Source organism: Neltuma alba, unplaced genomic scaffold, assembly GCF_004799145.2.
Source record: "Neltuma alba isolate B1F8T4 unplaced genomic scaffold, ASM479914v2 tig00001127_pilon, whole genome shotgun sequence".
NCBI classification, from domain to species: Eukaryota; Viridiplantae; Streptophyta; class Magnoliopsida; order Fabales; family Fabaceae; genus Neltuma; species Neltuma alba.
Window position 1 is genome coordinate 32,629 of NW_021632343.1, and position 144,179 is coordinate 176,807.

Genomic DNA, 144,179 nt, shown 5'->3' on the forward strand with positions numbered 1-144,179 from the left:
CTTTATCTATATCTATCTATCAATTTATTTTTGGTTCTTTTGCATTGACTAGGGATGAATCTAAACTCATTCAGAATACTGTTAACGATGTTTTAAGGAAACTGAATAATAGATATCCATTCGCGTTGAAAGATCTTGTTGGAATCGATGAAAATTGTCACTGTATTTAATTGTTGCTGCAAAAAGCACCGGTAGTTGGAATTTGGGGTATGGGTGGCTTAGGCAAGACAACCATGGCCATGGTTGTCTTTGCCACACTTTTTTCTCAATTTGAAAGTAGCTGCTTCATGGAAAATGCTAGGGCAATGACAGAAAAGCATGGAATAAGTTATGTACGTGATAAACTTATATCGGAGCTATTAGATGATGAAAATTTGCATGATGGCCCATCTATAGTTTCAGGATCCACATTTGCTATGAGGAGACTTGGCAGAAAAAAGGTTTTGATTGTGCTTGATGATGTATCCCATTCAAAGCATCTAGATAGTCTGGCTAAAGAATGTGGTAGCTTGGGACCTGGCAGTAGAGTCATCATAACAACAAGAGATAAGCAGGTCCTTGATGGAAGAGTTAATGAGATACATGAGGCTAAGGCACTGGGTGATCATGAATCCCTTCAGCTATTCTGCTTCAAAGCCTTCCACAAAGACCACCCAGAAATTGGATATGAGGAACTCTCAGAAAGGGCGGTTGCTTATGCCAAAGGCATTCCATTGGCTTTGACAGTCTTGGGTTCATATCTTCACTCCAAGACTACAAAGAATGGGAAAGTGCATTAAGAAAACTGAAAAAGGCTCCCAATGAGGATATTCAAGAAGTATTAAAACTGAGTTATGACGAACTAAACGATGAGGAGAGGGAAATGGTTTTAGATATTGTATGTTACTTAAAGGGTGAATGGGAACAAAGTGCTATAAGATTATTTGAGAGCCAGGGCTCCATGCAAGCATTGGCATAAGAACCCTTTTAGATAAGGCTTTAATAACTCTTGACTCCTTTAGAGTGCAAATGCATGACCTAATACAAGGAATGGGCAATGAAATTTTTCATCAGCAGTGTTTAAACGAACCTGGAAAAAGGAGCCATTTGTGGAATCATGAGGAAGTTTATGATGTATTGAAAAATAAAAAGGTAAGATAAAGAACTACTATTTACTTTGTTGGCCAAGTTTGAGTAAGTATTAAAAAAAAAAAAAAGAACCAAAAAACAAAACAAAACAAACGAAACCAGTACAATATGATACATTTTATACTTGCTTCTTTTCTTCCCCCCAAATTTTATGGCTACAGGGTACTGATGCAATTGAAAGCATAACATTTGATATGTCTCAAATTAAAGAGGTATCCTTGAGTGCTGATGCTTTCAAAAATATGCCTAATCTCAGAAGTCTCGAATTATATTCCAGGTCTCCTAAAAGCTGTGCAAACCTTCCTTCCGGCCTTGAGTCATTCTGTGACAGATTGGGGTACTTTTATAAGGATTTCTTTCCTTTGGAATCCCTTCCAGCATCAACCTTCTGTCTGCAGAACGCTGTTGAAATTCACATGAAGTATAACCATGTTACAAAATTGTGGGATGGTGTGCAGGTATATATTGACAAACGCTCGCAAATGCACACACAAATCCATCCATCCATCTCTCTCTCTCTCTCTCTCTCTCTCTCTCTCTCTCTCCACGCTTCAATTAAAATACAAGTTTCCCCTATTTGATTTCTTCTCTAATGGTTACAGGATTTTGTGAATTTAAAGGTTGTGGACCTGCATGGATCCAGCCAATTGATGGAGCTGCCTGACTTCTCTAAGGCACAAAATCTTGAATACATAGTTCTTTCACTTTGCTCAAGTCTGTGTTATGTTCATCCATCTATCTTATCTCTCCACAAACTTTTCACTTTGAGACTACGTTTTTGCTATAAACTGAAGAGTCTTTGTAGTTCGAGCCTTTTAGAATGTCTTGAGACACTCATGGTTGCTAACTGTGGGAGCCTTGAAGAATTTTCATTGTTGTCAGAGAAAATAACGGATTTAGATTTAAGTACAACAAAAATAGAAATATTACACCCATCAATTGGGCGTCTCAGGAAACTTGAAGGACTCAGTCTTAATGGTTCAAAGCTAAAGAATCTTCCAATAAATGAACTATGTTGCTTGACAACTCTTGGGAAGCTTAATTTTTATGACTGTGGACACTTAATCGACAAACCAAAACTGCATATCCTATTTAATGCCTTGCATTCATTGCAAGAGTTGTACTTGGAAGAGTGTAGTAGCTTGGCTGAACTACCAGACAATATCAGTGCCTCATCATCCTTACATCATTTATCGCTTAGTGGAAGCAGTGTGAAGAGCTTGCCTGCTAGCATTAAGCATCTTTCAAAGTTGGAGATCATCAAGCTGAGAGAATGTAGGAGGCTTCGTTCTGTACCAGAACTTCCACCATTCATTACATATTTGGACGCCACTGATTGCACGTCACTGGAGACTGCATTTATCACTCCTTCTACTTACAGCAAGGGTTCCTGTTTGCTAGTAAATTGCATGAAGTTGGATGAGCATTCACTATATGGTATTATGATAAATTCTTATTTCGCAATGATGCGATGTCTTTGTTTTGATGAGTCTTTGGTTCATTTCTTTGATGCTGTTTGTTACCGAGGGAGAACTGTTCCAATGTGGTTTGGAAATAATCGAACTGCAAATTCTTCCATAGCTATTCAACTTGCTCCTCATTTTCATAACTCTCTGGGTTTTGTTATTAGTGTCATTGTTTCGGAGTTTACTTCAAATATTAGTTTCCGATCCTTGTTTGAAGACAGAAGAACATTTAAATTGTATTACCGTTTTCACTTGGAAGAGGGTGAAGAGATCAGCGAGGCAACTGATTGGCTATATTGTTCACCTCTGCATCCTGATTTTTCGAAATCAGATCATGTTCTGCTGTGGTATGAACCCTGCAGAATATGTTTGCCAGACACCACTAAGAACACAGGTTATGTTTGAATTCAAGCATGAAGGTGATTTCTTGATCAAGGAATATGAGGTATTCCCTTTGTATGCCTATGAATATCACACGACACAAAGAGCTCACTTTGTATGCAAGATTGGATCAATTTCCTGACCGTAATAGTGATGAATGGGGGAAGGAGTGGGTGTCTGAGACTACAGCCATAATAGATCAAATAAGTGAGAGGTTAATAGTCAGCACTTTTGGAATTCCAGTTGAAGAGTTGGAGATTATGATTATGAGAATCGAAACAAGCTAGTTCCACTCTGTCAGTCAATTTTAACTTTTTGTGCTGAATAAAAAGATAGTACTCAACAGAAGCATGATTGCTTTATCAGTATGTCTCTCTCCTCTTTAATATTTTATCCCTTTGGTATGCTTAATTTTGGTTGTTGATAGCTATCTTTAAGTTGTCTTGAGCAACACAAATTAGCCAACTGCATTGCTGATCATATTTCTTTCCTTAACAGGATTTCTGCCTCCTTGTAACACAAATGAATCAGTGATGCTATTCTCTGGATATAATGAGTCTAATAAGCCAAGGACCATCTTTGAAATGGATACCTTGAGAGGTGTGGGACATCAACTTTTTTGTTGTGAGAATTGTTGATTTATTCAATTCTTCAAGGACACGTTGACTAACTTCTGCAGTGTGCTTTGGTACCTATTTCAATGTATTAAAATATATTTTTCAATTATAATAAATTTTTTAACATTGTTTGATACTTCAAATGGTTATTGGCCCCCAAGAAAACTTCAAATGGCATGCTGATTAACCAAGACTTGCAAACTTAGTTAATCCAAAAAAAAAAAAAACTTGCAGAACTTGCAGTGCCTCAAAATATTTGCGAATCGGTCAGACTGTTGCTAAATGCAACTTTTCCAAAAGTTACTGTAATGAAGAAAATATTGTCATAACCCGCACAAACATCTTAGACTACTGTTACTAACAATTTAATTCATATTATATATATATATTTATATGTTGCTTTGTGTGGGCCAAATGGATTATTTTCTAAACAAATGTCGATTCTGTTTTTCAATAAAATATCGTTACTTCGTAATATAACTAAATTATATTGATGCAGAAGCAAAGTCACCTAAAAATAGCTAATATGCAGTGGAATCGGATAAAAGCATGACATAACAGCATACGTGTGGTACGTATCCCTGTGATAATTAGTTTTTGGATTAAAATTACTTCCCTTGTTATGATTTTATCAACTATCTTTCACAAGTTCTTTTTTTGTAGGATTTTTTCCTTTTTGCAAGGGAGTTCAACTTCTACAGCAGAGGTGGGGAAAACTTCTACATGACTTAAGAGGGAGTTTGACAACCCCCATATAAGCGCTTGAAAAAAATGTTTTCACACAAGTCGAAATAAAAACTTCTCTCATTTACTCACCTCAGGTTTACAAAATCATTTTTAAAAAGCTAATCCAAACACCCCAAACCAATTGTGGCTAAGCATTAATCAAATGTGGGATTATCATTGATTAGCGGTAACTAAGGAAGCTTATGGAATTGACTTGTAGTAACATCTTTCTGATGCAAACCCTGCTGTCCTCAGTCAATTTTGAAGAACTTTGACAACATTATTGACACGAGTTTGTTTTCTGCTTTCTTCTTCATCTGTTCACTACTGCCGGAACAAATCCTTATTGGTCTGTCTTCTGTATGTTTAATAATAAGAATTTGGGATTATTATTTCTCATTTAAACCAAAACTTCCGTCTAAATTATGATTTCTCTTGTTCCTCATAAAGTTAAAAACTCCTTTTCTTCACTTTATTGTCTTCTTGGCAACATGAATAACAAGCTGTCCTGTGGATGCTTGAAGTGATTATATAATTCTCTATCTTCTATTTTTGGTATAGAAAGGAAATGTGATGGTTAGCTGAGGAATATATATCCAGACCATGCCTTTGAGTTCCATACATACATGTATCAATTAATTGAGACTTGATCTTATCATTTAGCTTTATCAATTAATTAATATGCTTAAGGACTTTTTTTTTTGGCCAGCAAAATAAAATTTCATTATAGCTTTAAAAACCCTACAAAACCATGTCTGAAAACAAAACAAACTAAGCTTAGAGCTTAGCGAACAATGGGGTTCACATTAATTAATATCCTTAAGGATTTTATTGTAATTCTTAGTAGTGAATTGTGGTTCATATTATTCTTCTTGATGCATAAACTAAACCCATCATTATGATCTATTCATCTTTGGGGGAGAAGAGCTTTATTTATTCTTTTCTACTTACCAATGACAAACAAACTAGGTTGGTATAATTGGTATTTATTTCAAGTGAGTGTCTGGGATCTTTTACCCTTTTTCATTTTCAACTTTTACATATTAAATAAATCTAGTTTCTTTTTTTAAAAAAAAAAAAAAACTGCCCACGTTGGCTCTATCGTTTCTGTTGCTTTCCAACACAATATGTTCTTTGGAACAGTTCCAAAAAGTGGACTTTGTCACATATTAGTCTGTTCCTAATTATAAGAACCTTTTGATCAAATTACGTTTTTTAAGAAAAAAGTTAAAATTAGTTAAAAGCAATTAATATGTAATAAATATAATTTTTTTTCAAATATATCCCTAATAAATGTAAGAGAATAATAATGAGATAAATAGAGAGAGAATACTGTCTTCAATGCAATATATGAAATTTATTAGAGGTAAAATAAGTAACAATGTATTAAATGTTCAAACAAATTCAAAAAGTACCTTATAAAAAGAAACAAATCCATTCAAAAAAGGGAATTTTATAATTAGGGACGGAGGGAGTACCGCGTTGTCATAATACTACCTCGAGTACTAAATATAAAAAACTAATTGATTAATTTGAGTAGATTAAGAAAATAAGTTAAATGAGTTATTTGTAATAAATATGTGTTATCTTTTCTAAAATATCCTTGCTAATTAAGTTTGTTGGCTAGGACTACTATTTTTAAAAAGATTCTCTTGAAAAAAGAAAAAAAAAAGAGAGATAAAGTAGATTGTGATCTTATATTTATAATCAAAATAAAAGTCAAACGATATCAGAGGTAGACTTTATTGTTTTTAATGAATAAATAACTTCTTGTCTGTTTAACACTAATCACTAATTATAAGTCATGCATTTGCATTTTTTTTAACGCATGGTTGACAGACGTTTTCCGAATGCATGCATCATTTATCTCATTAATAGCTATAATAAATATGCAGTTTGCATTGCCATCGAATATTATATGATTTTTGTTTGGTTTTGTTGGCCATACCTCCTATTCTCATTTGGTGCTAATCACAACAATGAGAATGTAATACTTATTGCTGTGATAAAATCTGGACTATTTAAGATATAATATGAACGGTTCGTATTTAAAATTTTGAAAAAGACAAACACACAAGTTTCAAGACTCACATTTGATAAAATATTTAAAATATACTTATTTTTGAAAAGATTAATATAATTTTTAGTTGCTTGATATTGTTTTATTTTGATTTTAGTCTCTTAAGTTTCAAGTCATATATTTTAATCCCTCAATTTTTTTATTTAAAACATTAATTTTTATATTTTAATAAAAATCTGGACCATTTTATTTCTTAAGAAATCAAAAATTATGATTTAAAATAGAGAAACCAAAACCAAATAAGAACAAACTTGAAAAACAAAAAAAAAATATCATATCATCCATTTTTAAAACTTAAACAAGCGAGTCCAAATTTTCCAGGAAATGATTTTTCCAAAAAATGTATTTTTTAATTGAAAAACGTTTAAACAAATAGACCTCAGGTAAGATTTTAGAAAGCCTATTTAGATTTCTTAACATAGCATGAACACGTACCTTGTTTTATTTAAAAGAAATCCTTTTTTTTTTTGATTACTCCATCCGGTATTTCAGGATAATAGGCGTCTTTCAGCCATGACAACGACTCCAGACTAATCCTTTTAACAGTTAAAGTTAACTTTTCTTACCGGTAAAAACAATGCCATTGCTATGTTTAGAAATGCATGCTTGAGAGAAAATTGCCCCACCAAATACTCTCAAAAAGATAGTTTGTCCTTCATATGAGACAATTAATTGATTCGTACAAATCGTAGTTAAAGAGTGAACAAGTTTCCGGTGGAAAATTGTGAATATAATAAAGGGGCCTGGCTTTCCTCCGCTGCCATCTCCGCTGCCTCTCCGCTACCAGAAACGCACCGTTTAGCGAGTAAAATGACCAATGGGACTTGACAAAAAACAGTGCAGTGCCAGACTCCGGAAGTCGACGAAACGGAAAAAAAAAATCAGGAAAAACACGGACACGGACACGGACACGGATTCTGGATAGGCAGCAAAAGAAATATTACTAAATAAAAAAAATTAGGGGAAAAACGACTGAGCCACAAATTTTAAGATGGAAGTAATAATTATTCGGATTGTGGCTCAACGCTTTATATGCACTATTTTCATCTCTAAATATACAATTTTTGTCAAAATAAAAAATAAAAAATAGAAATATTTCCTACGGAAATTTAAAATTATTTCATTTTTCAGTTTTCCTTTCAACAGATGTGAAAAAAATATTGGTTGTTGAGGGAGATTCCCAATAATTCGTTTTGCAAAAAAATATTTTCGCATTTATTTAACAATAAATGATCTTTTCAAAATATACCCATATTTAACGGGGGATAAATGTAAGAAATATTTCAGGAAAAAAGAACTCCTTGATCTACTGATTACTCATTGAAATATTTTAAGAAAAACTGAAAGGGAATGCTTTCTTAGGAAAAAAAATAATCTTGAATTTTGGTAGGAAATATTTGATATTTTTAATTGTGATAGAAATGGTATCTTTAGAAATGAAAATAGTGCATACTCCATCCGGTTACAAGACACTTTTTAGGGAAAAAAAATTGTCCCTTTTTATAGGGCACTATGATAATTTTAGTGAGTATTAAATTTTTTTCCAATATATATTCATATTTAATAAAGGTAATGAGAGAGTATAAATCAATAGTATGTATTAATGAAAGTGATATCAAAAATAACTTAAATTTTAAGATAGATTTAGTGTATTTAGCTTTTTTTTATTGATATGTGTAAATTAATTAATAGACTTTTATAATAAGGAGTAGGGGAAGCATAAAGTGTTGAGCCCCAATACGAATAATTATCACGTGGATCTTAAAATTTTCCAGAATCGAATGTCCACTTTTTTCTTTTTCTCTCTCTTTTGCTTCATTGATTTTCATGCTCTGGCATTGCACAGTGTGTTTGGTCGAATACCATTTGTCATTTTTACATGCTAAACGGTGCGTTTCTGGCAGCGGACCATAATGGCAGCGGGGGAAAGCCAGACCCAATAAAGGTGGGGTTGAATGGGGAGGAACGGCACGTCTCCGAATGTGAAAAGAATGAAGTTCAATTGCTGTTCATTTGGCTCCCGAGCTTAACAAGTAAACCAAGTCGATTCGATGCCATCTTATACTCCATCATCACCATGAACTTGTCTCATCAGCAAAGAAGAGAGTGTAAACTTTGTTTTTGATCACTCTGAATAGCTAATCACAGTACCATGGCCGCTGCAGCTTCATCATCATCATCCTCCTCCTCTACTGCATATGTTCCCAGAAAATATGACGTTTTTTGAGTTTCAGAGGTGAGGACACTCGCAAAACCTTCACCAGCCATCTTCTAACTTCCCTATGCAGGAGCGGTATTCGAACCTACATAGATTATGAACTCCCAAAAGGGGATGACATTTCCCAATCGCACATCCAAGCAATTGAAGATTCAAGCATATTTACTGTGATCTTCTCTGAAAACTATGCTTTCTCAAAATGGTGTTTGAAGGAACTGCTTAAGATACTAGAGTGTAAAGAAGTCCAAGGACAGCTTGTTATTCCTATTTTCTACCAAATCGACCCATCTCATGTGCGCAATCAAAAGAGAACTTACCAGGAAGCTTTTGAAAAACACTTACACAAAACCCAGAGAGGTGAAGCAGTGGAAACGTGCTCTTTTTGAAACTGCAAACTTAGCTGGTTGGGACTCTCGGATCTATAGGTCAGTATGTAGTTTGAAAATTATACCTTTGTATTCTTCCGGTTCTAAATATAAGATTTTTATTGTAGTGTAAATTGTATTACAAAAGTGATCTTATATTTAGAACTGGAGGGGTATTATTAAACTAGACTTTCATACCTTGTCTTTTTTGGATTAATTAGCTACTTGACTTTGTACTTTTGTTTTTTATTTTGATTTATCTTGCTGACTACAATTACATATCCATGTGGATATGCTCATTCATTTTCAATCTTTCAAGTTGATCTGCTTCAGCTTTCTGTTGAGAAAGCTTGTTTAAACTATTTAAAATTGTGCATTCAGCGCTAACATCAATTATTATACTTCTCTTGTCCTTAATATAATATCTACTTAATTAATTTGATTAGATTAAGGAAGTTAGGTAAGTTAGTTAATTATAAGAAACGTGACACGTTTTTCCTAAAACATTATAATCATTTTTTTTAATACCCACACTCTCTCTTCTACTTGATTATGGTTGAGGGAGTATCCATAGGAGTATTTTAAAGAAAATTAATAAATATGAGAAATGGATCTTATATTTAAAATCAAAATCAACTCAATAATTGGATCTTATATTAAGGACCGGATCAGTAGTTAATCAACCTTTAAAAAATTAATTGGGAGTATAAAGGGCATGCATATAAATAATTAGTAGCATTACAAACATGTTTTGTGTTTTATTTGAGATTGAGATTATACGTGTTTTCTTCAATTCTTTTCATGAGAGACTTGTGTGCGTTTGGTAAATAATGAAGATGACTTCGTAAAAAGATTAACTTGATGACTTCGTAAAAAGATTAACTTTCTTAACTTGATACGAGTTATAATGGCCTTTTTTTTTTTTGGGTGAATGAGTTATAACGGCTCCTATCTCTTAAGCAAGTGATTGGTAGTTAACTTACATCTTTTGCGCATAGGAAAAAACTAGTTGAGAAGCATCTCTGTATCCTCTTTATATGCCTAGAAAGATTAGTATGTATTATTCACAGAAAAAAAAAACACTATATTTTGTGCTTGTTTGGCAGAGCACCTGATGAGGAAAAGAGTAATTTCTAGGGGTGATAAGCCAGTTCACAAATTTAAAAGCTGTTTGTCACAGCTTTTGACCAACTGAACTTATAAATCAAAAGCTACCTTTTTAAATATGATTGTAGAAGTACCTAAAACTTACTTATGCAAAAATAGCTTTTGAAATTAAAAGATATTTTTACCCTTATATTATGATATTTTTATGCTTCTCTATATATTTTTTGTGCTTCTCAATCAATTTTTTATTTTTTATTTTTAATATTATCTTAAGTGAAAATAATTTTTAACAATTTTTATTATATTTTTAACTTTTAATGTTATCTTTTATTTTATGTTTATATAAATTATGCAGAGTATATCATCCAATTAATTACACAATAGTATTTGGTTCAAAAATTTTCACATTATTATGATTTCTAATTTAAATATATTTTATTCATTAAATATAACTTTTGATATTATAATAATTTAAAATTATTATATTTTATAAATTCATATTTTTAATTATTTTTATTATTTAATAAAAGTCAAACACATTTCGGTTATTCTACAGACTAAACTTAATTATTTAATCATAATCGAAATAATTTTTTTATTTTACAAACTAACTTTTATAAAAGTTAATTCAAATACAAATTACATTACCCAATCTAAGTTTTACTTAATCTCATTTTTCTAAAAGTCATATTAAGAATAAGTTACTTTTTCTACTGCTAATCCAAACCAATCCTCCTTTGTGTGGTTTGTTATTTCTTTTAGGAATGTCTACTTTCTTTTATCAAAAATGGTTAACCCATGCTAGACATCAATAATTATGAATGAAAAATTATATTTGTTTGCTTAAGTTCTATCGTTCTTAACTCATTTTCTTAATGATATTCACATTGAAGATCATATGGTGCAATCACTTTAATTTTTCCTTAGAAAATTATATGCAAATGCTTCCCACTATGCATTGATAGCTCTAAAAAAATACATCAAATATCACTAAATGTAGAATGTCATCAGTCATGTAGATGTATTGAAATTTATGTAATTTGATCTAAAGAAAAGGGAAAATTCTAATTAAATCTATTTGAAATAGCAAAATTCTAATTTAAGCCTGCACTTTTAACAAATTCTTAATTAGTCCAAGAGACCTAATTAGGGATTTTTAAATATTTCTAAAAGACCAAAATACCCTTCATAATTAAAAAGCCTAATTTTAGTTTTAATTCTTTTAATTGAATTTAACTAACATGTTTTTTCTTTAAACATTATCACATGAAAATTTGGCCAAAAACATTATCGTATAAAAAACAAAAAAAGAAAAATCACGATTATAACCAATAAAAAGTAATTGAAAATTCAAGATAAAAAAATACATAATTTCTAGATATCTATAGAATTGCAAAAATATGGAAACTAATAAAAATTTTACGATTTCAAATGTAAAAGATTAACAAGATCAGATTTTTTTTTTTGTGCGAGAAAAAATCAAATCAAAGATTCATGGAATTGTTGAATATCTATCAAAATTAATTTTACTATTTCACAACTTACATTGAGACTCATCAATTCATCTTCAATTTTCCGGTCTCCAAGATTTATTCAATATCAAATTTTTATTATATAAAAAAAATAAAAGGCCATAACTTCTAGAATTGACATAACGTTCACAATTACAAAACACACCTTTGACATAAAATCTAAGAAAGACCACGTCCTCATTAGTAAATACTAGAATAATTAAAATTAAAATCAGATTTACACCTACTTTCAATTTTCCTTTTTTATTACAAAGAGGCATTCCGGTCTTTCAGCAACATTTGAAAATCCCTAATTAGGCCTCTTAGCCTAATTAGGAATTCGTTAAAAGTATAAGCCTTAATCGGAATTTCATTATTTCAGATGGATTTAATTGGGATTTTCCCTAAATAAAATAACATCAATTTCATTTATTATCTTATTCAATATATAACTGCAAATTTGGCTGGCTGGGACTCTCGAAGCTGTAGGTCAGTATGGCCTCCTCACCCTGAAACATTTAATCAACTTGTGCTGGGTTAGCAATCAGTTAACGACAATTTTATACTTCTATTCTTTTTTCTTTTCTTACTGGCCCAGAATTTCGATTTTTTTGTCCATGATTTCGTATCTTAAATACTTACGTCTTGAAAACTAAAATATTTATATCATATCAATAATTTCGTGATTATTTATTTCTAAAAGATATCAATAATTGACTGCCTCGTGAGTCGCATTGATTTTCCAATAAAAATAATGTTGAGGCCATTAGACGATGCTCATATTCTCTCTTCTTTAATTTGGAGTGCCTCTCGAAAAAATTCATTAAAACGTGTTCAGGTTTTAAATTGTACCATCTATTTCAAATCATTTGTCAGTGAAGACAACAAAATTTACGATATCATCGAATTTTTCTTTTTGCCACTTTAATTTATGGTCCATTTATTTTCATCAATCTCTCCCTTTTCCTTTACAATAATACTTTCTTTTATCGGAGAAGTTAATGAATGTGCCCACTTACTTGCCAGGCAAAAGCTCATATTGCTTCCCCTGATTGGAATCATTCTATTAGCCACCTAAATTTTGTATGGCTTTCCTTGAAAGGGAGAGGATATTATCGTTAGACCTGTTTAATCTGTTGTTTACTTGATGCGGCTTCTCTTTTACCTTAAAAAATAATACTTACTTTCTTATTTTGTTGATCTTTTTTCATATTTTAGGGACGAACCAGAACTCATTCAAAATATTGTCAACGACGTTCAGCAAAAGATTAACCTCAGTTATCCAAGTTCATTGATGGGTCTTGTTGGAATTGATGAAAATTGTAACGAGATTGAAAGGTTACTGGAAAAAGTCCCAGTAATTGGAATTGGGGGTATGGGTGGTATAGGCAAGACCACCATGGCTAAGGCTTTATTTACCAAACTCTCCTTCAAATTTGAGAGTTCTTGCTTTTTGGAAAATGTAAGAGAAGAGGTAGAAAAGCAAGGATTGACATACGTACGCAACAACCTTCTGTTTGAGCTACTAAAGGAAGATATTTCCCCTCATAGGCCGCCTAATGTTGCAAGTAACGCCTCTGTTATGAGAAGACTAAGTTGTAAAAAAGTCTTCATAGTGCTTGATGATGTTAGTAGTTGGAAGCAATTAGAGTATTTAGCTCCATATTGGGAATACTTGGGACCAGGCAGTAAAGTCATCATTACAACAAGGCATAAGCAATTGCTTGTAATTGCAGGAGTTCATGAATATATGCGGCCCGGCCTTTGAGCCATCACAAGTCTGTTGAGCTCTTCAACCTCAAGCCTTCCACTCACACCATCCAAACATTGGATATGAATCCCTCTCACAAAGGGTTGTTCATTATGCACAAGGCATTCCGTTAGTTTTGGTAGTATTGGGTTCATTTCTTCGTTCAAAAACTCCGAAGGATGGGATAGTGCATTGTCAAAACTAAAGAAGAGTCCCAATGAAGACATTCTAAAGTTTTGAAATTGAGCTTTGATGAATTAAGTTTTGAAGAGAAGGAAATGTTTCTAGACATTGCGTTTTTTTGGAATGGTGAAGGAAAGGAATATGTGATAACACTATTAGAAAGCTTTGGTTTCCATGCGAGAATTGGGTTGGAAACCCTTGTAGATAGAACTCTTATAACTATTGATCATGGCCAGGTACTCATGCATGACTTAATAAAAGACATGGGCTATGAAATTGTTCGTCAAGAATGTATTAAAGAACCTGGAAGACGAAGTAGATTATGTGATCCAGAAGAAGTCCATCATGTGTTGAAAAATAATGCAGTGAGTAAGAAGCATTATGTTTTTAGTTATGGTGCATCACATGATTGTTACATTACTGCAACTGATTGTTATATTAACATATATACATTCAATTTAATTCTACTTTATATTGTGTTTTTTCAGGGAACTGATGAAATTGAAGGCATAGTATTAGATCTGTCCAAAATTAGACATGTACACTTGAGCATTGATACCTTCAAAAAGATGTCCAATCTAAGATTTATAAAATTCTATTCGCTCAAGGATAGGAGATCTTGCAAGGTGGATCTGTCTTCTGGCCTTGAATTATTATCTGAGCGATTAAGGTACCTTCAATGGGATGGTTATCCTTTGGAGTCTCTACCATCCTCATTTTGTCCAGAGAAACTTGTTGAACTTCGCATGCGAAACAGCCGAGTTAAAAAACTTTGGGATGGAGTGCAGGTATATAAATAAGAGAATGTATGTTTCAATTTTTAGTCAAAGCTCTGTGGTTTTCTTTCTCATGTAATGTTTTCCTTTTTAATCGTGACAGGATTTTGTGAACTTGACGAGAATAAATCTGGCTGGATGCAAACAATTGATGGAGCTACCTGATCTTTCGAAGGCACAGAATCTTGAATCCGTGGATCTTGAATCATGCGAAAGTTTGTGTCATGTTCACCCATCTATCTTATCTTTACAAAGACTTGTTGCTTTGAATCTCAATAAATGCATTAAACTGAAGAAACTTCGTGGTGAGAATCCTCTACAGTCTCTCCAAGAGATTTATCTCAATTGGTGCTTTAGTTTGACAGAATTTTCGTTGCCATCACAAGAAATCGCGAGCTTAAAACTAGAAACCACTCGCATTGAGATGTTGGACTCATCAATTGGGCATCTCAGTAAGCTTAAACAGTTCAGTGTTAATGGTTCAAGACTGAAGAGCCTTCCAATAAATGAGTTATGCTGTTTAAGATCTCTGCAGGAGCTACGGCTTTGTAATTGTGAGCAAGTAATTGACAAACTGAAGCTGCATATTCTGTTTGATGCCTTGCGGCTTTTACAAAAACTACATTTGGATGGGTGTCGGAACTTAATTGAACTTCCTAACAATGTCAAGCATCTCTCAGGGCTAAAAGTTCTTTCTTTGAAGAATTGTGACAGACTACAATCTCTACCAGAGCTTCCACCATCCATCGAAGAATTAGATGCCGCCAACTGCCCATCCTTAAGGACAATAACTCTCACTTCTCGGGAATATTCTTTGTCGCCAGAAGAAGGAATGATGGCTTTAACACCGTATCCCTCAATTGGGTATCTTATGAAACTTAGAAAGCTTCGCCTTAATGTCTCAAATCTGACGAACTTTTCAATTGAGCAGCTATGTTATTTGAGATCTCTTAAGGAGCTCACTCTTCTTGATTGTGGACCAGTGATTGGTAAGTCAAACCTGCTCAAGTTATTTGATGCCTTGCGCTCTTTGGTAGACCTTTATTTGGAAGGATGTAGTAACTTGCATGAGCTTCCTGACAACATGAGCTCCTTATCATCGTTATATTTAGTGGGATTAGTACGAAGCAATGTAGAGTACTTTCCTTCTAGCATCAAGCATCTCCTGAAGCTAGACTACATTTACTTGACCAATTGCAAGAGGCTTCGATGTCTACCAGAACTTCCACCATTCACTAGATACGTGAAGGCCACTAATTGCTTATCGTTGGAGGTTGCGTTCCCTTTAACAACTTGTAGGCCGCAACGGAAATATCTATTGGAGTCCCTCTTTCTTGAAAACTGCTTGAAGTTGGAGCATTCACTTTCCAGTATTGAAGAATATGCTTACTTGTCGTTGAAGCGAGCGGCGTATCTCAATCGAACTGGTGCTTTTTGTTACCCAGGGAGAAAAATTCCAGAGTGGGTTAGATATAACCAGACAACTAAGGCTTCAAGTTTCATAACCATTGAACTCTCTTCATCTGTGAACAATTGTTGGGCTTTGTTTTCTGCTCTGTTCTTCCTCAGTTCACGTCAAAGCCAAATTGTCAGAGTTACCTGAAATGCCAAATATACTTTGAAGATGGTGAAGAAGTCAGAGGCAAGGGTGACGATATGCCGATAACAGACTTAAATTCGCATCATGTTTTTCTATGGTATGATCCACTCTACTCTGTATGCATTTTAAGGGAACTTATGGAAAGAGAGGATCAAGGCATTAAAGGTAACTCGAAGCTTTCATTTGAGTTTTCTTTTGTCTCTTATGATGAGAACTACTGTACAACCAAACATGATCTGATAGAAGCATGTGGGGTTTGCCCAATATATGCTTCAGAATATCACAATTTCCTTCAACAAATGGAATTCGGGTTGGATTTGGGTAGTCAAAAGAAGAGTGGTTGTGATAACGATGAGCATTCACTTTGTGGAATTATGGAATATGCTAGTTGCTCATTGAAGCGAGTATACGGCAATTTTGAAAGTGTACATGTTTCTTCCCCTGAAATGCCAAATACTCCGGCGGGGTTTCTAGACAAAACCACGGATACTCACTCAGTTTCTTTTCAACTTCCAGATTTTGATGACTTGATGGGTTTCATTTTTTGCTTTGTTATTCCTCAATTCTCCTCAAAAGAAAGAGATCGAAATCACTCAAGCTGTCGGTGGTCCTGGTTATATGATTTTGATGAAAAAGGGTCTCTGATCATGATTTGAAGGCCCAAGAGGATGGCATTATTCCATGACAGAATTGAATTCGGATAATGCCTTCCAATGGTATGATCCCCTCTTTTGTGAATTCATATTAGATCAAGTTAGAAGAAAAAGAATTGGGGATGTGGGGTTGCTTTCATTTGAATTTGAGTTTGGTGATTGGTGATTGCTTGATCAAAGAATGGGGAATCCACCCAATATATGCCTCAAAATATAACAATTTCCTTCAACAAAAGGAATTGAAGTTGGAGGTAGGCATGAAGAGACCTCGAGATACTTGTGATGAGGAAGAACTACTTACTCTAACAAAGAAATTGAAGGCATCTTCTGTTCAATCTACCAACATTGACGAGTTACTACTCTCACTGTCTGAATTGAATTTGAAATTTGCGAAGGATGGCACTCTACAAAAATAAATTACTATCAATGCTTTAGTGGTAATCTCTCTCTCTCAAGATTTTACCCATTAATTAGGCTGGAGTTTGGTACACAATTAATGTTTATTTAGGCAACTGATTATATTATATGGATGCATCTGTGCGTGAAAAGGATTATTTTTAAGCAATCTATAGTCAATTATTTTCTTATAATATGATTATCTGCTCGTGACAAGTAGAAAAAAAATTCATTTCAATTTCCTGTTAATAGACTATTGTCCAAATTTTTAATTTTTTTCAAACTCAACAATGGGTTCGAAGAGTTTTACAAAACAAAATTTGGATGGAAAGTAGCAAACGAGCATAGTTGATTTCTTACCAAATGACTATTCTATTTTAGAATTTAAAGCTTTTTTTTTTTTTGGAGATGACAATGTTGGATCTGATTGGACATTTAATATCAAACAATGACTTATCGCTACTTAAACTTTCAATTTCTTACTACCCAAGCTTCTAATCTTTACAGCTTTTCACAACTATAAAAAGCCCTTATTAGAGATTAGTTTTTAAACTTACTAGAGATTAGTTTTTAAATCAGTCCTCAATTTCCATTCTCCCATTTCATTTCTCGCATGGGGAAGCCTTCTTTCTTTTTGATTGATATAATGGGACTAAAATTTGATTAAGATTAAAAGAACTGTGACTTACTTGCTCAAGTGAGTAATCTTTAGAGAAGAACTGTTTGATGTTGCAGAGGCAGAGTTACTCAAACGTAAGCTGATGATAGAGTCTTATTGGTCTATCTTCCGCATGTTTAATGTGTTCTGACTGAACAGTAAGGATTTGGAATAATTATTTCTGTTATATACCATAAGTTCCAGCGCACTTATGATTACTTTTGTTCGTTATAATTCCTTTTATTGACTCTGTCTTCTTTGCATGACTGATAAGCTGTGCAGTGGGTGCTTGTAGTAATTATATAATTACTTCTCTTACCATAACTTTGAGCATAATTTTAACTATTTTTATTATTTTGTTACAGAAATGAAATGTGAAGGTGACTCAGGTACTTATGCAGGCCATACATCTTGAGTTCCTTGCACTCGAAAAAGCTAAGACTTTGATCTGATGAAGCACGCTTGTTTTGATATATTGATATCTCTGAAGATTCGTTTATAATTCCGAGTAGTGAATTGTGGTTTTTAATATCCTCCAGGATGCATAGTGCTATTCTATTTGATAAGATGACTTGTATTAATTGGGTATTATAGAATGAACTGCGCTTTCCTCAAAAAAAAAAAAAAACAAAACAAAACAAAAAAATGTTGATATTTTGTTGGCCCACCCGAAAAATACCACGGTGGACTGGAATGTGCTTCTAATTGGAAAAGATCCCTTATCATATGTTTAATTATTAAATAAAAGTAGTATTCGATTAAATATGTATTTCAAATAATAAAATATTATATAATTAATAATTTTTTAAAAAATAATTCAATAATAAAATAGTTTTTTGCATTTATATGATATTTAATAATCATTGCCTCATAACTCAAAAAAATAAATATAATCACTCATAACCTACTTTCTTTTGTTCATCAAAAATTTGACTAAAGTATATATTTAGTTTTTTTATTTTTATATAGTGTTTTATCTTGGTCTCTTAACTTTAAAAAGTATATTTTTAATCTTTTAGTTTTAAAATCTTTAATATATAATTTTTTATAATAATTATAGTTGTTTTAAAAATTAAATTTAATATGTTAATATTTGAGAATGTTTTATCAACACTCAAGATCTTAATAATATCATTTTTTGTTAATAATTTTAAGATTAAAAGACTAAAAATATAATTTTTTAAGTAAAAAAACTAAATTGAAACTTTGTGTAAAGTTAATAAACTAAATATATACTTTATATTTAAAAATTCTTTTTGTCTGACAGAAACAAAAAAAGTCTAGCTAGACCGTCTCTTTGAGTTCACAGCACTTTGTACACATTGAGACTTTATCTCATGAAACATTTATTTTGCTTTATAAATTAATGTCCCCGAGGATTTAGTTACTATTTTGTTTAATTAAAGGTTTTTATTTATCAAGGACGCATTACATTTTTTTTTAAAAAAAAAATCTTATTTCCTATATAAAGGGGCCAACTGGGCAGCTGGGCCAAAAACCAAATCTGTAGGCAAACATATATGTAAGCCGAATTTTTGTTAAGAAAAAGCTCGTTACTTTCCGGGGTCACGTAGTGTAATTTTGAACATTTTACTCCTCTAATTTTATTCGTAAACAAGAATTTTTTTTTATACTATTTATAAGTTATATTATTAAATTTTTTTATATAACTATATAATCTTACTCTTTATTTATTAAGAAATATGCTTTATATTTTTAGGATATCTTATATATTAAATAATAATAAAATTAGAAAATCATTAAATTTTGAAATAGAGTTAATAAGATTTAAAATTTTCATGGTTCTAATAAAATAGTATGTTGAAAGTTACTTATAAATATTATGTTTAATATACTTTTTTTTAATAGTATAATTTTTTATTATCTTATACTATTAAAAAAAGTCGGCTTTCCAAATTTGACTTTTGCTTTTGTTGCCAACATCGTTGCTCTAAACCATCAGGGAACCCTATTGACTTAGTGCCTGTTTGGCATCACTTATTTTGAGCTTATAAGTAGCTTATAAGCTCTATAAGCTCGATTGACACAATTGGATCTGTTTGGATCAGCTTTTTTGCAATCGGGCTTTTGTTTGAAAAGTTACAATAAGCTATAAGCTAAAATTAACAGCTTATGACTTATAGCTTATGGTTTATAGCTTTTGAAATATGGAGAGAGAAAAAGTTAAGAAATTTATTATCTGTTTTGGTTCTTATTATAAGCCTCAAATAACTAATTTGTAAATAATAAAAAATTAGTTAAAATTAGTTGAAAGTAATGAATAAGTTAGAAGTATATTTTTATTTTTAAATATGCTCCTAAAAATATACTTTTATTTTTTCATATTTCACTTTATATTTAAAATATTTTTTATGACTTCTTCATATTAAATTATTTTAATTTCATTGTATTATGTGAAATTATTTTTTTAATCATGTTTCATTATTTATTAAAACTCATATCTATTTTGGTCATTTTACAACCAAACTTACTTTTACTCAATCATAATCTAAACAATCTTTTATCAATCTCACTTTTACAATATAACTTTTCTGAACTCTAATCCAAACACAATTCAACTTATCTAATTTAGTTTTTATCCAATTTCACTTTTCTATAAGTTACTTTTTTTAATAAGTTACTTTTTCGATCGAAACGGACCCTTACTTGTTTAATAAGTAGATAGCTTGAAAAATGCAAATTCCACGATCAGTGTTAAAATTCTCACGGAAGAAGAGAGAGAGCAACGTTCCTGAATCCTGAAGATGGGCATTGTTGCTTCATCCTCTTCCTCTTCTGTACTTCCTTGCAGAAAGTATGATGTATTTATTAGCTTTAGAGGAGACGACACCCGCACCAACTTCACTAGCCATCTTTAGACTGCCCTCTGCCACAACAAGATAGAAACCTACATCGATTACAGACTTCACAAAGGAGATGAGATCTCACCTGCACTTATCCAAGCTATCAAGAACTCCACCATATCTTTGGTGGTTTTTTAACAAAACTATGCTTCCTCAAAATGGTGTTTGGATGAGCTCACCCAGATACTCCAATGCAAAAGGATTCAGGGGCAGATTGTTGTTCCTGTGTTTTATAAAGTTGACCCTTCAGATGTGCGAAAGCAAGAAGGGGCTTACAAGAAGGCATTTGCGAAACATGAGAGATCTTTTCGTCGCAACATCTACTTGGTGAACAATTGGAGAATTGCTCTTTTTGAGACGGCCAACTTAGCTGGGTGGGACTCTCAAACTTGTAGGCGAGTATTCATCCCCCTAAATTTGATGCTCTTCTATTAAATACTTTTGTTTTCAAGTGTAATTCTTTATCTATATCTATCTATCAATTTATTTTTGGTTCTTTTCCATTGACTAGGGATGAATCTATACTCATTCAGAATATTGTCAACGATGTTTTAAGGAAACTGAATCATAGATATCCATTCGCGTTGAAAGATCTTGTTGGAATTGATGAAAACTGTCGCTGTATTGAATTGTTGCTGCAAAAAGCACCGGTAGTTGGAATTTGGGGTATGGGTGGCTTAGGCAAGACAACCATGGCCAAGGTTGTCTTTGCCAAACTTTTTTCTCAATTTGAAAGTAGCTGCTTCATGGAAAATGTTAGGGAAATGATAGAAAAGCATGGAATAAGTTATGTACGCGATAAACTTATATCGGAGCTATTAGATGATGAAAATTTGCATGATGGCCCATCTATAGTTTCAGGATCCACATTTGCTATGCGGAGACTCGGCAGGAAAAAGGTTTTGATTGTGCTTGATGATGTATCCCATTCAAAGCATCTAGATAGTCTGGCTAAAGAATGTGGTAACTTGGGACCTGGCAGTAGAGTCATCATAACAACAAGAGATAAGCAGGAACTTGCTGGAAGAGTTAATGAGATACATGAGGCTAAGGCACAGAGTGATCATGAATCCCTTAAGCTATTCTGCTGCAAAGCCTTCCACAAAGACCACCCAGAAATTGGATATGAAGAACTATCAGAAAGGGTGGTTGCTTATGCCAAAGGCACTCCCTTGGCTTTGACAGTCTTGGGTTCATATCTTCACTCCAAGACTACCAAAGAATGGGAAAGTGCATTGAGAAAACTGAAAAAGACTCCCAATGAAGATATTCAAGAAGTATTAAAACTGAGTTATGACGAACTAAATGACGAGGAGAAGGAAATGTTTTTAGATATTGCATGTTGCTTAAAGGGTGAATGGGAACGAAATGTTATAAGATTGTTTGAGAGCTACGGGCTCCATGCAAGTATTGGCATAGGAACCTTTTTAGATAAGGCTTTAATAACTCTTGACTCCTTTAGAGTGCAAATGCATGACCTAATACAAGGAATGGGCAATGAAATTGTTCGTCAGCAGTGTTTAAAAGAACCTGGAAAAAGGAGCCATTTGTGGAATCATGAAGAAGTTTATGATGTATTGAAAAATAAAAAGGTAAGATAAAGGACTACTATTTACTTTGTTGACCAAGTTTGAGTAGGTTAAAAAAAAAAAAAAAACAAAACAAAACAAAAGAAACCAGTACAATATGATACATTTTATACTTACCTCTTTTCTTCCCCCATATTTTATGTACTACTGGGTACTGATGCAATTGAAAGCATAACATTTGATATGTCTCAAATTAAAGAGGTATCCTTGACTGCTGATGCTTTCAAAAATATTCCTAATCTCAGAAGTCTCAAATTATATTCCACGTCTCCTAAAAACTGTGCAAACCTTCCTTCCGGCCTTGAGTCATTCTGTGACAGATTAAGGTACTTTTATTGGGATTTCTTTCCTTTGGAATCCCTTCCAGCATCAATCTTCTGTATGCAGAACCTTGTTGAAATTCACATGAAGTATAGCCATGTTACAAAATTGTGGGATGGTGTACAGGTATATATTGACAAACACTCGCAAATGCACACAAATCCATCTCTCTCTCTCTCTCTCTCTCTCTCTCTCTCTATACACGCTTCAATTAAAATACAAGTTTCCCCTGTTTGATTTCTTCTCTGCTGGTTAGAGGATTTTGTGAATTTAAAGGTTGTGGACCTGCATGGATCCAGCCAATTGATGGAGCTGCCTGACTTCTCTAAGGCACAAAATCTTGAATACATAGATCTTGCATTTTGCTCAAGTCTGTGTAATGTTCATCCGTCTATCTTTTCTCTCCGCAAACTTGCTACTTTGAGACTATGTTTTTGCTATAAACTGAAGAGTCTTTGTAGTTGGAGCCTTTTAGAATCTCTTAGGACACTCACGGTTGCTAACTGTGGGAGCCTTGAAGAATTTTCATTGTTGTCAGAGAAAATAACGGATTTAGATTTAAGTACAACAAAAATAGAAATATTACACCCATCAATTGGGGGTCTCAAGAAACTTGAAAGTCTCAGTCTCAATTGTTCAAAGCTAGAGAATCTTCCAATAAATGAACTGTGTTGCTTGACATCTCTTGGGAAGCTTAATCTTTATGACTGTGGACAATTGACAAACCAAAACTGCATATCCTATTTAATGCCTTGCATTCATTGCAAGAGTTTCACTTGGAAGAGTGTAGTAACTTGGCTGAACTACCGGACAATATCAGTGCCTTATCATCCTTACATCACTTATCGCTTAGTGGAAGCAGTGTGAAGAGCTTGCCTGCTAGCATCAAGCATCTTTCAAAGCTGGAGATCATCAAGCTGAGAGGATGGAGGAGGCTTCGTTCTCTACCAGAACTTCCACCATTCATTACATATTTGGATGCCACTGATTGCACGTCACTGGAGACTGCATTTATCACTCCTTTTAATTACAGGATGAATTCCTGTTTGCTAGTAAATTGCATGAAGTTGGATGAGCATTCACTATATGGTATTATGATAAATTCTTATTTCGCAATGATGCGATGTCTTTATTTTGATAAGTCTTTGGTTCATTACTTTGATGCTGTTTGTTACCCAGGGAGAACTGTTCCGATGTGGTTTGGAAATAATCGAACTGCAAATTCTTCCATAGCTATTCAACTTGCCCCTCATTTTCATAACCCTCTGAGTTTTGTTATTAGTGCCATTGTTTCTGAGTTTACTTCAAATAATAGCTTCCGATCCTTGTTTGAAGACAGAAGAACATTTAAATTTTATTACCGTTTTCACTTGGAAGAGGGTGAAGAGATCAGAGAGGCAAGTGATTGGCTATATTGTTCACCTCTGCATTCTGATTTTCCGATATCAGATCATGTTCTACTATGGTATGAACCCTGCAGAATATGTTTGCCAGACGCCATTATGATCAAAAAGGTTTTATTTGAATTCAAGCATGAAGGTGATTTCTTGATCAAGGAATATGGGTATTCCCTTTGTATGCCTATGAATATCACAAGACAAAAGAGCTCACTTTGTATGCAAGATTGGATCAATTTCCTGACCGTAATAGTGATGAATTGGGGAATGAGTGGGTGTCTGAGACTACAGCCATAATGGATCAAATAATTGAGAGGTTAATAGTCAGCACTTTTGGAATTCCAGTTGAAGAGTTGAAGACTATGATTGTGAGAAGCAAGACAAGCTAGTTCCACTTTCAGTCAAAATTAACCTTGTGTGCTGAATAAAAAGATAGTACTCAACAGAAACATGATTGCTTTATTGGTATGTCTCTCCCCTCTTCAATATTTTATCCCTTTAGTATGCTTAATTTTGGTTGTTGATAGCTATCTTTAAGTTGTCTTGAACAACATAAATTAACTAACTGCATTGCTGATCATATTTCTTTCCTAACAGGATTTCTGCCTCCTTGTAACATAAGTGAGCTTCTGGTGGAGGAGCTTTCTTGATAGATCAATGAATCTGCTATTCTCTGGATATAATGAGTCTAATAAGCTAAGGACCATCTTTGAAATGGATAACCTGAGATGTGTGGGACATCAACTTTTTTTGTTGTGAGAATTATTGACTTATTCAATTCTTCAAGGACATGTTGACTAGCTTCTCGAGTGTGCTTTGGTACTTTTTTAAATGTATTAAAAGATATTTTTCAATTATAGTAAATTTTTTAACATTGTTAATTTAATACTTCAAATGGTCATTGGTCCCCCCCAAAAAAAGCTTCAAATGGCATGCTGATTAACCAAGACTTACAAAACTTAGTTAATCCCAAAAAAAAAAAAAAAGGACTTACAAAACTTGCAGTACCTCAAAATATTTGCTAGTCGGTCAGACTATTGCTAAATGCAACTCTTCCAAAAGTTACTGTAATGAAGAAAAGATTGTTATAACTTTAGCTTTGGTTATAGTTGTCTGATGAAATTCATCAAAAGCCCCTTAAAGAACCAGCATAAGCATCTTAGACTACTGTTACTAACAATTTAATTCATATTATATATGTGCGTATATGTTGCTTTGTGTGGGTTAAATTTATAGAGATGGCACATAAATGGATTATTTTCTAAACAAATGTCCATTCTGTTTTTTAATAAAATATCGTTACTTTGTAATATAACTAAAAATTATATTGATGCAGAAGCCAAGTCACCTAACAATAGCTAATATGCAGTGGAATCGGATAAAAACATGACATTGACATAACAGCATACGTATGGTACGCATCCCTGGGATAATTAGTTTTTGGATTAAAATTACTTCCCTTGTCACAATTTTATCAACTATCTTTCACAAGTTCTTTTTCTTTTAGGATTTTTTCCTTTTTGCAAGGGAGTTCAACTTCTACAGCAGATGCGGGGAAAATTTCTTCATGACTTAAGAGCGAGTTTGGCAACCCAAGGATGAGCATACGTATACGTACTGAAATACTATTTCAATTGATTAAACCAGACAGATCCAAAATCTCTATTTTTTAATATTTATATGACAGATAAAAGATGTGAATCGATTCCAAGTTGAAGAAAGAATCGAATATGAATTGATCAAATCATTCACTCCATGATAGTCTGATAGATCTTTTGAAGAATAGATTAATCAGACGAGAATAAAGATAGAGTCCCATTCTACATGTCAATACCGACAACAATGAAATTTATAGTAAGAGGAAAATCCGTCGACTTTAGAAATCGTCCATATGAGCAATTGAAGAAAGCATTTTACGCAAGTCAAGGCAAGAATTCCTTCCATATACTTATCTCGGATTCTGTAAAATTATTTTTAAAAAGCTAATCCAAACATCCTAGCCAATTATGACTAAGTATTAATCAAATGTGGGATTATGCATTGATTAGCGGGTAACTAAGGAAACTTATAGAATTGTCTTATGGTAACATCTTTCTGATGCAAACCCCGCCGTACTCAGTCAATTTTGAAGAACTTTGACAACATTATTGACATGAGTTTTGTTTTCTGCTTTCTTCTTCATTTGTTCACTACAGCTGGAACAAATCCTTATTGGTCTGTCTTCTGCATGTTTAATAATAAGAATTTGGGATTATTATTTCTCATTTAAACCAAAACTTCCGTCTGAATTTTGTTCCTCATAAAGTTAAAAACTCCTTTTCTTCACTTTATTGTCTTCTTGGCAAGATGAATAACAAGCTGTCCTGTGGATGCTTGAAGTGATTATGGACCTGTTTGTTTTTGTTCTTTGTTTTCTTATTCTCAAAACAATATATTTGCTAATTATGTTTGTTGGATAGAACTACTATTTTTAGAAGGACTATCTTGAAAAAAAAAAAGAAAAAAAAATATGAGAGATAAAGTGAATTGTAGTCTTATATTTATGGTCAAAATAAAAATTAAACAAGGTCTTATATTAAGGATCGGAAGTAGACTTTATTGTTTTTAATGAATAAATAACTTCTTGTCTGTTTAACACTAATTACTAATTATAAGTCATGCATTTGCATTTTGTTAACGCGTGTTTGACAGACGTTTTCCGAATGCACGGTTCATTTATATCATCAATAGCTATATTAAATATGTAGTTTATATTTTCATCGAATATTATATGATTTCTGTAGTTTGTTTTTGTTAGCCATGCTTCCTATTCTCATTTATCACTGTGATAAAATCTGGACTATCCAAGATATAATATGGATAGTTTATATTTAAAATTTTAAAGAAGACAAACACATAAGTTTCAAGACTCACTTCTCATAAAATATTTAAAATATACTTATTTTTGAAAGGGTTAATAAAATTTTTTGGTTCCTAAGTTGGCCTTATTTTGATTTTGGTTTCTTAAGTTTCAGACCATATGTTTTAATTTTTCAAGGTTCTTTTTATTTAAAATATTCATCTTTATATTCTAATAAAAGTCTAGAACATTTTACTCCTTAAGAAATTAAAACCTATAGTTTGAAATAGAAAAACCACTTTACCAACAAAAAAAAAAGAAATAGAAAAACCAAAACCAAGATAAGAACAAATTTAAAAAATAAAAAATTATATTATCTATTTTTAAAACTTAAACAAGTGAGTCCAAATTTTCCAAGAAATTATTTTTCAAAAGAAAAGTATTTTTTATTGAAAAAGGTTTGAACAAATGGACCTTAGGTAAGTTTTTAGAAAACTTATTTAGATTTCTTGACTTAGCATGAACACGTAGATTGTTTTATTTAAAAGAAATCCTTTTGACGGTTAAAATTAACTTTTCTTACCGGTAAAAACAATACTATTGCCATGCTCAGAAATGCATGCTTGAGAGGAAATTGCCCCACCAAATCCTCTCAAAAAAATAGTTTGTGCTCATATGAGACAATTAATTGATAGGTCCATTGTACCGGACTGTTTCTTTTTCGAGTATAATGCCCTTCCATCGATAATAGGTTTTAATAATGATTATTGATATCCCAGGAATAAAAGAAGTTCGAATTTCTTATAATCATAAAATTAATTATATCTAATAGGATAATCCAATCAGTAAGATAAACATAATAATAATAATCATATCAAATTTTTAAAATTTTTGAATCTTCCGAGACCACACATGATCGCGTGTTAGATTTATAAAATATTATCATTATATTATAAACCTATAAGAAAAAAAAATACAATACATGACTATATATGATTAGAGAACATGAGATAATGAATATATAAGAAAGTTGACATAAGTATTTTTTCAAAAAAAAATCCACGTATATTTTTATTTATTTAAATAACAGTAATGTTTAACAGAAACTTAATAACTTCCATGCATAGTGAAAGTGAGGCAAGGTGGGAACTGGGAAGCCATTTAATACATGTGCAAGATCAAGCTGCGGTCTCAATCTGAATTCAATATTTGCTTCTTCTTTTTTTTAAGAAAATAATAAAGAACAGTTACTTAATTCATATAGTTTCATGATTTAAAATAAAATAACTCAGTTCTTATATTGTTTTTTCCCCCCGACTCGAAACATTTTTGCTGGCCAAAGCTATGATTCTATATATATAGCTAAAAAGAAAGCCATTTGCTCATTTCGAACTTTAAAATCACTAAAATGCTCTCCTTTATACACATTCATACGAAATTTCAAATTTTAAATGAACTTTATATATATTAGGGTTAAGGTGCGACCAGCACCCTGAACAATTTTTCCTAGTGTGTCCAGTGTCCTAAAATAATTTTTGATATATCCAGTGTCCCAAACTAATTAAAATGGTGCATCCATATTCCAAGCTAACAGAAAAGTTAAGTTTGACCGTTACTTTGCTGACTCAGCTGAAAGTTGACCGAAAAATCCTACGTGGCAGACATGCAGACGTCTGATGTGTATTATTTTGACGGGTTAAGGTGCGCCCAGCACCCCGAACTATTTTTCCAGGTGCGTCCAATGTCCTAAGGTAATTTTTGGTGCATCTAATGTCCCAAACTAATTAAAATGGTACATCCATATCCCAGGCTAACAGAAAAGTCTCATTTGACCGTTACCTTGCTGATTTAGTTGAAGGTTGACCGAAAAATCTTACATGGCAGACACGCAAGTGTCTGATGTGTATTATTTTGACTGAAGCTCCCAAGACAAGCTGAGTGGTGGCGGGTGTTTTCTCAAGAGGCGACGGTGATATCGACGGAGTGACCAAAGGGAAGTTTACCGTGTTCTATAAGGAGGAAAGCAAATGCGAGTAGAATGAGGAGTTGACAGAGAGAAAGACAAAAGTGTGATGTGACAGCAGTTGACATTTCAAATCGGAGTGGTGGAAGAAATGGGATAAAATGTTAAAGATGAGGATGAGATTGAATGAGTAATACATGTACTGGGATTTAAGAGGGTGGACCGGTGGTCTTTTTTTTTTTTTTTAAGTTTAAAAGCTGGCAGAAGATAAACGTTAGAAGAGAAGGAAATAAATTGAATTTTCAGTCAAAATAATACACATCAGACGCCTGCGTGTCCGTCATGTAGGATTTTTCGGTCAACCTTTAGCTGAGTCAGCAAGGTAATGGTTAAACGAGACTTTTCTGTTAGCCTGGGATATGGACGCATTGTTTTAATTAGTTTAGGACACTGGATGCACCAAAAATTACTTTAGGACACTGGGTGCACCTGGGAAAATAGTTCGGGGTGCTGAGTGCACCTTAACTCGTCAAAATAATACACATCAGAAGCTTGCGTGTTCGTCACGTAGAATTTTTTGGTCAACCTTCGGCTGAGTCAACAAGTTAACGGTCAAATTTAACTTTTCTGTTAGCTTGGGATATGGATGCACCGTTTTAATTAGTTTGGGATACTGGATGCACCGAAAATTATTTTAGGACACTAGACGTACCTGGAAAAATAGTTCGGGGTGTTAGGCGCACCTTAACCCTATATATTATTCATGCCAACAATATCTGATTTTTCATTCTTGTATTATTACAGACGAAGAGGTAGGACTTATATGGGGAAAAAAAGAGAGAGAGCAACCAACCCCTTTCTCTTGTTTTTGATACTTTTCTCAAAGTACTATATCTATATTGAATCAGTCCAAATTGATATAAAACAATAATTACATATATTAATTAAATTGTTAAAAAAAAAAAAGATCATAAAGAAGTTCAACTTTAACCTGAAAGCTATAGAAGTGACCGCTCATTATAAATTGGCTGTCCCAGACTTTTCTGTGCCATCTAATGCTTTGCTGCTTCATAGGTTGAATGCTTAAACGTATAAACATATCTGCTTGAATTGTTATTCAATTAAAAACGTACGATTTTGCAGTGATTCACATTAATGATCCCCCCATTGGATCGGATTGCATTGTGCCCGCTCTACATTCACACACAAATATTCATCACATACAGGTAGTTAGGTCGAGTAGTTAATTCTTTCATCACTAATATTTACCAACTTCTTCTCAACATTTTCGAAATTTGGTGGTTCAACTCTTATTCCCATGCAAGGTCAAAAAAAACAAAAAAACTCTTATTCCCATGCCTCTGACTCAAAGCTACTATTCAATAAGTTCGTGCTTTGTATTAGATACTCCTCCGGTTATTAATATAAGACCTATTTACCTAATTTAATTAGAAAAAATATGATATGTTTTTTCTAAAACATCATAATAATCTTCTTTAATATCTTTTCTCCTTCTTCTACTTGATTATGATTGGGAGAATACCTATAGAGATAATTTAAAAAAAAATTGATAAATATGATACATATGTCTTATATTTATTACCAAAATCAATTGAACAATTAAGTCCTATATTAAGGACCGGATGAGCATGAGATTTTACATTAAGAAGGAAAAAAAAGACAAAAACTTGTTATGAGACATTTGCGAAAATAGCACTACTACATAAAAAGCTAATTGTAGAGCTTATTTTTTTACTTTTGTAGCATTTTCAAAATGCTACATGTAAACCTGCTACAAAAGATATTAGGAATAAGCTGTAGCACTTTTGAAGCTACAAAATATTTTTTTATTTTTTTACTATGGTAACTTCCTATAGCGCTTTTCTGAAAAAGTGCTACAAGAAGTTCATCTCCTGTAGCGCTTTCTCATAAAAGCACTACAGAATATAACTCTAATTTCTATAGCGCTTTCTTAAAAAAACACTACAAAAGTTTTTTTGGTTTAAAAAAATTAATTGATATTCTGTAGCATTTTTTTAATAAAATATTATAGAATATATAATTGTTTTAAAAAATATTTTTAATATAATTTCTAAAACCACATTTACATAAATTTTACATATAAATTTCTCAACTGTGAGTAAAGTTCAGAGATTAAATACATACAATAAAATTCTCAAAACAACATAACTAATTAATTAGCAAATTTAGATTACTACTATGTATATTAACAATAGTTGTGAACAAGATCAATCTAATTCCAATTCTCCAATATAATAAATACATCTAACAATGATAGAAGTTTCCCAGGTTCAAGCCATCTCTTGTAATTAATAGTATCTAATCAACCAATTAATCCAGCACAACTCAATGATTTTTCACAACTAAAAACAACAACAAAAAATCATGTTTACCAACATATATCAAATGTAAAACAGAAAGCATTAAAAGCTAATAGATTAAATATTGTGACATTACTTCTTTAATTAGTCTTCTTGTTGTCTCATATGTTTAGACCATTTTAACTTGCACGCTTACAATATTAAAGTACAAAACTATGTAAATAGTTGTTTAAATAATATTCTTTACCTTAACAAAGTTTAACAGCATAACAGCTTAAAAAATTTTTGGTCCTAAAACTTCTTTTTAACTAATGGTACTTAATTAAACAATTAATAAGGCATATGTCATCAATTTTTCACGGCCCATAATAATAAAGATCATATTTGCCTGCATATTATATTACCTAAAATAGAAAATAAAAAATTATACCTATCACATACTTTCACATTTAATTGATAATAATTAATCATATCTCACCAATTAATTTTCCAACATATTTCAAGTTTTCATTAGTGAATAATTTTGCAAAATCTACCCAACTAAAATAAAAAATATTAAGCAAGGTAAAACAATTATTACTAACGAACTTAAATTTGTAAGCTTTTAAAATAATGTTAGCTTAAAAAATAAAAGTACTTACAATGATTATAGATTGAGATGAATTAATATTGAGTGCCCTGCAAAATAATAAATAAATGAATAATTTTACAAAATCTAACCAACTAAAGTAAAAAATATTAAGCAAGTTAAAATATTTATTGCTGACAAACTTAAATTTGTAAGCTTTTAAAATAATGTTAGCTTAAAAAATAAAAATACTTACAATGTATTATGAATTGAACTGAACTATATTGAGTGCCCTGCAAAAATAAAATAAAATAAAATAAAAAGAGAGTGGGGATAGGAAAGAGAGGTGAGGATAAAGGGTACAGAAATTTACAATTGCGCAGAACTATATTGAATATAAATAAATAAATAAAGTAAAAAGAGAGCAGGGAGGGGGAAGAGGGGTGAGGACAAAGGGAATAGAAATGGAGATTGAGAAAGGTGGGTACGAGAAGGGGACAGGAAGGGAAATTCGGGATAGGAACAAGGAAAAGGGAGTTGGGAAGGGAAGGGGGTGGGGACGGAAAAGGGGTAGGAATAAGGAAGGGAAAAATGGGATGGGACAGTGGGTGGGATGAAAAGAAGGACCATGGTATGAAAAGTAGAAGTGAGGAGGGAAAATGAGAGGTGTGATGCTTGGTGAAAAGGAGAAGGTGAGTGTGGAGATAGGAGGAAGTTGTGTGAAAATGGAGAGCAAGAAAAAATAGTGAAGATGAGTAGTGAGAACAGTGAGGTGTGACTGTGTGGGGGGACAAAAGAAAGGGAAAACCAAAAAAAAGGAGGAAAAATTTTTAAAAAAATTTACAGCACTTGCTATAGTGTTTTCCTGAAAAAACGCTACAACAAGGTAAAAAAGACCTTTTGTAGCACTTTCTTGAAAAAATGCTACAGTAAGCAAAAGACTTTCTGTATCACTTTCTCAAGAAAGCACTACAGCAAGTGGATTACTATATTTTTTTTTGTAAAAAGACCTTCTGTAGCGCTTTCCTGAGAAAGCACTACAACAAGTGAGATACAACAAATGTAACTTTTTTTTTCCCCAAAAAAAGACCTTTTGTAGCATTTTCTTGAGAAAGCGCTACAAGAAGCTACATACTAACTGTAGCACTTTCTTTGAAAAGTGCTATAAAATATTTTTTTTATTTTTAATAAATTAATAAGTATTAGCTGTAGCGTTTTGTTTAATAAATGCTACAAAACAGGCACTACAAATCAAATATTTTGTAGTAGTGTAGGGAGATCGCATTACTATAAAATTTTAATTATAAGTGAACAATGTAAATCTATTGTTACTTCATTCATTGTTAATGGATTTTTAGGTGATTAAATCTCTTCTTTTTTGAGACCTGATAGTAATTTTCCCCACAAAATGTGGTATAAAGCTCACACTACATTTTGTAAGAGACTGTGAATTACAGCAATATGATTTACTTGAATTAATTCAAAATGGTGTGATGATATGACCTCCGGTTCTTGATATACGATCTTGTTTTATTTTTATTTTGGTCCTAAATATAAAACTTCAATACATTTTGTCTCTCATATTTATATATTTTTTTTCAAGATAGTCTTTTTAATAATAGTAGTTCTAGCCAATAAACTTGATTAACAAGAAACAAAGTTTGCAATGGGAAATTGTGAATATAATAAACGTGGGGTAGAATGGTGAGGAACTGCATGTCTCCCAATGTGGAAAGAATAAAGTTCAATTGCTGTTCATTTGGCTCCCAAGCTTAACAAGTAAGCCAAGTCGATTCGATGCCATCTTATACTCCATCATCACCGTGAACTTTTCTCATCAACAAAGAAGAGAGTGTAAACTGTGTTTTTGATCACTCTGAATAGCTAATCATAATGTGGAAAGAATAAAGTTCAATTGCTGTTCATTTGGCTCCCAAGCTTAACAAGTAAGCCAAGTCGATTCGATGCCATCTTATACTCCATCATCACCGTGAACTTTTCTCATCAACAAAGAAGAGAGTGTAAACTGTGTTTTTGATCACTCTGAATAGCTAATCTCAGTACCATGGACGCTGCAGCTTCATCATCATCCTCCTCGTCTTCTGCATATTTTCCCAGAAAATATGACATTTTTCTGAGTTTCAGAGGTGAGGACACTCGCAAAACCTTCACCAGCCATCTTCACAGTGCCCTATGCAAGAGCGGTATTCGAACCTACATAGATTATGAACTCCCAAGAGGGGATGACATTTCCCAATCGCTCATCCAAGCAATTGAAGATTCAAGCATATCTGCTGTGATCTTCTCTAAAAACTACGCTTGCTCAGAATGGTGTTTGAATGAACTGCTTAAGATACTGGAGTGTAAAGAAGTCCAAGGACAGCTTGTTATTCCTATTTTCTACCAAGTCGACCCATCTCACGTGCGCCATCAAAAGGGAACTTACCAGGAAGCTTTTGAAGAACACTTTGCCCAAAACCCAGGGAAAGTGAAGCAGTGGAAACATGCTCTTTTTGAAACTGCAAACTTAGCTGGTTGGGACTCTCGGATCTATAGGTCAGTATGTAGTTCGAAAATTATACAGTTGTATTCCTCCGTTCCTAAATATAAGATTTTTTTTAAGTATAAATTACACTACAAAAAAGGTAACCGAAGGAGTATTATTAAACTAGACGTTCATACCTTGTCTTTTTTGGGTTAATTAGCTACTTGACTTCGTACTTTTGTTTATTATTTTGATTTATCTTGCTGACTATAATTACATATCCATGTGGATATGCTCATTCATTTTCAATCTCTCAAGTTGATCTGCTTCAGCTTTCTGTTGAGAAAGCTTGTTTAAACTATTTAAAATTGTGCCTTCAGCTCTAACGTCAATTATTATAGTTAATCAACCTTCAAAGAATTAATTGGGAGTATAAAGGACATGCATATAAATAATTAGTAGCATTACAAACATGTTTTGTGTTTTATTTGAGACTGACATTATACGTGTTTTCTTCAATTCTTTTCATGAGAGACTTGTGTACGTTTGGCAAATAATGAAGATGACTTCGTAAAAGGATTAACTTGATGACTTCGCAAAAAGATTAACTTTCTTAACTTGATGCGAGTTATAATGGCTTTTTGTTTTTTGGTCAATGAGTTATAACGGCTCCTATCTCCTAAGCAAGTGATTGGTAATTAATTTACATCTTTTGCGTATAGGAAAAAACTAGTTGAGAAGCATGTCTGTTTCCTCTTTATATGCCTAGAAAGATTAGTATGTATTATTCATAGGAAAAAAAAAACACGATATCTTGTGCTTGTTTGGCAGAGCATCTGAGGAGGAAAAGAGTAACTTCTAGGGGTGATAAGTCAGTTTACAAATTTAGAAGCTGTTTGTCACAGTTTTTGACTAACCTAGCTTATGAATCAAAAGCTACTTTTTTAAACACGCTTACAAAAGCACCTAAAACTTATTTATGACTTATGTAAAAATAGCTTTTGAAATTAAAAGATATTTTTACCCTTATATTTATAATATTTTTATGCTTCTCTATGTATTCTTTGTGCTTCTCAATCAATTTTTAGTTATTTATTTTTAATATTCTCTTACGTGAAAATAATTTTTAACAGTTTTTATAATATTCTTAATTTTTGATGTTATTTTTCATTTTATGTTTATATAAATTATGTAGAGTATATCATCTAATTAATTATGTAATATTATTTGGTTCAAAAATTTTCACATTATTATGATTTCTAATTTTAATATATTTTATTCATTAAATATAACTTATATAATAATTTAAAATTATTATATTTTACAAATTCATATTTTTAATCGTTTTTCATTATTTAATAAAAGTCATACACATTTTGGTTATTCTACAAACTAAGCTTAATTATTTAATCATAATTTAAATAACTTTTTTACCTTACAAACTGATTTTTATAAAAGTCAATTTAAACATAAATTACATTACTCAAACTTTTTTATCATCGAATTTTTCTTTTTGCCACTTTAATTTATAGTCCATTTATTCTCACCAATCTCTCTCGTTATCTCTTTTTTTTTTTTTCCCTGTGACAATGATACTTTCTTTTATCGGAGAAGTTAATGAATGTGCCAACTTACTTGCCAGACAAAAGCTCATATTGCTTCTGCTGATTGGAATCATTCTATTAGCCACCTAAATTTTGTATGGCCTTCCTTGAAAGGGAGAGGATATTATCGTTAGGCCTGTTTAATCTGTTGTTTACTTGATGCGGCTTCTCTTTTACCTTAAAAAATAATACTTACTTTTTTGTTTTGTTTATCTTTTTTCATATTTTAGGGACGAACCAGAACTCATTGAAAATATTGTCAACGACGTTCAGCAAAAGATTAACCCCAGTTATCCAAGTTCATTGATGCGTCTTGTTGGAATTGATGAAAATTGTAACGAGGTTGAAAGGTTACTGGAAAAAGTCCCAATAATTGGAATTTGGGGTATGGGTGGTATAGGCAAGACCACCATGGCTAAGGCTTTATTTACCAAACTCTCCTTCAAATTTGAGAGTTCTTGCTTTTTGGAAAATGTAAGAGAAGAGGTGGAAAAGCAAGGATTGACATACGTACGCAACAACCTTCTGTTTGAGCTACTAAAGGAAGAAAATTTCCCTCATAGGCCGCCTAATGTTGCAAGTAACGCCTCTGTTATGAGAAGACTAAGTTGTAAAAAAGTCTTTATAGTGCTTGATGATGTTAGTAGTTGGAAGCAATTAGAGTATTTAGCTCCATATTATGAATACTTGGGACCAGGCAGTAAAGTCATCATTACAGCAAGGCATAAACAATTGCTTGTAATTGCAGGAGTTAACGCAATTCATGAGGCCCGGCCTTTGAGCGCTCACAAGTCTGTTGAGCTCTTCAACCTCAAAGCCTTCCGCTCGTACAATCCAAAAATTGGATATGAATCCCTCTCACGAAGGGTTGTTCATTACGCAAAAGGCATTCCCTTAGTTTTGGTAGTATTGGGCTCATTTCTTCGTTCAAAAACTCCCAAGGAATGGGATAGTGCATTGTCAAAACTAAAGAAGAGTCCCAATGAAGACATTCTACAGGTTCTGAAATTGAGCTTTGATGGGTTAAATTTTGAAGAGAAGGAAATGTTTCTAGACATTGCATTTTTCTTGAATGGTGAAGGGAAAGAATATGTGATAACACTATTAGAAAGCTTTGGTTTCCATGCGAGAATTGGGTTGGAAACCCTTGTGGATAGAACTCTTATAACTATTGATCATGGCCAGGTACTCATGCATGACTTAATAAAAGACATGGGCCATGAAATTGTTCGTCAAGAATGTATTAAAGAACCTGGAAGACGAAGTAGATTATGTGATCCAGAAGAAGTCCATCATGTGTTGAAAAATAATGCAGTGAGTAAGAAGCATTATGTTTTCAGTTATGGTGCATCACATGATTGTTACATTACTGCAACTGATTGTTATATTAACATATATACATTCAATTTAATTCTACTTTATATTGTGTTTTTTCAGGGAACTGATGCAATTGAAGGCATAGTATTAGATCTGTCCAAAATTAGACATTTACAATTGAGCATTGATACCTTCAAAAAGATGTCCAATCTAAGATTTATAAAATTCTATTCGCTCAAGGATAGGAGATCTTGCAAGGTGGATCTGTCTTCTGGCCTTGAATTATTATCTGAACGATTAAGGTACCTTCAATGGGACGGTTATCCTTTGGAGTCTCTGCCATCCTCATTTTGTCCAGAGAGACTTGTTGTACTTCGCATGCAAAACAGCCAAGTTAAAAAACTTTGGGATGGAGTGCAGGTATATAAATAAGAGAATGTACGTTTCAATTTTTAGTCAAAGCTCTGTGGTTTTCTTTCTCATGTAATGTTTTCCTTTTTAATCGTGACAGGATTTTGTGAACTTGACGAGAATAAATCTGGCTGGATGCAAACAATTGATAGAGCTACCTGATTTTTCGAAGGCACAGAATCTTAAATCGGTGGATCTTGAATCATGCGAAAGTTTGTGTCATGTTCACCCATCTATCTTATCCTTACAAAGACTCGTTACTTTGAATCTCAATAAATGCATTAAACTGAAGAAACTTCGTGGTGAGAATCGTCTACAGTCTCTCAAAGAGATTTATCTCAATTGGTGCTTTAGTTTGACAGAATTTTCACTGTCATCAGAAGAAATCGCGAGTTTAGGACTAGAAACCACTCGCATTGAGATGTTGGACTCATCAATTGCGCATTTCAGTAAGCTTAAACAGTTCAGTGTTAATGGTTCAAGACTGAAGAGCCTTCCAATAAATGAGTTATGCTGTTTAAGATCTCTAGAGGAGCTACGGCTTTCTAATTGTGAGCAAGTAATTGACAAACTGAAGCTGCATATTCTGTTTGATGCCTTGCGTTCTTTACAAGAACTACATTTGGATGGGTGTCGGAACTTAACTGAACTTCCTAACAATATCAAGCATCTTTCAGGGCTAAAAGTTCTTTCTTTGAAGAATTGTGATAGACTACAATCTCTACCAGAGCTTCCACCATCCATCGAAGAATTAGATGCCACCAACTGCCCATCCTTAAGGACAATAACTCTCACTTCTCAGATGGAATGTTCTTTGTCGCCAGAAGAAGGAATGATGGCTTTAACACCCTATCCCTCAATTGGGTATCTTATGAAACTTAGAAAGCTTCGCCTTAATGTCTCAAATCTGACGAACTTTTCAATTGAGCAGCTGCGTTATTTGAGATCTCTTAAGGAGCTCACTCTTCTTGATTGTGGACCAGTGATTGGTAAGTCAAACCTGCTCAAGTTATTTGATGCCTTGTGCTCTTTCGTAGACCTTTATTTGGAAGGATGTAGTAACTTGCATGAGCTTCCTGACAACATGAGCTCCTTATCATCGTTATATTTACTGGGATTAGTACGAAGCAATGTAGAGTACTTGCCTTCCAGCATCAAGCATCTCCTGAAGCTAGACTACATTTACTTGACCAATTGCAAGAGGCTTCGATGTCTACCAGAACTTCCACCATTCACTAGATACGTGAAGGCCACTAATTGCTTATCGTTGGAGGTTGCGTTCCCTTTAACAACTTGTAGGCCGCAACGGAAATATCTATTGGAGTCCCTCTTTCTTGAAAACTGCTTGAAGTTGAAGCATTCACTTTCCAGTATGGAAGACTGCTTATTTATCGTTGAAGCGAGCGGCGTATCTCAATCGAACTGGTGCTTTTTGTTACCCAGGGAGAAAAATTCCAGAGTGGGTTAGATATAACCAGACAACTAAGGCTTCAAGTTTCATAACCATTGAACTCTCTTCATCTGTGAACAACTTGTTGGGCTTTGTTTTCTGCTCTGTTCTTCCTCAGTTCACGTCAAAGCCAAATTGTCAGAGTTACCTGAAATGCCAAATATACTTTGAAGACGGTGAAGAAGTCAGAGGCAAGGGTGACGATATGCCGATAACAGACTTAAATTCGCATCATGTTTTTCTATGGTATGATCCACTCTACTCTGTATGCATTTTAAGGGAACTTATGGAAAGAGAGGATCAAGGCATTAAAGGTAACTCGAAGCTTTCATTTGAGTTTTCTGTTGTCTCTTATGACGAGAACTACTGTACAACCAAACATGATCTGATAGAAGCATGTGGGGTTTGCCCAATATATGCTTCAGAATATCACAATTTCCTTCAACAAATGGAATTCGGGTTGGATTTGGGTAGTCAAAAGAAGAGTGGTTGTGATAACGATGAGCATTCACTTTGTGGAATTATGGAATATGCTAGTTGCTCATTGAAGCGAGTATACGGCAATTTTGAAAGTGTACATGTTTCTTCCCCTGAAATGCCAAATACTCCGGCGGGTTTTCTAGACAAAACCACGGATACTCACTCAGTTTCTTTTCAACTTCCAGATTTTGATGACTTGATGGGTTTCATTTTTTGTTTTGTTATTCCTCAATTCTCCCCAAAAGAAAAGGATCGAAGTCACTCAAGCTGTCGGTGCCGCTGGTTACATGAGTTTGATGTCGATAAAAGGATCTCTGTAAGTGATTGTTTTGAAGGCCCAAGAGGATGGCATTATTCCATGACAGAATTGAATTCGGATAATGCCTTCCAATGGTATGATCCCCTCTTTTGTGAATTCATATTAGATCAAGTTAGAAGAAAAAGAGTTGGGGATGTGGGGTTGCTTTCATTTGAATTTGAGTTTGGTGATTGCTTGATTAAAGAATGGGGAATCCACCCAATATATGCCTCGAAATATAACAATTTCCTTCAACAAAGGAATTGAAGTTGGAGCTAGGCATGAAGAGACCTCGGATACTTGTGATGAGGAAGAACTACTTACTCTAACAAAGAAACTGAAGGCATCTTCTGTTCAATCTACCAACATTGACGAGTTACTACTCTCACTATCTGAATTGAATTTGGAATTTGCGAAGGATGGCAATCTACAAAAATAAATTACTATCAATGCTTTAGTGGTAATCTCTCTCTCTCTCTCTCTCGAGATTTTACGCATTAATTAGGCTTGAGTTTTGTACACAGTTAATGTTAACTTAGGCAACCGATTATATTATATGGATACGCCTGTGCATGAAAAGGATTAGCTGTAAGCAACCTATAGTGAATTATCCTCTATAATATGATTATCTGTTCGTGACAAGTAGAAAAAATTTATTTCAATTTCCTGTTAATAGACTATTGTCCAAGTTTTAAATTTTTTTCAAACTCAACAACGGGTTCGAAGAGTTTTACAAAACAAAATTTGGACGGATGAAAGTAGCAAACGAGCATAGTTGGTTTCTTACCGAATGACTATTCTATTTGAGAATTTAAAGCTTTTTTTTTTTTTTGGGAGAATGGCAATGTTGGATCTGATTGGACATTTAATATCAAACAATGACCTATCGCTACTTAAACTTTCAATTTCTTACTACCCAAGCTTCTAATCTTTACAGCTTTTCACAACTATAAAAAGCCCTTATTAGAGATTAGTTTTTAAACTTACTAGAGATTAGTTTTTAAATCAGTCCTCAATTTCCATTCTCCCATTTCATTTCTCGCATGGGGAAGCCTTCTTTCTTTTTGATTGATATAATGGGATTAAAATTTGATTAAGATTAAAAGAACTGTGACTGACTTGCTCAAGTGAGTAATCTTGAGAGAAGAACTGTTTGATGTTGCAGAGGCAGAGTTACTCAAACGTAAGCTGATGATAGAGTCTTATTGGTCTATCTTCCGCATGTTTAATGTGTTCTGACTGAATAGTAAGGATTTGGAATAATTATTTCTGTTACATACCATAAGTTCCAGCCCACTTATGATTACTTTTGTTCATTACAATTCCTTTTATTGACTCTGTCTTCTTTGCATGACTGATAAGCTGTGCAGTGGGTGCTTGTAGTAATTATATAATTACTTCTCTTACCATAACTTTGAGCATAATTTTAACTATTTTTATTATTTTGTTACAGAAATGAAATGTGAAGGTGACTCAGGTACTTATGCAGGCCATACATCTGAGTTCCTTGCACTCGAAAAAGCTAAGACTCTGATCTCATGAAGCATGCTTGGTTTGATTTATTGATATCTCTGAAGATTGGTTTATAATTCTGAGTAGTGAATTGTGGTTTTTAGTATCCTCCAGGTCGCATAGTGCTATTCTATTTGATGAGATGACTTGTATTAATTAGCCATTATAGAATGAACTGCGCTTTCCTCCAAAAATAAATAATAAGTTGCATTGTTCGTTGGCCCACCCGAAAAAAACCACGGTGGACTGGAATGTGCTTCTGATTAGGAAAGATCCCTTATCTTATGTTTAATTAAAAAAATTTTAAAATAATTCAATGATAAAATAGTTTTCTGCATTTATATAATATTTAATAATCATTGCAAGAAATGTAATGACTCATAACCCAGTTTTTTTTTTCATCAAAAATTTGATTAAAGTATACGTTTAGTTCTTTATCTTTATATAATGTTTTATCTTGATTTTTTAATTTTAAAAAATATATTTTTAGTTCTTTAATTTTAAAATCGTTAAGCTATGATTTTTTTTATAATAATTATAGTTGTTTTAAAAATTAAATTTAATATGTTAACATTTAAGAAAGTTTTATCAACACTCAAAAATTTAATAAAAATTTTTTAAACAGTTTTATGATTAAAAGACTAAAAATATACTTGTTAAAGTTAAAAAATAAATTAAAATGTTGTGTAAAATTAAAAAACTAAATATATACTTTAGTATTAAAAATCCTTTTTGTCTGATAGAAACAAAAAATGTCTAGCTAGACCGTCCCTTTGAGTTCACTGCCCCTTGTACAAATTGAGACTTGATCTCATGAAACATTTATTTTGCTTTATAAATTAATATCCCCAAGGATTTAGTTACTATTTTGTTTAATTAAAGGCTTTTATTTATCAAGTGCTCATTACACTTTTTTTTTTTTAAATTCTTATTTCCTATATAAAGGGACCAACTGGGCAGTTGGGCCAAAAACAAAATCTGCGGGCAAATAAGTTTGTCAGCCGAATTTTTGTAAAGGAAAGCTCGTTACTTTCCGGAGTCACGTGAACACTTTACTCTTCTAATTTTATTTGTAAACAAGAATTGTTTTTGGAAAAAATAGCAAATAAAGACCTCTAAATATGTGAAATTATGATTTAGAACACTTAATTTAAAAAATACTCCTCTGGTCCTTAATATAAGACCCTTTTAACTAATTTGATTAGATTAAGGAAGTTAGATAAGTTAGTTAATTACAAGAAAAGTGACATATTTTTCCTAAAACACTATAATCATCTTTCTTAATACCCTCTTCCCTCTTCTACTTGATTATAGTTGAGAGAGTATCCATAGGGGTAATTTAGAGAAAATTGATAAATATGAGAAATGGGTCTTATATTTAGGACCAAAATCAATTCAAGAATTAGGTCCTATATTAAAGACCGGAAGAGTAGCAAATAAAGACCCGATCCTATATTACAAATATAAAATCTTGGTGAGTTTAATAATAAGAATTTGGGATTACCAAAACTTCCGTCTGAATTATGATTGCTCTTGTTCCTCATGAAGTTAAAAACTCCTTTTCTTCACTTTATTGTCTTCTTGACAACATGAATAACAAGCTGTCCTGTGGATGCTTGAAGTGATTATATAATCTATCTTCTATTTTTGTCACAGAAAGGAAACGTGAAGGTTAGCTGAGCATAACAATTAATTGAGTTCCATGCGTACATGTAACAATTAATTGAGACTTGATCTCATCATTTAGCTATATCAATTGATTAACATCCTTAAGGATTTTATTTTAATTCTTAGTACTGACTTGTTCATATTATCCTTCTTGATACATAAACTAAACCCATCATTATGATCGATCCATCTTTGGGCGAGAAGAGCTTTATTTATTCTTTTCTACTAACCAATAACAACCAAATTAGGTTGGTATAATTGGTATTTCTTTCAAGTACTGAATGGTTAGGATTTTTTTTTTCCTTGTTCATTTTCAACTTTTACACATTAAATAAATCTAGTTAAGGAAAATTGCCTACATTGGCTCTATCGTTTCTGTTGTTTTCCAACACAATATCTTCTTTGGAACAGTTATAAAAAGCTGACTTTGTCACATACCGCGGCGTCATAATATCTCAAATTGTGGTGACTTTGTTGTTTTAACGAATAAATAACTTGTTGTCTGTTTAACACTAATTACTAATTATAAGTCATGCATTTGCATTTCTTTAACGCCTGGTTGACAGACGTTTTCCGAATGCATGGTTCATTTATATCATTAATAGCTATATTAAATATGCAGTTTATATTTCATTCGAAAAAAAAATATGCAGTTTATATTGTCATCGAATATTATATGATTTTTGTTTGTTTTTGTTGGCCATACCTCCTATTCTCATCTGGTGCTAATCACAACAATGAGTATGTAATGCTTATTGTGGTGATAAAATCTGGACTATTCAAGATATAATATGGATGGTTCATATTTAAAATTTTAAAGAAGACAAACACGCAAGTTTCACTACTCATATTTGATAAAATATTTAAAAAAATATTTATTTTTGAAAAGATTAATATAATTTTTGGTTCCTTAATTTTGTCTTATTTTGATTTTGGTCTCTTAAGTTTCAAATCATATATTTTAATCTCTCAATTTTTTTATTTAAAACATTAATCCCTATATTTTAATAAAAACCTGGATCATTTTACTTCTTAAGGAACTAAAAATTATGATTTAAAATAGAGAAACCAAAACCAAAATGAGGACAAATTTGAAAACCAAAAAATTATATTATCCATTTTTAAAACTTAAACAAGCGAGTCCAAATTTTCCAGGAAATGATTTTTCCGAAAAAGGTATTTTTTTTAATTGAAAAAGGTTTAAACCAATAGACCTCATGTAAGATTTTAGAATGCTTATTTAGATTTCTTGACAGAGCATGAACACGTACCTTGTTTTATTTAAAAGAAATCCTTTTAACAGTTAAAGTTAACTTTTCTTACCGGTAAAAACAATGCTATTACTATGTTTAGAAATGCATGCTTGAGAGGAAATTGCCCCACCAAATTAAATACTCTCAAAAAAGTAGTTTATGCTTCATATGAGACCATTAATTGACAATTGATTCGTACAAATCGTAGTTAAAGAGTGAGCAAAGTTTCCGGGAAACTGTGAACATAATGAAGGTGGGGTAGAATGGTGACGAACTGCACGTATGCCGATGTGAAAAGAGTAAAGTTCGGTTGCTGTTCATTTGGCTCCCAAGCTTAGCAAGTAAGCCAAGTCCATTCGATGCCATAATATCCTCCATCGTCACTATGAACTTTTCTCATCAGCAAAGAAGAGAGTGCAAACTGTGTTTTTGATCACTCTGAATAGCTAATCACTGTACCATGGGCGCTGCAGCTTCATCATCCTCCTCCTCCTCTTCTTCTGCATATTTTCCCAGAAAATATGACGTTTTTCTGAGTTTCAGAGGAGAGGATACTCGCAAAACCTTCACCAGCCATCTTCACACTGCCCTATGCATGAGCGGTATTCGAACCTACATAGATTATGAACTCCCAAAAGGGGATGACATTTCCCAATCTCTCATCCAAGCAATTGAAGATTCAAGCATATCTGCTGTCATCTTCTCAGAAAACTATGCTTTCTCAAAATGGTGTTTGAATGAACTGCTTAAGATACTGGAGTGTAAAGAAGTCCAAGGACAGCTCGTTATTCCTATTTTCCACCAAGTCGACCCATCTCATGTACGCAATCAAAAGGGAACTTACCAGGAAGCTTTTGAAAAACACTATACACAAAACCCAGAGAAGGTGAAGCAGTGGAAACGTGCTCTTTTTGAAATTGCAAACTTAGCTGGTTGGGACTCTCGGATCTATAGGTCAGTACGTAGTTCAAAAATTATACCTTTGAATTATTAAAATAGACTTTCATACTTTGTTCTTTTTTGGGTTAATTAGCTACTTGGCTTCGTACTTTTGTTTATTCTTTTGATTTATCTTGCTGACCAGAATTTCCCTGAGATCTATACTCATTCATTTTCAATCTTTCAAGTTGATCTACTTCAGCTTTCTGTTGAGAAAACTTGTTTAAACTATGTTAAAATTGTGCCTTCAGCTCTAACTTCAATTATTATAGTTAATCAGCCTTCAAAATATTAATTGGGAGTATGAAGGACATGAATATAAATAATTAGTAGTATTACAAACATGTTTTGTGTTTTATTTGAGATTGAGATTATACGTGTTTTCTTCAATTCTTTTCATGAGAGATTTGTGTACGTTTGGTAAATAGTGAAGATGACTTGGTAAAAAGATTGACTTTCTTAACTTGATATGAGTTATCATGGCTTTTTTTTTTTTTTTTTGGTTGAATGAGTTATAACGGCTCTTATCTCTTAAGCAAGTGATTGGTAGTTAATTTCCATCTTTTGCGTATAGGAAAAAACTAGTTGAGAAGCATCTCTCTATCCTCTATATATGCCTAGAAAGATTAGTATCTATTATTGATAGGAAATAAACACCCCCCCCCCAAAAAAAAAACAGAGAACTGCGTAATTTCAACAAAAATTATGTTATTTTGCATGGTTTGCTATTTCTTCTAGGAATGTCTACTCTCTTTTATCCAAAATGGTTAACTCCACGTGCAAGAAATCAACAATTATGAATGAAACATTTGTTTACTCTAGTTCTATCGCTCTTAACTCACTTTCTTAATGATATTCACATTGAAGATCATATGGTGCAATCACTTCAATTTTTCCTTCCTACCATGCATTGATAACTCTAAAAAATACATCAAATATCACTAAATATAGAATGTCATCAGTTATGTAGATGTAATGAAATTTATGTAATTTGATCTGAATAAAATAACATCAATTTTATTTATTACTTTATTCAATATATAAATCATTTATTTAGTAGTTTCTTTTTTTAGTTGTGTTAATATTTTTCTTTCTATTTTATATTTTAGGGACGAATCACAACTCATTCATAATATTGTCAATGACATTTTGAAAAGATTGGAGCACATGTATCCAAGCACATTACAAGGTCTTGTTGGAATTGAAGAGAACGCTGATTGTATTGAATCATTGTTGGAAAATGCCTCAATAATTGGAATTTGGGGCATGGGTGGTATAGGCAAAACAACTATAGCTAAAGCTGTATTCACCAAGCTCTCCTTCCAATTTGATAGTTGTTGTTTTTTTGAGAATTTAAGAGAAGAATTAGAAAAATATGGACTAAAGCATATACGTGATAAACTTCTTAGAGAACTATTGATGGAAGAAGAGTCCATGGTTAGGTCCACGTCATTTGCCATGAGAAGACTTAGTTGTAAAAAGGTTTTCATTGTGCTTGATGATGTCAATAAGATAAATCAATTAGAATATTTGGCCAAAGAATGTCATGCCTTGGGACCTGGTAGTAAAGTCATCGTTACTACGAGAGATAAACATTTGCTTCTTGGAAGAGTTAATGAAATATATGAAGCCAAACCATTGAGCGATTACAAATCAGTTAGCCTTTTCAACCTCAAAGCTTTTCACAAAGATGATTATGAAAGTGGATATGAAGAACTATCTGAGAGAGTTGTTGCTTATGCTAAAGGCAATCCTTTAGCTTTAATCACCTTGGGTTCATTTCTATATTCCAAAACTATAGATGAATGGGAAAGTGCATTGACAAAATTGGAAAAGACAAGCCATGAAGATATTCATGCAGTGTTAAAATTAAGCTATGATGGACTAAACTTTGAAGAGAGAGAAATGTTTTTAGAAATTGCTTGCTTTCTAAAAGGTGAAAGTATTGCTAAAGTAGTAGCTCTTTTAGACAGCTATCGCTACCATGCAACAATTGGCTTGAGGACCCTCGTAGATAAGGCCCTTATACGTATTTCTTCTCATTATGTGGAGATGCATGATTTAATACAACAAATGGGTCGTGAAATTGTTCGTCAAGAGTGTGTAAAAAATCCTGGAAGACGAAGTCGACTATGGAATCCTGATGAAATCTATGATGCATTGAAAAATAATCGGGTAAGAAAAAGCAGTTTGCTTTCACACAAGAAATGTCTACAAGTGAAAACAATTACTAATATATGATGATATTTGCTTACTTTTATTTGAATTTTGTGTACTTCAGGTAACTGATGCAGTTGAAGGCATAAGTTTAGATTTGTCTCAAATTGGAGATATATGCTTAACTTCCAACACCTTAAAAAAGATGACTAATTTGAGATTTCTCAAATTCTATTCATCTAATTCAGATAGAAGGTCATGTATGAATATTCCCTCAAGCCAAGGGTCATTTTCCAATCATTTATCTTATCTTCAATGGGATAATTTTCCTTTTGAGGCTCTACCATCATCTTTTTGTGCAGAGAAACTTGTTGAACTTAGTATGAATGGCAGCAAGCTTAAAAAATTGTGGGATGGAACACAGGTGCAACATTCAAAAATGATGAGTTCAATTTTTTCATGTCAATTGAAATTTTTTACTTTTGTTTCCCAAGTAATGTTTCCCTTTTTAATTCATACAGGATTTGGTAAATTTAAGGGGATTAGACCTTGGAGGATCTAAGCAATTGGCAGAGCTGCCTGATTTCTCCAAGGCACGGAAACTTGAATGGGTGAATCTCTTCTCATGTGAAAGCTTAAGCCATCTGCATCCCTCTATTTATTCTCTCCATAGATTAAAGTCTTTGGGGCTCACTAATTGCATAAAGCTGAAGCATTTGCAAAGCGAGAGCCCTTTAAAATCTCTAGAGAGCCTTAGTGTTGATAATTGCTATGGTCTCAAGGAATTTTCATTATCATCAGAGAGCATGACAGTTTTACAATTAAATAGAACTGGCATTGAGTCATTGGGCTCTTCAATTGGTTATCTTCAGAAACTCACTAGTCTCTCACTCAATTGCTCAAGACTAAAGAATATTCCAGTCAATGAGTTTTATGGACTGAGATCTCTAAAAGATCTTACTTTTTCTGATTGTGGAGAGATAATTGATGAATCAAAGTTATATATCCTATTTGATGCTTTACAATGTCTAATAAGTATTCATTTGGATGGGAGTTGCATCTTGACCGGGCTCCCCGACAATATCAAGCATCTATCAAGACTAGAATTTCTTTCCTTGATAAATTGCAAGAGCCTTCAATCTTTACCAAAGCTTCCTCCATCCATCAAAGACTTAGATGCTACCAACTGCACATCATTGGAGACGCTAATACTCACTTCTCATATTGAATTTCCATTGTTGCCACAGCAAATAATGCAGAATTTAACACCCTATTCCTCAATCAGGTATCTCAGAAATCTAAGAAGGCTTATTCTTTCATGTTGCAACATAGGGAACCGTTCACTTTCCCATATTATGGCGTTTGCTTACTTCTGTTTGAAGCGTGGTGTGCATACAAATCAAATGGTTGATGTTTGCTATCCAGGAAGAGAAGTTCCAGATTGTTTTAAACATAATCAGACAACTAAGGCTCCCAATTTCATAACTATTGAGCTTTCTTCAACCATGAACAACTTGCAAGGCTTCATTTTCTACTCTGTTCTTCCTCAGTTCACTCCAAAGGAAAGCTGTTCTTACAGAGTAAAATGCCAAATTTATGATGAAGATGGTGAATGCGGCACAAGCTTAAGTTTTGTTATAACAAATGTTAATTCACACCATGTTTTTCTGTGGACCACTCATAAAAACATATTCACAAAATATCCAGACGCCAATTACAAGCCAAAGCTTTCATTTGAATTCTATGTTGTTACATATGATAGCGATGATTTTATTGGGTTCGGTTTTATGAAGGAAACAAAACACGATGGCTTGATTGAAGCATGTGGAGTCTGCCCAATATATGCCCCAGATTATCACAGCTTCCTTCAGCAAGAGGAATTGGAGTTGGGAACAAGGGAGCAAAGGACTTTTGAAGATATTGAGGAGCATTCATTTCGTGGAATACTGGAATATGCTAGTTTCTCACTGAAGCAAGCAAAATGTGGTGGTTTTGAGACAAGTATTATTCCAGAGTGGTTTGCATACAAAAGCTTGACAACAGGGTCTTCTATCTCTGTTCAGCTTAATCCTAGTTTTGATGGCTTATTGGGTTTCGTTTTCTGCTTTGTTATTCCTCAATTCTCCCTAAAAGAAAGGGATCTACGGCACTCATCATGTGGATACTATGATGAAAATAACATTTATCAAGAAGGCCCTAGAGGATGGCATTATTCAATGATCGGATTGAATTCAAATAATGTTTTCCTATGGTATGATCCCCTCTATTGTGAACTCATTCTGGAGGATGTTCAAAGCAGAATAGGCCCCAGTAAATCTGAGAAATACGAATCAAAGGTCACATTTGAATTTAAGTTTGGCGATTGCTTGATCAAAGAAGGAGGAGTTCGCCCAATATATGCCTCAGAATACAGAGAGTTCCTTCAACAAAAGGAATTGGAGTTGAAGTTAATAACAGGAAAAAAGAGGTGTCGGAGTATTGATGATGAGCCACAGCAACCCACTGCCACAAAGAAATGGAAGATGTCTTCAATCCTTCAACCTGTTCCCCTGAGTTCTGAGTCCAAGACATCTCATGATGTTGATGAGTTGATATTTTCTCTATCACAATTGAATTTGGAAAGCACGAAGGATAGCATTCGTCACATATAAATTATCTGTGATTCCTGTTCTGGTATTTGTATGCCTCTCTCGTTGAAATTTCATCAAGTAAGCAACTGTCTTTATCTAGTATGCAGTCATTGTGTTAGCAAAAACTATAGGGATGGTGAAAAAATGTATAAAAGTGGATATCTTCCAAATAAAATATCCGTTCTGTTTTTATGTGAAAAAGCTATTACCTTCTAATGTATTTAATTCTGTTGATATGCTTGAATCGCGTTGTTTCCTAAGTTAAGCTTTTATTTATTGTTGGCTTACTACAGTGGCCAGGTTTCTTCTCAAGCTAACATTGTTGGTATTTTCCTCGATGCAGTGTGTAGCAATAGGCAATATGCAGTTGAGTTGGATTAAAGATTGAGGGGTGCTATTTGTTACCTTGAAGCAGAGTACTAAAGTGATGCATGTATGACTTTGAGCAGATTAACTTCCTATTGGTTTTTCACCCTTGCTTCGAAAATAGTAACTATTTAGAATTACTTCTTCTAACATAACTGTGAGCAGATTTGTATTCCTTTTCTACTATGTTGTCACGGAAATGAATTGTAAACATGAGCTCAAGAACATAATGCTGATCATACCTGTGAGTTTCTTGCACTTTTACCAACTGAGACTTGTACCTCAGATTGTTCTCAGCTACTATTTCATATCTGCATATCCTCAGTGAAATTGATGATACTGTTGTTATTCATAACCTGCAGCTTTCTTGTTCAAGCAAACAATATTAGAAGAACAACTGTTCATTATCTATGAAAAGTAGAGTTTCAGAGTGATCAGATAATATTGTTTTGTTTGTTTGCTTTCTTCTTCATAGTTTCACCGCAGCTTAAACCACTATCTGGTCAGGAAGTCTTATCGGTCTCTTCCACCCCAAGCAACTAAAATTCATTCTGATTTAACAGTATCCTGTCATAGATTTTAGTTGAATTGCAATTTGTTCTTTGGTTATTGACATCTTTTTTTAAAATATTAAATGACTTCTGTACAGGATTTCTGTCACCCGAAGTGGTCCAATAACACAATAGCTCAAATACGATTTAACAAAATGCTGTGATGAAGGGGATCGGGTGTGAATGGACATCACAAAGTAAATTATAGTCAAAGCACATTGAGAAAAGACAATAATAAGGATTATTTAATCATAACGGAGGAGCACTACTGCTTCTTTATTCATCTGCCTTCTGTGTATTATTTAATAAGCGTTCATTTAATAATAAGGATTTGGAAATAATTATCGAAAAAATCGCAAAAAAAATATTGGAAAACTAAATACAAGGACCTGTTCATAAAAAGTGTTGTCAAAACCTATATTATTATTGTCAAAACTCATAATAATGTTGTTATGGGTTTTTATTTGTAATTTGTCAAATTCTATGTTTTTTTAACGATTTTTTCATACTCTTATAAACCATAACTTCCATCTCAATCGTTATTGCTCTTTGTTCCCATAAAATTAAGATCCCTTTTCTTCATTTAACTATCTTCTTTTGGTATAGCTGTCGTCTTTTATTTGGTTAGGATTTTTTTCTTTTCATTTTAAACTTTTACATATTAAATAAATCTAATTAATTACTTTCAGTTATTTTTTTTGGCCAACACCGTTGCTTTCAAATTACATCTTCTTTGGACCATTTGCTAAAGTCAACTCAATATAATCGACTTTGTCACAAACTGCTTTGTCATAGGCCTATTGACTTATTTAATAGTTTTAATGAATAAATAAAATGATGTAATTGTAACACTAATTAATCAATAATTAACGCATTTGCATACTGTTAAACACTAACGCTTGAGTAAATAAATTGATTCATTTATATGATCAATAGATGTATATTCAATACGCAGTCTATTTTGCATCTAATATTATCTGATTTCATTTTGTTTTTGTTGGCCATACTTGACTCACTCGCGTCAAAATAAGAAAGTTTGTTGTTTCTCAATTTTTAATGAAGAAATTAAAATTATCCGTAGAGAAATAATTTGCTATGAAAATGTATGTTCAGTCAATAAATCAGGTTACATTTATCGAGATTTTCTGGCCAAGTCATCCTATTTTAATTTTATTTCATCCCCTCATATATAGGGAAAGAATTTTAACTCCGAATCAAAGCGAAAGTTAAATTGAAGTCAAGATAAGTAATGGATAAAAAAATAAATAAATAGAAGTAATTTTATATAGGAAAAAGTGGGAAAAAATTCCCATTAAACATTTTATTGTTGATAATGACTTACTAAACTTTTATACAAAAAAAATGTTAAAATTTTGTAAATTTTGTACACAGATGATGCCGGTACTCTCTTATTTACATTCTTATTACTAATAAAATTTAACTATGACTAAGAAAAAGCCTAAAATAAATGGGCGTGGTTCAGAAATTGATGAAACAAAAAAAAAAGTTATAATTGTTATGAATATTATGTGGATGTCTATTTATCCCTTCCTTTTCATCTTCTTCAAGTAACTTCCACTACCTCCACCATCCATTACTCCTCTACTATCCATTCACATTCATGGGATTGATTATCCACTATTTGTCATTTAAAGACAATTGTAACCTATGTGTAAGACTATGTCTATAAATAGGGCATGTCATTTGTGTTGTAATGCAAGTGAAGAAATACAAAAAGTTCTCTCATTCTCTTGTCTTCATCTTTTTACTTTTGTGGTTTCATTTTGGTTCTATTTCATAACACGTTATCAGCACGAAATGCTCTTGTAATCGGAAGGTATTGTAGTACAGCTAATCAACTAGAAGGTAAATTTCTATATCACTTCTATAATGGTTTATTTTATAATTATTCCATCTTCTTATTCATATTGATTTGTTTCATAACTATTCTATTCTCTTAATATTAATTTTCATTTAACTTTTATATGATAGTATCATCATGTCAAATCTCACGAAACTTGAGTTTGTGGCTCTTGACATTACTGGAAAGAATTATTTATCATGGATATTAGATGCGGAAATCCATCTAAATGCCAATGGTCTAGGAGACATAATCAAGGAAGGCAACCAAGCATCCAACCAAGATAAAGCCAAAGCCATGATCTTTTTACGTCACCATTTGCATGAGGGGCTCAAGATTGAATATTTGATCATAAAAGATCCACTTGTTCTTTGGAACAATTTAAAGGAGAGGTATGACCACCAGAAAACTGTAATCCTTCCTAAAGCTTGTTATGACTGGATGCATTTACGTTTACAAGACTTTAAATATGTGATCGAATATAATTCTACAATGTTTAGAATCAGTTCTCAACTGAAATTATGTGAAGAAAAGATTACTGATGAAGATATGTTAGAAAAAACATTCTCCACATTTCATGCATCCAATGTGCTCCTGCAGCAGCAATACCGTGAGAAAGGTTTCAAAAAATATTTTGAATTAATTTCTTGTTTGCTTGTGGCTGAGCAAAATAATGAGCTTTAATGAGGAATCATGAATCCCGTCCTACTGGCTCCACTCCATTCCCAGAAGCAAATGCAGTGGCAAGTGAATCAACCGTGGCCATGGTCGTGGACGTGGACGGGGCCGTGGTCGTGGCTGTGGGCGTGGCCATGGATGTGGTCGTGGTCGTGGAGGTAGTCGTTCCCACAAAGTGGGCAAATAACAATGAGCATCACCAAAAAGAATCTAGTGGAAATAATAATCATGCTGAAAATCTTTGTTATCATTGTGGTGGCAAGAGTCATTGGTCTCGTACCTGTCGTACGCCAAAGCATTTGGTTGACCTCTACCAAGAATCGCTGAAAAATAAGAATAAGAATAAAAATAAAGGCAAAGAGCCAAAGGTGGAAACAAATTTTGTGGGAGAAAAAGGCGATTCTGATTATAGCAACATGGATGTTACTCATTTCGATGTTACTGATTTCTTTGCCAATCCTGATGGAAGAATTGATCACTTAATTGGTGATGGAAGTTTCAAAAAATGAGTCATCTTGATGTAATTGGGTTTTTATAATTAAGTATATTTTTATGTTTTGCTTATAATTGTGCTCTTTCACCTACCACAATAAATTCTGTACTTGTAAGGTTATTATCCCCAAAATAAATATAATTATGAGTTTTTATTCATGATAAAAATTATATTTTCTTTTATTAATCATGTTTCCTTTTTAATCTTTTTCCTCTTTTTTTTCCATGAAAAATGACTATTATTGACATCAATAATGAAGATTTGTGTCTCGTTGATAGTGCAACAACTCACACAATACTCAGAAATGAGAAATATTTCTCTTCTCTGGTAATGCGAGAAACCAATGTTCAGACTATATTTGGAAGTATAAACCTCATTGAAGGCTCTAGAACAGCTAATGTATTGCTACCTGAAGGAACAAAATTACATATTGATAATGCATTTTACCCTACCAAGTCTAATAGAAATTTATTGAGTTTCAAGGATATCCGCAGAAATGGATATCATGTTGAAACAATAAATGAAGGAAATCAAGAATACTTGGTTATCACAAACTTAATTTCCGATAAGAAATGCATTCTAGAAAAATTACATGCCTTTTCTTCAGGCTTGTACTACACACGTATTAACACAATTGAAACACATGCTATTGTAAACCAGAAGTTTACAAGTGAGAATAAATTTAACATTTGGCATGACCAGTTAGGCCATCCCAGGACTATTATGATACGAAAAATAATTGAGAATTCATATGGACTTTCACTGAAAAGTCAACAGATTCCACAATCACATGTTTTCTCATGTGCTGCATATTCTAAAGGAAAGTTAATCATTTGACCATCATCAGGAAAAATAGAAAGTGAGTCTCTCACATTTCTAAAACGTATACAAGGGGATATTTGTGGGCTGATACACCCACCATGTGGACCATTTAGATATTTCATGGTTTTAATTATCCTCTCGTAACCTAGCATTTGCAAGGTTGCTTACTCAACTAATTAGATTAAGAGCACATTTTCCTGATTATCTAATTAAAAGAATACGTTTGGATAATGTTGGTGAATTTACTTCGCAAGCTTTCAATGAGTATTGTATGTCTCTTAGAATTGATGTTGAACATCCTGTAACACATATTCATACACAAAATGGACTTGCAGAATCATTAATTAAACGACTACAATTAATTGCAAGACCATTACTGATGAGATCAAATCTCCCAAATTCTGCTTGGGGACATGCAATTTTGCATGCAGCAACATTAATTCGTATCAGGCCAACAAGTTATCTCAAGTCCTCCCCTTTACAATTGGTTTTTGGTCAGGAATCTAATATCTCCCATCTAAGAATTTTTGGAAGTGCAGTATATGTTCCTATTACTCCACCACAACGTACTAAGATGGGTCCCCAAAGAAGGATGGGAATATATGTTGGATATGAATATCCTTCTATAATAAAATATCTAGAACCATCAATAGGAGATTTATTTATAGCTCGATTTGCCGATTGTCATTTTGATGAATCAAAATTTCCAACATTAGGGGGAGAAAAGAAGTAGTTGGAAAAAGAGATTAGTTGGAAGGAACTTTCATTATCTCAACTTGATCCTCGTACAAAACAATGTGAACTAGAAGTTTAAAAGATAATTTATTTACAAAGGTTGGCTAATCAGTTGCCAGACGCATTTACTGACCCAAAGAAAGTAACCAAATCACATGTTCCAGCTGCTAATGCTCCTATCAAAATTGATGTCCCTGTTGGACAACCTGCTATTGTAAATGAATCTAAAGCACGCATGAAGCGTGACAGGCTCATTGGTTCCAAAGATAAAAATCCTCGAAAGAAAAAAAGAGCTAAAAATGTAGATGGCTGATTTGAACCTTTTTAGTCGCCTTGGGTTAAATCAAAAATAAAACCAAATTATGCAGTAAAGCACAACTCGGGTCGAGTCTCTTGAGGAGCTTTTTTATTAATTCTTTAGTTAACTAAGTGACAAAGAATTGAAAGGAGGGGTTGAAAAAGGATTTTTCAATTAATAAAACTGATTAAGAGAGTAAGAAATAAATCTAAACTACTTTTTTTTTGGTATTTTTAAGAAAGAATGAAAAATGCAAATTTGAATTGTAAGAAATCAATAACAAGAATGCTCTTGAGGAATGAATCAATGACTATCCTAGCTTGTTTAATGATATGGGAGTAACTTAAGTGGTTAAGATTGGTTTATATAAGTTATTCCTTTTAAATTAATACTCAACTAGAACATTAATTACTTGTTAAATTCACTTCAAGCATAATTTTTATACAACTCGCATAAAAATCATACTAACAATGACTTAACAAAGGCATAAACATAAATATATGTATAACCCAAGTACTCAAACTTATAAATACCAATCCAAATCTTAGCAATTCCAATCCAAACCAAGAATTACAACTAGCAATTCTTAGCTTTAAACCAAATATAACAAACTTCAAACTAGAAATCATCAACAAAATAGTCTAAACTAAGGACTAGAATTAAACTCCTCTTTGTAGCTCCCAAACTCAAGTCATTGAATTCAATCCCAAAGAGCACAGCGAACTCAGCCTCTCATAGTCTTGAACCAAGCTACAACTCGTGCCAAAGATTTAGTAGTCATGGAGGATAGATGGAGGAGAAGAATATGGAAGATTATAAAGAGTGCAGCTGCCACGTTCTTGACCGAAAAGAATAGGTGAAGACTGGAGGTGGAGAATTGCAGTGTGCGGCGGCGTGATATTGCGTGCGACTATGAAGGAACTCCCGGTGTGTGAGTGCGAGTCGGCCATATATATAGGAAAGGAGTGGGGGGGTGGCGGCGTGGTCTATGGAATTGAATAAATAGATTTGGAAGCTATGTATGCGTGTGGTGCAATAGGCGTTGGCGGCATGATTGTGTGTATATATCCTCCGTCTTGCAATTGATGGATTTAATATATAACCTAATATCTTTCCAAAATCCATGCCTTCCCTCTCTTCCGTCCCTTTCTTTCCTTTCTTTCCTTCTTCTTTTTTTTTTTTTAATTCTTTTCCTTTTGTTTCAACTTTCCTTTTATGTTTATTTCCTTTTCTGAGACCTGCAAAAGATAAATTGAGATACTATCATAAAGTCCAAAATCAATTATTTAAAAAGAGATAAAATATGATAAGATTTTCTTTTAAATTTCTAATTTTGCGCCACCAATATTTAATTCAAAATATCTAAAATCAATGCAAATTATTCCACTTTAATTGATAAATATCCCCAAAAAGACATTAAATAATATATTAAAATAGGGATTTATCAATGGCCAAGTCGAGGATAATCAAGAAAGAATTGCAATTCAAGAGGAGTCATTAGATAATGCTAATGTCTCAATTCCAAAAGAAACTCAGCTACCTGAATGTGCAAAATGATGAGATCTCAATAAATTATGTTATGAATGGAATACGATAGGATCAAAATGAAGTCAATGTTGACGATATTTTTGCATATAATATAGCGCTTGATATGATGAATGATGATGAGGATCATGAACCAAAGTCTATTAGTGAATGTAAATAAAGAAAAGATTGGCCAAAATGAAAAGATGCAATTGAGGCTGAATTGAATTTACTGGAAAAGCGAAAAGTGTTTGGACCTGTAGTCCATACACCTGCAGATGTAAAACCAATAGGATACAAATGGGTTTTTGTGTGAAAAAGAAATGAAAATGGTGAAATTGTAAGACATAAGGCACGGCTTGTTGTCCAAGGATTTACATAAAGACCTGGTATCGATTTTGAAGAAACATACTCACCAGTGGTGGATGCAACTACTTTTCGATATTTAATTAGTCTGGCAGTAAAAGAAGGACTCGATTTGCGTCTGATGAATGTTGTTACAGCCTATTTATACAGCTCACTTGACAATGATATTTATATGAAACTCCCTGAAGGATTCAAGTTGCCAGAAGCATACAATTCAAGTTCTCGAGAGCGATACTCAATTAAGTTAAATAAATCTCTGTATGGATTGAAGCAATCAAGGCGTATGTGGTATAACCGTTTAAGTAAATATCTGTTGGATGAGGGATACAAGAATGATCCAATTTGCCCATGTATTTTTATGAAAAGATCTGGAAATGAGTTTGCGATAATTGCGATTTGTGTTGATGACATAAATATTATTGGAACTCCTAAAGAGCTTGCAAAAGCTATGGGTTGCTTAAAGAAAGAATTTGAAATGAAGGACTTGGGAAGAACAAAATTTTGTCTTGGATTGCAAATTGAATATTCAAGAAATGGGATCTTTTTGTATCAAGAAACCTATACAAGAAAGGTCTTAAAGCATTTTTATATGGATAAATCACATTTGTTATGTACTCCGATGGTTGTAAGGTCTTTGGAGAAAGATAAAGATCCTTTTAGACCTCAAGAAAATGATGAAGAACTACTTGGTTCAGAAGTACCATACCTTAGTACAATTGGTGCACTCATGTATCTTGCTAGTCACATACGACCTGATATATCATTTACTGTTAACCTACTAGCAAGATATAGCTCGTCACCAACACGAAGACATTGGAATGGAGTTAAACACGTTCTTCGTTACCTTAGGGGTACTATGGACATGGGGTTATTTACTCAAATGTACCCAAGACTAACCTCATTGGTTATGCAGATGCTGGATTCTTGTCTGATCCACATGTCGGTAGATCACAAACAGGCTATTTATTCACATATGGTGGTATAGCCATTTCATGACGTTCTATGAAACAAACCATATCAGCCACATCATCTAATCATGCAGAAATTCTTGCAATACATGAAGCAAGTAGAGAATATGTATGGTTAAGATCGATAATACATCACATATGAACCACTTGTGGCTTGTCTTCCAGCAAAATGATCCCGACAATTCTGTATGAAGATAATATTGCATGTATTGCGCAACTAAAGGAAGGGTACATCAAAGGAGATAGAACAAAACATATTTCACCAAAATTCTTCTTCACTCATGATCTTCAAAAGGATGGTGAAATCGACGTCTGATAAACCCGTTCCAAGGAAAATCTGGCAGATTTGTTCACCAAGTCACTTCCTTGTACAATATTTGAAAAGCTTGTTCATGATATCGGATGCCATAGACTCAGAGATATCAACTGATATTACCAAGAGGGGGAGTTTAACACATGCTGTACTCTTTTTCCTTGACTATGGTTTTTTATCCCATTGGGTTTTTCCTAGTAAGGTTTTTAATGAGGCAGCACTGAATAGCATATCAATGAATGTGTACTCTTTTTCTTCTCTAGGTTTTTATCCCACAAGGTTTTTCCTAGTTGAAGTTTTTTAACGAGGTACATATTTGTATAATGGACATCCAAGGGGGAGTGTTATGAATATTATGTGGATGTCCATTTATCCCTTCCTCTTCATCTTCTCCAAGTAACTTCCACTACCTCTACCATCCATTACTCCTCCACTATCCATTCACATTCATGGGATTGATTATCCACTATTTGTCATTTAAGGACAATTGTAACCTATGTGTAAGACTATGCCTATAAATAGGGCATGTCATTTGTGTTGTAATGCAAGTGAAGAAATACAAAAAGTTCTCTCATTCTCTTGTCTTCATCTTTCTACTTTTGTGATTTCATTTTGGTTCTATTTCATAACAATAATATTATATTATGCTATATATGATCCTTGATATAAGAGTTCCTTTGACTTTTATTTTCATCTTAAATATAAGATTTCAATTTATTTTATTTTATCTTTTATATTTATTTATTTTCTTTCAACATAGTCCTTATAATAATAATAATGGTAATTCTAAATATTTACTTATTATAAATAATTAACTTAATTAATTTTTTTAATTTATTTAAATTAATGAATTAATTTTTATATTGAGAATTAGAAATACTACTTAAAAAAAGAAAAAAGGCAACGACTTTTGTTGTTTGTTCCACTTGTCTATTTTATTGTTTTAATGATTGCAATTGGACATGGATGTTTCTTTGGCCAAAAAAACAAAAATTGGACATGGATGTGTTTCACCCCGCTAACAGGAGAGTGAATTATTGGGGGTGTTTGGATGAGGCCAAACCATAGTCTGGAGAATAGCTTCTGGAGAATAGATTCTGGAGAGAATAGATTTTGAAAGAATAGATTTTCTGAAAAAGTGATGCTGATAAAGTGAGAGTGTTTGGATAGTTGTTGTCAGAAGTGCTTTTTGATATGTAGAAATTACTAAAAAGGACATAAGTTTAGATGATAATTACATATAAGATATATTTCACAATATATGTTTATTTGAAGTAATAAATTTGTTAATAATATATATTTTGACAACATAATAAATAAGACATAAATAATAAAAAAATAATGTGTATATATATTAATAAAATAATTAAATATGTTTTTAGGAAAATGATTTATTTTGCCAAAAAAAAATTATTATTTCTTAAAGATTTTAAAGATGAAATCCCATAATTTTTTTCTTTTGCATAAGAACCTTCTTGTTCAAACTGAATGAAACCAGGATCAGAAATGGATGTTGATCTAATAAATGAAACCAATAGATATTTTTAAACCATAGTTGGACTTATCCCCTCATAATTTTAATACTCTCCTTTTCATTTCATTTTATCCCCAATATTATATATTACAGTCCCCCCCCCCACACCTTCTTCCCTATATATATATATATTCCTTCCTCTTCTTCTATTCCTACACTTCTCTCTCCTCTTCAGTGCTCCTCTAGTCCAAAATATCATATACCTTCTTCCTTCTCTCTCTCTCTTCCTCTCCTTCTTTTGCTTTCCTCACACATACCATAGATAAGAAGCAAACATAGATGCAAGTAGTTGCGTAGATGAAAGCACGACGAGTGATTCGGTGTCCATATCGCTTTCTTCGGACATAACTACTGTATCGCTGCTCAACGTCACGCCTCACAAGTCATCGCCAAATAGTCTCTGCCGGGTTGGCAGCGGCGCCAGCACTGTTTTGGACTCCGATGGCAGCGTTATTGAGGCTGAGTCTAGGAAACTGCCGTCGTCCAAATACAAGGGAGTGGTGCCGCAACCCAATGGACGATGGGGGGCCCAGATATACGAGAAGCACCAGCGTGTTTGGCTGGGTACGTTCAACGAGGAAGATGAGGTTGCCAGAGCCTACAACATCACTGCCCAAAGGTTCCGCGGCAAGGATGCCGTCACCAACTTCAAGCCCCTCAACGGCAACAGCTTTGACGATGCGTCGGACGACGATACCGAGACGGCCTTCCTCAACTCTCATTCCAAAGCCAAGATCGTGGACATGCTGAGGAAGCACACCTACAATGATGAACTCGAGCAGAGCAAGCGCAACTGAGGTTTGGCCAGGGGAAGCAACGGGAAGTCATGGAAGGACGGCGGCACAGTGTCATGCTTTGAGAGGACGCAGAAAGCGCGTGAGCAGCTGTTCGAGAAAATCGTCAAGCCAAGCGACGTGGGAAAGCTGAATTGATTGGTGATACCCAAGCAGCACGCGGAGAAGAACTTCTTGTTGCAAAGGTAACTGCAAGAAAGGTGAATCGTGCGAGTTTGCTCATAGAGTGATTGAATGCTGGCTTCACCCTCTCGTTACAGAACCCAGTTCTGCAAGGATGGAACAAATTGTTGCAGCCGAGTGTGCTTTGCTGCCGAGAGCGAAGGACCGAAGAGCGAAGGACAGAGGTGTGAAGGACCAAAGAGCTCTGTTTTCTTCAAAGCGAAGCACCGAGAGTGAAGGACCTCTGTTGCGTAGGATTGAGGAAGAGTGAAGGAATGGCAAATAATTGACACTGCTCTCTGTAATATTTCTTGGGCCCACTATCAGCGATAAGCCAGAATAAGCCAGAAGCAGCTCCGGAGAGCTTTATCCGAAACCATGGTTTTGGGGGGCAAAACCATGGTTTCCCCCAAAACCATGGTTTTAGGGGGTGTTTGGCTTTTTTGCCAAACCATGGTTTGGCAAAAAATTTGCCAAACACCCCCATTAATTTTTTTAAAACCAAGGTTTTGGGCAAAACCTCGGTTCCAGATAAACAGGCGGGGCGCAGCTTCTGAGGACAATTATTGGCTTCTTCAACGGTCAGCTCACGGAGGGAACAAGCACGCAGGGGGTACTCATTCAGCACGCGGGGGGTACTCATTCAGCTCAAGGGGTACAATTATTTGGCAAAATAAATTATTTTTCTAAAAACATATTTATTTATTTTATTAATATATATACACACTAATTTCTTATTATTTATATTATTTATGTCATATTTATTATGTTGCCAAAATATATATTATTAATAAATTTATTACTTCAAATAAACATATATTATGAAATATATATTATATGTAATTATCATTTAAACTTATGTCCTTTTTAGTAATTTCTACATATCAAAAAGCATTTCTGACAATAATTATCCAAACACTCTCATTTTATCAGAATCACTTTTCCAGAAAATCTATTCTTTCAAAATCTATTCTTTCCAGAATCTATTCTCCAGAAACTATTTTACAAACTATGGTTTTGCCTCATCCAAACACCCCCTTAGATTAAAATAGGGTGTTTGGCTATTTTCCCGGAAAAATTCAGCCAAACACCCCTATGGACCTACCATCCAATCATCGTCGTCGATTTCGAGTCGATTCTGCAGAGCGGCTCCTTTACTAATGAAACTGCATTTTTCGCATCTTCATCAACTATCGCGACCTCCTCATTGTCATTCTTGACTGATCAAAAAGCCGAGTTTTTTCTTTTTAACCCCCCCCCCCCCCCCAAAAAAAAAAAAAGTAGCTGCCAGGAGTCACTGCGATGGGTACTGCTTCTTCTGCTTTAATATCTTCTTCTCAATCAACTTATTCAAAGAACTATGATGTGTTCATCAGTTTTAGAGGAGAGGACACACGCACAAATTTCACCAGCCATCTTCATTCTGCTCTCACCCACAAGTCCCTGAGAACCTTTATTGATTATGAGCTTCCCAAAGGCGATGATATCTCGGAATCTCTCATCCAAGCAATCAAGGATTCTAGTATATCTGTCGTGGTCTTCTCAGAGAACTACGCTTCCTCAAAATGGTGCTTGGATGAACTCACCCAGATACTCCAGTGCAGGAAAGATTTAGGCCAGTTTGTTATTCCTGTGTTCTACAAGGTTGACCCATCAGATGTTCGCAAGCAGAAGGGGACTTACCAGGAGGCATTTGCAAAACATGAGAGAGATTTCAGGCACAACCAGGGCAAGTTGAAGAAATGGAAAGATGCTCTTTTTGAAACTGCCAATTTAGCTGGATGGCACTCTCAATCCTTCAGGTAATTATTCCTTTACCAATATTGAATGGTTTTTACTCAATTATTTCGGATCGAGTAGTTGGTTTCGTCTTTCTTGGACATCCATGTTTTGGATTACTTATTCTGTAAGGGGTTTTGTATTTTATGACACAAACTCCCTCGCATATTTATATTTATTATGGAGCATAAAATCACTTAAAATAACTCATCTAAACAAGCGTGAATCCAAGATTTTCTTTCCACGAAAATTAAAATTTTATGGACTCGTGGCAAGTCATCCTCATCTTTCACACGCCTTGATGCTAACTATGTGGCGGTCAAAGCGTAAAAGAGAATGCGTGTCGTATGACATGGTTAAGCCCAGGAGCCGTACAAAACACGAATAACAACCTGTTTATAATAAAAACCTATTTATAAATAATTTCTTTTTTTGTTTAAATTAGTATTATTAAACTGCTATGTTCTTTACTACTAGTTAGTTCGTCAAATTTTATTTTCCACTTCCTATGATACTATATATATGTGTGTATATTGACTTTTCTTTGTTTTCTCCAATATTTTTGTGTGCTAGGGACGAAGCTGAACTAATTCAGAACATTATTAAGGATGTTTTGCAAAAATTGGATCGCAAGTATCCAAGTATATTAGAAGGTCTTGTTGGAATTGATGAAAATTGTGAATGCATTGAGTTGTTACTGAGAAAATTTTCAATAATTGGAGTTTGGGGAATGGGTGGGATAGGTAAGACAACCATGGCTAAGGTTGTATTTGACAAACTATCTCCTCAATATCAAAGTTGCTGTTTCTTAGAAAATGTAAGGGAAGAGTCAGAAAAGCATGAATTAAAATATATACGTGATAAACTTGTTTCAGAGCTGCTTATGGAAGAAAATATCCATCTTACCCAACCTAAAGTTTTGGGATCTACTTTTGTTAGGAGAAGGCTTAGCTGCAGAAAAGTTTTCATTGTGCTAGATGATGTTGATAGTTCAGAGCAATTAGACTATCTCGCTAGAGAATGTGATTGCTTGGGGCAAGGTAGTAAAGTCATCATAACAACAAGAAATAGGCATATGCTTATTGGTAGAGTTAATGAAATATATGAGGCCAAGCCATTGAAGTATCAAGAATCCTTCAAGCTTTTCAACTTGAAAGCTTTTCACAATGATCATCCTGAAATTGGATATGAACAGCGATCAAAAAGGGTTGTTACTTACACCAAAGGCAATCCTTTAGCTTTAATAGTTCTGGGTTCTTTTCTTTACTCCAAAACTAAAGAAGAATGGGACAGTGCGTTAAGAAAATTCAAAAGGATTCCACATGAAGATATTCAGGAAGTGTTAAAATTGAGCTACAACGGATTAAACGATGAAGAGCAGGAAATATTTCTAGACATTGCGTGCTTTTTGAAAGGTGAACTTAAAGAACATATAATACAGCTATTAGACAGCTATGGATTCCATGCAAGAATTAGCATTAGAACCCTCCAAGATAAGGCTCTTATTACTGTGGGTGAAAGATTGTGGATGCATGATCTAATACAAGAAATGGGTTGGGAGATAGTTCGTCAAGAATGTATTAAAGAACCAGGAAGACGCACTAGATTATGGGACCCTAAGGAAGTCTATGATGTATTGAGAAGCAATCGGGTAAGCCCTTCATCTCTTAAACCTCTGTGATCCTTGGTGAGAAATGTAGCTAGCATGGTTTAGTTTACTTACTGTTATTCTAATTTTCATTTTGATAATTGTTAGGGAACTGAAGCTGTCGAAGGCATAATCTTAAATGTGTCTCGAATTAAAGATATATACTTGGATGCCGACACCTTCAAAAAGATGACTAATTTAAGATTCCTGAAATTTTATTCCTTATGCAATGCTGGATCATTCAATGTGCATCTTCAGAAGGGTCTTGAGTCTATTTCTGATAAATTAAGGTACTTTCAGTGGGATGGGTACCCTTTGGGTTCTTTGCCATCAACTTTTTGTACTGAGAGCCTTGTTGAACTGAAAATGCAATACAGCCATGTTCAAACACTTTGGGATGGCGTGCAGGTATAATGTGAATTAGTGTGTTTTTCATTTTTAATAATTGAAAGAAGTCTTTCTGATGTCTGTTAGTCAATTGTTGCAGGATTTTGTAAATTTGAAGAGAATAGATCTTCGTTTTTCCAGAAAACTGAGACAGTTGCCTGATTTCTCCAAGGCCCATAATCTGGAATTGGTGAATCTATATTACTGTGAAAGTTTGCGTTATGTCCATCCATCTATCTTATCTCTCAAGAGCCTTGTTTCTTTGGATTTAGGCAAATGCAAAAACCTCGAGAGTCTCCAAAGCGATACTCATTTAAGATCTCTTAGAAAAGTCCTTGTTCATGACTGCCCTAATCTGAAGGAATTCTCTTTATCATCCAAAGAACTAAGATGTTTATTTTTAGGGTCAACTGGTATAGAAATTCTACACCCATCAATCGGAAGTCTTGCAAAGCTTAGAAGTCTTCATCTCAATGGTTCAAAATTGAAGAATCTTCCACTAAAGGAGTTATGTTGCTTAAGATCTCTTGAGGATCTTGGTATCTACAACTATGCGTTTGACAAACATGTGCTGCACATGCTATTTGATGCCTTACGTGCTTTACGAATACTAAGCTTCCTGAATTGCTCTAACTTAACTGAGCTCCCAAACAACATCAAGCAACTCTCAAGACTTCAAAGGCTTCATTTGAGAAGTTGCAGAAATCTTCAATGTTTACCAAAGCTCCCTATGTCTGTTAAAGAGCTAGATGTCTCCAACTGCCCATCAATTTCAATCAACTGTAAGTTGTTGAAGGAAGTAGGAAAATTGGTTCCAGCACTGCACACCTCCTCAATTGGGCATCTTGGCAATCTCAAAACTCTACTTCTTGATGCTTCAAGTCTTGGCAATCTTCCAATAACTGAGTTATGTTGTTTTAGATCTCTCAAGGAGCTTCGCCTTCGAAAATGCAGACACCTAGTGGATGAACCAAAGCTACATATACTATTTGAATCCCTGCAATGTCTACAAATACTGGATTTGGAGGACTGTTCTGGCTTAACTAAGCTCCCCAACAATATCAAACATCTCTCACGGCTGCAAAAACTTACTTTGAATGGTTGCACTAAGCTTCAGTTTTTACCCCAGCTTCCACGGTCTCTTAGAAATTTTATGGCCAGTAATTGCACATCATTAGAGAGAGTGTTCGCTTCAACAATTTCAAGGCTATTACGGGTAAATGGTCATAATTTCATTTCATTTCACAATTGTGAGAAATTGAACGAGCGTTCACGTTGTGCTATTGAGAAACATGTGGAGTTCTCATTGAAGCAAGCAGTACATAACAAGCAAAGATTTACAGTTTTTTATCCTGGAAACAGTGTTCCATTGTGGTTTGGCTATAATCGGTCAACAAAGGGTTTGGTAACCATAGAACTGTCTTTGGCCTCTGATCATTTATTGGGTTTTGTTTTCTGTTCAGTCATTCCTCAATTCATCTCTAAGGAAAAAAATCAAGCGGCTGTGACCTGCAAGTGCTCCTTTGAAGAAGGTGAAGCAGTTGAATTTCAGATTTTTGATCCACAATATGCAGAATTCAGCTCAGATCACATTTTACTTTGTTGTGATCCATACTTCTCTAAATTAGTATTGGAGAGATTTAAAGGAGGCAATGGAAATGGTGAAGACACCACTTCTAACAAAAAGGTTTTGTTTAGTTTCGTTTCTTGTGATGGCTTCATCGAAGAGTGTGGGATCTGCCCCATATATGCCTCTGAATATCAGAATTTCATTCAACAAAGGAAAATGAAGTGTGAGTTGGGCAAGAGGTCAAAGCGGCATCGAGATATTGATGAAATGGAGATGGAAATCTGTAAATTTGGAACCGGAGTTGGAAACTCTGATGGGGAAGAAACAGTGTCTTCATGCAAGAAATTGAAAATGGAGTTGTGTGCTCAGCCTAATGGACAAGAAGATATTGAAGAATTGGAAGCTTTGCTCATGAGAATCAAAATCAGCTAGAACCATTTCTTAAACAACACTAACAGATCATTAATGGTAATAAACCTTCTACCATTACTTAATCATCAATATCTCCCTCTTGCATTTTATTCTAGACTTTTTTCTGTGTGATTCCATCTGAAAAGGAGGAGCGTTTACTCATACTTGATATCATTGATACCGATGCATGCTGGCAACTGTGAAATATAGGTTTTGGGCATAGTAAGTATTAAATTTAAGCTTTTATGGATAACATAAAAAAATAATAACCTCAGACGGAATATGGTTGTCAAATTTCAAAAATAAATATTGGTTTTTTTTTTTTTTTTTACCTTTTGATTTTAAACTCTTCTCTGTCCTTTGATGTCCTTGTTTATGATCATTGCTTTCATGACTGCTTTTTGACTTGGTGCGGTCAGCAGGTTTTTTTTTTCAGAGAAATTTTTCAAATCTGGTAAGCTAGGAGCCTAGGACTGAAATAGCCGTCTTCTTGTTCGTACTGTTATGTTTCTTAATTTAAGAAGAAACATAAAAAATAATTTGATAGTGCGGAAACATAACAGTAAGTTCTCAGTGCTTATGCTTTTGATATTGAGGCAATTTCTTTTGTTTTCATAACCTTTTTCCTTTCTTTGCCATGCTTTCTTCTTTTTCTCTGCTGTTAGAAGTCTATTGAATCAGGTTGCGTAGCTCTATACAACAACAACAACAACAAGCTTTATCCTATTAGGTGGGGTCGGCTACATGAATCACACGACGCCATTATGCTCTGTCAACAATTGTGTGGCTCTATAATTTAAACTTAAATTATTTTTCAGTGTCAGAGTAAAGGATTGTCTTCAAGATGTTGTTAACTTCAATTGTAGATTGTGAAGAGAAATTGATTGTGCAGGAATTCCATCTCCTTGCTTGGGCCTTTTTCTGCGGCGGAGGATATCTTGATGAGGGCTGATGACACACTGCAAGAACTGCTTCATGGCTAATCTTAATTATACTTGTAACGAAGCTTGAAGCTATCATGTACAATAGTATTTTATGATGCCCATGTGGTGTGTATAATTGTTGAAAATTTAAGGGAAAACATATATGGGAGTGCTTATAGTTTCACTGGATTTTGAATTAGGTAATTATAGTTTTTCTTTTTATTAGATCCTTAGAGTTTTTTAACGCTAATTACTAGTCCTGCTCATATTCTGCCTGCTATTCTAAAAGGGGTTTGTTTATTTGGCGGGTGACTGTCACATGGTCAAGCAGATTTTCTTCTTCTTGTTTTTTTTTTGCCTGAAGAAGAGTGTAGTTTTCAGTAGTCTTCAAAACCAAGTTTCTTTCCGACGACATGTGATGCTGCGCAAGTTCCTTGCTTTTGAGACTATTCCCAGCTGGTTCTTGCACAGGGAAACCAACCTTGACTAGTTCTGTCCATCTTTAACCAGTTTCATCACTATTGATTGTGCCTATGAAATGGCATTTTGACCGTGCTTTTCTTTTCATCACTGTTGCAAAAAGGGACCAAGCCTCACATGGGGAGAAAATTCAAGAAAGATGATGCATATCTAAGAAAACATTGTTCAGCGTTATTGAAGCAAGAAGAATAGGAAATCCTCTACCTGTCCACCGTTAACGAGTTACACACAAGCCTCATAACTCTTCTTCGTTATTGTTTCCAAAGCGTCCAAAAACAAGGCCAAACAGAGCAAAAGCGTCGCAGCATTTTGGACGACCATGGAGCCAAGCAGAGACGATGATGGATTTATTGGTGAAAGCAAAGATAAAGTCCGCCGATAACAACAACAATAAGAACATGAATCTTCTAGCAGTCTCCTTCCCTGAAGATGATTCTGCCATTGCCAACAAACCCAAGCATTTCCCCCCCTATATCGCTTCATCTTCATATTCACCGTCTAATCACTCAGTTCCTCTTTCAAAAGAAATTGGGGCTACCTTCTCTGTGTGGGATCTAGCTGAGAGAACTATTAAAAGCAAGGAACTTGCGGAGCATCAAATATGCTGTCGGAAAGAAAATCGGTTCTGAAAACTATTGAAAACTAACTCTTCTGCTTAACCACCTGTTAGATAAACAAGCGCTTTTTAGAATAGCAAACAGGATATGAGTAGAAGGAATAGTAATTAACGTTAAAAAACTCTAAGGATCTAATAAAAAGAAAATAAACTATAATCGAGTGAAATTATAAGCACTCCCATATATGTTTCCCCAAAATTTAAATATCTATTTGTTATAAGGATTATAAGTTACAGCGCTTTGTCGATGTTTCAAGCCTTCCAAGATTCGATTTAATGAAGTGAATTTTGGGTTTTTCTTTTTCCTCATCAGTTGGGTAATTCCATTACAGGGAAATGATGATTTTATAAACTTCATACTAATGAAAATTTTGGCAGGTGAATAAGATAAGTTACTTTTAACGAATGAGCATGATGGTGTTTGTAGATGAAAACAGAGTAAAGAAAACAGAGCATGAGCTCTTACTCCTTTAGAGTGAGCTTTAGATGAAATTTTTTTTTAAAATATAATTAAACTGATTATGATTGGCATATTGATGTTTGCAGATGAAAAGTGGAGACTTGAAAACAGAACATGAGCGAAACGTGCCATAATTTGCACAAGCCAACTTGCCATATTATAGCGATTGTAGTAATTATTCTTTGTAGATTATCAGTCAGTGTTGGTGGGGTTTTTACATTATTATCTGTGTGTCAGTTTTCAAACCTTGTGCATCTTAATTAGGCAACCAGGTCTCTTACATATTTCAATTCGTTACACCACACGTAGCATCCAAATATACTTCAAGGGAAAAAATGGAGTTGACAAACTTGCAATGCATAGCATTTATGTAAATTTAATACTACCTCCCCTCATGAATATATCAGCTAATTTAAGAGTTAACAGGTCGAATCGAACTCAACCCAAAGTTAAATCGATCATGATTTATAAACTATAATTTAAATAAATGTTTCAAAAATATTCACATTTAATTATAAAAATAATTCAATATAAGTAATATTTTAAATATCTTATATATATATAGTGTATTGTAATGTACTCCATCTGTTCTTTTTATAACATAAAATTAATCAAATTGCGTTGTTTCAAAAGCTAGTTAAATTAGTTAGGTACAGTAAACATGTAAAAATTAAATTTTGTTTTTCAAAGGAAAATGTGGGTGGGAGAGAGAGTGAATGGGAAAAAGAGATGAGAGAGACATTTAATAAGTTAAGACTAAAATTAAAAATAAATAAATATTTAAAAAACTCTAAAATATATCTTATAAAAAAAATAGGGAAAATGACAAGAAAATGACTGTTGAATTCTAAAATGACAAAATGGGCATGTAAATTACTGAAATGACAAAATGGGTATGGGGTATCAATCTGGAATTTGAGTAATTCGCCAAAAAGACTGAAATGCCCCTGAATCAGTCTGAACTCATGAAGACAAAGGCATGACACGTAACATGAGGGAGAGATGAGAAGCTGAAAACGGAGGCGGAGCAGAGTCGAACGCTGAGAAGACGGAAAAGGTAAGGAAAATTTCTCCTAAAATGCTGTTATCTACTCCTCCAACTCTCACCATTGTACAAATCTGATTCATTACGGTGGAATTGCTGTGTGGGCAACCTGGTTTGTAGTGAGAGAGGGGTTGAACGTGGGTATTACGTAAGAAAGTGGAGCTTAATGATGGGTTTGGGTTTTCAAGTCGGTTTACTGGTACATGGTCTAATGGGGATGGGTTTATGAGTGTAGATGGTTTAAATGAAGAATCTGACCAGGATGAGAGAGTGATACATCGGAAATGAAAAAATGGTGGGAACTGATAACGTGGGCATGAAGATTGAGGGCTAACAGTAAGCATGAGGTGGTCAGTGTTGTCAAATTCATTATTGGAATTGTGAAATCCCATATTTAAGTTGTCAATGTAGCAAGTGTGCGCGGACGTATTTTGGGTGTTGCATTTTTTGTGAAATCGCAAGAAAAGTTTCGAAATCCTGATAAATGAAATTGATTATTGGGGAACTAAAATATTGATTTATGCTTCTGTGGTGCAGGTTAGGTAGCTTTGATGACATCTAACATTGGGTCAACATCTTCAAAGCGTCTTGCTTGTTACTTTCATGTGGGTGGGAAGTTTGCAGAAAATGGTGATGGTGAAGTTAAGTACTATGGTGGAACTGTCAGGGTAAGAGTGATCAAGGAGGGTATAAGGCTTGAAGATTTGAGGGTTATGATAGGAGAATGGTTTGGTGTAGATAGTAATGGTTGCGACATTAAATACACATTGGGCTTGAATGATAGGATATTAATAGATCTTATTGATGATGATGAAGTTGACAACCTATTTGAGTATAATGATAGTAATGCACATGTATACGTAGCAGCTAAAGGTAATGAGAATACGGAGGAAGAAGTGGCTGATCGAAACAGGTAAGTCACAAGTTTCGGATTATGGAAGTTGTTACTTGCGATAATGTTGTTGTTAATATCATAACAAATGTTGTAATTATACATGCAGCATGTCAAAATTGTCAGGACTGTCACAGCAAAATGATGAGCCAATGATTGAGGATGCTGTCGAATGTGTGAATTACATAGCAGCTGAAAATGTTCTTAGCCTGCCATATGCAGTAGAGAGTGCACCAACTCCTTTGCCAGGAATGAATTCCCTGAAATGGAAAACAGTATTGTTAGGATTGAGGCAGACTTTTCCAGATGCGGATGATTTCAAGAAGAAACTACACAAATTCAGCATTGCAAACAAATTTGAGTATAAATATGTGAAGAATTCTAATGCCCATATGTATGTCAAATGCAATGTTGAAGGTTGTCCATGGAGGATCAGTGCAAGAGCAGCTGTAAAGAGTACTCCAGCATTTTTACGTGTAACGACATTCAAAAATGAGCATGTTCATAATGCCCAAGACAATCTTCATGTGACACATGGTAGATCAGCTAGCTTGACATCATCAATTATAATTGAAGAGGTTAGGGATCATATAGACATGCGTCCAAATGATATAAAAAAGAGGTTGGAAAGAGATTATGGTGTGAAGTTGACATATAAGCAAGCATACAGGGCCAAGGAAAAAGCGTTGGAGGACATACATGGCAGACCTGATCATTCTTACATGCTTATTCCATGGATATGTGACCGGTTGAAGGAAACCGATGACAAAACAGTGGCAAAATGGGTGGCTGCAAGGAACAACAGATTTGAGCGTGTATTCATAGCCTATGGGTGTTGTATAGAGGGTTTTATTGCTGGTGCTAGACATGTACTGTATATTGATGGAAGTCATTTAAGTGGACCGTATAAGGGGACACTACTTTCAGCGTCGGCTTATGATGCGGACAACGAATTATTACCTTTTGCCATTGCGATTGTGAAGGGAGAGACGCTTGAGGATTGGACATGGTTCTTACATATGATCAAGGAGATAATTGGGTCAATGCAATTAACAATCATTTCAGACCGACACAATGCAATTATAGGTGCTGTGCAAGCAATATTCGGAGGTGAGCGACATGCGTACTGTTACAGACATGTTAAGGAGAATTTCAGTACACAAATGATCAAGTTAAATAGAGGAAGAAGGAAGACAAGTGGCAACACAAGGGAGGATGGACTGCATTTCCTAGATGCCATTGCATATGCAAGGCTTGACACAGAGTTTGATCAAGCAATGGATAACATGAGACACTTCAATTCCCAATTATTTGAATGGCTTGTCAATCATGGTGATATTCACAAGTGGGCCTTAAGCAAGTTCCCTTTTAAACGATGGGACAACATAACAACAAACCTTGCAGAGTCATTCAATGCGTGGATGCTGAAGGAGAGAAGATATAATGTTGCCCAACTTATACATGAGCATCGTGAAAAAGTAGCCAAGAAGATGTATGCAGCAAGCATGGCAATGAGCAAATGGAAGAATGGTGTAGGCCCAAATACAAATGCAACATTGATGGAAAATGTGGCGAGATCTGCACAGATGTTAAGTGTTCCTTACGGAAGGGGTAGGGTGTGTGTCCATACAGCAAAAGGAGCCATTAATGTTGATCTTGGAAAAGGTGAATGTAGTTGTGCAGCTTGGCAAATGTCAGGCATCCCATGCCCACATGCATGTGCAGCTATCAAGGCCTTGAATTGCAATGTGTATGATTTTGTTGAAGAATGCTACAAGATTACGTCCCAACAAAAGATTTATGGTAGGACGATGACTCCAGTGGTGACAATCGACATGCCAAATCCTAATAACTATCGGCTGCAAGATATAGCAAGTCAAGTGTTTTTGGCACCACCTTTGACTAGTCGACCACCTGGAAGGCCTAGGATAAATAGGCAAGAGTCGCAGTTTCAAAACAAGAAGGTCTACCATTGTAGTGCATGCCAGCAAGTTGGCCACACAAGAAGAACATGCAAGAATCCAAACCCAACTTAAGGTTTCATGTCAATACCAACAGGGGTAATTTTTTTGTTATAGGAAAGGAATGACTCTTGAACCCTTTTTAATTTTTTTGGGAGAAGGGTTGATAGGTAGGCTATCTTTTTTGTTAATGATGTTAACTGGGTAGGAGATGTTCTGTAATCTGAATGACAAGAAAACATTAGGCGGTAGGTTAATCCTAATGTTAACTTGTCATTTGGATATCAGTTATGTAGCTTCTGTCATGGGCCTACTGGTTTTTAGTAAATATCATTACGTCAGTGGTCAATTCCATTACAGATATAGTAAAGTCTGAATGTTAATGTAAAAATCGTATGATGGGTAGGCTATCCTTTTTGTAAATGATATTCACTGGGTAGGATATGTTTTGTAATGTGAATGGGGACGAAACATTAGGTAGTGGGTTAATCTTACTGTTAACTTGTCATTTGAATATAAGTTATGTACCTTCTGTGATGGGCCTACTGGTTTTTGGTAAATATTGTCACTTCAGTGGTAAATTCAATTACACATGTAGTAAAGTCTAAATGTTAATGCAGACATCCTATGATGCTCTTTTGGTGTACTTCTATGCTATTTTGGCAACACAGATGACCTTTTGTTTAATGCCCTCAAGGGAGATGGTGGAAGTTGCCAATGGGTATGACTGGAGTGGTTAATGTCATCAACGATGTTGTTATTCACATTACCAATGTTGTTATTATCATTTCCAGGCTAGTGAAACTCCCTGAAAATATGTTACTTGACTTTGAAATAAAGGAAGTGGAAGTGGAAAAAGCAGAGTGGTAAATATCATCACTAAAGTTGCAATTAAAATTACCCATGTTGTCATTATCATTACGGGGGTAGTAAAATTTCCTGAACAATTTGATGCGTGGGTTTGACTTAAAGGAACCGGAAATGGGAAAAGCAGACCGGTAAATGTCATAACTGAAGTTGCAATTAACATTTCCAATGTTGTCATTATCATTACGGGGGTAGTACAATTTCCTGAAGAATTTGATGCGTGAGTTTGACTTAAAGGAACCGGAAATGGGAAAAGCAGAGTGGTAAATGTCATAACTAAGTTGCAATTAACATTTCCAATGTTGTCATTATCATTACGGGGGTAGTACAATTTCCTGAACAATTTGATGCGTGGGTCTCAGTTAAGGGAACCGCAAATGGGAAAAGCAGACTGGTAAATGTCGTTACTCAAGTTGCAATTAACATTACCCATGTTGTCATTATCATTACGGGGGTAGTAAATTTCCTGAACAATTTGATGCGTGGTTTGACTTAAAGGAACCGGAAATGGGAAAAGCAGAGTGGTAAATGTCATTACGGAAGTTGCAATTAACATTTCCAATGTTGTCATTATCATTACGGGGGTAGTCAAATTTCCTGAAGAATTTGATGCGTGGGTCTCAGTTAAGGGAACCGCAAATGGGAAAAGCAGACCGGTAAATGTCGTTACTCAAGTTGCAATTAACATTACCCATGTTGTCATTATCATTACGGGGGTAGTCAATTTCCTGAAGAATTTGATGCGTGGGTTTGACTTAAAGGAACCGGAAATGGGAAAAGCAGAGTGGTAAATGTCATTACTCAAGTTGCAATTAACATTTCCAATGTTGTCATTATCATTACGGGGGTAGTCAAATTTCCTGAAGAATTTGATGCGTGGGTCTTAGTTAAGGGAACCGCAAATGGGAAAAGCAGACCGGTAAATGTCGTTACTCAAGTTGCAATTAACATTACCCATGTTGTCATTATCATTATGGGGGTAGTCAAATTTCCTGAACAATTTCGCGTGGGATTGACTTAAAGGAACCGGAAATGGGACAATTTCCTAAACATGGGGATGCAAATGGGGAAACCATAGTGGTAAATGTCATTACTATAGTTGCAATTTCCCTTAACAATGTTGTGATTTTCATTACCCAGGTTGTGAAATTCTGACAATTTATACGTGGGGACGAAAATGCAGTTGCAAAAAGGAATAGCGAGGTGGTAACAATCATTAAAAAAGTTGTAATTTTCATTACCAATGTTGTCATTCTAGCGAAAATGGATTCAAAAAAGTGATTTGGGCTTGAAAGACTTCAGATGCAAATGGCAACAGCGATGTCGTAACTATCATTACAGAGGTTGCAATTCTCAATCCGAAAGTTGTTAATCCTATTACTTGTGTAGTTAACCTGGGTCCAAGTGGATGTAATTTGGGGCACAAATAATCAACTTGTGATTATCATCACGGAAGTCACATGGCATGTTGTAAATTTCATAACTCTTTTACTCAAATTATCCCAAAAAGGATTGCAATTAGGCCAACAACTGGCAGCCACTTAGACTTCAAACTACATAAGACTTCAAATATTAAGACTTCAAACTAACACTCCTTTTACAAATACTATATGCCTAATCTACATAATGTCTCCTCCTATCACAGATGGCGTCTTTTGGTCAGTGTGGTGGCTTGGGTTGATGAAAGCAAGCTTAATGCTTCATCACGTCTTGAATTAAGCTCATGATTCACTAGCCACCACATGAGGTTTCGTCGGAATTCAGCCACTTGTTCATCCGTATAGTGAAGTATCTCACCGGGCTTCCATTTACTCAACCATATTAATACATGAACACCGCAGTCTCGCCTGCACATCAAAACATACCAACGATGTAAAAGAATGAAAATAACACATTGGGCTACTTTGAGACGTAATAATATCAACAACATAAACCACTCACAGATTGTTTTGTTGCGGAACAGGAGCCCAAATGATATCACTCATTTTCTTCTTCCCAGTGGCATTAGGCTTAACTATCTCAATAATGTCATAAAATCTATTCCTCTGCACAATATCATTACGCAATTGTAAATAAAAGGTAAATGAAATGTCAATCATAGAAGATGAGTTGCATTATCCTTACACATTCAGTGACGACGGTCGTCATGTCATCAATAATTACACCCTTCTTCTTGCTCTTCTTCTTACCCTCTAAATTTGGCTTCATTGAGTCCAGCACATAGAAATTCATTGTGCTAGGCTCAAGCACAACACAGAACCAGTGAGCGCCAACAAGTGTGGGTCCAAAGATCAAATCACATTCTCCTATGTTGTAGCCTACATTTTCAGGTAAAAATTGTTTCTTCCGTTTTGTAGCATCCCACAGCTTTGGGTTAGCTGCCATTATTGCCTGAAACATGAACATTTTAGTCATTTATCAATATCAATCGACAAAAAACTAACATCTCAGCAAGCTTACCATAAAATCAGCATAAAAAATGTGCCGCTTCACCTGCCCTTCCTTCTCCATATCAGCCATTAGAGTCTTGCACACAGTTGACATCAGCTGTACGCAAAGAGATTATTGTTTTGATGAACCCAAAATGCAGCATCTACTAAACAATTAAATGACCTCATCACAAATATTCTACTTACCCGGTTACCTATTTTCTCAATTCCGCCAAGTGTCCTTAGCTGATCCCGAGTGATATCTTCATCAGAGATTTTCACCAAAGGCCTAAAAATATGTTGTCAATATCATTATGCATATAGTCAATTACCACAAAATTGTAATGAATATGATTACGTGGGTAGTGGATATGTACATACATGTCACCCTCCTTGCTTGAACACATACGGGAAACTATGTCATAAAACCGGTCCTTGTCATCCATGGGCCTCTTTCGCCTCTTAGTTGGCTTTGTCAAAATCCATGGAGAATTGATAGCGGATTTCATCTCCCTTTGCGATCTCCGGAGTTGACATCCCTTGTCCATGGGGGACAAGGGCAGGGGAGACTCCATAATTTCTTTGTCTGCACCTTCTGCTGCAACACCAATGTCATCACCCCTATCTGAGCCAGTTGCATCATCGTCTCCCTGACCATCTCCCCCGTGGAACTCATCTCTATCATCACCTTCGTCATCAGACTCATGTCCATCATGATCATGGGAGTCTTCATCGCCAAATGCATCATCATCTCCCTTATCATCATCTGGGACGTCAATAGGGTCCTCATCATCTGTGGTCACATTATTTTCCTCTATCCTTATCTGCACCTTATCTAGCTCATCTTCCATTGCACTTATAAGCCTCATAGTGCTTAATTCGATCTGAGCCATCAATCGTCCGTGCAACTTCTGTAACTCCTGCAGCAAACAATTTAAAATGAGTAAACACTTTTTTCATGAGATTATTTGCTAATGAGAATGAAAATTAGTAATGAAAGCACATACCGGGTGTAAATGAGCCACACTTCTGCGTTTTCCTTCATCCTTCCCACTTCTATCCATACTTCCCTTGCCCTTATACAGTAAACCCCTCTTGCTTTCCCTCTCCTTCTTTTCCAGCTTCCTTATCCTCTCATCAGTCCAGAATTGAATGGCATTTAGGGACCCTCTCTCAACAGTTTTGGATAGTGGGAAGTGCTCAGCAAAATATAACTACAATAGTAAATCATTAACTTGCCAATTCCACAAATAAAGAAAACAATAACTTAGAAGCATAAGTCAGAAATACATACCAACAGGAGGTAGATGCATCCTCCCACATTGCAGCTTCCTTCATCTTCATCTTCGTCTTTCTTTGCTTTTGTGTACACTTTCACATAATCTCCCATCTCTTTCCACAAGTGCTTCACAATGTACGTGGCCCAATCAAATTGGTGAAATCCCTTCATGGTACAGCACATGACTCTTATTAGCTTGTCACTCACAGTTGTTTGTGAAGTAGGAGTTAAAAAACTCCCAAGTGTGTACAGCATAAACAGGAACTCAAACTCATCTTTCTTCTGCCCAGATTTAATGTCATTGAGTATCTTCGTATAAGGGACTTTACCAAATTCCTCCTTCAACCTCTGGTATGTCTCATCATCATCACATACGTCCATTTTTACCTTCTCCCCTGTGTGGGGTACACCCAACAAGTTTGCAACATCATTTGCTTCTATTTCCTTTATTATCCCTCTTATTAGAAATTGATGGGTAGGCGGATCATATGCTCGGAGAACACATACTATGAGGTCACGAGGGAGTCTCTCACATCCAATGTCAAGTAAATGGCCAAAGCCTAAATTTTGTACCCTCACTTTCAAATCTTCATCATCTTTTATGAAGTCCACTAATGACTTAAATTGCCGAACCGAGCAACGAGTGCTAAAAGCCACTTTTTTCTTCCTCTTCTTCTTCATCCCTTCCTTTCTTGATTGCTTCACCCTATCACTGTATTTCTTCTGCTCCTCTGGTGTCAACTGCTTCCATGCCTTTGATGCCTTTTTCGCTTGTTCAGACATATTCTTAAACTTCTCCCCACCCTTAAGAAATTCTCGTCTAAACAACATGTAGCCATTCTTCACTTCTTCACTTGGCCCTCCTTCTACAACAAGCATAAATAACTAAATCTGGTCAGTTGAACAGCTCAACTTTCTTTGCATTTCAAAAAAGTTGTCATTACCATTTCCAGTGTAGTCATTCACATTATAGGTGTTGTTATTTAGCCACAAAATGAACCTCGACTATTTACTACTCATATAACTAAATTTGCTGATCACGTAATGAATGTTATTGCTTCTTTCTCACTTCACAGAACAGAGCAGAAAATAGAGACTAATGACATAATACACTTTAACAACAAACTAAAAACAATCTAACTTACCAAACCTATATAACTCAACCACTTAATTCCTATTACAACTGCATATTACCGTTTGTCGCAGTCACAGTTACTTCGCCAACCTCCTCCATGACAGCAATGCGATTGATGCTTCTCAGCACTTCAGCGACCTCTACCTCTTCAATCCTCAAACCAGCAGATTAATCTCTACCTCTTCAATCCTCAGACCAACAGATTCAAAAATAAATGAATATGCATTAAAAGTGATTCTTTCTCGATGAAATGTTACAAAATTTGTATCTTCAAGTAACTTATATTATGGAAATTACTACTACACAGTGCCACAGATGACCAAGTAAATTATACCAATACATAAGAAGGCCACAAAGGTTATTCTCACTTGGTACATACTGAAATGAATATGCATGTTCATCCCCAGGTAAATTGCACCGCTAAATGACTGAGGTTATGCCCATTAGGTAGCTATATCTTCAAAACAGAGTTCTACCCACGAAAAGTCACCCCTTTCAATTTATTTTACAATGTTAAATTTGCATAACCAATATGGGGATACAGTTGAACTCATTTTAGTCCCATACACAATGCTAAAAATGTGCAATGCCCATTACACGAACAGACCAAACAAGGGGGCGGAAACAGGAAGCATCCTGGCTCATGTGCGACAGTGGTCTCAATTTATGGGCATCTAAAAAGTAGTGTAGCAATCATAAACACACACGTATATTATGCCTTCCAACATTACAGCAACACAGCAATCAGACAACAACAATCAGAGAGATATCTCGTCAAACATGGACCGAGTTATATGAATCAGAGCAAGCAAGCAACTTCTGTAATTCCGTCACACACAGAAGCACCGACTTTTAATCTAATCTACCTTTACATTCCATTTTAAGCCTTTACCATTGCTTCCCCCTTTACAACCAACATTCACCGTTTTCCCCAAATTAAAACACTCCAATCAGACAAGCACAAGACGGAGACATTTGGGTGGCTTACCGGGGTCCGAACGAATATCGACTTCTTCCTCAACCGGTGACGACCTTACAGGTGCTCTCCCTCGAAATCTCTCTCTCTAGCCACCCCCTCTCCCTTCTGAAGATTGAAGCTTCTCACTGGTTTATTGCTTCTCACTACGACCCACGGAAAAGACGAAGAAGCCGGACGCTATTCACATTCCTCGTTCACAGTTCCTCAACCATGCCAATGTGAGACTTGCGACAACCATATGTAGTTTCGCCGAGTGCAATGTGAGAGTTCGGAGAACCCTATGGTCTATGCAGTTTCGCCGAGTGGAGAACCGCCAACCAAACTCCAGTTCCGTTGCACAATATCCCGCCCTCTGATTCCCGAAAAAATTAAGGGCATTTCAGTCTTTTTGGCGAATTACTCAAATTCCAGATTGATACCCCATACCCATTTTGTCATTTCAGTAATTTACATGCCCATTTTGTCATTTTAGAATTCAACAGTCATTTTCTTGTCATTTTCCCAAAAAAATAACTATTCAAAAAATTGTCTATTATAAAAAGAAACAGAGTAACAAAGGACCAGCGCATTTTTGCTACCGTCGGGCTAGGCTTCTTCAAATATAGGGGGATGGTTACATGGAAGAATGTGCAGTGCAATACAAATACTACTAATGTTTGCATGATGGCTCATATAGCTTTGGAAAACGTAGAGAAAGAGAAACCCCAAAGCTACCAGCCACCTATTCCACGTTTTGTGGACCATACTTAAGCAGCTTTTATTCATCCTTCTTTTTGAATTTGAACTTCTGCCTTCTTCACTCCGCCGTTCAGTCGCCTGAAACTTCTTTTACTTTCTGGTCTCTCTCTCAGCTTGAAGAGCGGACAAGGAACGAACTTAAAGTCCTCCCTCCTTTGAGATTATCATTTTCCTCTCTTTCTTTCATGCATTTTCTTTCAAAAACAACTCCTTCACTTCATTTTTTCCTAAGATTTTACTGTCGTTTTTACTGTAAGCTTCTTTTTCTTTTTTTTTTTACATCTTCTTTGTTATTCTTTTTATCTTCTTTGAAGGGGAGGGGGGCAAAGAGAGCGTCTAAACTGCACCCTGAAACAAACTGTGGTGGTTTCTGTGTCCTCAAGGTCGGGCTCTAGGCCAAATGCTCCAAAAAGGTATGATGTGCTTGTAAGTTTTAGAGGTGAAACCCGCAACAACTTCACCGGCCATCTTAATGTTGCTCTCAACTGAGAATTCGTTTTGTCCTTTCGTGACGATAAGCCGCTTGAGAAAGGTGATGAAATCGCACCATTGCTGATTCAAGCAATCAAGTATTCTAGCGTATCTATAATAGTCTTCTCAAAAGACTATGATTCCTCAGGATGGTGCCTAGATGAACTCGCCCAAATCATGCAGTACAGAAACAATGAGGGTCAGTTTGTTATACCCATCTTCTACAAAGTTGACCCCTCACATGTTCGAAATCTGACTGGAGCTTACAAGAAGGCATTTGAAAAACATGAGAAAGATTTCAAGCTTGACCCAAACAGGTTGAATAGATGGAAAGCTGCTCTTTCTGAAGCTGGCAATTTAAGCGACAAGCACTGCCAAAACTTCACGTAAGTATGTTTTTTTAATCAAAGTGATTCAACCAAAATGTAAGTATTTCCCGGGTATCCTACCCAGAGTGGCAGCTTACCTTGTAAAGTGAAGCATTTATTTTAATTAAGTGCTCCCAAAACATAAAATGGACGGTTTACTCTGTTTATTTCTCTTTTTGCTTTGTTCAATAGGGATGAATCCAATTTAATTTAGGAAATTGTCGTTGATGTCAACACAAAACTGGAACAAATACATAATTGTCAACAAAGATTAAAAGAGGTAATTGGAATGGATGAAATGATTGAACCCATTGAAGAGTTACTGGAAAAATTTCACAAAGTTGGAATTTGAGGGATGGCGGTGTGGGTAAGACCACAATGGCAAGTGCTGTATTTTTCAAATTATCTTCTAGGTATGACACTTGCTGCTTCTCAGAAAAAAATGTATTAGAACATGTTTGTAGCTCTCTTGTCTCGAAGTTGCTAAGGCAAGATATGCAAAGTGCAGATATTGCCAAAAGGCTCGGTAGTAAAAAAGCTTTCATTGTGCTTGATGATATTGATAGTTTTGAGCAATTAGAGGATCTGCAGGATAACATATGCAATTTCTTGGGAGAAGGTAGTAAAGTTATGATAACAAGAATAAGAAATTGCTTTGGGGAAACAATTATGAAATATGCGAGGCCAAGGGATTGAGTGATGAAAATTCGCATCGACTTTTCATCCTAAAGGCCTTTGGATTAGACCATCTAGAGGACGGATATGAACAGCTCATAAAAGGGTTTGTAGATTATACCCAACATAATCCCCTCCCTTTTAAAGTTCTAGGTTCACATGTTCACACTGAAGATAAGAAATTATGGGATGATTTGTTGAGAAAATTACGAGAAGGCTGTCAAAATGGCAAAATTCAAAAGGTGTTAAGATTGAGTTATGGTGGATTAGAATATAAAGAGAAGCAAATTTTTCTAGACATTGCATGTTTCTTGAAAGGTGAAAGTGAAACATTTGTAGAAGAGCTATTAGAGAGCTATAAATTCTACCCAATTGTTGGCAAGCAAAAACTTAAAGACAAGGCTCTTATTGTCATGACCAATGGAAAAGTTGAGATACATGACTTGATACAAGAAATGGGTTTACAAATTGTTTGTGAAGAGAATACCAGTGAACCTGGAAAAAGGAGTAGATTATGGGATCCTAGGGAAATCTCTGTTGTATTGAAAAATTGTGAGGTAAGAATAAGATAACTTTCTTCTCTTCTTCTCTCTCACTCTTAACAAAATTATTTGTCACCAATGTCAGACAATGCTCTTTATTTTTCTTACTATTTCCCTAAACTTTGTAATTTTCAGGGAGACAAAGAGGTTGGAGGCATAATGTTCAATACATATGGGATTAGACCCTTAGAATTGACTGCTAAGAGCTTTAATAAAATGACGAGCATAAGGTTTCTCAAATTTTATTCAACTTGGACTCGGTCACGAGGCATTAGTATTCCATCAGGTCTTGAGTCAATTTCTACCAGAATAAGGTACTTCCACCACCGGGGGATCGGTTTCTCTCCACTTCCTTCCCGTTAGCTTCCAGTTCACTACCTTCAACGACGTCGTTTCACACTAAAAATCTTAACCATCCATTTCCTCACTCCATCTCAGTCGTTCAGTGGGTTTAATGTTTAATATCACCAGCTTCCGTTTCTCTTCCATGAGCAGCGTGGGAAAGTCGAAGCTATTGGGGGGAAAGGTTTCGGCGCAGAGTTCTGGGAAGGAATGGATGGTGAATATTAAAACTTGGTGAGTAAACAATTTTTACAAAATACCAACAGTTGATTTCAGTTTCTGCAACTCTTTCTTGAGCAAAGAACGTGATGCAAAGCTAGAATGAAACAACATGAATTAGAAACTGCTGAAAAAGCTGGGATTAATCAAAAATCGGCATTCAATTTACAAAGCCAGTATGCAGGAGGTCGAGATAATTTGGGATATACAAGAGATGATATTAAAAATTATCTTAACTCAAGAAGGCAACGGGCTATGGAATATGGTGATGCTGGATGTATATTTCGTTATTTTGAGCAACAATTGGCAGAAAATCCATCCTTTTTCCATGCTTACCAAATGGACTTAGAGGAGAGAGTCACAAATGTGTTTTGGGCCGATGCATGCATGTTGATTGACTATGCTTGCTTTGAAGAAGTAATTTCATTTGATACAACTTATTGCACGAATAGTAATCACAGACCTCTTGCAATTTTCTCTGGCTTTAACCATTACAAAGCAGGGGTGATTTTTGGAGTGGCATTGTTATATGATGAGACCATCGAGACATTTAAATGGCTCTTTGAGACTTTTCTATGTGCACATAAGAATTTAAAGCCTTTAACAGTTTTCACTGATCAAGATGCTGCCATGGCACGAGCATTACAAGAAGTGATGCCAAATGTAAAGCATGCTTTGTGCACGTGCCATATTTCAAGAAATGCAATGAAGCATCTTCCAAATTCAATGGTTAGTGATTTCAACAAGTGCATGTATCATTGTTGGGATGAAATAGAATTTGAAGAAGCTTGGCAAATATTATTATCAAAAGAAAGTATGACAGAAAACTCATGGTTGATGTCTATGTACCAGATAAAAGAGAAATGGGCAGCATGTTATATGAAGAACATAAAGACACTTGGTATGAGAAGCACACAAATTAGTGAAAGTGTCAATGCATCTGTTAAAAAATGTACCAATGTTCTATTGGATATCAATCGATTCTTGCATCAATTTAAACAAGTTTTAGAGGAGAAACGCTACAATGAATTGAAAAGTGATTTTGAGGCACGTGACAAGGTGCCAAGATTGATATTGCAAAGTTCATGCATGCTTCATCAACTTTCTGATGTCTATACTCGACCTATTTTTGACTTGTTCCAACACCAATATGATCAACGTGAAGCCACATGTATAAAAGAGAGAAAAGAAAGAAAGAAAAATGAAGATGAGGAGGACAGTGTCATCGTGTTTGATTATGTTATCACCATGTATGATAAGAAAAGGGAGTTTAATTTAACATTTGATCCTTCAACAGAGACGATCAGCTGTAGTTGCAAAAGTTTGAAAGAGTGGGCATATTATGTTGTCACGCATTGAGGGTATTGAATGAACGTGATGTCAAATTACGCCCTCAAAAATATATTGTAAAGAGGTGGACAAGAAAAGCACGATGTGGTGTAGCGTATGATATTAGAGGAAATCAGATTGAAGTTGATCCTAAAATGCAAAGATCAAATCGATATAGATAATTATGCCCCTTGCTTGTTAAATTAGCAAGTGATGCGTCAGAAAGTCCAGAGGCATTCTCTCTTGTCCATGAAGCTATGTTGGAACTTAGTAAGAAAGTAACTGAGCTGCATATAAAATATCTTTCAGATGGCAACAATAGTAGCAAGGATCATGTGGAGAATCATGATGGTGATAATGATTGTAGAAAAGTTGTTGGGTTTAAAAAGAGATACGGTAAAAAGACAAGTAAACGGATAAAGAGCTATGTTGAAACTCGTCCAAAGAAACGAAGAACCTCTAAGAAACCTCTTCAAGCTTCGCATTTAGTGAAAACTTCGCAGGTATATTTATGGTCAATTTAATTCTTGATCGATTTAATTTCATATAGAGCTTCTTATATGTTTATTGTTTCTTTTTGAATATGTTTTAGGGACAAGATAGTCAACTTCAAAAATCTAGCTCATCAAGTCAAGTACAACATGATCATATGATGTTGGATAACTCTCAGCCAAGTCAAATGACTTTCACAGATTTGTTGACGGTATGTCATATAATGTTGGACAACATAATCAAACTAGTTTCTTTATCTAAGACATGTTAATTGAGACATTCTTCTTATTTCTTGACTGTAGGCATCACTTGACTGCAACATGACTTCCTTTGAAGCACTGGATTTTAGCCAAACATATAATGATGGTAACCATAAAGAATAATGATAATTGAAGGGAAAAATTAGTCACTTTTATTGAAATTTGAATTTTTTACACAGCATTGTCTCATCTCAAGATAATTGACAATTTGAAGCCTCTTGCTACATATTGATTAACAATACAAATTTTGACTATGTTACAAATACAGGTTCAATGATTGACTTAGATCCTCCTGCATGAAGTCTCCATTTTAGCTCTTTTTGTCTCGCTCGTTTATACAGCATCTAGCTTCTTATGGGCTGCTCTCTTTTTTGGTCAAGCAAGCTCATCCTTTTATACTTCTGGGCTACTCTCTTTTTGGGTCAAGAAAGCTCCTCCTTTCTTATTTCTGGGCTGCCCTCTTTTTTGTTCAAGCAAGCTCGTTCTTCCAGCATTTTCATGTCTTCTTAACTCATGTAATTTGAGTAGGCTTTATTTTGTGATGAAGATTGCTCATCATTTGTGTAATCTGTCATGAAACAATCATAGATGTTATTTGGTATGTAGCAATATTTCTCATAGCATTTTAAACTACTGAGAAGTATAGCATTTGAATAGCAAGATTGATGACCGATTGTGATGTTCAGAAATAACAGTCCTCACAAAACATTAGTTATACTGATCTATAAGCATCAAACATAAAGACAATTTCATCAACTAAAATTGTGCAAGTATGCTGCTAAGACATGATATTGCAAATAAAAAATGGTGTGTGTCGCAGGTGCATATCGCTGAATGGCTATATCCACAAGACCCACTCCAAATCCAATATTCAATATGTGACCAACTCCTGAACAAATAGCTTTAGCATGAGCCTCCATCAATGGCTTCTCCCAAGCCATCATGACAGCCTTGCTATTAGAGTTCATCATCTTATCTTCACTAAAACTTACCCTATCTTCCAAATAATCTTGATCAATATTGGCGTTTTTACTTTCTCTCCTTGCAATTATGCCCAGGATCAACTCGGCTTGAATGCCTGATTAAGTAGAACTTAGTAACTACATGAAAATGACAACAAATACTCAGGGCATGATTCGTAGGAATGAAATTGAAAGGAGTCAAAGGATAAGGATTGAAACTTGGTAATCTATTTAGACATAATTAGACTACCTTAGCTAGTAAGGTTCCAAAAATATAAACTAAAATATCACCCAAGAAAACAATTTCAGCAAGCTAAAGCTTGATACCCTGCCATCTTATGTTAATTAGTCAAAAAAATAACAACCAGCCAAACTTGAAGCCTATATCCTTATTGCTTATATATTATTTTACAATGCCAGCCAAGTAATAACCTACCTCATAAGCCTGATCTCAAAGCATAATATATCTAACATGTTCGCACACAATTAGGCAAACATGTATCCCAGAATTCGCCTTGTTAATTCATCGGTTGTATGCAAAGAAGATTCCAAAAGTTAAAAAACATTCTAAATAAAAGCATGACTCATGCTCAATTAGCAATAACATCATATGTATCAAGAGGTTTCAGCTATTTCCTGTATCCAAAGACTGCAAACGGATTGCACAAACATTCCAAAATTGATTCCTTGTCAATGAAACCCAGCATAGAGTAAATTATTAAAAATAGAGTAAATTGGGAAAATTAAGGTAGATTGAACAACTGACAGAAGATGAATTAGAACGGAAGTTCCTCGTGATTGAAATAAGGCGCTTAGTTGAGTGGAGAGCAAGCACTAGATCAAAGGACCAGGAAGATGTAGAGCCAGTGGACGAAGTAGAAGCATCTGAGTTTCCGGAATCAATGGCAGGCTTCTTTGAGTCCCTAATCTCATCAAACAAATATGTAAGTAAAGAGATCCGACGAACCAGATCGGTGTAGTCCTTCTTGAACATAGCATTGGCTTCAGAGGCAGTAGCAGAAGAGGATCCCCCAACTCCACTGCAAATTCCAACAATGTCATGAACTAGACCAATGAGCTCCGGAGTGCGATCTCCGGCAACAGCGCTGGCAGCTTCGGTGGCCATTGTCACGTTATCCCTCTCTCCTCTCTCGCTTTCGTTGTGTTTGCGTCTGAAGGTAAGAATAGCTGAATAAACCGTCGTCAAGGAAGAGAAACAGAAGCTGATGAACCCACTGAACGACTGAGATGGAGTGAGGAAATGGACGGTTAAGATTGTTAGTGTGAAACGACGTCGTCGAAGGTAGTGAATGGGAAGCAAACTGGAAGGAAGTGGAGAGAAACCAATCCCTTCCACCGGGTAGGATACCCGAGGAAGTCCTTGCCATCAAATTTTTGTGCTGAGCTTCTTCTTGAACTCAACACGGAATACAGCCTGATTGAAACACTTTGGAAGGGGTGCAGGTATTATATGTCATCTTTAGTTTTAAATAGTAATGTTTGAGAGATCTTTAATTTCCGATAAAATGCCTTTATTTTTTTTCCTTTTCTATATTTTCTAATGGTTTCCAGGACTTAGCGAATTTAAGAAGATTAAATCTTAAAACCTGCGTTAGGTTGAGGGAGTTACCAGATTTTTCCAAGGCTCATAATCTTGAAAGCGCAGATCTGAGTGCTCGCGCCCGTTTGTGTTATGTGCATGCATCTCTCCTATCCCTGCACAGTCTCATTTCTTTGGATGTAAGCTTCTGCTATAGCCTTGAGAGTCTCCAAAGTAGGATTCATCTAAAATCTCTCAAAGCAGTCAATGTAACTGATTGCCGTCTTAAGGAATTCTCCGTGTCATCAGAAGAACTAATGTCTTTGGATTTATTTGGAACAAAGATAGAAGAATTGAGCCCATCAATCGTGCGTTGTTCAAAGCTTAGAACACTCGATCTCTTGCATACGAAATTGAAGAATCTTCCAATAGAGGCATTAAGTTGCTTAACATCTGTGGAGAAATTCCGTGTCTCCCACAAGAAGATTGACCATGTCGGCCTGCGTGTGATGTTTGATCGCTTACATAGTCTCCAATCACTGACTCTTGTGATGTGCTGCAACTTAACTGAACTCCCATATAACATCAGGCAACTCTCTAGTCTGCAAGAGCTTTATTTAACTTGTTGTGGGAATCTTCAATATTTGCCAGAGCTTCCTCCCTCCCTTAAATTATTAGATGCCACTGATTGCACAGCACTCTCATTCGACCTTAGTTCATCACCTTAGCATCGTCAATCGTCTGCTGCTCAATACTTCAAGTCTTTGGCATCTTCCATGGACCCTGCTTTGTCGTTTCAAACTTGTGCAGCTTCGTATTCAAAATTTCAGGCAGAGAGTGGAAGAAGTCGAGTTGGCAGTTCACTGCCAGGGCTTTGTTTGGTTGGAGGGTTGTTGAGGGGAGGGGATCAGTGTGTTTGGTTGAGAAAAATAGAGGGGAGGGGAGAGAAGAAATTTGTCTTTTAGTGCTCCCCTCCCCTCCCCATGCTCCCCTTCAAATTTGGGGTTTTTTTGGAGGGGAGAGAAATATTATGTCTAATATTGACCAAACTATTCATACTAATTCAAGTTTGTCCATCTTATTAAAAATCTTTTTTCACTTCTTTCTCTTTTTAACCACTAATAATATTTGATGATAATAATATAATTATATAATATATACATATCATATGTATTAATATATACATATCATAACATGTGTGTATTATAATTATATATTATATCGTGTGTGTATTAAAAAAATAAATTAATCTAAATATAGAGATAAGGTATATTTGTGAATTTATAATTACCTCTCCTCTCCTCCCCTTATGAATCAAACAAGAAATCTCCCCTCCCCCAAACAAAGCCTAGAAGTGCTGTTTTTGCAGGAGTGGCCCAACCTAACTGAACTCCCCGACAATATCCGGCATCTTTCTGAGCTACAATATCTCTCTGCAGAACGCTGCACGAGGCTTCAGGCTTTGCCGCCACTTCCTCCATCCCTTAGAAAGTTGATTGCCACAAACTGCGTATCGCTGGAGACGGTGTCTGCTTCAACGATTTCAAGCACATCTGAGAATTATGGTGAAAAAATTTTCTCATTCATCAATTGTGTGAACTTAGATCTGGGTGCCATTGAAGAACAAGCCAAGTTGTTGTTAGAGAAAGCAGTTCATGAGAAGGAAGATGTTACAGTTTATTACCCAGGAAAGAAGGTTCCGAAGTGGTTTGGGAATATTCGGAACCAAAATGATTCGTCCATCGTCCAACTTTCTCTAGCTTCTCACAATTTAGTGGGTTTCGTTTTTTGCGCTGTCGTTCCTGACTCCTTCTCAGAGGAACGTTGTATTCCCCCTCAAATTTCCTTCGGTGTTAAATTGGATGAAATGACTACCCAAGTTGGATTTCCATTTTTTATAGAATTCAGTCCTGGAAATGTTCTCCTACGTTCAAATCCGAAACTATCAGAATTGATGCTCGAGAAAATTGAAGGGAACAGAAGAAATCATGAAACCACAACTTATGACCCAAATCTTTTGTTCAAATTCGGCCTAGGAATTGCTAGTGATGATATTCTCATCGAAGCGTGTGGAGTCTACCCCATTTACGCCTCAGAATATTCCGATGTCGATCACCAAGGGAAATCGGCGGATTTCAACTTGACTTTCCGAAAACGCAAGGCCATAACGATTGAATAGGTATTATCTCCTCCTTAAATTAGCAAATTAAGAGCATTTATTCATACTTCACCATGATACACGTTGACAATGATTACATGCTAACGATATTCAACTGTATAGGTTCCAGGCAAAAAAATGACTATTTGATGCCTTTTTTTGTAATAATTATTGCCCTCATGGTTCAATTTTGACTTTTTTAATCAGTTCAGTAATTCCATTCCAGGGAAATGATAATCTTGTAAACAACACATCAACAAAAATTTTGGCAGGTGAATAAAACAAATGGCTTTTAACGAATAAGCATGTTAGTGTTTGTAGATAAAAACAGAGTAAAGAAAAAAAGAGCATGAGCGATCGTTCCTTCAAGTTGAGTTTTACATAAGAGTTGTTGAACATCATTGAACTAATCCTGATTTGCATATTGACGTTTGTCGATGAGAACAGAGTAAAGACTTGAAAACAGAGCATGAACAAGTCGTGCCATAACTTGCACAGGCCAGTTTGTCACATTATGGTAATTGCGGTAATTATATTTATGTAGATGAACAGTTAGTATTGGTGGGGCTATTTCATTATTAGTCTGTGTATCGGTTCTCAAACCTTGTGCATTTTAGTTTGGCAAAATGGTCGCTTACATATTCCAATTTGTTACAGTACATATAGCATCAGAATATACTTTAAGAATTAAAAACGGAGTTTTCAAACTTGCAATACAAAGCATTTATGTATATTTAATACATGCGAATTAAGACCTTTTCCCCTAACAAAACTGTGTTTTGTTTCATGATTGGTGATGATTAGAAAAACACTTTAATTTTCTATTTAGAGAAACCCAAAATGGTTCCAAGGTGTTTCCAGCTTCCTACAAGTTCGTATACCCTTATATAGTGTATGTATCGCCTGATCTAATGGCAGAAAATATTATCAAGGAAAATTTTTTGGAATAGTAAAAAGATTTATTATTTTTTGAGATTTTCTCTTTTAATATTCTTTTCTTTCTTATTTTTTTTTTCCACACCCAAACTAAGTGGAACTTTCAAGGATCATTTATTCTTCCGTCTATGCACCACTTTTCCGGTGAGGACATGGACCAGATCAATATGGAGGCCAATGCATGCAATTCTACCGATAGACTTGAATTATAAATAATGCTGTAGCCCACTCTTAATATAATATAAGATGTAGATAGCTAATTTGTTAAATTACCTCTTGATTAAGAGCTCCTTTATGTGCAAACAATAAAGATAATTTGGGTAGGAAAAAAATTATAAATTTAGGAGACAAAATGAATTAACATCTTATATTTAAGATTAAAATGAACTCCTTGTCTAACTCCTATATTTAGCACCAAAGCTTGTAGATATTAATTTGATCCCAAAAATAACAAATATTAGGACCTATCATTTAACACACTTTTAAACACAATTGATGTCATCAACAATAACATTTGCTTCTCAATCCCTATTATAAAAACTAGTTAGAATTAGAATTTAACTTTAAATATAAAATTTTAATCCGCTTTGTCTATGTATTTATCATTTTCTTTCCTCAAACCAATTTACTTGACTTAGAAATTGATATATAATTTAGGTCTAGCACTATGTAGAGGCATTTTAAGAAAATCATGTCACCTTTGTTATAATTAATTATCACATTTGGCCTCTAATATAAAAGTTAATTGATTAATTTGAGTATATTATGAAAATTAATTAAGTTAATTATTTATAATAAATGAGTATCGTCTTTCCTAAAATACATTTGCTAATCATGTGTATTAGCCAGAACTATTATGTGATGAAACCTTTAACATGTACAGCAATGATTATTTTTAAAAAAATAGATAAGATGGGGTCTTATATTTAGAATCAATTTGAGTGTCAAACTAACTCTTATAATAAAGACATGAGGTAGTAATTTATTTGACCTTCTTAGTCTAAACAAATTAAGTAACTCTTACATGAAATGGAATAACCACTGTGACCTGCCATCAGTTGGCGAAAGTCGCCTGGAAATAGATGAGCAATTGAATTTTGATGCAAATTTTCCACTAGGTTGTGCGAGGGAACATGTCATATCCTGACCCTTTTTTTGGGTCTATATGAAAGCATTAACAATTTTAAAGTAGTGATGTTTTTATTTGGATTCTGCTCAAATTATTATCTATAAAATGCATCTACTTCATTCATCACGATCACAGTTGAGAGTTGATGAAGATCCAGATTTCCAAGGCCAAAAGTAAAAGAAAGGTGGGGGCCAAGAATGGGAAGGAAATGTATTCCAATGTGAAAAGAGGGAAAGTAACAATTGCCGTGTCATTTGGCTCTGAAGACTTAAGACTGAGTCAAGTCCATTGGTCGCCATATACTCTATCGTCCATCACTGTGGCCATTTTTCAGCAAAGAAGACAGAGAGATAATCCGAGAGATTAATCAGAATCCCATGGGTGTTGCAGCTTCATCTTCTTCTTCATCGTCCTCCAGGAAATATGAAGTCTTTCTGAGTTTCAGAGGAGAGGACACTCGCAGATCCTTCACCAGCCACCTCCATACTGCCTTATGCCTCAAAGGTATTGAGACATACATAGATTATGAGCTCCCAAAAGGCGATGACATCTCCCAATCACTCGTCCAAGCAATTCAGGATTCATCCATCTCTGTGGTGGTCTTCTCTCAAAACTATGCCTCTTCAAGATGGTGTTTGAATGAGCTTGTTCAGATCCTCTGCTGTAAAGAGCACCAGGCACAGCTTGTTATTCCTATTTTCTACCAAGTGGACCCATCTCATGTACGCAAACAAGGGGGAGCTTATGAGGAAGCATTCGCACAACATTTGGAGAAAAACCCAGAGAAGTTGAAGGAGTGGAGACACGCACTTTCTGAGACTGCAAGTTTAGCAGGATGGGACTCTCGCAACTACAGGTCACTCTTCATTCTCTAACTCCAAGTATCTGAATCAGAGTCTCATACTTCTACTTATTCCTGTGATTGGTCTTCATATTCATATAAATTGCTTTTTCTTTCCATATTAGTTTATCTGACAACTAATTAACTGATAGTGAATAATGATGTTGGATCATATTTATTGCAATACTCGTCTATATATGGTATATATACTTAATTTCTTTAAATTATTGGGTTTACAAGAAAAAAAAACATTATTTAAATGGTGTCATCTCAAAATTGGGTATTTTAGCTCTAAAAGTTGTTTTTTTTAACTGTTCAACCTTTCTTTGAATTAATTATCATTACGAATAACTCATATGGTAGAGTAAATTATGTATACATTTTTTTTTCATTTGAATGAATCCTTCTTAATAATTTGGAAAATGGATGAAAATATCCGCACAATTTTGATAAAACTCTGGAGAAATTTGTCATTTTATTAAATAATAATCTTATGATGTCACCAAAAAGTCATCAATTAGTTGTCACTTTAACAAGGAGGAATTCTTAGATACTCCCGGTGCACCACATCATATAAACACTGCCCAATAAAAATGCACCAACTCCATGAACGTCAGTCTACATGTCACCTGATGTGGCAATTTTTTAATTAAGACTATTTTATCAAAAAAAAAACTCTGTCACCCTCATACTCTCTCTCCCATTTTCCGAAAACTTCTGTCAAAATTTTCTCTTTCCACTTTATTATTATGACCCGTCACTTGCCCATTTTTCATTTGACTCTCCTCTCTCTCCTTTTTCTATCTTCTCTTTCGTCACTCTTCGTTAGGTTTGTTCTATCTCTTCTCTCCTCATTCTTCCATCTCCCATTGTTGTATCTCTCTGTTCTTCCTTCCGCCATTGTTTGTTCTATTTTAACCAGAAATCAGGGTTTACCTATTTTACTTCTTTTTCACATCTTCCTTTCCCACTATTATATAGTAAAAGCTAATTTTTTTCCCACCCACCCTCTAGCGTCTTCGTGTTCTGCATTTCTATTAGTCGTTGCTTATGGTTTCTGCCTTCTGTTATGCTCATGACCTTCAAAGAGCATGTGAGCTAGTTTCCTTCATCTTCCATCTTTCAACACACTAAGCAGCAGCAAAATTGCGCTAGAGAGGCTTTAAAAATTTCTAATAGAAAATCTTAAAATTCCAACAAAAAGAACTAGATATCCACGGAAGTTGAAAAGAAAGAGAGGTATATATGACTGTATGAAATCATCTTGTGTTTGTTCCTACTTTCTGGATCACTCGCTACATTGCTCTTTTCAAAAGCACAGCGTTTTTTCACTGCTCATTTGCGACCCACTCCTCTGGTTTCTATGATCAATTGCTTAGAGAAATTTGTAGATTCGATTTTATCGCTCTTACCAAAATCACTGCCCAAAGCGCCAAACCTTGCATCCAGTGTTTTTCTGATGAAGAGTTTGGGGTTGTCATAAAACGCAACCTAGAAGGTAATGAAAGAGAAGAGGGGAGAGAAGGGCGGGAGAATCGACTGAATAATGGGGGAGAGACGTGTGAGAATAAAGATGAGAGAGAAAAATTTAAAAGAAGTTCATTGAAAAATGGGAGAGAGAATACGCGTCGCAGAATTTTTTCATAAATTATCCTAAATTAAAAAATAGCCACATCAGGTGACATGTAGACTGACATTTATGGAGTTGGTGAATTTTTATTGGGCAGTGTTTATATGATGTGGTACACCGGGAGTATCTAAGAATTCCTCCTTTAACAAGTTATCTCTTGATTAATTTTCACTTGATGCATTAATACTTTCTTCTATGATTTCTTTTCTTACATCAGAGATGAAGCAGAACTCATTCAAAATATTGTCAATGACATCATCAGAAAACTAAACCATGCGTCCTCAAAAAGTGAATTAGCAAATATTATTGGAATTAAGGAGAATTCGGGTCATGTTGAAATGTTGCTAGAAGGATTCTCAACGATTGGAATTTGGGGTATGGCTGGGATAGGCAAAACAACCATGGCTAAGGTTGTGTTTGCCAAATTCCACTCTCAATTTGACAGTTGCTGCTTCTTGGAAAATTTAAGAGAAGAGTCCGAAAAGCATGGGCTAAAATATGTACATGATAAACTTTTCCATGAACTATTAAAAGATACATCTCTTAAAAGACTCGGTCATAGAAAAGTTTTGATTGTACTAGATGATGTGAGCAGCACAAGTCAGTTAGATTATTTGGAAAGGGAAGCTCCTCTTTTAGGACTTGGTAGCAAAGTCATCATAACAAGTAGAGATAAGCATGTACTTGATGGAAGAGTTGAGAGAATACATGAGGCCAAGGCATTGAGCTACAACAATTCACTTGAGGTTTTCAACCTTAAAGCCTTCCGCAAAGATGGTTATAAAAGTGAATATAAAGAACTAGTCCAAAGAGCAGTTGCTTATGCTCATGGCATTCCATTAGCCTTAACCATTTTGGGTTCATTTCTATATTCCAGAACTATGGAGGAATGGGAAAGTGCATTGAGCAAGGTAGAAAGCACTAGTAATCGAGATATTCAAGCTGTGCTGAAATTGAGCTATGATGGACTTGATGAGGAAGAGAAAGAGATATTTTTAGACATTGCTTGGTTTTTGAAAGGTAAATCTAAAAAATATGCAATAGAAATGCTGGAGAGCTGCGGCTTTCATGCAAGCATTGGTTTGAGAACCCTTGCGGATAAGGCGCTAGTAAGTATTGATTATAAGATACAGATGCATGATTTGATTCAATCAATGGCTTTTGAAATTGTCCGTCAAGAGTGTATGGAAAATCCTGGAGGACGTAGTCGACTACGGAATCCTAAAGAGATCTATGATGTACTAAAAAATAATCAGGTACAAATAATATCTATCTTTTACCTTGATATTTGACAACTATTGAAAAGACAATGTTAATATATATTAAGTTATTCACTTTTTTTTTTTTTATGTTGTTCAGGGAACTGATACAATTCAAGGCATAAGTTTAGATTTGTCTCAAATTAGAGGTTTACAATTGAATGCTGATGCCTTTAGCAAGATGACTAATTTAAGATTTTTGAAATTCTATTCACCTGAGGATAAAAGACCGTGCACTGTGAATCTTCCTTCGGGGCTCGAGTCATTTCCCAACTCATTAAGGTATCTTCAGTGGGACGATTTTCCTTTAAAGTCTCTACCATTGTCATTTTGTGCTGAGAAGCTAGTTGAATTACACATGCCTAACAGCCACCTTAAAAAACTATGGGACAGCATGCAGGTATAACGTACAAATATGAGCTTTATAATTTTTTGTACAATTTAATTAAAATTTAAGACTCTTGTTTCTTATGTAATATATATTTCTCTTTTTAATTGTTGCAGAACTTGGTGAATTTAAGAATGATAAACCTTGTGGGATCCAAACAATTGAAAGAGTTACCAGATTTCTCAGCCGCTCGAAATCTTGAACGAATTTTTTTTAGGTCGTGTGAAAGTTTATGCCACCTTGATCCATCTATTTTATCTCTCCCAAGATTGAGGGATGTGGATCTTAGCAGCTGCAGAAACATGAAGAGTTTGAAAATGGAGAGACAGTCAAAATCTCTCGAACGCCTATCTGTCCATGGTTGCTATGGTCTCAAGGAGTTTTCATTCTCTTCAGAAGTGATAGTTACTATGATAGGTTTAGAGGCGACAAGCGTTGAGATATTGGACTTTTCACTTGGGCCTATGGAGAAACTCGGAAGGCTCTCTCTCAGTGGCTCAACACTAAAGAATCTTCCGATTAACGGGATTTGTTGCATGAGATCTCTTCGAGACCTTCGTCTTCAAGATTGCGGAGGAATAATTGACAAATCAAAGCTCCACACGTTATTTGATGCTTTGTTATATCTAGAAACAATTGTCTTGTATCGGACTTGCAAATTAACTGAACTTCCAAGCAATATCAAGCATCTCTCAATGCTAAGATCTCTTTACGTAAGCTCTTGTAAGGACCTTCAATCTTTGCCAGAACTTCCTCCATCCGTTGAAGAATTACATGCTTGGAATTGTGCATCTTTAAAGACATTACAACTAACTTCTCATATTGGGTCTTCATTGTCGGCAGATGAAATAATGTTGGGTTCAACGGTCTGTTCATCAGTTGCTTATCTCAGAAATCTTCGAAGTCTTAATCTTCATGGTTGTGAACAATTTTATGAATTCCCTGAATTCAGTGACTCCTTATCTTCGTTATCTTCATTGTCGTTGAGAGGAAGTAATGTAGAGAGCTTGCCTCCCAGCATCAAGCATGTTTCAAAATTAAAATGTCTTCACTTGAGCAACTGTAGAAGGCTTCGTTCTCTGCCAGAACTGCCACCGTTCATCGAAACTGTTCATGCTAGTGATTGCGTATCACTTGAGATTGTACCCATTTCAATACCTTTTGCACCACAGTTGGCCTTCCTATTTCTAAAAGATTGCTTCAAATTGGAGAATAGTTTCTTATCTCGTGTTACGGAAAGTGCTTATTTCTCATTGAAGCGATTAGTGTACACAAAGCAAAGAGGTGGTGTTTGTTACCCCGGAAGAAATGTTCCAAAGTGGTTTAAATTTAATCAGGAAACAGAGGCTTCCAACTATATAACTATCGAGCCTCCTTCCACCTCGAACGATTTAGTTGGCTTCATTTTCTGCTGTATTCTTTCTCATCGCCCTCCTGGTTACTTGCAATGCAAATTTTATTACGATGGTAAGAAGCGCGGATGCTCAACATTTGATATGAGGAGGTATAATTTGGATTCACATCATGTTTTGGATTCACATCATGTTTTTCTATGGTGTGATCCTGACATATTCATAAGATTCCACAAAGCAATGGACGATCAAAACACCAATTCCAGGCCAAAGTTGTCATTTAAATTCTCTTATGTTACGTATCGAAAGAGTTCTGTTGATGTTGTGATCGAAGCATGTGGAGTCTGCCTAGTATATGCCTCTGAATACCACTGCTTCATTCAGCAAATGGAAATGGAGCCAAACGTGACCTTGGGTTCCCAAAATGAGACTTGTCATGATGCCAATGAGAATTCATTTCATGGAATACCAGAATATGCTAGTTTCTCATTGAAGCAAGGAATATGTGGCAACTTCAAAGGAAGTATTATTCCAGAGTGGTTTACTGATAAAAGTTCGACGATAAAGTATGGATACTTACAAGTGAGTGTTCAGCTTACTCCAGATTTTGACAACCTAAAGGGTTTCATTTTCTGCTTTGTTATACCTCATCTCTCCTCAAGAAAAAGGGATCAATGTCGCTCATCATGTGGATGCACGTTATATGACAGGAGGTATATTCGCTTCGATTTGAAAGGCCGAACAGGATGGCACTATTCAATGGTGAAATTGGATTCAGATAATGTTTTTATGTGGTATGATCCCCTCTATTGCGATCGCATACTGCAAGAACTCCGAAGAAGTGGAATACATAATGATACAGAGCTTAAATTTGAATTTCAGTTTGGTGACCGTAAGCTCTGTAACGGGGGAGTTTATATTCATCATTGCTTGATTAAAGAATGTGGAGTTCGCCCAATATATATCTCAGAGTACACAAACTTCCTTCAACAAAAAAAATTGGAGGTAAGCATGCCAAAAAAGAGGCATCGGAGCATTGATGATGACCAACATCAACTCGCTTCAACAAAGAAATTGAAGGACTCTCAGATCATTCAATCTAGTCTCCTGAATTCTGAGTCCAAGACATCTCATGATGCTTATAATGAGCTGCTACTTATGCTGTCCCAATTGAATTTGGAATCCACAAAGCAACACATTCATCATAAGTAAATCACCTACAATCCATTACTTGATCGGTATGTATCTCTATTTTACATTTCATCTATTAAGCTTGACTTTTGTACACCATAGCTCCCACCATGGCAAACATAGATTATGCTTTTAAATGAAATGTATTACTTTGTAATATATTTAATTCTATTGTTATGTTTGAATCCATTTATTTACAAAATTAGAATTTCAATTTCTTGGCTTCTGACAATGAATATGTATCGTCTCAGACGACTTCACTTATATGTTTTGTGATGAAAAGCATGAGTGAAAGGAAATAACCAACCAAATCTTAAGATGATTATATTTAAGATGAAAATGATTTATCTTCCTGTAATTTTGTGTTTAAAAACCAAACTATTTTTCATAAGTCTTATTTTGCTAGATTTCTGTCTATTTACAAAAGAGCTCAACTTCTGCAACTGTCAGCGGAGGCTATGGAAAGAATCTTCATGATTCGGCCACTTGTATTTGTAGGTGTAAATTGTGATGAAGCAGTAGAGCTTTCATCTCCTCTGGATTTCATAACCATGTACGGATCAAATGATGGGCCATGTGCTGATTTCTATCACAGCCAATGCTGATTATAGGCAGCAAGAAGAGATTTGAGGGTAACCAAGAAAATTAAATTCTTGAGATTGATTTTTAGTTACATATCTTCTTTCTGATGCAAACCCTATATTCAATTATTAATATCTATTAACTAATGTTGTGCCCAAAAAATATATTCACTCATATTATTACATTCTCTCATATTTGCAGTTTGACAAAATACATGTATCTAGTCATCATTCTCGGCCAAGAAAAGCTAACATTAAGATTCGACTGATGCTGCTCCTTAATGGGAAAATGTATTCATACTATTCTTGGAGATAAAAGAAAAGTGATGTTTGAAATTAATATGGTGTAGTCTTGTGAGTTGGAATTTCTTCTGTTTTCCTTCAAACTAATTGCTTTCTTCACTTTGTTATGCTGGCTTTCTTTTTCTCTCTGCTTTTAGGAAGTTATGTACTGAAACCAGCATGTGAGCGCGTGACTTTGTAATTTGAAAATGATCTTCAATTTTTTATCAGGTTAAATTGCAGATCATGTTAAGAGACACTGATTGGGATGTCCAATTATTAAAACAATGCGGAAAATAGGCAGAGACCGGAATTAACTAATTTAATAAGTCGGTCATCCTTATTAAATGGTTAAATAACATACAGATTGTAGCCTGACCTCAGATACATATTCTATTCGGAGGTATTTTATGACATGCACGTGGTGTGTGTGATGTAAATTTTAAATCCCACCTTGTCATAAGGGTTAGTATTATAGAATCTTGATCAGATGTTGAATAATGACTTGATCATTTAGTCATTCACAACATTATTCACACTAAATAATTTATAGAAAATAATTGCCAAAGAGACGCCCAAAAGAAAAAGGTTCTTCAATCTCACCTTTTCAGGCTCAGGACAATTCTCACTGGATCTTGATTTACCAAACTCAAGACGAAATGCAGTTCTTGTCAGAAGTTCTTTAGCTGTGGCCCATGCTTGAGTTAATTAATGTCTGCAATATCAGAGTCTCACCGTTATATTGAAGATCAAATATATCCAGTTATCAACATCCAAGACTTTCAACACATCACAAGTCAGAGAAGACTTGTGCACAATGAAATATAGCTTGCCCAAATGTGAATTGGAAAAAAAAAAAAAAAAGCAGTTTAAGGATTGCATAACACCAAGAGTGTGGGATCTGCCCCCTATATGCCTGTGAATATCAGAATTTTGTTCAACAAAGGAAAATGGAGTCTGAATTGGGCAGGTGGTCAAAGAGGCATCGACATATTGGTGAGTTGGAGATGGAAATCAGTAAATTTGGGGCTGGACCTGGAAGCTGTGATGGGAAAGAAGCACTGCTTGTGGGCAAGAAATTCAAAATGGAGTTGTGTACTCAGTCTAAGGGACATGAAGATATTGTTCATGAGACTTAAAATCTCGTAGAACCACTCCTTCAAAAAATACTGAAAAACTGAACGAAAATATTGGACCCATTAAGACATTAACTTGACCCACTAAGATTCTGACAAACATACTGGATAAGCTTGAAACCCAAACATGGGAAATGTAAGTCAAATGACTGATTAAATCCCATAATATTGTGAATCAGTCAAACCAACAATGGGTGCGTCTGCTTCATCATCATCATCTTCTTCTGCCCTTCCATTCTGTTTTGCTTGCTCTGTTCTTTCACAATTCAAGCTAAAGAAAAGCCTTTCCAGTCGCTTGAATTGCCGAATTTGTTGGGAAGAAGATGATAAGCAGGTCCACAGCCTGAATTTTGATATGACCAGAATTGAACTTAGTTCGCATCATGTTTTTCTATGGCGTAGTCCATGCAGATTCATAAAAACATCCAGAAACAATTGTAACACAAAGCTTCCATTCAAATTCTCTGTTGTTACTTATGATGAGGATGATAAACTTGAAATATCAAAACGTGATGGCTTGATTGTATCATATGGAGTCTCACCAATGTGTGCCTCAGAAAGTTAACAAATTCTTCAACAAATGGAGTTGGAGTCAGAACACAGGAAGTTACTTCAGAAGAGGGAATTGAAATCAGAGTTGGCCACAAGAAAAAAGATGAGCAGAAAAATACTGTTGTAGAGCAAGACAACTCATAAATAACTACGTTAAATTAGATATATTCTGAACAAAATATCTTTTCTCTTCTTGAGTCAAAAGTTCATACTTTCTGGTATATTTAATTCTATTCGATATGTTAAAATCCCGTTATTTTTAAAATTAGGCTTTAATTTCTGATTGGCTTGTTACAATGTGGACATTTCTTGTCAAACCACTTCATTGGATTTTTCTTGAAGCAGAAGTCCAGTCATGCAGGCAATTGGATTGAAGCATATAACACATCAGGAAATTTGGTATGTGATCTGGAAAACTGGAACATATATATAATTGTTAACATGTAATTGGAATTGACGAAATGATTAAACCCGTTGAAGTGTTAAGTGGAAAAGTTGAAGCAGTTCACAAAATTGTTGAATACTATAAGTAAACTGATTCTGATTCGCATATTCATGTTTGTGAATGAAAACAAAGCAGAGACTTGAAAGCAGAACATGAACAAGACTTTGCCATAACTTTCACAAGCCAACTTGATTCCTTAATATAAAACCCAGTTAATTAATTTGAAAAAATTAAGAAAGCTTAAAAATTAGTATTTAATTGTAATATATGTTACATGATCTCTGTAAAAATACTTATATGTACTAAGGAAGCTAAAACATTAGTATTTAATTATAATATATGTTATATGATCTCTTTAAAAATACTTGTATATACTATTAGACTATATATATCAGTTTATAACTGAACAAATTAGTTTGGAAAAACATTGGGTCCGTTTGGATTAGTGTTAAAAAAAGTAATTTATTTTCAATCTGACTTTTAAAAAAAAGTCAGATTAGGTCAAAGTTAAATTGTGTAATGTGATTTATGTTTAGATTGACTTTTGTAAAAGTTAATTTATAAAGTAAAAAAATTATTTGGATTATAATTGAATAAGTAAGTTTATTTTGTAGAATAACCCAATTGATATGACTTTTATTAAATAATAAAAAATGATTAAAGTATGAATTTACAAAATATAATAATTTTATATTATTATAATAGGAAAAAGTTATATTTAATGAATAAAATATATTTAAGTTAGAAATTATAGTAATGTGAAAATTTTTAAACCAAATAATATTACATAATTAATTGGATGATATACTCTGCATAATTTATGTAAATATAAAATAAAAAATAATATTAAAAATTAAAAACATTATTAAAACTATTAAAAATTATTTGCACTTAAAAAATATTAAAAATAAATAACTAAAAATTGATTGGGAAGCACAAAAAATATATAGAGAGAAGCCTAAGAACAACATAAGGACAAAAATGTCATTTACTTCCAAAAAGCTACTTTTTCATAAGCTATAAGTAAGTTTTAGATGCTTTTGTAATTGTGTGTGAAAAAGTAGTTTTTGACTTATAAGTCAGATTAGCCAAAAACTGTGACAAATAGCTCTCAAATTTGCAAACTGACTTATCACACCTATAAACTACTTGTACCCCCAAACACTCTGCCAAAAGGCTGATTATAAATATAACACTTTAAAGTAATTTATTTAATTTTTTTAATTTCTTGAAATTAGTTAACTGGGGCTGAAATTATATTAAGGTGCCGAGATAGTATCTGGTAACTGTGGTAATTAACTGGGCCTTATGTTCGGCCCTGAAGAAGTCTGTTCGTTGCCATACTCCACCCTTACCGCAAAGAAGAAAACCTTGAATAGCACCATGGTTCCCTCATAAAAAAAATTACTTATATATACACTATAAAAACTCTTGCAAGCAATACTGTTTACAAATGTTAAACAGTTCCAGATTAACACTTACATGGGATATTTAGACTTATGGTCATTAAAATAATCATTCTTACAAAACAGTAAATGTTCATCAAATACATTCATCACTTTAAATATACCTTGAATTCCAAATATAAGGTATCAATTTATTTTATTTTTTAAATTTATAATTCTTCTCTAGATTAATTATCCTTATTTGGCTGTGCATGTAAAAAGAATTTTCGTCAATTATGATAATTTGTATTGCAAATGATTGGTTAGATGAAATATTTTTGAAAAACTAACATACTCCTCCGGTCCTTAGTATAAGACCTATTTAACTAATTTGATTAGATTAAGAAAGTTAGGTAAGTTAGTTAATTATAAGAAATGTGACATTTTTTTCCTAAAACAACATAATTATCATTCTTAATACATTCTCTCCCTCTTCTACTTGATTATGGTTGAACAAGTATCCATAGGGATAATTTAGAGAAAATTGATAAATATGATAAATAGATCTTATATTTAGGACCAAAACCAACTCAACAATTGGGTCTTATATTAAGGACCGGAGGAGTATATGTTTTTACAAATAATTTTCTTAATAGTTACAAATTAATTATCCAACTTTTATATTTAAAATGGAAATAATAGCAGAATGGCAAGCCAAACTTACCACTTAACCCAAACTTATTTTATTTTTGTGACGTTACATGAAAGACCTGGTCTTGTTCTTTTGGCTGCGGAAATGAAAGAACTAGATTACCTTTTTAGCACCAAATGTAATATATCAGTTACCAAAATTACGTAATAAAACTTTACCACCGAGTATTTTAAGAACTAGATTGCCCTCTTAGCGCCAAATATAATATATCATTACCAAAATTACGTAATAAGACTTTACCACCGAGTATTTTTCGGTATTATTTTCATTAATTTCACATGTTTTTCTCTCTATCTCTCACATAATTTTTAGAAAAAGTGATCCATAATTTTTATATAATAAGAAATTACTAACTTAATTAATAACTTGTGCAAATTAATTAATTAGAATTTATATTCAAGATTAGAGGGGTGACGAGTAACAACTAACAAATACCTATTTATAATTGAAACAAAATTGGAAAGCGAAGCATTCTCCTTATTCTTTAACCCTCGCCGATGTGTGTGTGTGTGTGTTTTTTTTGGGGGGATCGAAACCTGAATAGTGATTCCAAATCTGTAATGTTGCGTAATGTTGATCGCTTGAATTTGTTATGATTTTCTTTTTGGTATATAAAAGTTTGTGTGAGTTAGGTTTTGAGTGCTTATAAGAACTAGGACGTGACTCTAAATTCAAAAAGCATTTACAAAAAAATTTACAAATCACTCGTTAACAAAGCCCTCAAATCGGGTGTAGGAACTCGCACTAGTTCTTCAAATTTTCTTTATTTTCTTCGCATGACAACCTAGCCCAAAGCACAAAAGTCAGATCGCTGGTCAATATTCTACCTATTAAACATGAGTGAGCCCATTCACAAGCCGGCTAACTTTTTGTTCCTCACCGTAAACCGTGTGATTTGTCACATTAACAAGTCTTCGTTTTTGTAGTTATTAATTCAAATAGTTCGTGAAACTTATGAAGTTTCAGAGCAACTTGCCAACGGTTCCTCATAAAAGAAAAGCCATCATGTCAAGGATTATTTTTAAATTTATTTTTATACATACTATATAAAACTTTTGCAAGAAATAATGTTTACAAATGTTAAACAGTGACAGATTAAAGTTTATGTGGGGTATTTAGATTTGTAATTATTAAAAAAAGATCCATTCCTGCAAAACATTGATACAGTTCCTCAAATACATTCACCTTTCTAAGAAATAATCATTCTAATCCGAAACTGGTTGATAAATTTATTTTCATTTTAAATATAAGACCTTAATTTATTTTTTTCCCATATAATTCTTCCCACAATTAACTACATATCTTTATTGATTGTACATGTGAAGGAAGTTTCCATGTGTTGTGATGGTTATCCATATATATAATTAATTAGATGAGGCATTTAAGAAAAACTAACATACATATTTTAATAAATAACTAATTTAAATAATTTTTTTAATATTTAAATCACATACCACCAGGTTGCTCTTGTAATTCACTAAATTGTAGCACCCACTTTTGCTCATCAAATAGTTAGATGCAAAACCAACCCTTCCTGGAAGCTACCAGAGTGCCAGCCCTTCACGTACATAAGTTTTCCTTTATCAAAGTGACTTTGTGGTTTTTCCACAACAAAAAGTGACTTTTGACTTCATATCAATTGACTAATAATTTTATCTTGTTCTTAACAGCTAGCCATATTCGCTTTCGGTTCCGTCCATCCAATTTCATGTATTAAAAGTTGCGTCACAAGTGATGTTCGTTTGGGTCTGAAGAACTAAAGGTGAGTCAAGTCTTTCGCTGCCATACCCCATCATCTCGTTACCTTTCAGAGGCAAAACCCGCAACAACTTTACCAGCAATCTTCATGCTGCAGCTCTCAATAGTACGTGACTGGTCATTTATTCTTCCATGCATCCATTCACAACTTTTCCAATGAGGATAGGCACCGCTTTAATATGGAAGCCAACCATGCAATTCTGCCAAAGACTTGAGTTCTACAGAACAGATACTGTTTTGGTCCAAAAAGTAGCACATATTAATCAGAACTTTATAACACGCTTTCAAACACAATTGACCCCATCATCTCTAACAACTAAAACTCTGACCCTACCATCACTTGGTGAAAGCTGCTGGGAAGTAACAGAGTAATTATTATTCCTCAGAGGAAGTTGCTGTGAAAGAGCAAAGCAATTGGCATGAGAGCATCAATGTCAACTTTTTCAGCGTAGGCCGCACATCTTGTTGGACCTTAGTTACATAGGAGCTTTCACGTGCAGATGTAATTCTCCCGAAGACTTGACTTCATAATTACTTTGCCCCAGAAAAATAACATACACTCCCTCTAATTTTAAATATAAGAGTTATGTAAGTAATTTATGGAATTAAGTTTATTATTTAAAAAATATGTGTTTGATTTACCTAAATACTTGTTTAATAATTCTATTGAAAACTATCACATTAATAGCGTGACAAGAAAATTATAAATTTAACAGATAAAATATATTAAATTTTTATATTTAGAATTAAAATACTCTTTCAATTTAAATGAGATCTAGGGGGTCTAGTGAATCATTAGTTCTTGATATTTATCAATCCGTTTAACACGTAAACCCATGTCAAGTTAAATTGAACCAACAAAAAGAAACATAAAGTCAAGATATTTAATGGGCAAAAATGAACAAATAGAAATCATTCTAGATAAAATCTGAAAAAAGATTGAGAAAAGGCCAAAAATAAAAGGGTGTGTTTCAAAATTTCACAGAAGTGATAATATTATATTATACTTAAAATGGTGAACGTGCAAAAATACCTATAAATTTTTACCCAAAGTATACTCACCACTATAATCTTTTCGGAAGTACAAAAGCATGGACAAATTTGCAAAACCAAAAAAAAAAATGATATCACCATTAAATTTGACTAATAACTGTTATTTTTTTGCCGTGGGACCTATGCTAATACTATGAAAGTATCAAAATGCCCCTAATTTGAAAACAATAAAAAGTTTACATTTATTTTTACATCTTCACCACTTTTTTTAAAAAAATATATATATGAGGCACAAGCCAACTTGTCATATTAATTATAGTAACTGTGATAATTATTCTTGTAGATGATCAGCCGGTGTTGATGAGGCTTTTGCATTGCTGTTGTGTATTGGTTCTCAAACCTTGTGCATTTTAATTTGGCAACTGGGTCTCTTATATGTTCCAATTTGTTTTGTTACAGTACAAGCAGCATTACAATATGATAGAACCAATCATTATAAGTGACCATATCACCACTAACAAATATTAGAACCCATCATTTAACACAATTTCAAACAGAATTAACCCTATATATCACCATTAACAATTACTCTATTCAGTTCTTGATATAATAACTAAGTGGGAGTTAGATTTGATATTATAGATAACATCTTAATATGTCTATCATATTTATTATTTTTTAACTAATTTATTTATATTATAAATTGATATATAATCTAATATTCTATAAAAATTATTTTAAGAAAAACATGTTATGTTTACTATAATTAAATAATTTATTTATTATTTAACATATTTAAATTAGTTAAATAACCCTGATAAAAAATAGAAGTTAGGAACAAGAATATCCCTACCATCAATTGGTGAAAGTTGAGCATTCGAATTTTGATGGGAGCGTTCCACCTAGCTACGTTAAGTAGGGGGGAGTTGCCGAGAAGTAACAAAGCAATTGTCATGAACAATCTACATTATCTTTTATGTACAAGCCATTCACACGCAAAAGAGTAACACTACTCATTCACACACAAACCATTGAAGGTACGACCTTTCCCTGTAATTCATCGTATGAGGGAGGGACAATGTTGTCATGATCTTTTGGTCAGAGATAATAATGTTTTCAGTTGGACTCCACACAAATTATCACTTATAAAATATACACTACCTTTTTCCCCTAATACTACCTCCGGTCCTTAATATAAGACTCTGGTTGACTTTTATTTTGGTCCTAATTATAAGACCCCAATCCACTTTGTCTCTCATATTTATGTATTTTTTTCCAAGATAGTCCCTCTAATAATTGTAGTCCTAACCAATATAGTTGATTAGCAAGGATATTTTAGAAAAGACATTATCTATTTATTACAAATAACTAACTTAATTTCTTTCCTTAATCTCCTCAAATTAGTCAACTGGGTCTTATAATTAGGATCGGAAGTAGTATAAGTTAAATTTGACAAATGACTGTTATTTTTTGCGGTGCGATTAATACTATAAAAGTGTCAAAAGGCCCCTAATTAGGGAAAAAAATAAAAAAGACAAATGTGCAAAATTACTTATAAACTTTTAATCAAATAAATTAATTCTTTCAGTTTTAACAAAAAAATTCTATTAAATTTTATTATACTATGATAATGCTAATAATTTTATGATTAATATATATGTGTGTTTAGTCTTTCAAATTTACTTTAAGCTTTAATTTAGTCTTTTAAAGATGGAAAGTATATTTTTAGTCACTAAATGTTAACATCATAGATCATGTTAACGAAAAATACCGGTTCAATGAATTTAAATAGTGACTCTACAAAAATACCCATAAATATATAAATAAATTAACTATTTCAGATTTTTTTAAAAAATTTTTTTATTATACTACTACCTCCGATCTTTAATATAAAATCCTGTTTAACTTTTATTTTGCTCCTAAATATAAGACTCCAAATCCATTTTATCTCTCATATTTATATATATATTTTTAAAATAACCCTTCTAATAATGATAGTTCTAGTCAATACACTTGATTAATAAGAATATTTTAAGAAAAACAACACTTATGTAGAACAAATAACTAACTCAACTTACTTTTTTAATTTTTTCAAATTAGTTAACTAATTTTTATAATTAGGACCGAAAATAATATTATACTTTTGCACCTCTGCAAAGGTTACGGTAATAGAAGCCTTTCAAGTAAAACTTTATAGGTATTTTTGTACTTTTACCTCTCATATTAATTGTAATAACTGTGGTAATCATTCTTGTAGATGATCAGTCGGCGTTGGCGGGGCTTTTGCATTATTGCTGTGTATTGGTTCTCAAAGCTTGCGCATTTTGATTTGACAACATAGTCTCTCACATGTTCCAATTTGTTTTGTTAAAGTACAAGCAGCACCTTTTGACCAAATCAAAAAGGAAGAAGCACAAGCAGCACCGAAATACACTCGAACCTATCATTTTAATTGACCCTATCATCACTAACAATAATTCCGTTCAGTTCTTGACTAAGGAGTAGTTGGGATCAGATATTTGATATTATATATAAAATCTTAATGTCTGTCGTATTTATTTATTTTTTCAAACTAATTTATTTATATTATAAATTGATATATATAATCCAATACTTTGTAAAAAAAAATATTTTAGAAAGATAATGTCATGTTTGTTATAATTAAATAATTTATTTATTTTTTAATATATCCAAATTAGTAAGTAGCTCTTATATTAAAAAATAGAAGTAGTAATAGCAATGTACCCCTGCTACCAATTTGTGAAAGTTGAGAACAATTGAATTTTGACTCCAACGTTCCACTTGGAAACAAAATAATGGTTTTAAAGTGCTTTTAAAAACAATTGAATTTTGCATGTTAAGGGAGTATTTGGATAGAAACAAAATAATGATTTTAAAAGTATTTTTATAGTATACGAAATAAACATGTGGAGGAGTTTGTTTCAGTTTACAGAAAAATGCATTTAAAATGTACTTTTTGGGTTGGTTGGGAATCTCTTCTCTTTCTTTCTCATTCTCTTCTCTCCTCTTCTTTTAATAAATATTAGATTATCATATTTCTACGGTTCAGATTTTAATTTTTATAAACTATTTATAAAAAATTTAAAAAATATTTAATACATTTGCAAATCATTAGAATTAAATTTTAATAGGTTTTTTAATTTGTTATTTATTTTTATAATTTAATGTCACAATAATAGTTTTAATAAAATTTAAATCTCAACTATTAATATGTTAATCTAATGATTAAGGGAAAAAAAAAAGAAGAAAAAAGGATGATAAAGAAAGAGAAGAAATTACGAACTGTTTTGGAATTGCCCAAACACCTTAAATAATGGGAATGGGAAGTTGCCGAGAAGTAATAACAGAGCAATTGGCATGAAGCACCAACATCATCTTTACGTACAAACCATTGACATGCGAAGAAGTAACACTCATTCGCACACAAAGGACCCTGCCATTGAAGGTACGAACTTTCCCTGTAATTCATCGTATGAGGGAGGGACAATGTTGTCATGATATTTTCGTCTAAATTGAAAAACCGAACAGAATAATTATTACAACACCCCCCCGGGCTTTTATCAGTAAAAGTAATTAATGGAGGCAAACTTGGAAACCAGCCAAAAAAAATTGTGACATCTTACCAATATTTATTATAAATAGGACAAAGTAGAAGTGGTAGTTGTCTCATATAAAAAGAAACGGAAGAGCATCCTTCACCAAGCTTTCACTTTCAAACGCATGCCAGATCTATTTTTTACTTTTATTTTTTAAAATATTTTAATTTATACAGAATTAAAAATAAAGATATTTTTACTGAAAAACAGTTTTTTCATTTAAAAATTATGAGTTAAACATTCTAAATACCGGCTAATGAAATTATATTTAAACCGTACAAACCTCGCGTGGCCATGGAGCACCAAAGTGGGTCCTGTACTCCATTGTACCATGAGTGGGAAAGAACAGTGCCATTAAATTTCCACCGAATTATTACTTGTGTTGAATTAAAGAAGAAATGGACAAACTGAGCAGTATACTTGTGTTGAATTAAAGAAAAAATGGACAAACTGAGCAGTACTTGTGTTGAATTAAAGTTGCTTTGTTCAGTGCATGAACCTGCTACTTACAATAATTGTGCGCATCGGATGCTCCGCTTTTTCACAGAACTGAACTTAGCTGGCATACTGGCAGCATCTGCTATACAGGCGATTCCACGAAGACTATTTCCGTCATCACCATTGTGTGCAAACTCTTCTTTCTGCACTTTGAAACAAACTGCAATGGCTTGTGCTTCCTCAAGCTCTGGCTCTTGCATTATTAGTCCGTGTATCGGTTCCCAAACTTTATGCATTTCGGTTTGGCAAAATGGTCTCTTCCATATTTGGTCTCTTTTGCATATTCCAATTTGTTACAGTACATGTAGCATCAGAATATACTTCAAGGACAAAAAGAAAAAAGGAGTTTTGAATCTTGCAATGCATAGTATTTATGTATACTTAATAGATGTGAATTATGAGTTGTCACCCCCCCCCCAAAACAAAACTGTGTCTTGTTTTCAGGATTGCTGATAATTAAAAAGACACTTTAATTTTATATTTAAAGTAAACCAAAATGGTTCGAAGGAGTTTTCAACTTTCCACAGGTTTGTATATTATTGTATGGTGTATACCATTACCCCAGTTACGTGGTCTAATAGTTCATGACGCGTCATTGATTCTTCACTCCATTCACAACTTGTCCAATGAGGGTATGCACCACTTTAATATGGAAGCCAACCATGCAATTCTGCCAAAGACTTGAGTTCTAAATAACAGATATTGTTTTGGTCCAAAAAGTAACACATATTAATGAGAACTTTAACACACTTTCAAACACAATTGACCCTACCGTCTCTAACAATTAAAACTCTAAAACCCTACCATCACTTGGTGAAGGCTGCGGGGAAGTAACAGAGTAATTATTAATCCTTCAGAGAAAGTTGCAGTGAAATAGCGAAACAATTGGCATTAGAGCATCAACATCAACTTTTTAGTATAGGCCATACGTTTTGTTGGACCTTGGTTGCGTAGAAGCTTTCACATGCAAATGTAATTCTCCCAAAGACTTGACTTCATAATTACTTTGCCCCAGAAAAATAACATATACTCCTTCTAATTTTAAATATAAGAGTTATATAACTAATTTATGAAATTAAGTTTCTTATTTAACAGAATATCTGTATGATTTACCTAAATACTCGTCTAATAATTGTATTGAAATCTACCACATTAATAGCATAAAAAGAAAATTATAAATTTGGCAGATAAAATATATTAAATTCTTATATTTAGAATTAAAATACTCCTTCAATTCAAATTAGATCCAGACATCATCTAGTGAATCATGACTAATTCTTGATATTTATTAATCCATTTAGTACCCAAATCCATTTTAGGTTAAACTGAACTAACAAAAAGAAATATAAAGCTACTAACAAAGAGTTGGTCTAATAGTTTTCCTTCACATCCAAACTAAAGTAAAGTTTTAAGGTCATTTATTCTTCCCCTTATGCACAACTTTTCTGGTGAGGAAATGGGCCAATTCAATATGAAGGCCGATGCATGCAATTTCTGCCAAAGACTTGAATTCTGAATAATACTATATTTTAGTTTGGTCCCAAAAATAATAAATGTTAGAACCTATCATTGAACACACTTGCAAACAAAATTGACCACATAATCACTAACAATTACTCTCCTAGGTTCTTTGAACTAAGGTGGCTAGATTTGATTTTAAATATAAGATTTTAATCTACTTTGCCTATTATATTTATCATTTTTTTTTCAAAATAATTTATCTATATTATAAATTAGTCTATAATCTGATAATTTATAAAAATATTTTAAAAAAATCATGCCATGCTATATTATAATTAAATAATTTATGTAACTTTTTTAATATATCAAAATTATCTAAGTAACTCTTGTATTAAAAATAAAAAATACTAACAGCAATTACCCTACCATCATACTTTAACTGGCGGGAAGTTGCAGAGAAGTAGCAGAGCAATTGGCATGAAGCATCAACATCATCTTTTACGTGCCAACCATTCACATGAAAAAAGGACCCAAAAAAAAAACGGTAACACCCATTCAGACGCAACGGACGATGTTGTCATGACATTGTGTCTAAATTATCCATACTTTTTGTCGCTAAAAGAAAGGTGGTGCCGTTAGGATGGGAATGAAATTTGTTGATTCCAATGTGAAAAGGGAAAAAGTATCAGTTACGGCGTCATTTGGCTCGGAAGACTTGACAAAGTGAATAAAATCTATCCGCTGCCATACATACTCCATCATCAGTTCACTTTTGTCATTTCTCAGCAAAGAAGACAGAGAGAGATCAGAGAGTAATTAGAACTCCATGCTTGCCATAGCTTCCCCATCATCATCTTCTTCTTCCAAGAAATATGATGTGTTTCTGAGTTTTAGAGGAGAGGACACTCGCAAATCCTTCACCAGCCATCTCCATACCGCCTTACGCCATGGAGATATTGAGACATACATTGATTATGAGCTCCGAAAAGGCGATGACATCTCCCAATCACTCATTGAAGCAATTCGGGATTCATCCATCTCTGTGGTGGTCTTCTCTGAAAACTATGCCTCCTCCAAATGGTGTCTGAATGAGCTCCTTCAGATCCTTTGCTGCAAACAACAGCGGGGACAAATTGTTGTTCCTATCTTCTACGAAATCAACCCATCTGATGTACGCAAACAAAGGGGAGCTTATGAGAAAGCATTCGCAGAGCATTTGGAGAAAAACCCAGAGAAGGTGGATGAGTGGAGACAAGCACTTTTTGAGATTGCAAATCTAGTAGGATGGGACTCCCACAACTATAGGTCACTCTTCATTCTCTAATAAGTCTCAATCTTTGAATCACAGTTTCACCAGCAATTATGACTTGAGATGCTTTTATTATCCTTTTGTTTGATCTTCGTCTTTGTAGAAATTGCTGTTTCTTTTCATATGAGCTTCTCTGGCAACTACTTAGCTGGTCTGTCAGTGAGTATTTGATGTTTAAGGAACTTCTAGCATGGTTTGTTCGAACTAACAAAAACTCTCTTATTAAAATATAACAACTTTTTAACATTATTTTTATTTAATATATATCTACGTTTCCCAAAAAAAAAATTATTTACACTATAATAAATAAAGGACAAAATAGTATATCCATGTTAAAAATTTAATAAAATGACTTATAAGTAAGACCAACAATAATCTTTTTTCTGTTCTAAACAGCACCATATGAGTATAAAATTAATTTCTTTAATTTATTGGGGTTATATGAAGAAAATATTATTTAAACGTTCTCATCTCAAAATTGGATACTTCACCTCTAAAGTTGATTTTTTTGGGCAACTGTGAATTTTATTTTTGATCTTATTTTTCAGGCATTTTTAGCATTTAATCTTTTTAGTGGTGTAATTTTACCACTAAAGAAATCAAGATGCTATGTATAGTTGAAACAAGTAAAGATTTTACTTTTTTTTTGAAAATAAATGTTCTACCCTTCTTTAATTAATTGTTGTTAAGAATATACAAATAACTCATATGTAGTAGAGTAAATTATGTATACATTTCTTAATAGGGGCGCTCATGAGGCTCTGTGTCCAGAAAAAAAATCTCAGTCCAGTCTGAAAGCAAAAGAACAAACCCGAAGAAAAATGGGTACTTCCAAGTTGAGCTAATATGGGCAGGATCGAGTGTTGAATAAAGCATGTTGCTCTGGCCGTTTAACCCTGCTTGAAAATATATATACATATATAGTATATAATGTAATGTTAATATATTATATTATGATGTTTGGAACTGATGTGAATGTGAAATTTGGAAAGATTAAATGAAAGACAGACGGAACGTGAAATTTCATATGTTCCGCTAGCTACTTTGACCTTGACAATTTTTCTGTGAAATTTTTCTGTGCTAGTATTGATTTTATTATATCATATTACAAAACAAGTATAAATTATATTGTATCATCATTCACATAAGTCCTAATTAAAGAATTCTCACCCCATCTCTAAAGTTTCAAGCATCATTTGTTATTTTTTATATATTATATTTATATTTTTTCTTTCACATTATAATACAAATTAAGAAATCAATTAAAACAACAAAAGTAACAAAGATGTTTTAAATTGTAGATTTTTTTCACATATAGGCAAGGTGTCACTATTTAGATAGAGAAGCCTGCCTGCATTTAATTCACTCTTACCCAACTCAAAATAGTTAGGGATTCTACTAGAAAGGTCATGCAAGTTGCATCCTCCTTATTCTTGGCTGGGGCTCTACCTTGCCCGTGTGCTCCCTATTTCTTATGATCAAATGAATCTTGTACATATTTCTAAATTTCACGAAAATGATAGATTTTACCGCATTTGTCTGTAATTTTCAAAGTTATAAAAACTTGTTCCCCGAAACAGACAGTATATAACATCTTATCTCTATAATTATTCACAAATGTCCTATTTACCAGAGTAGAAATTGATGAAATCATGACAGAATTCTACTTGATAATTTTGAAAACAGGGGAAATTAAAATATATACACAAGTTTGATAAAACTCTACAGAAATTTGTCACTTGTTAAATAATTATCTCACCATGTCATCGAAGGAAAAAAACTGCCATCAATTAATTGTCACTTTATTTAAACCATTCCTTACGTTTCATTTGATGCATTAATACTTTCTTGTGTAATTCTTTTTCTTATAATAGGGATGAAGCAGAACTAATTCAAAATATAGTCACGGACATCAACAAAAAACTAGACCATAGGTCCCCAACAACTGTACTAGATGATATTGTTGGAATTGATGAGAACTTGGATCATATTAAACCGTTGCTAGAAGAATCCTCAACAATTGGGATTTGGGGGATGGGCGGGATAGGCAAGACAACAATGGCTAAGGTTGTGTTTGCCAAGCTCCGCTCTCAATTTGATAGTTGCTGCTTCTTGAAAAATTTTACGGAAAAGTATGAAAAGCATGGGTTAGAATATGTATGTGATGAACTTTTCCGAGAATTATCAAAGGATACATCTCTTGGGAGGCTGAATCATAGAAGAATTTTGATCGTACTTGACGATGTTAGCCACACAAAGCAGTTAGATGAGTTGAAAAGTGAAGCTCCTTGTTTGGGTCCTGGTAGTAAAGTCATCATAACAAGTAGAGATAAGCATGTACTTGATGGAAGAGTTGAGAGAATACATGAGGCGAAGGCATTAAGCTACAACAGTTCACTTAAAGTTTTCAACCTTAAAGCCTTCCGCACAGATGGTTATAAAAGTGGATATGAAGAACTAGTTCAAAGAGCAGTTTCTTATGCACAAGGCATTCCATTAGCCTTAACCATTTTGGGTTCATTTCTATATTCCAGAACTGTGGAGGAATGGGAAAATGCGTTGAGCAAAGTAGAAAGCACTAGCAATCGAGATATTCAAGCTGTGTTAAAATTAAGCTATGATGGGCTTGATGATGAGGACAAACAGATATTTTTAGACATTGCTTGTTTTTTCAAAGGTGGATTAAGAAGATATGTAGAAGAAATGCTAAAGAACTGTGGCTTTCAAGCAAGCATAATTGGTTTGAGAACCCTTATGGATAAGGCGTTGATAAGTGTTAGTTGTGATGTAGTATGGATGCATGATTTAATTCAATCAATGGCTTTCAACATTATTCATCAAGAGTGCATCGAAAATCCTGGAGGACGTAGCCGACTATGGAAACATGATGAGATCTATGATGTTCTAAAAAATGATCGAGTGAGAAAAATATTTACCTTTCTAATTAGACATTTTACAACTATTTAAACGAAATTGCTAACATAAAGTAATTTATTTACTTTCTTTTGGGTTTTTGTGCTGTTCAGGGAACTGATGCAATTCAAGCCATAAGTTTAAATTTGTCTCAAATGAAAGATTTAGAATTGAGTGCTGATGTCTTTAGAAAGATGCCTAATTTAAGGTTTCTAAAATTCCATTATTCACATGGCCATGAAGGATCACGTACTGTGAATCTTTCTTCGGGGCTTGAGTCATTGCCCAATTCATTAAGGTGTCTTCAATGGGACAATTTTCCTTCCAAGAGTCTACCATTGTCATTTTGTGCAGAGAAACTAGTCGTACTTCGCATGAAAGGTAGCCACCTTGAAAAACTATGGGATGGCATGCAGGTAAACATAAAATTAGAAGTTTTTATTTTTTTTTCTTTATAATTTTAATTGAAATTTGAGAATATAATATTTCTCTTTTTAATTGTTGCAGAACTTTGTGAAGTTAAGAGAGATAGACCTTGCCGGGTCCAAACAATTGATAGAGTTGCCAGATTTGTCAACAGCCCGAAATCTTGAACAGGTTGATCTGACACATTGTGAAAGTTTACGGCATCTTCATCCATTAATTTTATCTCTCCCAAGATTGAGAGATCTGAAACTGGGTTACTGCCTAAACCTAAGAAGTTTGAAATGTGAGAGTCAATCAAAATCTCTCTTACACCTAGATGCCTATGGTTGCTCTGGTCTCAAGGAATTTTCATTCTATTCAGTCAAAATGGAGTATTTAAATTTAGAAGGAACATGTGTCGAGATATTGGACTTCTCAATTGGGCGTATGGAGAAACTCAAGTGGCTCTATCTCAACGGCTCAAAATTAAAGAATCTTCCGATCAATGACATCTGTTACATGAGATCTCTCCAGGAGCTTCATCTTTATGATTACGGAGGAATAATTGATAAATCAAAGCTTCATGCCTTATTTGATGCTTTGCGATCTCTACAAACAATTGATTTGAGAGGGACATGCAAATTGACTGAACTTCCAAACAATATCAAGCATCTCTCAAGGCTACAATGTCTTAGCGTAAGCGGTTGCAAGGACCTTCAATCTTTTCCTGAGCTTCCTCCATCCATTGAAGTATTAGATGCCGGCGAATGCACATCATTGAAGACACTTCAATTCACTTCTCATATTGAATCTTCATTGTCGACAGATGAAATAACGCCGGGTTCAACATTCTGTTCCTCGGTTAGCTCTCTCAAAAATCTTGAACGGCTTATTCTTCGACATTGTGAACAATTGTATGAACTCCCTGCTGGAATCAAGCATCTTTCAAATCTAAAAGAAGTTAAGTTGAGCAATTGTAGAAGACTTCGTTCTCTGCCAGAACTACCACCGTTCTGTCAAACTATTTGTGCCCAAGGTTGCATATCATTGGAAAAGCATGATATGGAAAGTGCTTATTTCCTATTGAGGCGACTAGTATACACACAAAAATATGGTCGCATATACTACCCCGGAAGAAAAGCTCCAAAGTGGTTCAAGTTTAATCAGGTAGTAGAGGCTTCCAAAAAAATAACTATTGAGCTTCCTTTCCCCACCAGCGACCTAGTTGGCTTCATTTTCTGCTCTGTTCTTTCTCTATGCCCTCCCACCTACTTTGAATTTAGTCTGTATGTTGGTGATGCATTGGGGCTATGGAGAGGAAGACGCTTTATCGAAAAAATGGCAAATTTCGATTCACATCAAGTTTTTCTGTGGTGTGTACCTTGCACATTCGAGGGCTTCCATAACAAGATGGACGATCAAAACACCAGTTATAGACCAAAGGTGCTATTTGAATTCAGTCTTTGTGCAGAGAGCGGGGATGCTGATGATGTGATTGAAGAATGTGGAGTATTGCCAATATATGCCTCGGAATATCCCAACTTCATTCAACAAATGGAATTGCAGCCAAACTTGGGTTCCCAAAAAGGGACTTGTCATGATGCTGATGAGAATTCATTTCATGGAATCCTAAAATATGCTAGTTTCTCCTTGAATCAAGGAAAATGTGGCAATTTTGAAGGAAATATTATTCCAGAATGGTTTACTTATAAAAGTTCAACAATAAAGTATGAACCTTTAGAAGTGATGATCAGTGTTCGGTTTGCTCTAGATTTTGACAAATTAATGGGTTTCATTTTTTGCTTTGTTATACCCCAGTTCTCCTCAAAAAATAGGCAAGAATGTCACTCGTCATGTTCTTTCTCTTTACATGACCTGAGTGTATATAGGACTTATGTCTGTGGTAACTATGTGATCGGTCCATTCGGATGGCACTATTCAATGGTAAAATTGAATTCAGATAATGTTTTTCTATGGTACGATCCCCTCTACAGTGAACTCATACTGCAGAAACTCCGAAGAATGGGGAAAGGTCATGATGAGGAGCTTGAATTTACATTTCATTTGGGTGATTATTATGCCAATAATTGCAATTCTGAAGAGCGCAATTGTTGGATCAAAGAATGTGGAGTTCGCCCAATATATGTCTCGGAGTACACAAACTTCCTTCTTCAACCAAAAAAATTGAAAGGAGGTATGGAAAAAAAGAGGCCTCAAAATATTGATGATGACCAGTGCCAACTCCCTTCAACAAAGAAATTGAAGGAGTCTTCAATCATTCAATCTATTCCCCAGAATCCGGAGTCCAAGACTTCTCATGATGTCGATAAAGTGCTCCTCCTGCTGTCCCAATTGAATTTGGAATCTACAAAGGATCACAGTCGTGAGAAATAGATTACCTGGCTAGAATTGGTATATATCTCTCTTTTACTGAGTCCAAAAAAAAAAAAAATCTCTCTTTTACATTTCATCTATTAAATTTGACTTTGGTGCTTTTAAACAAAATGTGCTGCTCTGTAATATATTTAATTCTATTGCTAAGTTTGAATCCAATTATTTCCACTATTAGGATTTCAAATTAGCTTCTTACAATAGTTATATATCTTCAGACAACTTCACTCATATGTTCCTTGATGCGGAAGTTCGTTAAGGCATAACAGAATAGGAAACTTGGCATGCATAGCCGGGCTTCATTACATACCATAATAAAAAGCGCATCAGTGAAGTGAAATCATCATCCAAAACTTGAGATGATTTAGATTTAGGATATCTTATTGTAATTTTGTCTGTTTAAAAAGTTGGCCTTCGTAAGTCCACTACAAAAAATTCGACTTTCAGCGGCGACATTTGTCGCCGCTGAAAGTCCAAAAGTCGCCGCTGAAAAGCTTCAGCGGTGACATTTTGTCGCCACCAAGTCGTTGCCGTAGCGACCGTGGCTGAAACTTATCAGCGGCGACAAAAAAAGTCGCCGCTGAAACTGGACATTCAGCGGCGACAGAATGTCGCCGCCGAATCAAGCTTCCGCGGCGACCACAATGTCGCGGCCGAATCAAGCTTCGGCGGCGACCACAATGTCGCCGCCGAATCAAGCTTCCGCGGCGACATTAGTCGCCGCTGATTCTCATGTTTCAGTGGCGACAGTTCTGAGCGGCAAACCGCCATAACTCATACTTTTGGCGGCGACATACTTGTCGCCGCAGAAAGGCCGACTTTCAGCGGCGACAATAATTGTCGCCGCTGAAAGTCATATTTTCAGCGGCGACTCCCTTTGTCGCCGCTGAAAGTGGTCGCTGAAAGTCCAGATTTTTGTAGTGGTCCGATGTATAATTTGTTGGATTTCAGTTTGTTTACAAGGGAGTTCGACTACAGCAGTGAAGCTTTTATCTCCTCTGGATTTCATAACTAAGCTACTGATATATGCACACATGGATATTTATATATCTACATTTAGGAAAGATGGTTATTCCTCGGGAAGAGGATATATGTATTGTGTTGGATGGTTATTCCCCGTGCTTATACATATAAGAGGTATACTTGATGAAATACAAATTAAGGAGGTCAGTTATTTCCCATACTTATATATATATATATATATATATATATATATATATAGACAAACGCAATATGCTGTAATGTAGGTGGAACGCTTATTTACCGGTAAAGATTGTGATTTGAGGTGTATAAGTGAAAAGACAGTTGTAGTTGAATGCCTTTTGATTATTGGCTAATGTTATAGCTTGGTTTTGATCATATTTGTTTTAACTTCTCTTCTTAAACATATGTTTTGCAAATATTCTTATATGTCATTGCTTGACTTCCTCACACTTTGTTATTTGTGATTCATTGAGTCATCAATAATAGACTTACCTCTTTTTCATTACTTTGCAGATCGGCATGCAATTGAATAGAGAGCTCTGTTGTTGCACTTTGTGGACACAGGTTAAGTAGGACAAGCTAGAATAATGACGACGTAGTATCCCATGGTGTCATGGCTACTATGGAGGGGTTAGTGTTATTGTGTCGTGTCGGCTTCAAATTTATATTGAACGTTTGTTTAAATAATGCTTGACTAATGTTGGCTAACTTGTTTTGAAATTGGTACCTTGCATTATGCAAATTGTGATTTGTTTTGATACAAATGAAGGCTAATTTTCTTTGAACTCTTTTAGGTTGTATGGTGTGAATGTGGTTTTAATCCAAGCTAGCTAAACTGAGTATACTTAATTGTATTGGCTTGGTCCATACACGGATCACGGCTCAAATTTTGAGTCATGACAATTTACTGCACTAATCACACAAAATACAAAATGATTTATAGAAAATATGCAACAACAAAAAATTCTTTAATCTTACTTTTTTAGGCTCAGGACGGCTCTTACGATCCTAATTTACTAAACTCAAGACAAGATGCAGTTCTTGACACAGGCTACAAAGCAGTGTTTTGAGTTGAATGCCTCTGCAATGAGCTCTTTAAGATTTTGATAGCTTAAATAGAATAATCATATTATTTTTTTTAGACTAAGAATAATCATATCTAATAATTTTATAAAACTACTAACCAAGATAATAATGGTAAGTACATGTAACATATACTCCGCCTATTTCATCAGTTGAGTGTCCATTAAGTTTACATTTTTGTATTTGGGATGCGTCAGCTAAAAGGAATGAATAATTATTGTTATTTCTATTCAAGGCAAATCTTTTCTCGTTTATGGGAAAGAAATGAACCCCTATTTGACAAAGTTTGCACTCCATGTCTTCACTTTCTCAAAATGAAAGAAACTAAGGAAAAAAAAAGAAAAGCAAAACACAAAAGCAGTTTCTTAAAAAGAAAGAACCTAAAAAAAAACAAAAATTAAAAGCTGTATTCCTCTATTTCGTGACCACTAATGGAGCAACAAAATAATGGAACTTCTCTTTTCCACGAATCCTTCACAAAATCACATTGGACCACAATAAAGTGTCACAAATTTTATTCTCGTCCAGGCAATAACCATGTAACGTGCATATCTTTTATACATTATTTGGGAGAAATTAATGTTTTAGTCTTTTAACTTTTAATTCTCTTATAACACGTTCTTTTAATTATGATTTAGTACAATTCAGTCTTTAAATTTTTGACTCACCTATGACTCAGTCATTTATGTTTTCTTTTTTTTATATTATAATCCTTGTCTTATCCTTTATGGCAGTGACACCCATAAAATTACTCGCAGCTCATCTGCACCTAGATTTTTTATTTTTATTTTTTATGTTTTTAAAAGGAAGCCACACGAGACAGAAGCCATGGTCGCATCCTGCTCACCAAAACTTCCACTGCACTTTGAAAATTCCATCTTTACCCCCAAATCATCATTGCTTTGCCTCCCCCGAAAATTACAATGCATATATTCTATTTTGTTCATATTCAAACGAAAACCTTTCAACTCCAAAGTCTTTCTCCACAACTCAAATGTAAAGCAAATCTCTTCTATTGATTCAGCCATGAGAACTGTTTCTTGCGCTGTCATGCCTGACTTCTTCCCAGAGGAACATTGTATGGACCCTGAAATTTCCTTCGGTGTTAAATTGGATAAAATGACTCACGAAATTGGTTTTCCACTATCAGTAGAGTTCAGTCCTGGAAATGGTCTCCTGGGTTCCAATCCAAAACTAGCTGAATTGATACTGGAGAAAATTGAAGGGAATAGAAGAAATCTTGAAGCCACCTTATAACCAAAATCTTTTTTTCACATTTGGTTTGGTTAGTCATCCTTATCTCACCAAAGAGTGTGGAGTCTACCCCATATATGCCTCAGAATATCACAGTATCAACAAGGGAAATCAGCGGAGTTCAACTTGTATTCCCGAAAAGGCACGGGCATTATGATTTAATAGGGGTGTTATCTACTTAAATTAGAAAATTAAGAGCATGTATTCATACTTGACCATGATACTCTCCTAGCTGCACTGACGATGATTACATGCTAAATATTGTCGACTATATGGGTTCCAGAAAAATTTGACTATTCGATGTCCTCTTTTCTGTAATGATTATTGCACTTGTGGTTTAAATTTTGAGTTTTTTTTTTTAATCAGTTCAGTAATTCCACTCCAGTAATTTCTGTAATGATAATCTTATAAACAACGTATCAACAAAATTTTTTGCAGGGGAATAAAATGAGTTGATTCCAACGAATGAGCATGATTATGTTTGTAGACAAAAATATAAAGAAAAACAGAGCAAGAGCTATCGCTCCTTCAAATTGAGCTGTAGATAAAGTTGTTGAATATCATTGAACTGATTCTGATTTGCATATTGATGCTTGTAGATGAGAATAGAGTAGAGACTTGAAAATAGAGTATGCACAAAACGTGCCATGACTTGCACAAGCCAATCGCCATATTATGGTAATTGTGGTAATTATATTCTTGTATAATTAATCTGTGTATCGGTTCTCAAACTTTATGCATTTTAGTTTGCTAAAAAAGTTTCTTATATGTTCCGATTTGTTACACTACATGCACCATCGAAATATATTTCAAGAGAAAAATGGAGTTTGCGGATATGCAATACCAAGCATTCATGTGAATTAAGAGTTACCTGTTTAAACTCTGTCTTTAGCTTGAATTATCTGTTGTTATCGTTTATTTTTTTCCCATACACTCTCTTTTATTTTTTTCCTTCACTATTTTTCTCTCCAACTTACCCCTTTTATAAGTAAGGACATATCCCATAACGTGGGAAACGCAAGTCAAATGACTAATTATATCGCATAATATTGTGAATCAGTCAAACCAACAATGGCTGCGTCTGCTTCATTATCATACTCGTCTTCTTCACTTCCATTCTGTTTTGTTTGCAGGGCTTTACATCTTCTACTCTGTTCTTTCACAATTCAAGCTAAAGAAAAGCCTTTCCAGTTGCTCGAATTGCCGAATTTGTTGGGAAGAAGATGATAAACAGGTCCAAATTAAAGCCCGAATTTTGATATGAGCGGAATTGAACTTAGTTCGCATCATGTTTTTCTATGGTGTAGTCCATGCAGATTTATAAAAACATCCAGAAATCATTATAACTCAAAGCTTCCATTCAAATTCTCTGTTTTTACATATGATGAGGATGATAAACTTGAAATATCAAAGCATGATGGCTTGATCGTATCATGTGGGGTCTCACCAATATATGCTTCAGAACGTTAACAAATTCTTCAACAGATGGAGTTGGAGTCAGAATACAGGAAGTTACTTCAGAAGAGGGAATTGAAATCAGAGTTGGGTACAAGGAAAAAGAGGCGCAGAAAAATACTGATGTCGAGCAAGAACAACTCATGGATAAGGATAACCACGTTAAATTAGACATATTCTGAACAAGATATCTATTCTCTTCTTGGGTCAAAAGTTCACACTTTCTGGTATATTTAATTCTATTCGATGAGTTAAAATCCCGTTATTTTAAAAATTAGGCTTTAATTTCTGCTTGGCTTGTTACAATGTAGACATTTCTTGTCGAACAACTTCGTTGGCATTTTTCTTGAAGCAGAAGTCCAGTCATGCAGGCAATTGGATTGAAGCATATGACATATCATGAAATTTGGTATGTGGTCTGATGTCAATATGTAATTGGAATTGATGAAATGATTAAACCCATTGAAGTAGTGTTAACTGGAAAAGTTGTGGTATCTCACAAAATTGTTGAATACTATAATTAAACTAATTCTGATTCGCATGTTGATGTTTGTAAATGAAAACAAAGTAGAAACTTGAAAACAGAACATGAACAGGACTTTGTCATAACTTTCACAAGCCAACTTGCTTCCTATATATAAGATCCCGATGATTAGTTTGAGAATATTAAAGAAGCTAAAAAATTAATATTTAATTATAATACATGTTACATGATCTTTGTAAAAATACTTATATGTACTATTAGACTATATATTAGTTTATAACCGGGCAAATTAGTTTGGAGAAACAGTTTCAGATTAAGACTTATATGGGATATTTAAATTTATGGTTATTAAAAAAAATCATTCTTATAAAACAGTAAATGTTCCTTGAATACATTAAGCTAGGAAATAATTATTCTGATTTTAAATATAAGAGCTAGTTGATGGGTTTATTTTGAATTCCAAATATAAGACATCAATTTTTTAAATTTATAATTGAGTTCTTTACGCACTTTGAAACAAACTGCAATGGCTTCCGCTTTCCTCAAGCTCTGGTTCTGGGCCGAATGCTTCAAGAAAGTATGATGTGTTTGTTAGTTTTGGAGGCAAAACCCTCAACAACCTCACCAGCCATTTTCATACAATTCTCCCAAAGACTTGAGTTGTAAATAACAGATATTGTTTTGGTCCAAAAAGTAACACATATTAATTAAACACGCTTTCAAACACAATTGGCCCCACCATCTGTAACAATTAAAGCTCTGACCCCACCATCACTTGGTGGAAGCTACAGGGAAGTAACGGAGCAATTATTATTCTTCCAAACCACCCCAAGTCAGAGGATATTGCGGACAAATAGCAAAGCAATTGGTATGAGAGCATCAACATCAGCTTTTCAGCGTATGCCCCACATTTTGTTGGATGTTAGTTATGTAGAAGTTTTCACAAGCAAATGTAATTCTCCCAAAGACTTGACTTCATAATTACTTTGCCCCAGAAAAATGACATATACTCCCTCCAATTTTAAATATAAGAGTTATATAATTAATTTATAGAATTAAGTTTATTATTTGAAAAATATGTGTTTGATTTACCTAAATACTCGTTTAATAATTGTATTTGAAAACTATCACATTAATCGGATAAAATACATTAAATTTTTATATTTAGAATTAAAATACTCTTTCAATTCAAATTAGATCTAGACACCAAATCCTTGTATTGTGGACGTATCGCCTGATCTAATATAACATGAAGGCTAGGTTTGGATGGATAAAAAAAAAATAGTGAAAGAAAAGAAAAAAAATGAGAGAAAAATAATGGGAGAAAATATTGTGAAGGAAAATTTTTTGCAATACTAAAAAGATTTATTATTTTTAAAGTTTTCTTTTTGAGTGTTCTTTTCTCTCTATATTTTTCACATCCAAACAATAAGGGGAATTTTCAACCTTTTACGCACAACTTCTCGGTTGAGGATATGGACGAGTTCAGTATGGAGACCAATACATGCAATTCCGCCGTAAGTCTTGAGTTCTAAATAATACTACCTCAAACTCTTAATATAAGATATATATATATATATATATATATAACTAATTTGTGAAACTACGAACTCTCTTAATATTTGTAAACAATAAAAATAATTTGGGCAAAAAATTATAAATTTGCAGGGAAGAAACAGAGTAATTATTATTCCTCCAAACCCCATTAAGTCAGAGGAAGTTGCGGTGAAATGGCAAAGAAATGGGTATATGAAAGCATCAACATCATCTTTTCAGCGTAGGCCACACATTTTATTGGACCTTACTTAAGCAGAAGCTTTCACATGCAAATGTAACTCTCCCGTTGACTTGACTTCATAATTATGAAGCTAAGTTTATTATTTAAAAAAATGTGTTTTTTTGACCAGGGAAAAAATGTGTTTGACTAACCTGAATCCTCCTTTAATAATTGTATTAAAACTACCATATTAATAGAAATCCCCATGTACTATAACAGTAATAGTGTAAAAAGAAAATTATGAATTTAAAAAAAAAAGATTGAATTCATATATTTAGAATTAAAATCACCAGTCGAACTCGTGCCTCGATAGTCAAAGCAATTTGCTTTCACCCCTCAACCCCGAGTTCGAGCACGGCAGCCAAAACAGAACTAAAACCATTTCACGTTAAATTGAACATAAGTAATAACCGGAAACAAACAAAAAAAAAATTTTTTGGTCATGATAAATTATTTGAAAAAAGCGATGGGGTGAGATTTGATCTCACTACCTCGTAAATATTTGAACCAACAAAAAAAAAGTGTCTATTGAGCCACAAATAATTTCTTAATATTATAATACAAAAAATAATATAAATTAACTCTTTTACTCTGGTTTGACAACAATTTATCTGAAAATAACAAGTCTTGACTAGAAAATAAAAAATTTAAACTTGAGATTAATAAGACATTTTTTTAATACATAATGTAAAATAAAATATGAATAAATTAAAAATAATACTAATTTATTTAAAAATAATAAGTTTTAACTAGAATGTCCAACATAACTAAAATGATTTTACCATCTAGCACAATTTTTTTTTTTGACCCCAAGTGGATGCAGTAAAACATAGCCGTTACAGACTTACCGGGTGGGGGCAAAGGTGGGTAAGGCCTCTTCAGTCTTCACAAAATCATAATGCTTGCGCGGGACAGGCCCCCCGGGGCGGGGGAGCCGTACAGTTGGCTGTTTCGGTTGTCCGGTTCCTGTGGGAATTTGTTCTTGTAGATGATGAGCCGGTGTTGGATGGAGAAAAATATTAGGAAAAAAATGCTACTCCTCCTATTATTAATATAAAACCTGTTTTGTAATAAAAATTATAGTATAAAGTAGGTTTTATATTAAAGACTGAATAAAATATTAAAAAACTTTCAGTCAAAATATTATTATATTCGATTCTTAATATAAGAATTAAATCATTGTTGTTAAACTCGCAAGTTGATTTTTGGAGTTTGATGACTTTAATTTTACTTATTTGGATTCAAAATATATTTAAAGAGAATTGTTGTTATTTTTTATATTTTAATTATTTATTATATATTTTAAATATTAACTTATTAATAAAGGTAAACTCTTACTCTTCAAGTTTATATTTTTATCACGAGTTTTTTTAGATTTATGAGTTTGACAATTTTGGTTTAAATAACTAATTTGTAAATATTAAAAACAATTAGTTAAGTTGTTTATTGTTTTAAAGTTGTGACAATTTTTTCACTTATGATAAATACTCATAAAAATGTTTATATAAATCAAGACAAAATTTCTTTACATACTTATTTCTTATTTTATAAATTAAGATTGAACAACTGTTTTTAAAGTAACCCGTCCCCTTCCAAAATTCAAACAAGACGTGAATTGATTGTACGAGGGAATATGTTATATCGTGATTTTTGTGTCTAGATTAAAGCATTAATAAGCTCAAGGTATTTATTATGTTATTCTCATATTATCTTTAATTTAAAATTAGTTATTTTTTCGAAATTACACCAAATGAGTAATAATGATAAAATTGGATGCTTCTTCGATTTTTTTTCCAAAAAAAAAAAGGAATTTTAAGCTTTTCTTAATTTCAATGTTAATGATGAAAATACTCTAAAAAATAGAAAGAGTAATTATTGGGAAGAATGTTACAAAAAGAATATTGAAATTACTAAATCTAAAATCAGATTTGATTCCTATACTTTATAATAGATTTTAGTAATATTTGACTCGTAAAAAACAATACATTTTATTGATTCATATAAATAAAACAAGATAGAAGTGGTTGTTGTCTCGTATAAAAAGAAAGGAAAGAGTGTCCTTTAGCAAGCTTTCACTTTCCAACGCAATTGACCCTAGAAATGAGTTTCGGTAATCTGGACTGTCAGATCCATTTCTTTTCACTTTTATTTTTTAAAAAAATATTTTGATTTATACAGAATTAAAAATAAAGATATTTTTTTAAATCAGTTTTATAAAAAAAACAGCTTTTTATTTAAAAATTATGAGTTAAACATTCTAAATACTGGCTAATGAAATTATATTTAAACCGTACAAACCTCGCGTGGTTATGGAGCACCATATTGGGCCCGTCACTCCATTGTTTGTACCTACCATGAGTAGAAGTAGCGTCATTGACATTAACAACGTGACCCCACCATGAGTTAGCAGTGAGGGAAAGAACAGTGCCATTAAATTTTGATTCAAAATTTCCACCGAATTAAAGTTGCTTTGTTCAGTGTATTAGGAGGTGTTTGGTAACTGTTAAAAATGCTTTTAAAAAGTATTTTTTTTATAAAATGAAGCAAATTCCTTCACATATTTATTTTGTAAATTATAAAAATACTTTTAAAATTATATTTTGGTTTTTATCCAACGATATTCTGTCATTTTTAATAATTGTGTACATTGGATACTCCGCTTTTTCACAGAACTGAATTTAACTGACATACTAAACGGGCGATTCCACAAAGACTATGTCCGTCATCACCATTGTGCGTAAACTGTTATTTCTGCACTTTGAAACAAACAGCAATGGCTTCTACTTCTTCAGGCTCGGGCTCTTGCATTATTGGTCGGTGTGTCGGTTCTCAAACTTTATGCATTTCAGTTTGGCAAAATGGTCTCTTACACATTGGGTCTCTTACATATTCCAATTCGTTACGGTATATGCAGCATCAGAATACACTTCAAGGACCAAAAAAAAAATGGAGTTTTCAAACTTGCAATGCATAGTATTTATTGTATATTTAGGGGGTGTTTGGATAGAAACCAAACCATGGTTTCAGAAGTGCTTTTACGGATTACGAAGCAAATATGTGGAGGAGGTTACCTCGTTTTGCGGAAAAGTGATTCTGAAACTTAGGTTTTGGTTTTGCCAAACACCCCCTTAATACATGTGAATTATGAGTTGTTTTTTTCCCCAACGAGACTGTCTTATTTTTAGGATTGCTGACAATTAAAAACACACTTTAATTTTACATTTAAAGTAAGCCCAAAATAGTTTCAAGGAGTTTTCAACTTCCCACAGGTTTGTACATTATTGTATAGTGTATACCATTAGTCCAATTACTTGGCCTAATAGTTCATGACGGTTCATTTATTCTTCCCCCTCTTCACAACTTTTCCAATTAGGATATGCTCCACTTTAGTATGGAGGCCAACCATGCAATTCTGCCAAAGACTTGAGTTCTAAATAACAGACATTGTTTTGGCTCAAAAAGTAACAGAAATTAATTATAACATTACTCTCTCTGTCCCATTTTATAAGCAACAATTACTATCTGCTTTTTGTTTCTAAATATATGCAACTTTTACAAGTTGTTTTAAATTTTTGTATTGAATTTTTCATTTTTTTCCTCATTAATTACTTATTTTAATACTCAATATATTTATAATCTCATTTCCTAAACCATTATCTTTTCATCACACATTCTCTCTCTTTCATAATTCTCTTTATTATAATAATTTTATTCTCTCTTTTATACTCTCTCTCTTCCCATAAATAAGGACATTTTAATAAAAAAAATTTTAATTTTTACATATTTATTGTTTTTAATTAATTTTAACCAATATTTTAATCTTCGTGATGAGTTCTAAGGTTATTTATAAAAAGGGATGAGGGTATTTAACACGCTTTCAAACACAATTGATCCTACTATCATCTCTGACAGCTAAAATTCTGACCCTACTATTAATTGGTGAAAGTTGCAGTGAAATAGGAAAGCAGTTGGTATGAGCGCATCAGCATCAACTTTTCAGCGTAGGCCACACATTTTGTTGGACCTTAGTTACGGAGAAGCTTTCTTCTCTCTCTCTCTTTTTTTTTTAAAAACCGGAAGGAGCTTTCATGAAAATGTGATGCTCCCAAAGACTTGACTTCATAATTAATGTGCCCCAAAAAATAACATATACTCCCTCCAATTTTCAATATAGGAGTTAGGTAATTTTATTAATTATTTCCAAAAAATATTTGTGGGTTTACCTAAATACTCCTTTAATAATTTATATTAAAAACCACCACATTAATAGAAATCTCCTCCTTTAATTATAAAATTCAAAGATAATGTAAACTGAATTTTTATATTTAAAATTAAAATATTCTTCCAATTCAAATTAGATTTAGACCGATCTAGTAAATCATTAGTTTCTATCAATCCGTTTAGCACGCAAACCCATTTCAAGTTAAATTAAACCAACAAAAACGAACATAAAGTCAAGATAAGTAATGAGCAAAAACAAACAAATAGAAGTCACTCTATGTAAAATCTGAAACCAGATTGAGAAAAGCTCAAAAATAAAAGAGTGTGTTTCAAAAATTCACAAAAGTCATAATGTTATATTATACTTAAAATGGTGAACGTGCCAAGATACCTATAAATTTTTACTCAAAGTATACTCATCATTATAATCTTTTCATAAGTGCAAAAATACATAAAAACTTGCAAGACCAGAGAAAAAATGATTTCACCCACGCTAATGCTATGAAAGTATCAAAATGCTGCTAATTCAAAAAAAAAAAGGCAAAGATACAAAATACTTATAAACTTTTAATCAAAGTGTGCCAAATATCATATGTTTTTTCACGCTTGTAAAAGTGCCAATGACCATACAAATAAATTAATTCTTCCAGTTTTAAGTCAGTAACAACAATGTCCCTAACACGAACATGTGAAAGTTGAGAGCAATTGCGTTCCGCCTAGCTCCGTTAAGTAGGGGGAAGCTGCCGAACAGTAACAAAGCAATTGGCTTGAAGCAGCAACATCATCTTTTACGTACAAACCATTCACATGCGAAAAAGTTACGCAACTTACACTCATTCACACGCAATGGACCCTACCATTGAGGGTACGACCTTTCCCTGTAATTCATCGTATGAGGGACGGACAACGTAATTCACACGCAATGGACCCTGCTTTTTGTCGCCAAAAGAAAGGTATGGGGGTTAGGATGGAAATGAAATTTGTTATTAATTCCAATGTGAAAAGGGTAAAAGTATCAGTTACCATGTCATTTGGCTTTGGAGACTTGAAAAAGTGAATAAAGTCTAGCCTATGCCATACATACTCCATCACCAGTTCACTTTTGCCATTTCTCAGCAAAGAATACAGAGAGAGATCCAAGAGAGTAATCAGAATACCATGTTTGCCATAGCTTCCCCATCATCATCTTCTTCTTCCAAGAAATATGATGTGTTTCTGAGTTTCAGAGGAGAGGACACTCGCAGATCCTTCACCAGCCATCTCCATACTGCCTTGTGCCTCAGAGATATTGAGACATACATTGATTATGAGCTCCCAAAGGGCGATGACATCTCCCAATCACTCATTGAAGCAATTCATGATTCATCCATCTCTGTGGTGGTTTTATCTAAAAACTATGCCACTTCAAAATGGTGTTTGAATGAGCTCCTTGAGATCCTTCGCTGCAAACAACATCAGGCACAGATTGTTGTTCCTATCTTCTACAAAATTGACCCATCTAATGTACGCAGACAAAAGGCAACTTATGAGAAAGCATTCGCAGAACATTTGGAGAAAAACTCAGAGAAGGTGGAGGAGTGGAGACAAGCACTTTTTGAGATTGCAAATCTAGCAGGATGGGACTCCTGCAAGTATAGGTCACTCTTCATTCTCTAACTCCAAATATCTGAATCAGAGTTCATACTTTTTCTTATTATTGTGATCGGTCTTCATATTCATATAAATTTCCTTTTTCTTTCCATATTAGCTTATCCGACAACTAATTAACTGGCAGTGAATAATGATGTTGGATCATGTTCTGCAATACTTGTGTATATATGACATATAAGCTTAATTTCTTTAAATTATTGTGTTTACATGGGAAAAAACATTATTTAAATGGTGTCATCTCAAACTTGGATACTTGAGCTCTGAAAGTTGATTTTTTTAAATATTTTTCTTCTTTTCCCCTATCAGATGAAAGTTTTTTTTTCTTTTTTTCTTTTTCCTCCTGTCAGATGAAAGTTTTTTTTTTTTAAAAAAAAACTGTTCAATGTAACCTTTCTTTGAATTAATTGTCACTACGAATAACTCATATGGTAGAGTAAATTATGTATACATTTCTTACGTTGGAATGAATCCTTCTCACTAATTTTGAAAATGGAGGAAAAATATCCACACAATTTCGATAAAACTTTGAAGAAATTTATCATTTTTTTCAAAATAATAATATTGTCATGTAAAATGAACTGCCATCAATTAGTTGTCACTTTATTTAATACATTTTTTTAATTAATTTTCATTTGATGCATTAATACTTTCTTCCACAATTCTTTTTCTTATATCAGGCATGAAGCAGAACTCATTCAAAATATTGTCACGGACATCAACAAAAAACTAAACCGTGGGTCCCCAACAACTGTATTAGAAAATATTATTGGAATTGATGAGAATTTAGATCATATTGAGTGGTTGTTAGAAGAATCCTCAACAATTGGGATTTGGGGGATGGGCGGGATAGGCAAAACAACAATGGCTAAGGTTGTGTTTGCCAAGCTCCGCTCTCAATTTGATAGTTGCTGCTTCTTGAAAAATTTTACAGAAAAGTACAAAAAGCATGGGTTAGAATATGTACGTGACGAACTTTTCCGAGAACTATCAAAGGATACATCTCTTGGGAGGCTCAATCGTAGAAAAGTTTTGATTGTACTTGATGATGTTAGCAAGACAAAGCAGTTAGAGGAGTTGAAGAGTGAAGTTCCTCATTTCGGACCTGGTAGTAAAATCATCATAACAAGTAGAGATAAGCATGTGCTTATTGTTGGAAGAGTTGATAAAATACATGAGGCCAAGGCATTGAGCGACAACAATTCACTTGAGCTTTTCAACCTCAAAGCCTTCCACAAAGATGGTTATGAAAGTGAATACGAACAACCAATTAAAAGAGCACTTGCTTATCCCAAAGGCATCCCACTGGCCTTAACCGTTTTGGGTTCGCTTTTGCATTCCAGACCTGCAAATCAATGGGAAGATGAGTTGAGTAAATTAGAAAGGAGGGCCAATGAAGATATTCAAGATGTGTTAAAATTGAGCTATGATGGACTCGATGACGAAGTGAAGGAGATATTTTTAGACATTGCTTTTTTTTTTAAAGGTAGATCTGGACAATATGTAGAAGCAATGCTAAAGAGCTTTGGCTTTCACGCAAGCATTGGTTTGGGAATTCTTGTGGATAGGGCGTTGATAAGTCTTAGTCATGATGCGGTATGGATGCATGATTTAATTCAATCAATGGCCTTCGAAATTGTTCGCAAAGAGTGCAAGAATCCAGGAGGACGTAGTCGACTACGGAATTCTGATGAGATCATCGACGTCCTAAAAAATAATCGAGTAAGAAAAATATTTACCTTTTTCTAATTAAACATTTGAAAACGAATGAAAAGAAATTGTTAATATAAAGCAATTTATTTATTTTCTTTTTGGCTTTTATGTTGTCCAGGGAAGTGATGCAATTCAAGGCATAAGTTTAGATTTGTCTCAAATTAAGGAATTACAATTCTGTGCTGATGCCTTTGGAAAGATGACAAATTTAAGGTTTTTGGAACTCTATTCATCCAACCATGGGAGGACAAATTTAACCCCTTTGGAACTCTATTCATCCAACCATGGGAGGTCGTGTATTGTGAATCTTCCTCCAACGTTTGAATCATTTCCTAATTTATTACGGTATCTTCGATGGGACAATTTTCCTTTAAAGTCTTTACCATTGTCATTCTGTGCCGAGAAGCTAGTTCAACTTCACATGCCTAACAGCAGCCTTCAAAAACTATGGGATGGCAAGCAGGTATAACATACAAATATGAGTCTTATAACTTTTCTCTTTTTACAATTTGATTCAAATTTAAGACTCTTGATTCCTGTGTAATATTTCTCTTTTTAATTGTTGCAGGACTTGGTGAATTTAAGGGAGATAAACCTTCGGGAATCCAAAAAATTGATAGAGTTGCCAGATTTGTCAACAGCTAAAACACTTGAACGGGTTGATCTTGGACGCTGTAAAAGTTTATGCCATCTTCATCCATCCATTTTATCTCTTTCGAGATTGAAGTATGTGGATCTTGAGCTTTGCCAAAACCTAAAGAGTTTGAAAACAGAGAGTCAATCAAAATCGCTCTTGAAACTACAGGTGGCTGGTTGCTATGGTCTCAAGGAATTTTCATTCTCTTCGGACAAACTTACTTATTTAGATTTATGGACCTCAACAGTCGAGAATATAGACTTTTCAATGGGGCATATGGAGAACCTTCGGCGTCTCTCTCTTAATGGTTTGAAACTAAAGAATCTTCCAACTAACGACATTTGTTGCATGAGATCTCTTAACCACCTTCGTCTTGAACGTTGCACGGGAATGATTGACAAATCAAAGCTCCATAGCTTATTTGATGCTTTGCGATATCTGGTATCACTTTCTTTGAGAGAGTCATTCACATTAACGGAACTTCCAGACAATATCAAGCATCTCTCGAGGCTACACTCTCTTGATGTAAGCGGTTGCAGACACCTTCAATCTTTACCAGAGCTTCCTCCATCCATTGAAGAATTATATGCCACCAGCTGCACATCATTAAAGACGCTACAATTCCTTCGATCTCCATTGTTGGCAGATGAAAAAATGTTGGGTCCAGCATTCCGTTCCTCAGCTAGTTATCTCCAAAATCTTCGAGTTCTTTTTCTTTGTGGTTATGAACAGTTGTGTGAACTCCCTGAAAGCATTGGCTCCTTATCTTCATTGTCTTCACTGGATTTGAGTCGAAGTATTGTAGCGAGCTTGCCTGCTAGTATCAAGTATCTCTCAAATCTAGTAAAAATACGCTTGACCAATTGTACAAGACTTCGTTCTCTGCCAGAACTGCCGCCATCCATAGAAACCGTCGTCGCTCGTGGTTGCATATCATTGGAGATTGTACCCATTTCAATACCTTTTGCACCACAATTGAAGTTGCTACATCTGAGAGAGTGCTTGAAATTGGAGAACTGCTTTCTGTCTCATGTGGCAGAAAGTACTTATTTCTCATTGAAGCGATTGGCGTACACAAACCAAGGCGGTGCTGTCTGTTACCCTGGAATAAAAGTTCCAAAGTGGTTTGGATCTAATGGGAGAACAGAGGCTTCCAACTGTATAACTATTGAGTCTCCTTCAGCCATAAATGACCTGATCGGCTTCATCTTTTGCTGTATTCTTTCTCGACATTCCTATAACGTTGGCGTGCAATTGCAAATTTATTATGATGGTAAGCGGTGCGACAACTCAGAGTTTGATTCTTGTGCACGTGAAATTTTGGACTTTTGTGGTGGTGAAAATTCGGAATCACGTCATGTTTTTTGGTGGTGTGATCCTCGCCGATTCATAAAGTTCCACAAAGCAACGGACAACCAAAATGCCAATTACAGGCCAAAGGTGTCATTTGAATTCTCTGTTGCCAACTTTGAAGAGGAGCTTGTTGATTGTGTGATTGAAGCATGTGGAGTCTGTCCAATATATGCCTCGAAATATCACGACTTCATTCAACAAATGGGACGGGAGCCAAACTTGGGTACCCAAAAAGAGTCCTGTCACTATGCTGATGAGAATTCATTTCATGAAATGCTCCAATATGTTAGATTCTCATTAAAGCAAGGGGAATGTGGCAATTTTGAAGGAAGTACTATTCCAGAGTGGTTTACTTACAAAAGTTCAATGACAGAGCATAGTATTCGGAGTGTGAGTGTTCAGGTTGCTCCAGATTTTAAAAACTTAATAGGTTTCATTTTCTGCTTTGTCATACCTCACTTCTCCTCAAAAGAAAGGGATCAATATCACTCATCATGTGGATGCAATTGTTTTGACGGGGAAGAATTTCGCTTCTCTTTGCAAGGTCCAACAGGATGGCACTATTCAATGGAAAAATTGAATTCATATGCTAATGTGTTTCTATGGTATGATCCCCTCTATTGTGAACACATACTACACAAACTGCGAACAAAGGGAAAAGGTTATAATGAGGAGCTTGAATTTAAATTTGAGTTTGGTGAAGGCGAGATCCATGAATGGGGGCTTTATATTCGTGATTGCTTGTTCAAAGAATGTGGAGTACGGCCTATATATGTCTCAGAGTATACAAACTTCCTGCAACAAAAGAAAGTGGAGGTAAGTATGCCAAAAAAGAGGCATCATAATATTGATGATGACCAAAATCGACTCCCTTCAACAAAGAAATTGAAGGACTCTTATATAGATGTCATTCAATCTATTCCCCTGAATTCTGAGTCCAAGATATCTCATTATGCTGATGAGTTGCTACTTATGCTGTCCCAATTGAATTTGGAATCTACAGAGAAACACACTTATCACAAATAAACTACCTACAATCCATTACTTGATCGGTATGTATCTCTCTTTTACATTTCGTTAATTAAGTTTGACATTGGTATACCGTAGCTACCCCAGGAAAATATAGATGATGCTTTTAAATAAACACGTGTTGCTTTGCAATATATGCATGGCCTGGTTTCGTTAGATACCGTAATTAAAAATAAAAAAAGCGTTGAATGGAATAACCAACCAAATCTTAAGATGATTATATTTAAGAACGAAACTATTTTTTAGAATCCTTCTATTTTCCTAGATTTCTGACTACTTACAAAATAATTCAACTTCTGCGACAGTCAACAGAGGCTAAGGAAAGAGTCTTCATGATTTAGCCCCTCGTATTTGTAGGTGTAAATTGTGGTGAGGCAGTGAAGCTTTCATTTCCTCTGGATTTCAAAACTAAGTACTGATCAAATGATGGGCAATGTGCTAATTACTATCACATCAAATGCAGATTGCTGCAAGCCGAGATTTGAGGGTAACCAAGAAAATTAAATTCCTGAAATTGATTTTTAGTTGCATATCTTCTTTCTGATGCAAACCCTATATTCAATCATTAATATCACTAATGTTATACCCAAAAAAGTTTATTAACTGATAGTGTCATATTCTTTCATCTTTGCAGTTTGACATGTATTTAGCTGACAGTAAAAACCGACAGATGCTGCTGCTTAATGGGAAAACGTATTCATACTGTTGTTGGACATAAAAGAAAAGTGATGTCAGACATTAAAAGGTTAAGTCTGATGAGTTGGAATTTCTTCTGTTTTCTGTCAAAATAATTGCTTTCTTCACTTTGTTATGCTTGCTTTCTTTTTCTCTCTGCTTTTAGGAAGTTATGTACTGAAACCAGGATGGGTGCGTGTGAGTTTGTAATTTGAAAATGATCTTCAATTTGTTATTAAGTTAAATTGCAGATCTTGATACAAGAGACACTGATTGTGATGTCCAGTTATTAAAACAATACGAAAAATAGGCAGAGACCAGAAGTAACAAGTTACTGTTTCTCACATTTCGTTGAAAGTCGGTCATATTTATTAAATGGTCAATAACATGCTGGAGAATGTAGCCTGACCTGAGAAATTCTATTCAGGGGTATTTTATGACAAGCATGTGGTGTGTGTAATTGTTGTAAATTTTAAATTCCCGTTTGTTATAAGGATTACAGGTTATACTGCTTTGTTATGCGTGAGAAAATAATTAATTAATATGATTAGTCTTAATTTTTGAGTTGGTTTGGTCTTTTTTTATAAAATGCAGTCTGGAATTGTATGAACATTTTTTTGGCCTTGAGATTGCATGAACATTAAATGTATTTTTTGACAAATTTTATTCCTAATTAATTCTATTATCTCTTGTTATCTTTTCTTTTCATGCATTCTCTCTCTCTTTTTGTTCACTTTTTCTCTTTTTCATCCTTGACCCTTTTATAAATAAAGACATATTTGGAAAAAAAAGTGTTATTTTTTACGTATTTATTGGTTTCAACTAATTTTAATAGATTTCTTAAACTAACTAAAAATTTCTCCCCCACAGACTAATATATTTGAAATTTTAATAAATTGTATTATCTAAAGTAGCTCAACATTTACTTCTCACAGTATCAATTTTTTTATTTATTCAAATGGAATTTGAATTAGATATGTGAAGTTTAAGGGGAATAGATGAAAATTTAAAATTATTTATTTATTTTTTATTTAAGACTCCAATTGACTTACTATTTAATTATGATGCTCCTCATTTAATTTAACATATTTAAATTTCCCAATTAAAATATTATTCAAATCCAAAATTAATTATTAGTTTCTTCATTTGAGTCTCCAATTTAAATTTCATTTAATAATGATACTCCCTATTCAATTATGTTAACGTATAAATTTAATCCTTTAACTTTATAAAGAGTTTCAATTTAGTTCCTTAACTTTAAAAAAATATACTTTTAGTCCTTTAGCTCTAAAATTATTAACAAAAAATGATGATATTGAGATCTTAATTCTTGATAAAACATTCTCAATGCTCATAGATTAGTTTTAATTTTTGAAATAATCATGATTGTGATGAAAAATTATCATTTAAACCTAACAACTCTAGGGTTAAAGGACCAAGTTTATGCTTTTGAAAAGTAAGAAATTAAATTAAAACCTTGTATAAAATTAAAAGACTAAATGTATGATTTAACCTTTAATTTAATATATTCAAATTCTAATTAAATTATTCACATTCAAAATTAATTTAAATTTAAATCTTTCAAACGAATCAGTATTATAAGTTTTAAGAGTATAGTTGATAGTTAATTATTGATAATTAATAGTTGATAGTTTGATGATAGTTGATTTTCAAGATTGGAGTGACTGTTATACAATCTCGATCAAATATTGAATTATTATGATCTGATCATTTACAACACTATTCACACTAAATAATTTATAGAAAATAATTGCCAAAGCGACAACCAAAAAGAAAAGATTCTTCAATCATACCTTTCCAGGCTAAGGACGATTCTTAATGGATTTTGATTTACTGGAGTTAAGACAAGAGGCAGTTGTTCACGCTAGCTACAAATCAGTTTTATAAAACTACTAACCAAAATAACAAGGGGGGGATTGCAATCAAATTTCAAAAAAGTGATTTAATTATCCTAAATTTTGTTGATAAACTAGTTTATGTTGTTCACTTGTCATTAGGATTTTAAAATAATTAAATCTCTTGCTGGAAACCTAATAGCGTGCAATTCTCCCAATAACAATAGTTAGTAGATGGAACCTAATCACCGCATATTGCAGTTTGAGTCTCCAATAAGTTTACATTTTGTATTTGGGACGTCGCGGGCAAGTGGATGAACGATTCTTGATATTTCCATTCAAGGCCAATCAACATTCTTTTATGGCAAGAATATGGACCTCCACTTAACAAACTTGCATTCCTTGTCCTCACCTTCTCCAGAGAAAAGAATCTAAAACAAACATCATTCTTTCATTCCCTAACTACCAACCAAGCGGCAAAATAAATGAACTCAGTCGATCCTCAACGATTCCTTTTGTTAGACCAGCAACACGAAATCATATTGGACCACAATAAAATGTCACTAGTTTTATTCTCCTCAAGACAAAGATCATGCAACGACAACGTGCATATCCTTTAGATATTAACTGCTTTCTTAGCTCTTAGTATTTGCCATCACATATCAATCTGGAAATATTTCAGCTTCACATACTCCATAATCAAATTAGAAATCCTTGGTACAAATTTCAGGCATATGCATCATAATACAATATTATATTCGATCAAAGACTACGAAGTGAAATTGACACGTAGAATCCTTTAAACTACATGCAATCACGAACCGGGTTTCTTTCATCATAAAATTGATTATGCTCTCAAATAAGCACATAATTTTAAACATATTTTAGAGAAAAGTAATAAATCACTTCTCGAGAATCTTCGATCAGTGGAGTCGCCGGAATGGTATGATCCTCCAGTCTCAAGCTCAACAAATTGGACAAAAAAACTGTCGCTAACAAAGAAAAACTAAGACAATCCAAATATGGATAAACCCACTCCTGTTCTTGTAAACATCATTTCAGAAGGGTTCTTGTCAAATGTTCTCTAGCTGTAGCCCATGCTTGAGTTAATGTCTGCAATATCAGAATCTCACCATTAGATTGAAGATCAAAGATATTCGGTCATCAACATCCAAGATTTTTCAGCACATCACAAGTCAAGAATGACTAGTGCACAATGAAACATAGCTCGCCAAAATGTGAATTCAATTAAAAAAAAGGCAGTTTGAGAATTGCGTAACACCAAAGTGTAATAATTTAGCAACCTCCAGTCTATATGGCGACTCATGTGACTTTGCGGAGTAAAATGAAATAGGAAGCAAGGACAAAAACTAAACTGCAATCACGTTATCTGCTCAGATAAGGGAGCGTCAGCATCAATGCTATGAGAGGTAACCTTTTCGGCAATAATAGATCCATTTGTTTCAAGTATCATCCTTAAAGGAAGACGGTAACAGGGTAATCAGAAAATAATTAGAATTTTAATGAGAACGAAAAATTCTAACTAAGAAACACAAGCATACCCTCCATCAACAATCTCATCAAGACATAAAAGAATTAGATCCAAGTTCTCAAGCGGCTCCCTTTTGTCAACGTTGCTCCTGAAATTTGAAATTTAAAAAAGAGCTCATTTTAAATATTGAATAACATGAGCAACAAGGCACTCTTATTTCAATTGTTGAAAGCAAAATATAACCTATAATACCTCAACAAATAGGTGACTGCATCAAAGAAACCCTGAAGAACCGAAGCCAAAATGAGCTCATTTTCATCATCACCACCGGTGACGAAGAAATGCAAGTCTTGTACAAACTCGTATATAACGACATTGTTCTCAATTAATGTGACCTCAGCTGCAGATAATAGCAAACAGCATACTAGTAATAACTGAATAATGAATCACAATAAACATAATTACAGATCAAGTCATGAATTGGCAATGACTGCGCAATTCATTGATAAGTCAGGGCCCAACGCTACAGCTTAATTTCAAATGAGTATAAATACTTGATTCATAATAGCATTTATGTAAATTTGAGAGTTTAAGAAAAAACTGTGTCTTGTTTTCGTGATTGCTGATAATTAGAAGAACACTTTAATTTTTCTACTTAGAGGAAATCTGACATGGTTCTGAGGAGTTCTCAACTTCCTACAAGTTCCTATGTCCTTATATAGTTTATATTATCTAGTCTACTATAACACAGGTTTGGTTTGTATGAAGGAAAAAATGGTTAAAAAAACTAATAAGGGAAGAAAATACTATGAAAAAAACTTCTAAAAATAATTAGAAAATTACTTCTTCTTTTTTGGGATTTCCCTTCGTAATATTCTTTTCTTTTTATTTTCCTTCACATCCAAACTAAGCTAAAGTTTTAAGGGTCATTTATTCCTCCTTCTATGCACAACTTTTGTGGTGAGGATATGGATCAATTTAATATGAAGGCCAATGCAAGCAATGCTGCCAAAGACTTCTAAATAATATGTATTCATTTGGTCCAAAAAATAACAAATATTAGAGCCCATCAATTAACTTGCTTTCAAATAAAATTGAGCCTATCATCACTAACAATTAATCTGTTCAACTCTTGATATAAGAACTAATTGATTCATTGAGGGTGAAATTTGGTTTTAAATATAAAATCTTAATCTGTTTATCATATTTATCATTTTTCTCAAACTAATTATTTATACTATAAATTAATATATAATCTAATGCTCTATAAAAATATTTTAAAAAATTATGTCATATTTATTGTAATTAATTAATTTTTTTTAAATATGTTTAAATTAATTAAGTAGTTTTTATATTATATATATATTAAAGAATATAAGTTACTAAAAACAATGACCCTGCCATCCAAGGGTGGAAGTTGACAGCAATTGAATTTTGATGAAACGTTCGACTTAGCTACGTTAAGTAGGGGGGGGTTGCCGAGAAGTAACAGTGCAGTTGGCATGAAGCAGCACGCATCTAGACGCAATGGACCCTACAATTGAAGGTACAACCTTAGGCTTTTCGACTAATATGCTATGTATAATATATAAAATAAGAAAAATTTGAGGGAAAAAAGTTGAAATTAGTATTTTTCAATTCAAGTATATAACACTTCAAAAAAAAACAGAGAATGAAATAAATCCAAATTAAAATTTTAAAATTTAAGAGAAATGACAAAACATCTCTTTGGTAATTTTATTGAAAAACTGTGTTGTTAATCCCAAATCAAGACTTATAATTTCATAATCAAGACTTATTATTTTCAAATAAATTGTTGTTATTATTAATTGATTCACATGTTATGTACTAGAAAAAAAAAGTATTGTTAATCCTAAATTGAGATTTATAATTTTACAATCAGAACTTGTTATTCTCAAATAGATTATTGTTATTCTTTATTGATTCACATGTTATTTCATATGTTATTTATCAGGAACAGACATGTTAATCACAAATCAAGACTTATTATTTCATAGTCAGGACTTATTATTCCCAGATGGATTGTTATTTACAAAGGGACATTTTTATTATTTTTCTTGAATTTCAAAATTTCAATTTGGGTCTACTTTCATTTTGAAATGTTAGGTGTCTAAATTGGAAAAATACTAATTTTAGGATTCTTTTTCTGAAATTTTTTCTATAAAATGTTACCGAAAATCATCATGGAATTATTATATCCATTTTGTTTTATATTAAATATAAAATTTTAATTTATTTTGTTTTTCAAATTTATCATTTTTCACCAAAATATTCCTATTGAGGGTAAAGGATTCCATTAAATATATACTTTAATCATCATGGAATTATTATATTCGCTTTGTTTGACCTTAAATATAAAACTTTAATTTACTTTGTTTTTTAAATTTATAGTTTTTCTCTAAAATATTCCTATTGAGGGTAAAGGATTCCATTATAGGTAGTTCCAATATATATATGATTAAATAGGATAGTTTACAAAAATCAGAAAAAAAAACTCAAAGTTCACTTCCTTATAACAAATAGAAATACCGGATCATCTACAAGAATAATCAGCACATCCGCTTGGAGTAATTCCGTTACAGGAGAAATGAAGATTTTATAAACTCCATATCAATGTAAATTTTGGCAGGTGAAAAAGGCAAGTTGCTTTTAACGGGTGAGCATGTTGGTGTCTGTGGATGAAAACAGAGTAAACAAAACAGAGCGTGAGCTCTTACTCCTTCAAAGTGAGTTTTAGTAGATTAAAGTTTTGAATATAATTACATTGACTCTGATTTGTATATTGATGTTTGAAGATGAAAATTAAGTGAAGACTTGAAAACAGAGCATGAACGAAATGAGCTATAACTTTGCCAACCCAACTTTAATTTGTAGATTACCACTAGGTGTTAGTGGGGCTTTTGCATTATTATCCTGTGTATCAGTTCTTAAACCTTATGTATTTTAATTTGGCAATAAGGTCTCTTGCATATTACAGTACATGTAGCATCAAATTATACTTTGAGAAAAAAATTGAGTTTGCAAACATGCAATACATAGCATTTATGTATATTTAAGATATGCGAATTAAGAGTTTTTTCTCCTTCAAAAAAACTGTGTCTTCTGTTCAAGATTACTGATTATTAGAAAAACAAAATTTTCTATTTAGAGTAAACCCGAAATGGTTCGAAGGTGTTTCCAACTTCCTACAAGTTCTTATATCTTTGTATA

General features: G+C 34.0%; 13 protein-coding genes, 2 long non-coding RNA genes and 2 pseudogenes across 18 annotated transcripts in view; 15 read left to right on the forward strand and 2 right to left on the reverse strand.

Moving 5' to 3' along the window:
• Positions 1–233: 233 nt before the first annotated feature.
• On the forward strand, positions 234–2,999 carry LOC114751040 (disease resistance protein RPS4B-like). Its single transcript, XM_028939706.1, has 4 exons — positions 234–770; positions 1,290–1,586; positions 1,731–1,842; positions 1,948–2,999. The coding sequence occupies exons 1-4, from the start codon at positions 234–236 to the stop codon at positions 2,997–2,999; spliced, it is 1,998 nt and encodes a 665-aa protein (XP_028795539.1).
• A 10,796-nt stretch (positions 3,000–13,795) lies between these two features.
• On the forward strand, positions 13,796–15,911 carry LOC114751049 (protein SUPPRESSOR OF npr1-1, CONSTITUTIVE 1-like). Its single transcript, XM_028939717.1, has 3 exons — positions 13,796–13,897; positions 14,021–14,320; positions 14,412–15,911. Exons 1-3 carry the CDS (start codon positions 13,796–13,798, stop codon positions 15,909–15,911), a joined length of 1,902 nt encoding a protein of 633 aa, XP_028795550.1.
• A 4,469-nt stretch (positions 15,912–20,380) lies between these two features.
• Positions 20,381–24,175, forward strand: LOC114751058 (disease resistance-like protein DSC1; annotated as a pseudogene).
• A 9,388-nt stretch (positions 24,176–33,563) lies between these two features.
• Positions 33,564–36,683, forward strand: LOC114751069 (TMV resistance protein N-like). Its single transcript, XM_028939736.1, has 3 exons — positions 33,564–34,054; positions 35,818–36,586; positions 36,669–36,683. The coding sequence occupies exons 1-3, from the start codon at positions 33,564–33,566 to the stop codon at positions 36,681–36,683; spliced, it is 1,275 nt and encodes a 424-aa protein (XP_028795569.1).
• Positions 36,684–37,105: 422 nt separating this feature from the next.
• Positions 37,106–39,982, forward strand: LOC114751081 (protein SUPPRESSOR OF npr1-1, CONSTITUTIVE 1-like). Its single transcript, XM_028939745.1, has 4 exons — positions 37,106–37,324; positions 37,416–38,610; positions 38,687–39,561; positions 39,749–39,982. The coding sequence occupies exons 1-4, from the start codon at positions 37,106–37,108 to the stop codon at positions 39,980–39,982; spliced, it is 2,523 nt and encodes an 840-aa protein (XP_028795578.1).
• A 4,454-nt stretch (positions 39,983–44,436) lies between these two features.
• On the forward strand, positions 44,437–49,376 carry LOC114751088 (disease resistance protein RML1A-like). Its single transcript, XM_028939757.1, has 5 exons — positions 44,437–44,930; positions 46,025–47,090; positions 47,197–47,496; positions 47,594–49,278; positions 49,358–49,376. Exons 1-5 carry the CDS (start codon positions 44,437–44,439, stop codon positions 49,374–49,376), a joined length of 3,564 nt encoding a protein of 1,187 aa, XP_028795590.1.
• A 17-nt stretch (positions 49,377–49,393) lies between these two features.
• Positions 49,394–50,332, forward strand: LOC114751033 (uncharacterized). Its single transcript, XR_003740706.1, has 2 exons — positions 49,394–49,745; positions 50,046–50,332. It is a non-coding gene; the product is annotated as an uncharacterized LOC114751033 (long non-coding RNA).
• Positions 50,333–53,163: 2,831 nt separating this feature from the next.
• Positions 53,164–53,667, forward strand: LOC114751095 (uncharacterized). The gene has a single exon (XM_028939770.1). It carries the CDS (start codon positions 53,164–53,166, stop codon positions 53,665–53,667), a length of 504 nt encoding a protein of 167 aa, XP_028795603.1.
• A 4,348-nt stretch (positions 53,668–58,015) lies between these two features.
• LOC114751106 (AP2/ERF and B3 domain-containing transcription factor RAV1-like) lies at positions 58,016–61,404 on the forward strand (annotated as a pseudogene).
• A 1,065-nt stretch (positions 61,405–62,469) lies between these two features.
• On the forward strand, positions 62,470–66,489 carry LOC114751116 (TMV resistance protein N-like). Its single transcript, XM_028939786.1, has 5 exons — positions 62,470–62,969; positions 63,520–64,597; positions 64,703–65,002; positions 65,082–66,197; positions 66,445–66,489. Exons 1-5 carry the CDS (start codon positions 62,470–62,472, stop codon positions 66,487–66,489), a joined length of 3,039 nt encoding a protein of 1,012 aa, XP_028795619.1.
• Positions 66,490–66,653: 164 nt separating this feature from the next.
• Positions 66,654–68,231, forward strand: LOC114751026 (uncharacterized). The gene is made up of 2 exons (XR_003740705.1): positions 66,654–67,019; positions 67,855–68,231. It is a non-coding gene; the product is annotated as an uncharacterized LOC114751026 (long non-coding RNA).
• A 2,806-nt stretch (positions 68,232–71,037) lies between these two features.
• Positions 71,038–73,414, forward strand: LOC114751126 (uncharacterized). Its single transcript, XM_028939790.1, has 2 exons — positions 71,038–71,399; positions 71,488–73,414. The coding sequence occupies exons 1-2, from the start codon at positions 71,038–71,040 to the stop codon at positions 73,412–73,414; spliced, it is 2,289 nt and encodes a 762-aa protein (XP_028795623.1).
• Positions 73,415–75,617: 2,203 nt separating this feature from the next.
• Positions 75,618–80,430, reverse strand: LOC114751001 (uncharacterized). 4 transcript variants are annotated; one of them, XM_028939664.1, is made up of 10 exons: positions 80,038–80,428; positions 79,109–79,230; positions 77,930–78,780; positions 77,643–77,849; positions 77,017–77,555; positions 76,843–76,924; positions 76,667–76,753; positions 76,331–76,597; positions 76,148–76,251; positions 75,618–76,053 (listed from the first exon to the last, which is right to left on the reverse strand). In XM_028939664.1, exons 2-10 carry the CDS (start codon positions 79,146–79,148, stop codon positions 75,846–75,848), a joined length of 2,385 nt encoding a protein of 794 aa, XP_028795497.1. In that variant the 5' UTR covers positions 79,149–79,230; positions 80,038–80,428; the 3' UTR covers positions 75,618–75,845. The 4 variants fall into 4 exon arrangements, with proteins under 4 accessions (XP_028795497.1, XP_028795505.1, XP_028795490.1 ...); XM_028939672.1 differs by having other exon boundaries at positions 77,643–77,807; positions 79,109–80,428; XM_028939657.1 differs by having other exon boundaries at positions 79,109–80,428.
• Positions 80,431–92,566: 12,136 nt separating this feature from the next.
• LOC114751136 (disease resistance-like protein DSC1) lies at positions 92,567–98,871 on the forward strand. The gene is made up of 4 exons (XM_028939799.1): positions 92,567–93,045; positions 94,878–95,916; positions 96,020–96,319; positions 96,424–98,871. The coding sequence occupies exons 1-4, from the start codon at positions 92,567–92,569 to the stop codon at positions 98,869–98,871; spliced, it is 4,266 nt and encodes a 1,421-aa protein (XP_028795632.1).
• Positions 98,872–113,096: 14,225 nt separating this feature from the next.
• LOC114751147 (TMV resistance protein N-like) lies at positions 113,097–116,341 on the forward strand. Its single transcript, XM_028939808.1, has 4 exons — positions 113,097–113,575; positions 113,683–113,772; positions 115,454–116,182; positions 116,257–116,341. Exons 1-4 carry the CDS (start codon positions 113,097–113,099, stop codon positions 116,339–116,341), a joined length of 1,383 nt encoding a protein of 460 aa, XP_028795641.1.
• A 15,363-nt stretch (positions 116,342–131,704) lies between these two features.
• On the forward strand, positions 131,705–137,643 carry LOC114751158 (disease resistance protein RML1A). The gene is made up of 5 exons (XM_028939817.1): positions 131,705–132,183; positions 132,874–133,915; positions 134,025–134,369; positions 134,475–136,712; positions 137,560–137,643. Exons 1-5 carry the CDS (start codon positions 131,705–131,707, stop codon positions 137,641–137,643), a joined length of 4,188 nt encoding a protein of 1,395 aa, XP_028795650.1.
• A 3,194-nt stretch (positions 137,644–140,837) lies between these two features.
• LOC114751167 (coatomer subunit zeta-1-like) overlaps positions 140,838–144,179 on the reverse strand; it is a 5,231-nt gene continuing 1,889 nt past the window's right edge. The window contains exons 2-4 of the mRNA XM_028939829.1: positions 141,201–141,382; positions 141,019–141,096; positions 140,838–140,931 (exon numbers count right to left, since the gene is read on the reverse strand). Coding sequence (XP_028795662.1) covers positions 140,838–140,931; positions 141,019–141,096; positions 141,201–141,382 — 354 coding nt within the window. The remainder of the gene's footprint in view (positions 140,932–141,018; positions 141,097–141,200; positions 141,383–144,179) is intronic.

Coding starts and splice junctions, on each gene's coding strand:
- LOC114751040 (XM_028939706.1), top strand. CDS start 234: ATGGCCATGGTTGTCTTTGCCACACTTTTTTCTCAATTTGAAAGTAGC. Junction 1,587..1,730: donor AATTGTGGGATGGTGTGCAG/GTATATATTGAC, acceptor TAATGGTTACAG/GATTTTGTGAATTTAAAGGT. Junction 1,843..1,947: donor AGTTCTTTCACTTTGCTCAA/GTCTGTGTTATG, acceptor CGAGCCTTTTAG/AATGTCTTGAGACACTCATG.
- LOC114751049 (XM_028939717.1), top strand. CDS start 13,796: ATGGGCTATGAAATTGTTCGTCAAGAATGTATTAAAGAACCTGGAAGA. Junction 13,898..14,020: donor ATGTGTTGAAAAATAATGCA/GTGAGTAAGAAG, acceptor GTGTTTTTTCAG/GGAACTGATGAAATTGAAGG. Junction 14,321..14,411: donor AACTTTGGGATGGAGTGCAG/GTATATAAATAA, acceptor TAATCGTGACAG/GATTTTGTGAACTTGACGAG.
- LOC114751069 (XM_028939736.1), top strand. CDS start 33,564: ATGGACGCTGCAGCTTCATCATCATCCTCCTCGTCTTCTGCATATTTT. Junction 34,055..35,817: donor TGGGACTCTCGGATCTATAG/GTCAGTATGTAG, acceptor TTCATATTTTAG/GGACGAACCAGAACTCATTG.
- LOC114751081 (XM_028939745.1), top strand. CDS start 37,106: ATGTCCAATCTAAGATTTATAAAATTCTATTCGCTCAAGGATAGGAGA. Junction 37,325..37,415: donor AACTTTGGGATGGAGTGCAG/GTATATAAATAA, acceptor TAATCGTGACAG/GATTTTGTGAACTTGACGAG. Junction 39,562..39,748: donor ATGTCGATAAAAGGATCTCT/GTAAGTGATTGT, acceptor GCTTGATTAAAG/AATGGGGAATCCACCCAATA.
- LOC114751088 (XM_028939757.1), top strand. CDS start 44,437: ATGGGCGCTGCAGCTTCATCATCCTCCTCCTCCTCTTCTTCTGCATAT. Junction 44,931..46,024: donor TGGGACTCTCGGATCTATAG/GTCAGTACGTAG, acceptor TTTATATTTTAG/GGACGAATCACAACTCATTC. Junction 47,091..47,196: donor ATGCATTGAAAAATAATCGG/GTAAGAAAAAGC, acceptor TGTGTACTTCAG/GTAACTGATGCAGTTGAAGG.
- LOC114751095 (XM_028939770.1), top strand. CDS start 53,164: ATGAGGAATCATGAATCCCGTCCTACTGGCTCCACTCCATTCCCAGAA.
- LOC114751116 (XM_028939786.1), top strand. CDS start 62,470: ATGGGTACTGCTTCTTCTGCTTTAATATCTTCTTCTCAATCAACTTAT. Junction 62,970..63,519: donor TGGCACTCTCAATCCTTCAG/GTAATTATTCCT, acceptor TTTGTGTGCTAG/GGACGAAGCTGAACTAATTC. Junction 65,003..65,081: donor CACTTTGGGATGGCGTGCAG/GTATAATGTGAA, acceptor CAATTGTTGCAG/GATTTTGTAAATTTGAAGAG.
- LOC114751126 (XM_028939790.1), top strand. CDS start 71,038: ATGACATCTAACATTGGGTCAACATCTTCAAAGCGTCTTGCTTGTTAC. Junction 71,400..71,487: donor GAAGTGGCTGATCGAAACAG/GTAAGTCACAAG, acceptor TTATACATGCAG/CATGTCAAAATTGTCAGGAC.
- LOC114751001 (XM_028939664.1), bottom strand. CDS start 79,148: ATGGAGGAGGTTGGCGAAGTAACTGTGACTGCGACAAACG. Junction 76,925..77,016: donor TCAAGCAAGGAGGGTGACAT/GTATGTACATAT, acceptor ACATATTTTTAG/GCCTTTGGTGAAAATCTCTG. Junction 76,754..76,842: donor TTGAGAAAATAGGTAACCGG/GTAAGTAGAATA, acceptor CTTTGCGTACAG/CTGATGTCAACTGTGTGCAA.
- LOC114751136 (XM_028939799.1), top strand. CDS start 92,567: ATGGGTGTTGCAGCTTCATCTTCTTCTTCATCGTCCTCCAGGAAATAT. Junction 93,046..94,877: donor TGGGACTCTCGCAACTACAG/GTCACTCTTCAT, acceptor TTCTTACATCAG/AGATGAAGCAGAACTCATTC. Junction 96,320..96,423: donor AACTATGGGACAGCATGCAG/GTATAACGTACA, acceptor TAATTGTTGCAG/AACTTGGTGAATTTAAGAAT.
- LOC114751147 (XM_028939808.1), top strand. CDS start 113,097: ATGCTTGCCATAGCTTCCCCATCATCATCTTCTTCTTCCAAGAAATAT. Junction 113,576..113,682: donor TGGGACTCCCACAACTATAG/GTCACTCTTCAT, acceptor TCGTCTTTGTAG/AAATTGCTGTTTCTTTTCAT. Junction 116,183..116,256: donor AATCGAGATATTCAAGCTGT/GTTAAAATTAAG, acceptor GTTTTTTCAAAG/GTGGATTAAGAAGATATGTA.
- LOC114751158 (XM_028939817.1), top strand. CDS start 131,705: ATGTTTGCCATAGCTTCCCCATCATCATCTTCTTCTTCCAAGAAATAT. Junction 133,916..134,024: donor ACGTCCTAAAAAATAATCGA/GTAAGAAAAATA, acceptor TATGTTGTCCAG/GGAAGTGATGCAATTCAAGG. Junction 134,370..134,474: donor AACTATGGGATGGCAAGCAG/GTATAACATACA, acceptor TAATTGTTGCAG/GACTTGGTGAATTTAAGGGA.